Source organism: Triticum aestivum, chromosome 7A (genome assembly GCF_018294505.1).
Source record: "Triticum aestivum cultivar Chinese Spring chromosome 7A, IWGSC CS RefSeq v2.1, whole genome shotgun sequence".
Taxonomy (NCBI): Eukaryota; Viridiplantae; Streptophyta; class Magnoliopsida; order Poales; family Poaceae; genus Triticum; species Triticum aestivum.
In genome coordinates, this window is record NC_057812.1 from 656,582,850 (window position 1) to 656,721,821 (window position 138,972).

Sequence of the window (138,972 nt, forward strand, 5' to 3'; positions counted from 1 at the left end):
GTAGCCAAGTTGTAATGGATCAAGTTGTAATGGATCAGTGAAGTTATCTTCTGATGCAATGAGATTTAGTGAGTCTTGTTCCTCTTTTATTGCAATGTACTGTCTGGTTTGCTGCAACATTGTCATAATGTACAATCTACATAATCAGCATAACCATAGCAATACATAACCATACATAATAAGAAACTGATCCATACATAGCAATACATAACCATTGTTCACAATACATAGAGGAGTTCCACTTCAAATGCATAGTTCATCCTTTTCTCACAAAAGGATGAATAGCATAACTACTACATACATACACAGCCATAGTTCACCATTAGTACAAGCATACAGTACACAACATTAGTTCCTAGATGCTAGGTCATTACACAACCATCATTCCCAAAAGGTCAGCAATGCCACTAATCTCATTTCATCTTCTTCACTTCTCCAAGATGGCTTGAATCCCCCTGAACTTCTCCTTCAACTTTTCATTCTGAAACTCTAACTGCCACTTCTCTTCAATATGCTTTTTATTTCCCTTAAGCAGATCAGCAACCTGAAGCTTCAACTCTAGCTTCTCTTGGGTGAGCTTCTCCTGACACTTAGTTAGCTCTGCATTCTTCAGCTCCAAATTCATACTAGCTTCAGTAAGCACTTGCTTCTCTTACATTTTGTTCAACTTCAAGTTCTGAATGACTGTTGCTTGAGCTCTTGTCAGGTTGAGCAGCACCTCATACTTCTGAGTAAGTTGCTGGGTCTCTGCATCTTTCTTTGCCATCTCAGTTGCCATCTTTGCCTTCATATCATCAGTCAGTTCTTTTCTTACCTCTTGCTGATATGTAATGGCAGACCGCAGATGCCTGAAATCCACCACCTTATCTTCCTGGAAGTTCATCAGCTCATGCACATCTTGGACTAGCTTGTCATAGTTGGCCTCCAGCTTGTTCTTCTCTTCTGTCAGATGGTGGATAGTGAAAGAATTCTCAAGATTGTCATTCACCCTAGCACTTTTGGCATCTTCAACCATTGCCCATAGCTTCAACAATGCATTCTGCATTGTTGGGGGCCACTGGTGATCAACCCATTCAACAAAGCCACAATTGCTACCTTCCTGCAAAAACAATAACAACAACAAAACAGTTCATACAGCAAGTAATTACACAAAATCACTGCAGTTGCCAAAAAGAATGTATAAATTTAGCATCAGACCACTAAATTTAACAAGAGGAGCAACCACTTGAGTAGCTGACTGACTAGGTTCAGCCATTGTTCTAATGCAAAATATACTCATTCTTGACCTAAATAAGCTACTCTAACCACTATGAATCAAAATGTTGACACCAAGCAGAGTACTCCAGCAAACAGAGTTCAATATGGCACTGACCAAGTAAGAAAAAAATCAGTGTGCCTACAATCCTACAATACATACCGGCTGTGCACATGCTAAAAACCTCCTGCCTGTGTTTGTTCCTTCAAAGGCAACAAGCCTCTCAGATGCCATGCCGTGCTTCTCACATGGAGACATCACATCCAGCTCAAGCCCCTTGTAATCTGGATCTTCAATGGTGAAAGGAACCTGCAGAAGCTCGCACAAAGACAATGGCCAAATCAAAACCTAGCGAAATCAACCAAATCAAGAAATCCCAAATATGAAACCCTAACCCTAACCCTGTACTGACCTCGTTGAGACCGTCTGTGGAGGAAGAATGCATGTACGGGGGGCTAGAATGGTCGTCGCTGCTTTCGTCCTCCAAAACCATGGCGACGGCGGGGCGGTGCGGCGGCCGGCCGGCTGTCGGGACTCGGTCGGCGGCGATGGAGGAAACGAGCGAGGAGGAGGAGGGGGAGGGGAATGGTGCGGCCGGGCTGGAGCTGGTGCGACCGGGCCGGTTAGGACAGCAGCGCACCGGCTCGTCCTAGTCAGCACGCGGGCACGCGCCGATTGGCCAGCGTGGCACCTGACGGGTGGGCCCGACCTGTCGGATCGGGCGTCAATACAAATAAATACGCGTTTTAGTCCAATTTGCAAAAATTTGGACCAATGTTGGTACTGACACGCAAAAATTAGCAATCGTGGTACCAATCTGCATGTGATGCCTGAATTGTGGTACTTCTGTGCAATTAACTCGCCGACGCGCGACCATCCTCCATTGCAGGTGGCAGCATCGTCGATGTGCGGCCAGCGTTCGTCGCAGCACCGGCGACCTCCGCAGCGTCGCCGCCGCGGCAGCCCGCACCAACACCGCAGATCTCTGCCTCAAAGCAACACCGGCGGGGCATGGCGGCATCGACGGACGAGGGGACTGTTCCGCGGCATCGCCCGTGGCGTGGCAGCATCTTCTCGCAGCATTTGCTAGTACTGGCCACCGTGATCCTCGCGGCAACCATGGTGTCCCAGCACCAATGATGTGGCTTGCAGCGGTGTGCACGGACGACGAGGCTGGTATGCAGCATCGCCGCCAGCGTGGCAGCATCTGAAGCAACGGCGGCCTTGCAGCAGACGGTGGGATTGGAACCGACGGCGAGCTCTGAAGCATCGGTCACCTGTCAGCCTTGCAGCTTCAACTCAGCCTGAAGCATCGCCGGGGCCATGGTGATCTCGATCCACGAAGCATGGAGGAAAGAACGAAAAGCGAGGGAGGCGAAGGTCGCAGCACCCACATGGCCCAACTCCCTTGCAACGCATGCTCCACTTGCAGCCCAGCCCAGAAGATACTGAGACAGGACAGGCTTGGATGGGCTCAGGCCTGCCGTCCAAAATCCTCATCAGTGCAGCCTAGCCCAGAAAATACAGGCCCATCTGCTCAGCCCCTGTAAACAAACGCCGGTCTCGAGCGTGCGCTGCCTGCAACACACGCCTCACCCACCCCCACCCCAGCCGCACCGCAACCCTAGCCGCCGCCGGAGCAGGCCGCGACGCCGTCCACGGAGAGCACGCGCGAGGACGCCCACGAAGAGCAGCCGCGACGCCGTCGACGGAGCACGCAGCCAGGGTGCCACCGACGCCGCCGGAGCCAGCCGCTGGGAACCCACCGGCCGGCCGCGGGGCCCACCAGACGTCCGCGGAGCCCTGCGTCAGGGGCTCGGCCGCCCGGGGCGTGCAGAAGGCAGAGTAGGCCGGGAGCGCGCCGGCTCATCAGGTCCGATTCAGAGCCTATTTTTTCTCCTACCCAACGCTGCTCCTACCTACCATTGTTTTTTTTTTTGCAGAATTCCAGTAGCATACTTGGCCTTGCCCAGTTTAGTTCTAGTTACTTTGACAAAATGTCCAGATTTTGGTTCATAGATTGTCATTCAAAACAAAATCCAATAAATACTACTACATGCTTATAGTAGTAATCTGGGAATTATAAACTTATTTCGACAATATGATTAGGGGATAACAGGTATTTTGCTCAACTGATCCTAATTTTGGTTCAAAATTTGTTGGTTTAAAGAAATTCTAAAAAAACTGTGCATATGACCAGTAGCAATCTGGTAAAGTTTGAGCTTATTTGCACAACAGGGTTAGGAGAAAATTGCTTTTTTTCTTAAGGCATTTTCGTTCTGGATTCGCCGCTGATACCATTATATCTTGGTCTCCAGCGAGCTTCAGCTTGCACCGATCAACAATGGGAATGGAGTATGATGCTTCATCCACGACGGGGTCCATGTTCCTGCCTTTCCTTGCGATGTTCGGGGCCATCTACCTCCTCGGCTACTTTGTGGTCTTCCGGCGCTGGAGCCTGCAGCAGCGGCCGGACGCGTCCAGCTGCCTCACCTCGCTCTTCCACGGCACGCCGGCAACGCTGCTGGCGCTGCGCGCAGTGCGGTCCAGCTCGAGGGCTGGCGACCTCGCGGCGCCCAACATGCCTGCCGACGACCTCGCCCTCGACTTCAGCACGGCCTACTTCACTGTCGACCTCATCCACTACCTCGTCTTCCTGCCCCACGAGGTGCTCTTCGTGGCGCACCACCTCGCCACGCTCTACGTCTTCGCCACCTGCCGCGCCGCCGTGCGTTGCGGCGCCTACGGGTTGCTCGCCTTGGAGGTGCTCGCCGAGGTCACCAGCCTGGCGCAGAACCTGTGGACGCTGGCCGGCATGCGGCGCGCCGACTCGCTGCTGGCCGCCAGGGCGCACGCCGTGTTGTCGCTCCCGTTCTACCCGGCTTACACGGCCATGAGGGCGGTCCTCGGGCCGGTCTGGTTCGTGAGGATGGTGAAATTCTATGCCGCCGATGGTGGTGTGCCGACGTGGGCGTGGGCGTCGTGGAGCGTGGTGATTGGGTCCGCGATACTGGTGAGCGTGCTGTGGGTGGGCAACCTGTGGTTGGTCTACTTCAGACAAAGGATGGGGAACAACAAGAAGGAACAATGATGGGCTCCTTAATCTTAATTATTTTCTCATAGGGTGTTTGGTTTGCAAAAATGTTAAAAAAATGATGTAAGATTTTAAGATTTCACGTCATAATTCTCATGTGAAAACAAATAAGTTTGCCATGTTGTAGGAGATTTGCCATCCTCTAAAGCGAAAATTGTCATGTTGTAAAAGAAATGACAGAAATTTGCCAAGCTGCACAGAGTACTCTGGTGCGTTCGATCAGGATCTGACGGTCCCAAGAGCGTTCACTAGGATTGCTAAAAAAATGGATGTTTATGGTTATTGGTGTACTTGATTTGGGGATTTGTAACCTTAGTTTTAGTATGGTTTGATATAGCCGATCTCGAATAACGGGAGGTTTTTTTTTTTGAAATCTCGGATAACAGGAGTTAGATTTACATGCACTTGAGATGAGTGCCGATTGGGCGCGAGTGGGAGTGTTGGTCCTTGAGGGAAAAAAGTCCATTTTAAACCCTGAACTCGTAGAGGTTCGGCGAAATGGATCCTCAAGTCAAAATCCCAGTCGATTGCACCCTGAACTATTTAATCCCGGTCTAAATCAAACCTTCGGGTCATTTCCCAAACAGGGATTGTCCGCGTGGCAAAGGATGACCGGGATTAGTGGCATTTCGCAAAGGGCGCACACCTGCTTCCCGGTGAGACGGCCCGTTTTAGTTGTTTTTCTCGAAAAAAGAAAATCGCAAAGGGCGCAACACCTGCTGGCCCGGCCCGCTTTAGCATTTTTTCGTTTAAAAAAACAAGCGCATGGTACGGCTCGAACACGAGACCCATTGATAATGATCGATACAACTAACCACCAGGGACTAAAAATACGTTGTGTATTCTTGCTCCTTTTTTCTTCTTTATTTCCGTCTTTTTCTTAAATTCGTGATTCATTTTTGAAATCAACGAACTAAATGTTCAGTGTGTATTTTAAAAAAATATTGCTTAATATATAAAGTGCAATATGTATTAAAAAAACGTCATTGTATAGTTATGCAGTGATGTTTAGTGTGTATTTTCAAAAAATATCGCATAATATAAAATTATGCAGTAATATTAAAAACGTATTCATATAGTATTATACAATAATGTTAAGTTTTTATTTACAAAAAAATTGCATAATAAAAAATTCAGTGTAAACTAAAAATACGTCGACAGTAGTGAAAAGACATACACCGTTTATTACAAAACCTATATAAAATGGAAAATACAAAAATTTAAAACCCGAAGAATACCCAACATCTGAAGAAAGATAAAAGACCGAAAATAAAAACTCATACAAAAACGAAACAGTCAACGAAGGTCCGGACGTGTCTATAGTTTGTAGAGTATAATAGAGAGTAAGCCAGTAATTAGCTCGATCCCATTGATTTGCATAGTGGTTTGCGCGCACTCTGCGACTTTCGCCGGACCCAGGTTCGAATCCTGGCGGATGGTGTATTTTTCTTTTTGCGGCTAGAAAGATCGAAGGTGTCTAAAGTTACTTTATAGAAACAAGTACGCCTCTACGAGGAAGCAAATTAAAGAGTGGCGTAGTGGTCCGAGCGCGCGCGCCGTATTGTGGCGGCCCGGGTTCGATTCCCCGGCGTGGCGTCTTTTTTTCTGTAGGAAAATAGTGTCAGACTTTTTTTTTTGTGCAAACAAGGGCTTTTGCTTGATTACATATAAAGCAAGGGTTTTCTGTGTGAAAAGAACACAGACGAATCCCCCTGATTTAGACCGGGATTGAATAGTTCAGGGTGCAATCGACCGGGATTTCAACTTGGGGGTTTATTTCACCGAACCTCTACGAGTTCAGGGTTTAAAATGGACTTTTTCCTCCTTGAGGTTGGCCTGCCAAGCGTGATTTCATAATGGGTTTCCAACAATCCCCAAGTCAACGCATGGTGTAGCTAGAACGACAAAAATCGGCGAACACTCTGGTCGGGAGGTCCTTGGTGAAGATGTCAGCAAAGTGTGATGCCGTTGGTGTTTATATAAATTCAATGTATATTACAGAAAAATTAGTGTGCATTCAGAAAATGATTGTTACATATTAAAGAATTGTTCACCCTGTATTAGATTCGTATTTGTTGGCATTTTTTTTATAATTTGAAAACATTTATTTAAATTCATGAACACATTTTTAATCAAAACTCTTCTTTTTATTAATAATTAATGTGTAAAAAAGGCAGAAATAAAAACAAAACGTCAGTAGCCTACTACTAGAAACTAACAGGTAAAAAGATGACTATAAAACGCAAAAACAAACAAATCTGTGGTAGCGCTACTTTATTTTCACTGATACTCCCTCTGTAAACAAATATAAGAGTATTTAGATCACTATTTTAGTGATCTAAACGCTCTTATATTTCTTTACGGAGGGAGTACATCTGATCGCTAGCTTATCCTCAAAAGAAATTCTGATAGATAGCTTCGAATAATGACATAATTTTGAGAGCCTAGCTTTATCAAAATTCTGATCGCTAGCTTCGTCTATTTTTTTTTTAGCACTGATCGCTAGCTTTTCTTTCTTTTAGATACCAGTGGCTAGCTTTGTGGTAGCCGGTAGCCTAATAGCACATACGAGCGGTTGAACATATAGGCCAGCCCACCCAGGCGGACATGCGGACGAGCTGGTTTATTTGTTTTGGGCTTTAACAAATCAAAATCAAAAAACAATGAGGAAGTGAGGTGGCGCTACATAATAATTAGATGTGACATATTATCTCATATCTAGATGTGACATAGTCGGATCCTTTTTTTACATAACTATGTAACGTCTAAGTTTGATGTCATCAATTTGTTCCTTTCTTTGTTCTTTTTTCTTTTTAAGCTTTTTTTTGTGAGACTTTTTAAGCTTATTATCCAGGGGCTACTGCGAACGTGTTAGCTTACGTACGCTACACTAGCTTCGTTCCGTCGGTGTAGGCTAATCCTCCATTTGTTTTTTCTTTTTTTGGTTCCATGGCCCGTCCTTTTTCTTCCCAGGAATGTTGTTTCTCATATAAATCGTATATTCGTGCATAGTTTAGAGATACATGAAAACTTTACAATTTTATATGTTCAAGTAACATTTGGAAAAGTGTCCACATATTTTCGAAATGTTCACCGCGAATTTGAAAAGTTAACACAATGTAATTTAAAACAAATGTTGATAACATTTCCCCCAAAAGAGTTCGTGGCATTTGAAAACTGCTCACACGTTTCAAAAAGTGCATGTGAAACTTTTAAAATAATGTTATAAAGTGTGAAACAATTCCATGTAATTCATAATAAATATGTTTGTGAAATTTTAAAAAATACAATATAAATAAATGTTCGTTAGTATAAAAATGTTTCGTATCAATTCAAACAAATTTTCAACGTGTATTTAAAAAATGTTAAACACGTAATGGAATAAAATTTCAAAACATATATTAGAAAAAATGTTAATCGTGTATTGGAAAAAACTTCAACGTGTATTATTTTTTTCAGATATATAGAAAAAAATGTAAAACATGTACTCCGGATTTCAGAAAGAGTATTTCTGAAACATGTATTTAAAAAACTACTCCCTCCGTTCCAAATTTTTTTTGTCTTATATTAGTCTAGATACGGATGTATCTAATACTAAAACGTGACTTGATACATCCATATTTAAAAGAAATATCTAAGACAAGAATTTTGGGGCAGAGGGAGTATTATTTAAAAATGTTACTCATGTACTTAAAAAATGTTAAACATGTATAAAAGTGTTTAAAAAGAAATTTAAAACACAAACTTGAAACATTATGATTTTTAAAAGGTTCATAATTTTAAGAAAATGTTCATGCTTTAAAAAACTTAAGAAATCATGTTTTGTTAAATGGAGTTACAAATGTCCAATAACCATCCTCCCGCCTCTAATTACAGTCTCATTGCGGGAATGGAGTTGTGTCTTGAGGATGGACTTGTACCTGGGACAAAACAAATGGGCCGGTCTCAGTTGCGTATCAATGGTGGACTTGGAACTAGTACGAAAATGGATCGGGCTCTCAGTTGTGTATCAAGGGTGAAGTTGTAACTAGGACAAAATTGGTCCGACCCCCAACTGAGCATCGAGGGTGGACTTCCGACTGAGACAAAAAAAAAAGTGGGCCACAATTGCATTTTTGGGGTGTAGTTGGACTTGCAACTAGGGCAAAAATGGGTTGCCCCCCAGTTGCATGTAGAATGTGGACTTGCAACGGGATAATAAAAGGTAGGGGGAGGGGCAAATTGCATATTCGGGGTGAAGTTGCAACTGGAACAAAATTGATCGCGCCCAAAGTTGCATGTCAATGGTGGACTTGCAAATGAGAATAAAATAGGTTGGGCCTAGCTACGTATCGATGGCGTACTTGCAACTAGAACAAAAAGGTGGGGCCTCCAATTGCGTGACGAGGGTGAAGTTTCAACCACGGACAAAATGGGTCGCCTCCCTCCCAGTTGTGTATCGAAGGTGGAGTTACAACTGAGACAAAAAAAAGGGTCGCCCCGACCCACAATTGCGTGTCGAGGGTGGACCTGCAACTACGACAAAAATGGGTCGGGTCTAGTTGCGTCTCGAGGAGGTACTTGTAACTAGGGAAAAAAATGGGTCGGGCCCTCAATTGCGTATTGAGGGTGGAGTAGCAACTGGGGAAAAAGACCCCCCCCCTACCCCAGTTGCATGTCGAGGATTGCTTTGCCTGCATCCAGGACAAAATTTTATGGCCCCTGAGTTACATATAGAGGGCAGACTTGCAACGTCTGATACAAAAAGGGGTCACCCAACTATATCAGATGGTTCCTATGGGTTGCGATGTATCAGCAGGTCGCTTGCCATTGGAGCTCATGCCGTCATGCGGACAGTTGGAGTGGGTGGCGGGGACTGCTACGGGAATGGCATCTGCTCGCTCGGGGTCAGGCTATTAGGCAAAAGAAAGCGATAGCTCACCCAGCTTAGGCCCCACTCGTCATAAGCGTTCACGGCCATGGCCCACCTGCCATACGCGGCCCAAATATCCAAAGAATTGCAGCCCCACACGTCAGTAACTGAGTAGGTAACGGTCAACTTCTTTGACCTGACGGCAAGACTCCGATTGGGCTTATATGAGAATGGGGCGAGTGATGGATGGGTAAAGTGAGAAAAGTTAGATGCCATGAGGCAAATCGAGGACAATTAAGCAATCAGGGGCACAAAACAAAAATCCGATGAAATTATATCAGAAATTTAGGGTGCACTCTCTTTATCTTATTTTATTTATTATGAGTTGATTCTGACGTATCACGCTGACGCTTTCTCCGTCAAAACCTCCGTAACCTGTACGTACGTGGTACATATTGTATTCAGCACAAACTCTCACCGGTAACTTCAGGAATTTGCCAGCTCCATTCGTGTACGTGTCTTTGGAAACACCCTGAAGCCTCGTCCTCTGGTTTTGATTTTGAATTCGCGAACTGAAGCCAATCAGATGTGGATCTGTCCCGATCGACCCGAGTAGAGTCCTCCACGCACTTCCATCTGCATCGACAGAATATGCTTAATTACGCTGGTCTCACACGCCCAACACAAAGAATATGCCAAGTCAGGCCAGAGAGCGACGGCTCATCACCTCCGTCTCACCCAACCCAACCAGAATGACAAATTCACAACACCCTAACCCGTCCAAGCAAGCAACAGAATTCCTACACCCTTCGGTTCTGCTCTGTATCTGTAATTCTATATATCATCCTATCTTCGTCTCGGGCGAGCTTCAGCTGCACCGATCAACGATGGGAATGGAGTATGATGCTTCATCCACGACGGCGTCCTCCATGTTCCCGCCTTTCCTTGCCATCTTCGCGGCGGTCTACCTCCTCGGCTACTTCGTGGTCTTCCGGCGCTGGAGCCCGCAGCAGCGGCCGGACGCGTCCAGCTGCCTCACCTCGCTCCTCCACGGCACGCCGGCGACGCTGCTCGCGCTGCGCGCCGTGCTGTCTAGCCCGGGGGCCGGCGACCTCGCGGCGCCCAACGCGCCTTCCGACGACCTTGTCCTCGACTTCAGCACCGCCTACTTCGTCGTCGACCTCCTCCACTACCTCGTCTTCCTGCCCCACGAGGCCCTCTTCGTGGCGCACCACCTCGCCACGCTCTACGTCTTCGCCACCTGCCGCGCTGCCGTGCGTCGTGGCGCCTACGGGCTGCTCGCGCTGGAGGTGCTCGCCGAGGCCACCAGCGTCGCGCAGAACTTGTGGACGCTGGCCGGCATGCGACGCGCTGACTCCCCGCTGGCCGCCAGGGCGCACGCCGCGCTGTCGCTCCCGTTCTACGCGGCTTACACGGCCATGAGGGCGGTCCTCGGGCCGGTCTGGTTCGTGCGGATGGTGAGATTCTACGCCGCCGGAGCCGGCGACGGTGCTCTGCCGACGTGGGCGTGGGCGTCGTGGAGCGTGGTGATTGGGTCCGCGATACTGGTGAGCGTGCTGTGGGTGGGTAACCTGTGGTTCGCCTACTTCAGACAAAGAATGGGGAGCAGCAAGAAGGAACAATGATGGGCTCCTTAATTTAATGATTTTCTCATAGGGTGTTTGGTTTGCTGAAATGTTAAAAAATTGATGCAAGATTCTAAGATTTCACGTCATAATTCTCATGTGAAAACATATAAGTTTGCCATGTTCTTGTAGGAGATTTGCCATCCTCTAAAGCGAAAATTGTCATGTTGTAAAAGAAATGACAGAAATTTGCCAAGCTGCACAGAGTACTCCGGTCCTTGAGGTTGGCCTACCAAGCGTGATTTCATAATGGGTTTCCAACAGCCCCCACAGTCAACGCATGGTGCTCGCAAATGTTGTAGCTAGAACGACAAAAATCGGCGAACACACTGGTCGGGAGGTCCTCGGTGAAGATGTCAGCAACGTGTGATACCGTTGGACGTCGAGGACAGGGACTTCACCGAGGTAGGCGTGTGCAGGCATGAAGTGGAGGTTTATCCTGGCATGCTTGGTGAGCTAGTGTTGCACCGGATTGCTAGGCATTTGTATGGCGCTCATGTGGTCGCAATAGACGATGGTGGCGCGCGATGGCAGTTTCTTCGAGTTCATTGAGAGAAGGTGTTATGGTGCTTGCGGGCGAGGTATATCCTAGGCACGCACACAGTCTGCGCCTGCGTAGGCCATTAGACCGCCACAGGAGGTACTAGCGGAGGGGGCCTCCTCTATGACGCGCTTTGCGTCCAATAGGAGTCCAACGCACGGGGCATACCCTGATTGGGCTGGCCCATTAGTGCAGTAACAGCTTGCCTACTATAGCATTTTGTTTTTTCGGTATTTTCCGAAACACAAAAAAATATTATGAACATTTTTTTAGGAACTAGCATTTTTTAAAATGAGAATATTTTAAAATTATGAACATTTTTAAACACAGTTATTTTTAAAATGCAAACGATTTTTGAAAATTGTAAATACTTTTGGAAAGGAGAACATTTTTTGGAAGACATAAATTATTTTTGAATTTATGAGCATTTTTTAAGACAAAACAAGTATTGAAAATGCACAAAATTTAAAGAACTTGATGATACTCCGTATGTTCTTGCATGAATTGGTTGCAATAAATTTTTATGAGATTTGGTTGTATGGAACATGAATATTTAAGTTGATAACATTAGAATCAAAACCGGAAATACATAGGCTTCAATGAATATGATTATTGTATAGTTATGAGATATTTATTGAATATAAGTTTTTGAATAAAATAGAAAGCATTTTTAATACATGATTGCATGTTTTGTGGACCTTTTTTCATACACGGTTGCATGTTGAGCTGATCCTTTTCTTAAAGAAAGGCCAGGGCCTGACTTTATAAATAAAGCCATATGGCAAGATCCAGAGAGCAGGCAACAAACTACAAGTTCAACGCAAGTTCAAACCATTGCATATGTAGCAAAGTTACAGGCATCCAATATCCAAAGGCACGCATGCCAGCAACCCACACACATGAACTAAATTGAGACTAAAAGGAGACATAATTAGGACGCCTGGGAAGTTCGCTATCGGCTAAGGATATGAGAGGCAGTAGCTCGAACTTGAGGGATCAGGATGTCCGTCGCATCCTTGTCACCAAATTTAACCATCGGTTTCCACTGAGGTGGGCATTTTTCCATGCATGATTGATGGCATGCTTCCATGTTAAAATAAATAAGTTAGTAGGGGTCAACTATTTAGGTATGCAGAATGCGAATAATTTTAAAAATTATGAACAAATTTAAAACATTGAATTAAAAAAACAAACTTAATTTTAGTTTTCAAACATTGTGTGAAGATGAAAATAAACTTTGATTTTTTTGAACATTTTTGGAAATCACAGACTAATTTGGAAAATTATAAAAGACTTTTTGAAGCCATTTTTTTCAAAAATATTATCAATTTCTGAAAAAAAAACCTAGCAAGAGAGGAAAAGAAAAAAAGAACAAAAAGGGCAAAAACATGAAAAATGGAAAAAAAATGAAAACCGAAGAACTAGTAAAGGCTGGTCTTTAACCTTCTAGAGGTTTTCCAAAACTATTCAGGAACCTTCCTGAAGGTCCAAAAGCAGGATTTCTCGCACGTGTAGAAACCTTCAAGTTGGTCGGCCCATTTCCATGGCACTTTGCGTGCTTTGTGCGTTTCCGCAGCAATCTGCCACACAGAGCGTCAAACAGGGAATCTGCTGGGGGAGCTACACTTGAATACCTGGGCGGGTCGAATTGAATGGTAGTCCAACAATTATACTCTTAGGGCCCATTTTGCTCTCATATCCTACTGAATTTCTACTAAGTTGGGCGGGCCATATCATAGTTTTGCCTGACCGTGGCTTCGCCATTGATCAGAGCAGTGGTAGAACTGAAGCCAAAGGTGAGTAGTGCCACGAAGGTATCGAAGAACTCGTTTTGCCATCTAATAGTAGGTGTCCCTTGGATAATGCATGAACGAACAACATTGTTGGACAATATATGATGTATCAAGCCATGTTAGCGTGAGATACTAGGGGCTCCAGCTGAGCTCCCGTAGTGGGAGGGATCCCTGGAGGGAGAGCCGTCAGAGGCATAAATATTTAACTTTGGTGTTGGCAGAGGTGGAGATAGGTTTGCAGTTTAGCATGCCAACCCGGTTGAGTTTCTTAAGGGTGTGTTGTTCTTGCAAGAAGTGAAGGCCAACGATGTTGTGGTCGACGTTGATCCCTAAGAATAGAAGAGGTCTGATGCTAGTCAGGGAGAGCTCATGATGGAGAGAATGGGTGACCAACCGAAAGAGGATTTTTGGCAGTGGCACCAGACAATCTTTTGTGTTCAGTGTGCTGGCTGTTGGTCATTCTCCTCTGATGTGACATTCATCTTCTTGGTCGAAGGATGATCTGATTTCTTACTCTCCACCACAATGCCAAATGGGAGGGAGTGCAACCTTGCAGCAGAGTTCATTCAAAACTATTTTGTTTGACCAATACAGGTGGTATTGAGTATTTTTTTTCTCTCCAACTAGTACTATTAGAACAAATATTATGTGTTTGTGATCACACTGATCTGCGTGTCTCCATTCTTAATGGACGAGTTGGTGAATAGTCTCCACGGTTTATTTTCGTTGTTTTTTTCGTCTCTTCTTCCAGCACCCTCTCCCACCCTGGTCCATCGGTTTATTTTTCTCTCCACTCTTTATTATAACCAGAACTTTCCTAACGTATAACAAATCACGGATCTAACTTTCTTAAATTATGCAAATCAATTGATTCCTTTTATTGGTTCAATTTGTCTTAGGAAACAAATTACAGATTTTCAGAAAACAAATAATACATTTTAATTTAACTTTCCTAACTTATCTAAATCAATCAATTTCTCTTATTAGTGAAATTTATTTTAGGAAACAAATAACAGACATATCACAACTTTCCTCCCAATAAATAGTTTCTTAACATTTGCAAACTTTCCTAATCAACACGTCACAAACGGGTAGGTACTGACATCACGTTACCAAACAATAAAACCCCATTTGCATAGAAATCAATTCAAAAATCCTAACTTTCCTAAATTTTTACCTTTCCTTGATAACAATCAATATTTCTATGTTTTCCATCTATTGAAGGAAATCACCCCTCCATCGATATTAGCATTTTTTTGGAATGAGATCTCCGGGTTATGATTTAGTTGGTGAATAATCTCCACGGTTTATTTTCATTGGTTTTTTTCGTCTCTCCTCCCACCACCCCCTCCCACCCTGGTCCATCGGTTTATTTTTCTCTCCACTCATTATTACAACCAGAACTTTCCTAACGTATAACAAATTATGGATCTAACTTCCTTAAATTATGCAAATCAATTGATTCCTTTTATTGGTTCAATTTGTCTTAGGAAACAAATAACAAATTTTCAGGAAACAAATAATACATTTTAATCTAACTTTCCTAACTTATCTAAATCAATCGATTTCTCTTATTAGTAGTGAAATTTATTTTAGGAAACAAATAACAGACACGTCACAACTTTCCTTTCAATAAATAGTTTCTTAACATTTGCAAACTTTCCTAATCAGACACGTCACAAACGGGCAGGTACTGATATCACGTTACTAAACAATAAAACCCCATTTGCATGGAAATCAGTTCAAAAATCTTAACTTTCCTAAATTTTTACCTTTCCTTGATAACAACCAATATTTCCTATGTTTTCCACCTACTGAAGGAAATCACCCCTCCATCGATATTAGCATTTTTTTGGAATGAGATCTCCAGGTTATGATTTTTTTTGCGATTCTTTCCAATTGTGACCTCTCCTTCCACTCCAGCTCCTTCTCGCATAAACACCTCCACCACAGCCAGGTGACACCACCCGACCTTCTGCCTCTCCACACCTTCTCCGCCACCTCCTTCTCGTACTCCATTAACATTCCCTCCGCCACATTTGTCCACGGCGGTGTCGAGGAGATGGCGCAGCAGCGTACCAGTGGTAGAGCAGCGCATAGCAGCAGGAAGCAGCACGCAGCAGGCGAGGCGAGCGGCCGACAGTGGAGGGCAGAGATGCGGCCGGCGTGGCTGAGGGGGCGGCCGGCAGACAATGGCCACGACTAGAGGCGGCGCAAGGCAGGGGCGCGATAGCGGGGCGAGCGAAGGGATATGCGGCAGCAGACGGGGCGAGCACAGCCAGCGAGAGTGTGGCGCGCGACCAGGGTGTGTGTCGCGCGGGGCACAGTGGTGCGGTGGCGGCAGCGAGCGCGACGGTAGCGGCGGGCGCGACCGACACGGTGTAGCACGGGCGTGGGCATGGAGAGGGAGTGGCCCCGTGGGCGCGGAAGAAGAGCGGCAGGCTCAGGCATGGGCGTGCATAGGAGCGGGCATGTGCCACGGTGTCAATCCGAGGAGCTTGGTGGCTACCCCTGCAATGGCCATGGCGGACGGCGGTTCTCGGCCACAGCGAAATACCTAACAAGAGCAAACAAGAGGGGAAACAGGGGAAAGGCAAGAGGAGATCATGGCGGTGTCAATGGCGCCCTAGGGGAAGACATGGGAGCTCGGGGCGACGTGGATCGAACGGCAGTGTCGCGGTGGTCCAAGGTTGAGGAAGACGGCAGCGACGTCGATGCGGGGGTGCTGGACTTGATCTCGTTGGCGCAGACGAAGTAGCGAAGGCGTTCCGAGCTCCTCGACAAGCTCCTAGCCCGCAGGGAGGGCAGTGGCCATGTGGACGGGGTCGGTCATGGTGGTCGTGGCATCTGACTTCGTCCAGATCGACGGGATCGAGCGAGCGAGGAGGAGAAGTGGATTTGGGAGGGGGCGTCGAGGAGGAGTGAGGCCATGGGGGAAGGGAAGGCAGAGCGTCACCCTTATCCATTCCCCTTCGATGCCAGCGAGGTGGTCGGGCGGGAGCCCGACTCTATAGCGACGTGGCTCGGGGAACAGGAGAAGACGACCGCGCGAGGACTGGACCGCTGAGCCGGTTCGGTAGCAAGGCCCGAGGGGAGGGCGAATCCCCTTTTACATCATCCTTTTGGTTTTTCAATGTATTCTAATCTGTTTCTCCTTTTTAACACCGTTTTCTATGTATTCTTATCAACTAAATGATCTCTACTCCTAATGTCTCAGTTGATAGTCTCTGTGCCGGGTTTATTTTCGCCCCATCTCCTCTGGGTTTTTTCATCCTCCCTCCCACCTCCCAATTTCTTGTAGGCGCTTCTCAAGCTGGAGGACAACATATTAGTAAGACATTAGGGATCCTTATTGATGTTTTATCTCTCGTCTGCACTTATTTTGTTTGCTCCAATTCTATATATTCTCGCGAGTATATGAGGTGTAAGCATGTGCAATGTAGTTCGTTTTTCTACATATGGTGATTGATTTCTTATTTGGTAACCCAACTAACGGATGGTAATCAATCTTCAAATACCAAAACCAAACGTACAAGGCAACAATCAATTCACGTATCACAATCAGATTCTTCTTTAGTACCCAGCTTAACTCACGGATGGTAATCAATCTCCAAACAAAGGAAACAATCACCGTCGTTTACCTCTTGCCAATGTTACATAAAATTAACGTTGAGAATTTAGATGTATTGTTTGTCATGGAGCTGTGGCTGGCCGATTACATGAAATTAATTCCCTTAGTTGTGGTGGCAAATATAATACACATAATCCATATTGTTATGCACTAGCGCGTGTGCGTGTGAAATAGATGGATTATGGTCCCATACCCAATAAGATGGATATGTGTGTGTTAGAGAGAGAGAGAGGAGAGAGAGAGTGAGTGAGGAAGAGGGAGGGAGAGGGTGTGTGTGTGTGAGAATTTGATGGTAAAAAAGGTCGTCAATGTCACTTAATATGTATGAGAATATTAAATGTAATATTAACATAACTGATATTGAACTCTTAAAGTTAATGTGGCTCTGTTGCAACGCACGGACGTTCTTCTAGTAGTTGTAAAGGTTTTGTTGGACCAAATGGTCTTGTCCCCGACTGAACAAATTATATATGTTAGGCGGTTGTTTATAGCCTCTTGATTGAACTCAGGTGCTATCATGTTGGTTGTCTAGAATCGTTTATGGTCGTTGGTTTTAGAACATAGACGTCAGGGACGTCCGTCTTTAAATTAATAAAGCCCTCAACATAGGCAGCGTGCACAAACAAACAGACCAAACAAACGGAACCGAAGCTAGTCACCCATGTTCTAAGGCATGCCACAAAAGGCAACGACGGCGAAATAAAGTGCATTACATGGCATAACCAGCTAAACTAACCAGCGCGCAGGCTCGGGGGTAACCAAAACCAAAAGGACTGCCCATCCCTATGAGGCAGCAAACGGAGGTGACCCTATGAGGCAGCAAACGGAGGTGACGGGGCTCGAGACGCCGAGTAGATGGAGCAAAGACGTGCGATAGCTTGGCGATGAAGATCAGATTCCTGTTGCCTTCCCAGCGGTGCCCACTGCTGCAAGAATAAGATGCATTTGAAGATTACATCAGCGGGGTGAGAGGGAAACACTTCCTCAATAGTAAACTTGTTACGAATATGCCATAAGGCCCATAACATGGCCGAAGCACACGTCCGCATGATCCGGCGCAAAGGGCCCTGGATCGAAGATAGGTATGACACAAGCTCAGAGCGTGAGCATGGATCCCAATCCACCCCAGTGGCCTCACAGACCGCGCTCCAAGCAAAGCGTGCCAAAGGACACCGGAAGAACATGTGGTCAGCATCTTCCGTGTCATCACACAAAGCGCAAGGACCGGAAGCAGGGCCATTGCGCTTGGCTATATTGATAGAGGTAGGAAGGCGATCTTGGCATAGTTGCCATAGGAAGACCTTAATCTTAAGCGGGATTCATGCCTTCCAAAGCCCCGTGGCTGCCATAGGGGCATGGCCGCGACACAACTCTCTATGCAGGGACTTGACAGTGAACTTGCCAGAGCCTGAAAGTCTCCAAGAGACCACGTCTACGGAGCCCGACAGGCGCACATTCGCTATCAGAGCCCGCAGGCGCTCCCAATCTTCCAGCTCCGGCCCCAAAAGCTCCCTTCTGAAGTAGATAGGGGGCGGAGTGGCACTAAGAGGCGAAGCAACCAGTTGGTTGGGCTCAACCGCGATGGAATAAAGATGGGTAAACTCCGACCAAAGAGGATGCTGGCCTATCCAAACGTCGTGCCAAAAACGCGCGGAGCGGCCGTTATTAACAGTGAACCTCGCACCCCTGGCAAAGTCTGGTTTGAGGGATTGGATAGAGGTCCAGAAAGGGGACCCATGAGGTGTTGCCTCAAAGAAATTCCAATGCGGGAAATACTTGGCACGAAGGAGGTCAACCCAGAGGCCGGTCCCTCCCTGGGACAGCTTCCAGATCCACTTGCACATAAGCGCAATGTTCATCAGTTTAGAGTTGATGATCCCAAGGCCCCCGGTCTACAGACGGCTTGCCACTTAACCATGTGGTATTTCCGTTTAGGACCCGCTCCTTCCCAAAAGAAACGTGCCCGCGGGGTGTCCATTTTCGTGTGGACCCCATCAGCCATCAAGAACATACCCATGGCAAACATGGGTAGGGACGAGAGGCTGGAGTTAGTAAGGATTAATCTTGCCCCTGAAGACATAAATCGACCTCTCCACGGACAAACTCGGTCCGCCACCTTAGTGTTGAGAGGTTCCCAATCAGCAATTGAGCATTTCTTCCCTGCGATCGGGAGGCCGAGGTAGGTAAACGGAAACTTCCCAAGTTTGCAATTAAGCAAGTTGGCCACCCGCTCACTTTCGGCCGCATCCATCCCTATGGACACCACTTCACGTTTGTGGAAGTTATTTTTTAGTCCGGACATGAGTTCAAAACACAGTAGGATGGCCTTAACCGTTGCGATACTGTGTTCGTCCGGCTCAAAAAGGAGAAGAGTGTCATCCGCATACTGCACGTGTGACACACCTCCTGGGATCAGATTACCGACCACTCCCCTGATGTGGCCAGCAGATCGAGCTTTGTCTAGCATGGTGCCCAAGGCATCCGCCACAAAGTTGAAGAGCAACGGTGAGGCTGGGTCCCCTTGACGTAGCCCACGCTTGTTGCGGAAGAAGTTCCCTACTTCTCCATTCACCGCAATCACCGTTTGGCCTCCCGAGACCAATTGCATCATACGGTGAACCCAAACCGACTAAAATCCTCGATCCAAAAGGATTTGTCGGAGAAACTCCCAGTTCACTCAATCGTACGCCTTCTCAAAATCTAATTTCAAAAGAATTGCCAGTTGGTGAGTGCGTTTGAGCGAGTGAACGATCTCTTGGAGGGCCAACGGCCCCTCCAAAATGTTGCAACCACGAATAAAAGCCGATTGGTTCCTACTAATAATACGATGAGCTACCGGAGACAAGCGCGTAGAACAAGCCTTAGAACAAATTTTAAACGGGACATTGATAAGCGCAATAGGACGAAAAAGTCTAATGTTGTCTGCGCCCTGCACTTTGGGGATAAGAGAAAGAATCCCAAAGTTAAGGCGAGAGATATCTACCGAGCCACGCATGAACCCGTTACAAACTTCGAAAATAGGACCTTTGAGCACTTGCCAAAACCTTTTGAACATCGCCACCGGCCACCCATCCGGACCAGGGGCGGTGTCAGTTTTCATCCCAAGGACCGCCTGGTCAATCTCCTAGGAAAGGAAAGCGAGTCCCAATCCTTCATTCTCCTCGTCCGTGACCCACGGCGCGGGTTCCCAAACATCCGACCGTAGCCGAGCCCGGGACTCCTCCCTGGAGCCCATCAATTGGATGTAGAAGTCATAGATTTGACGAACGATGTCCCGTTGACGCAAAAGGAGCCCCTGCTCAGATTGCAGTCTCAGGATGGCGCATTTACGGCGCCGGCCGTTAGCATAGGCATGAAAATATTTTGTATTCGCGTCCCCCTTGAGCGTCCACTTGATTCCACCGCGCCTACGCCAGTACTCCTCCTCTGCTCGTAGGAGGGACTCAACTTGGGCTTATACAGCGTAGCGCTGAGCCCAGTCTTGCTCCGAGAAGACCTGTGAGTCCGCCGCAACATCCATTCGGGCGAGGTCCGCGATCAAATGCGCTCGGAGCAACTTATCCTCACAGCCCTGGTTGGCCCCCTAGCCTTTGAGAGCCGCACGTATCCCCGCTCCTGCGGCAATCCAGAAATCCATCGGCCCACGCGTGTGCCCGATCCGGGCAACACAAGTCTCCCACTTGGAGAGGAAGATTTGCTCAAATTCCGGGTGCTCAAACCACGCAATTTCAAAGAAAAATTGAGGGCTTCGTTTTAACCTCTCCTCCCCCGAGGAGAGGATTAAAGGGACGTGGTCCGACCCGATCCTCGTTTCAGCGTGTAGGGAGCACAAGGGAAATAGCATTTCCCACTCCGCGGATATAAAAACTCGGTCAAGCACTGACCGAACCGGCGTAAGCTGCTTGTTTGTCCAAGTGTACCGTGCGCCCACACGGGCCACTTCCCTAAGGGCCATTGATGCTATCGCGTTATTAAACATGGACACCCTTGTCCAGTTAATAATTCCGTTGTTCTTATCCGCTCCCGAACGGATTAAGTTGAAATCCCCACCGACTATCAGTGGCAAGTTACGCACACCCAAGGCCACGACCTTCTCCTGTAGTTTCCCCAAGAACTCATGCGAGTGCGAGTGGTCGGCCGGGCCATAAAACACAATGACCTCCCACTCGCGGAGGGTCGCGCGATGGCGAACATGTGCCGACACAAAGAAACGACCGGCATCCCACGCCACCACCTCGCAGCAAACATGGCTGATGCCAAGAAGCAGACCCCCTGAGTCGCCCACCGCAGGCACCCAGTGCCATGCAAAGCGTTCGAGCGGATCGATGGCTAGCAGGTCTCGGTGAGAGAATTCGTCCTTGATGGTTTCCTGCAAGCCAACTACGTCGATATCCTCAACGCGAATGAATTCTTTTAGCTGGGTCCGCCTCCCAACGTGGCCGAAGCCTCGGATGTTCTAGAAGATGAAACACATTTAAGTTATGCGATTGCGAAGGCGGGTACCGCGAGCGGTAACCGCTTTGGCCACTCACTGTGTCTTGACAGGACCACGGGCTGAGGGGGACAGTGCAGCCCCTGCTGCTGTGTCCACCCGATCGGGCCGCGCAACAGGCAACAGAGAAGCCCCTGCTTCTTCTGCTACTGGCGCAACGCGGGCCGCCGCTGCCTGGGCGAGCGTGGCCTGCGCGATTTCCTTAGAGAGGATGGGAGACAAGAGCTCTCGAGCCTCACCTCATCAGACAAATCAACCCCACTATCCGCTAAAATACCCCCTAGACACTCATCCGATTAATCATCAAAAATCGTAAAACGGGGTAGGGGGTTACCTTCGGTCTCCATGTTCTTCTGGGCCACCAAGAGTTGAGCGCGCTGAAGAGCAGGAAGGTTGCCCTTGGCGCCCTTCGAACGAGAACTTGCCCGCTCATGCGCCATCGGGGCCGCCACCACCGCCTTGGAGCGCTTGGCCGTGGAAATGGGCACCGCCTTGGTCACCTCCGCCCGAAGCACGTCGGAGGGAGGAGGGGGGGCCGCCGGCGAGGGCCCGCCAACCGGACCCCGCGGAGAGGCCAACGCCATCACCACTGGCCGGAGCGAGACAGGCGTGCCCGCACGGACCGAGGGTGGGCTCGCCGGCGCCACCGGGGGAGTCTTGCGGCCCGCCATCTACTTGTGAAGCCGCACCCCGCCGCTACCCAGGCCGCACGCAGACATGGGGGAACGCGACGCAAGAGCGCGCAGCCCGCCCACATCCGCAGCCACCAGGGAGACGAGCATGGAGCGGCCCTCCGAATCGCACGAAGCTGATATGCCCTTGTCGAGGTCGAGGCCGAGGGACATGTTGGAGCCATATTGATTGAAGCCCGTCTCGTTGCTGCCCACGACCACTTGACGCTCCTCCAGATCCTTCGCGGCCCCCGCAGCCGGGGCCACGGCCTCGGAAGCCTTGTCCTTGAGGCCCAGCTTGTCCCAAGTCGCGGTGTCGATGGAGTCATCACCCATGCTCGTGTCCTTGTCCTTGTCCTTGTCCATGTCATCCGGCCCCTTGTCCGTGCTTGCAGGGGGAGGGGGAGGGGGGCACCACCCTGCATGCCACCCGCCTCGGCCTCCAGCCGAATGGTGAAACCCTCGCTATTGAACCACACTTGGACGTACCCCTTGAGCTTGGCCGGGGAGCGACACGCAAAGCGCATCCGCACGGGACCCGGCCCCGCCAACGACGCCTTGTCCACCTCCATCGGGCGCCCAATCATCACGGTCCCTGCCATGAGTCGATCCATGCGACGGTGCTTGGGCGGCACACCCCAGAGCTTGACCCACACATCCAGCATGATTTCGGCCTTGGGCTCCTCCTGCGGCGCTTCCTTGATCTCCGCCATGATGTCGTTGAGGGAAAGGTAGAGTTTTCCGCTTCGCGTCGCCATTCGCAGCATGGCCTTGTTGGGGAAGACGACGGAGAACATGTCGTCCCCGACGGCCGTCACCTGCCAATCCCATTCCCCCTCGAAGAGGTGAGGGAGCTCCGCCTCCAAGATGGGAATGGACAGCTTGCCGGGCGCCGCTGAGATGAACGCCGCGTCCGCCACAACCGGGGCACGGACCTCCTCGCCCTCCGTCTCCACGTAGGGAAGGCAGAAGAAGCTCTCGCCCGGGATGGCGTTGCCCATGATCTGCAGCGACAAAGGTCGCCCGCGTGTGGGGCAGTGCGCCGACGCGTGCCCCTCCTCGTGGCAGACGACGCACATGGGCTTGAAGTGGCACATGTTCTGGTAGTGGCCCACCCGACCACATTTGAAGCACTTTGGCCCGTCGGACTCCTCCACTGGGATCGGGGCATCGGCCGAACCCTTCGACGCCGACGGCCCAGCCGCCAGCGGCGACAGCGCCGAGCCGACCCCCTTCTGCTTCTGTTTCTTGGCGAGTGGATCCCCAGCCCTCTCACCGCTCGGAGGAAGGAGGGATTCCTTCCTCTTGAGCTCTTTCTTCTGCTCTAGGCCACGTCGCCGATATTCCTCCTTCTTCTTCTTTTTGCGCTCGCGCTCCTCCATCTTCTTCCTCTCTTGCTCCGTGAGCCACCAGGGAGGCGGCGGCCCCCAGCCCGCCTCCTCCGACGGAGGTGCCGGCACCTTGGAGAGCGCCTTTGCCCTCAGATCTTTCTCACGCCGACGCTCGGCCACCGGGATCGGAGGTGACATGGGTGGCTTCTCCACGCGGCGGGATCCCATCCGCACCGTGGTTGCAAACGAGCAGGTGAGTGGGGGGGGGAGGGACGGAGCGGAGCAGACGACGAGCGAGATGCCCGAATCGCCGCACCTGCGAGTGGGATGCGGGAAACCCTAGCGACAAATCTAGGGCACCCTTTGGCAGCCACATCCACCTATTAATAGGCGGAAGCGGCCGCGCAGCCACCATCGCATTGGGCCCGGGCCTAAACTCTTGCGGGCGTAAGGCCACCGGGCCAGGCTGTCTAGGCCCAAGCACTGAGGAGCACCCCTACGCCCCCACTGGCGAAAACACGGACGGGTCGGCCAATGGGCCCCCCAACCCACGCACTGGCAGGCTGGGCTAGTCCAATAGGCCCAGCAAGGGAGCCGGCCCGGGCGACGACGGCGCCGAAACCCTAGCCAGGGTCCGCGTCTCCCTGGCAGGAGCAGCCCCGTCGCCGACGCCGACCCCTGTCGACGCCGGCGAGCTCACCGAGCCCGAAGGCGGTGCAGCCAACACCAAATCAAGGCGCCCCTCCTCCGGCAGGACACGCTAATGGCCCTCAGGGCCCGCATCCACACCCCTCGGCGGTCGCCAGATCCGCGGCGCTAGGCGGCGCCCGCCATGCCCACTAGGGGCGAACGCGCGCCGGCGACCGGCCATGAGAGAGCCCCCCAGCTCCTCCGCACGGGCGACAAAGTCACCCACCGAGCACGCCGTCGGCGGCCTCAGCGCAACACCATCACTCACCTGACTATGTACATGAACGGACTCCTCCTCTTCGTCGTCGGAGTCGCCACCCCCGAGCGCCCAGAACCTGCTTCCAGAGGGGAACGGGCCAGGGGGGCCGCCCGCCGGGCGAGACGCACCACCGAGCGCGCCCCACCGCAGGACGCACCACCGTCCATCCCTCCGCCGCCGCCACGGGGTTCCCCCCGCCGTCGCCCGCGGAATCGCCCCCTGGTCGCCAGGTCGCACGGGAACCGTTGGGTCCATACTTTTCTTTTCCTCGTCGTTGGTTTAATGCCGAGTACTTCTTAACTAGGGTTTAAAAATGATGTTCCAAAATGGATAGTATTCTTTAATGAAAATCAGAGGGGGAGGCCTCTCTATCATTCAAAGAATAAGGAGGTTGGTTTGAACCTAGTTGCAGTGTATCTGCTTTCTTGGGTCCTCTACATAAAATGCAAGGACTTGTTTGTATTATTTGTTTCAGGTAGGGTTTTTGTGACTGATACTCTGAACCACTGGTTTGACTATCAATGAAGCATCTGAGACTTTCGAGCCCCTACTTGTGTTACAAAAATGTGAAAGGTCATTCACCTACTTTTGTTTCCCTTAGAATAAAACTTGACTACTTTTGTTTCGTCAATTTTGGTATAATTTGTCTCATCCCCTAAATGATGTCAAGTTGTCTTAGTTAGGAGTTTATTGGAGTAATAAGAACCAAATTTTGAGCACAGAAAGTAGTAGAACACATGACATTTCTTACAAGCTAAAAATACAAAATCCAATGTGGTTCTATAAAGAACAATGACATGTTACAATGTGATGGTGCCAGTAACACGTGTCCCCACTCGTTGTCATACACTACAGTAAAAAGACACATAAACCCAGCGTGTCGACGTGTCGATGAGGGCTGACCACGGAAACACTCCAAAACATTCATCATGGAGGTTGAAGCCGAAGATGATAATTCAAGTATCTAAACGACAACATTGAAGCAAATAATATAAGGACAAACTCGATTTGTACATTAAGATAAATAAAAAGGTAAACACGTAGCATATAGTCCATGTTCAGCATACCCTAAGGTTAGGAAGGTTGAGTTCTAATAACTTTATAGGGAGAAAAGTCATCGATGGAGAGTACCAGTGACATAACCACCTTTTGCGGCCATTGGACTGAGAGTCAGTGATCTAATCAACATTTACGGTGTAGTATCTACAATTCCCTCGTGCTTGAGGTTACTTGATCCCAATCCTTGAATGGGAGTTTGAGTGGGGAAAATATCTGGTGCTCCGGGAGCACCTAAGCTCAGGTGCTGCCGCGGGAGCTCGGCCGTTGGATTTTCATCCCGCCGACATTGTAGGTGCTTTGGAAAAAATGCAAAAAAAGAGAGATAAACATCCAGGAGTTCCTTAATTAGGTGTAGGTCCAAGGGCTCCTTTAATGTTCGCTGGATCAAGATCTAACGGCCAAGCTTGCACAGGAGCATCCGAGCTTAACTTAGGTTCTCCCGGAGCACAAGATATTCACCCGAATAAAGTTGGTGGCTCATCCGCGAGCACGTTCGCTTGTTACAGTTGCCGTCTCGATATTTGCCACATTATTTCATCACCATCCACGCGTACAGATGGTTGTAAAGTAGCGATAAAAAAGCAGGAGTGAAAGGTAAATGCGGGATAAAAAGGTTACTTACGGGACCATGCATGTCAACATACGGACATGACGTACAAGACGGGAGCGCTAGCCGACATGCAAATGCAATACAAATGTACTAGCAGCGAATGAAATCCCACCCTCGATCAGGATTCACGAGAAAGCGCCCGGCCGGCTGGAATATCCCACCGGCCATGCCCTACGTGGCTCCACAACACGCGCGCATCACCGTCGCCCGATCGGAAAGAGTACTACTATTCCTACCTCCAGTGCCATGTCGATCTTTTGTGCGTAGCTCACATGGCATCTGTTCATGTCGCCGTTGATGCAACAACGCAAAAGCTTAGCCTTTCGCTCTCGATCCTACACAAGAAACCACCTTGAGCTTATCTTCTCCGACCCTTCGTTGTCTACTAGTCCCTCCGTTCACAAATATAAGATGTTTTGAATATCTTAATATGGGCTATATATGTACTAAAATAAATGAACGTCACATAAAATGTGTTTATACACATCCGATTTAGAAAAAGTTTAGCAGGACATCTTGTATTTGTGAACGGGAGTGGGGCGTTTTGGTGACCGGGCTAGATGAAGCCCAGAATTTTTGAAAAAAAAATTCAAAGTTCAAAATTTTTAATTTCAGAAAGAAAATCTAAAAATATATATTCAAGTGTAAAAGGATGAAATGTATATGTGTGTAAAAAATCAGGATGAAATACCATGACATGCGACATGTAAAAACCAAATTCACAGACTTTGAGAATAAATAATATCATATGTTGAAAGGTCCTACATTTTTTAACAACCTCATTTCAATGTATCTCATCCAGAAAATTTACACATCGTGTATATTATGCCTCCATTTATATCTGTATTTTTTCAATTGTTTTTTAAAACCTAAAAATATGAAATTTAAAAATTGCAAATGGAGGCCACCCCGAAGCTCGGCCTCCAAAAGCAATTTTCGTGTGAACGGAGGGTAGCTAGCTACCCACCACGGTCGTGTAGTCTATAAATACACGGCCAACTAGAGGCCAATACTACACTACTCCGATCCTTCTCTCCTAGCTAGCTGCCATACCACAGCACGTAGTACGTTCTAGCCTCTTCTCCAACTAATAGGTGCTATGGAAAAAACGAATGTCAGGTTGCCCCAGCTGGCTAAGATAGCCGCGCTCCTCCTCCTCTTCATCCTCGTACCCATGGTGCCTCCTTCTCTGAGGGCCCCTTATCTCTACCTCCTCTTCAACGCCCTCGTCGTCGCCCTTGGCGTCGAGGCCGGTTTCCTCTCCGTCTCAACCGGGACCAAGCTAACAGGCCAGCCTCCTGCCGCTGCCGCTGCTGCTGTAATTCCCAACCACCATCACCACCTTGTCACTTCACAGCCGCCGATCATGGCGGCACCCTTGCCAGGACGACTTAGGGAGGTAAATCTGCTTGCAGATCGCGGTGCTATCAATGAGGTGCTGAGCGTGGCGAAGAAACTGAAGGAGGAGATCAAGAAAGTCCCGTCCAGGGCGAGCATCTTCTTCATCGGGAGCGCGGACCCCCACGACGCCGGCGAGATCGTCGATGCGACGTCGACGCTCCAAGACAATCAGGCGGGGGAAGGGCGGAAAAGGTGCAAGGTAGACGCCTCCTCCCATGATCTCATGAGCAAGCAGGAACTTTACGCGAAGGCCGACGCGTTCATCGGCAACTTCTACAAGCAGCTCAAGATGCAGAGGGAGGAGTCGTGGAACAAGCTGCAGGACCTGTGCAGCTACCACCACCACCACAACTACAAGGCCAAGGCCTTCTAGAGATTCTCGATCTATACGTACGTATCTAGAGTCTAGATGCATGGTAGCATCTATATATATGTGCATGCATGCATGTGCAGATACGCTGTTTGTGTGTTGGTACGTAGGGTAACTTTGCTGAGCAGTGGAAGGAGCCGAGAGGAACCAACAGATATTATGTTGTTTGGTTCTCACATTCTTAATTACCTTCATCGACCCATTGATTTGTTTTGGGTTAGAAGATCATAGGAGTCCTTTCCCCTGAAGTATATATATGGACAGTCGTATACACATGTTCTTAACTATATGGCTCGTCTATTTGTAAGTCACCTGAATTTTCTATTTGGTATAAGTCATTTTTCTTTTCCCTCCGTGCTACTACTTTTTTCTCTATCTACACATGCAAGCTTGCATGACGCTTTTCTCTATCTAACCATGTATGGAAAAATGTTTTCTATAAATTACTCTACTTATATTCAATAAATATTTTTGCAACTATACATGATCAAATATAGTAAGTCATATGTACTTTAAATTTGGTTCTTACGTTATCAACCCAAATTTTTATTAATCAATTATCGCAGCAACAAGCATGGTATCCTCTAGTTAACTTTAACATTCAAGAATGTAGAGATGGGTAGAAATAAACCACATACAACTTGCAATATAATCTATAAAATTACGATGTGACTCGCTTAAGGTAGAATAAATCAAGGGCATTGATATTACCTTAAAAAGGAAATGAAGAAAAAAAATCAAATCGAATGATGATAAAAACTTACACACATATTGCCTAGAAGTTCACTCTTCCACAATCTGCAAGGATGATTTTATGACATTGTAACTTCTAGACAATATTGTGATTTAGTAGTAAACTTCTATACAATGACTAGCCAACGAATCTATGATTATATGATTAAAATTAATGAACTTTTTCAAATGTTGTGAACCTTGTTTAAGTTATTTTTTTATTCATGTTTTCTTTCAAAGTCAGTTGGTCAACTAACCAGTGTCTTCCTTTTTTTCCGCAAAAAAGTATGTTCCGATCGAGGCTCATGTTCTCGTTCGTTTCTTCTAGTTTTTCCCCCTTTTTTCCTTTTCCTTTTTTGCTTTTGCTTTTTTCTTTCTTTTCCTGTTTCTTCACTGGTTTTCTTTAGTTTTTTGTTTCTTTTTTTGTTGGTTTTCTTTGTTTCTTACATAGTTTTCACTCGTTTTTCCTTTGTTTTTCTTGTTTCTTCCTGGTTCCCACTTTTTTTCCTTTTCTTTTCTTTGTGTCTTAATGTTTTAGTTTTTCTTTGTTCTTTCTTGAATTTCACAACCATTCCTTTTATTGGTTTCTTTGTTTTTTCCTTTTTATTTTCTTTCCATTTCCATTGTACCTTTTTGATTTTCTTTGTTTCTCTTTTGGAAAAGGCTATCACTCAACCGACGGATATAGCACGACGTTCGCCGCCTCTCTTGATAGACACGTGGCCTACTGGACCACACACATCTCTCTCCCTAGTCTTATCTCTTACCCAATCTCTCTTCTATACGCAAGTGCCTCAGCGGCAATCAATGTCGTCCACCTTGTCAAAGAGGAGGATGGCGGTGAGGCGACCTGGTCAGGGGTTCAGGGCTCGCCGGCGGCAACGCGATGGCGGGGGCGGGCAGCGCCGCTCCTCCCTCACCACAATCCAGCAGGCTTACGGTGAACGAAGGTGGCGTTTGTTAAGGGATGGCAATGGGTAGGGTATGGGCGGGTACAACCTCCTTCTGCCCAAACCCATACCCACAGGAACTTTCTATACCCACCCACTTTAATACCCATGGGCATAAATTGATACCCACGCCCATACCCATCAGGTATCCTGTACCCAATGGGTATCCGTTGGATAACATATATAGCATTTAAATTTGAAAAAAATAGAGAAATGAGTCTAAAATTCAAGTGATATGGCCATATGGCCGAGCATTATAGCACCAACATAGCCTCTTCTAATGGGTGGGTTCTTGGAGGTATCAAGGGAGTATGGGCAGCGATTGGTGGAAGCCCGGCCTAGTGGGAATGAGCAGTTGGAACTAGGGTCACTGGATCGATAGTTCAGAGGAGTCCGATGGCGATGAGTCAAGATTTCATCATTTCAAGAAGTCAAATAGGACGTCAGAGGAGTGTTGAGAAGGTGATTGTGGGCCTATGACCTATGGCCGGTTTAGGGAATACAAGATTTAGGGTTGGGCCATATCAGTTAGATACTTACCCCACATGTCATAGGAATAATTCTGATTTATTAAATTTTTGGATATCCATTGGGTTACCCATGGGTGCAAGTTAATACCCATGCCCTACCCATAGATTTTGTAGGTATGGATACCCATTACCCGTGGGTACAAAATCTTTTAAAGTCATGCCCATGCCCATTGTTTTCGGGTAGGGTACGTGCGGATACCCATACCCATGGGCAAAACCGCCATCCCTAGTTTTGTTTTGCAACATCCAGTTTGTCGCAGAAACATCAGTGATGTTGCAAAACTTTCTTCCGTAACACCATATAGAGGTGAAGACCAAGAAAAAAAATCTGCAATCACCTCGGTTGCAAAAAGTTTCTACAACAATACCATTGTTGCAAAAAAAGTGAAGACATGATTTTTTTTCTGCAACACAACCTATGTTGCAAAACATATATTCCCGCAACACAACCTATGCTGCATAAAACTCCACAACACAATCTCGGTTACAACTGTTTCCATGACAAGATCATTGTTGCAAAGAAGAGAGAGACGTTCAGCTGATTGATTTTGTCATATCCGATGGCTCGCGAGACGGTGGATTTTTTAAAAAGATCCGTCGTATGACGCGTAGAAGCCCCCATCTCTTTTTGGTTTCCATTGTTTTTTTCTTTCCCTTTTCGTATAAAACATGAATATATATTTTATACGCAGTTAACATTTTTTCCAAATACATGAAACATTTTTAGTTTACACGTTGAACATTCTTTTGAAATACATGATTAACATGTTTTTAAACATATATGTTTTTTATGTCTACGATTTTTATTACATAGTATACATTTTTTTATACAACAGGGACATTTTTTATACAAACATTTAACATTTTTCTATCAGGACGACAACAACGACGTTTTCCTAAGACCCAGCGCTCCCTCCTCCTCCCGGGTCGCACGCGCGTGCGGCTCCGGAGGCGCCCCTAACCCTAGGAAACCAGAGGCACCTGATCTCCCTTCCCCGGCCGCTGCCGGCGCCGGCGCCGGCGCCGGCGGTGGCGGCCACGCTTGGCCGTCGAAGACGGTGGGCGAGGGCGGCGCTCCCTGACGAGCCCCTTCGCACGGAGGCGGGTCGTCCCTGGGGATGCGATGGTGGTGGATGGTCGGCGGTGCGAGGATGCGGCGGGCTTCTCCGGTAGGCGGAGTGGCTCTTGGAGGAGCGGCGGAGTCGATGGGGAGGCAGCAAGGGCGGTGGAGCTGGGTGGCACGTCGGCGCTGCCTGGAGGCGATAGCGATGGATCTCGGCTTCGGAGGCGGCGGCGTTGTGGAAGCTCTGTCAGGAAGGAGCTCCTGACGAGCAGCGGGCGTTCGGCCTCCTCCGCATCGGGGCTGGTGTGGTGTCCGCCAGGTGGTGTTGGCGCTGGAGCGGTGATTGGAGAGGAGGGTCAGATCTGGATCTTTCCGGATTTGATCTGGGCCGAAGGGGATGGGGTCATTGCGTGGATGTCCCCTGGAGCGGGTGGCGACCACGGTGATGACCCTGATCCATGGCCGAGGTGTCGGGAGGCTGCTGGCTGAGGTTGGTGGTGGATGTTGGGGCCGCATTCCTCTCTGCTTGCCCCAAACCTTGGAGGTGGGGCGATGTGCGGCGTTACGGATGAAAATCTTGTCCGATTTTGCTGGGCCGGCGGCGATGGCACCCGTGGGTGTCTTACCCCTCCTTGGAGGCGTCGTCGAGGTGCGTCGAGATCCCCTCGCTCGCTTGGTGTTGGTAGTTGTCTCCGGGTGAAAGCCTTGATTCGGTGCAGGATCGGCACGATGGCGGCGTCCTCGACGTCGTCCCTCTGGTGGGAGCATTGTGTCTGGAGACACGGGTTGGAGGTTCTTCGTTGCGCTCCTCCGGCGCTCGCCACTGTTCATGATCGATCATCCGCGACGCAATGTACGGTCGTCGCTAGTGATTCCAAGACGATACCTTTCTCGAGTCTGATCGGTCCCGCCATTCTCCTGCCATCTCCTTTAGGCATTAAGGGTGGATGGTGCATCGGCAAGGGATGCTCGGTGGGAGTTGCAGTTCTTCGGAGGTGGCTGGCATCAACTGAGACGCGGCGAGGTTTTTCTGTTTTGGGCAAGTTCCTTTGCGTTGTAGTGGTGTTGTCGTAGGTGGCTGTCTTTGGACTAGCCGGATGTGGAGTTCATGCTACACTTGTTGTTCGCAGCGAGTTGTAGTCATCTTGTATTTGTATTTCTCTCTTCTTCTATAAAGCTATGGTACGCAATTTGCGTACTCTCGAAAAAAACATTTTTCTATCACATGATTAAATTTTGAAAAACATATTTTTTGGCTACTTTATTATACACATTGTACACTTTTATACATCATTAACAGCTTTTTATACACATGTGTAACATTTTTAAATACATGATTAACATTCTCTTAAATGCATTTTTATGTCTATTTTTTTGTATATGCCAGGAACATTTTTCTTATATAAATGTATCATTTTCTAAATAAATGTTTAATATTATATATATATTTTCTTACATACTGTACATTGTTTTATACATCATAACAATTTTTCTACACCTTTAACATTTTTAAAATGCATGATTAAAATTTGTAAATACAGAATGTAAGTTTATTTTTATTAATATATATTTAAATTATTTCGATATATAAGTAAAAGTAAAAAAGTAAAAAATAAAAGAAAAAATGTGAAAAAGGGAAGAAGAAGAAGAAAAAGCTATGGATGCCTGTGGCCACTGCTGGCCGATCAATTATGGGCTGCTCCTTGTGGCTTACTAACCTCTTAGAATCGGGTTTGTGGGCTGAACCCCGCAGTTGGACCATCTAGCTGACCGCGGTAGAAAGCCTTGGGGCCCAGTTGTAGGTGGTGACGAGACCGCGCTGGAGGATTGGAGCTCAAGCTGCCGCCGCCGGAGGTAGGGCAGCTCGCTCCTGGAAAGCAGAGGAGAAGCGAGGGGTGGAGAGGCGCCAGCTGGAGTGAACCTGACGAGAGCTCTTGGTGGAGCGGCGGAGCGGCGGGCACTGAGGAGCGGGCGGCGGCGGCCTGGAGGAGTGGAGTAACTTCGCCCACGACTCTGGTAAAAACAAAATTCGCCCCTCAAATCCCAGTTTTGCTGATTAATCAAGATGAGAGTGAATATTTGTGTAAGTAAATAGTTCGCCCCGGTTAATCTTGGAATCTTGCCTCTCAACAGACAAAATTTGAACACTCCCTAAAAATCCAAATTTTGATCACAACTCAGGTTTCCAAAGCAAGACAGAACAAGAAATTTTGTTACAACTCCGCCATTGTAATACAATTTGAAGTCCGATACTTCTGCAATATATATGCATAGGTTGAAATATTATTGCAGTGTATCTTCGTTGCTCAGGTTAGGTCTTTTCATTCATCACCATCACCGTATGGAGGCGACTGCAATCTACGATTCTCGGCTTGGGACCTGGGTTATGGTGTCCGATGGAGAAACTCCGACAAGTGCGGTCTTGGATGGGCTCCTGTCACATGCGTCTATGTTGTTCCGAGGGGTGGAGAGCGCTCTCTGTGTTGGAGCAGCCTTCGGTTTGTGCTGGGCAGCTTGGAGGTACTACGAGCGCAACTCGTGCCTGCGCAGCTACGGCCGTGACATGACGAGTGTTTTGACAAAAAACTATCATTTTAGAGGTTTGCGTCCCACAGAACTACCACTTTAAAAAAAATGATCGAAAACTATCAAAATTTTCTAATTTTGTGACTAAAAACTACCATTTTTAGATAATGACTAGTTTAGACTATTTAAGCGTGTTTATGACAGGCAGGGCCCATCTGTCAGCGCTAACATGGCGTCAAAGTCAACTTCACAGGAGAGCGGACGCCGCTCGCCTTGCCTATCCCCGAGATCTGGGGCGTCAATGGAGTTTTGCCAGCGTTCCACCCGGCTACGACCACCGGACCGCATTAGGGCCCTCCCCGACGACCTGCTCCTCATCCTTGCCCGCTTCCGCTGCGCCCGGGCCGCCGCGGGCACCGGCCTCTTCTGGCGTCGGTGGTGCGCCCTCACGGCCCGCCCACGTCAACTCGCTGCCCCGCGCCGCCGCGCGGCTCAAGACGGAGGAGCTCGTCTTCGACCTCCGCTCCGATCTGGTCGACGGCTCCCTCGTAGTCGACCTGCCCTGCCTGCGTCGTGCCACCTCCTCTTCATCCTCCGCGTGCCCGACGGCGCAGAATTCGGGCAGCAGCAGTCTCGCCCAGCAGCAAGGGCTCGCCGCGATGGTGGCCTCCCTTCGAGCTGGAGGCTCCGGCCTCCCTCTCGCCTCCTGCGATGACCGCCGGGGAGCCGGGATGCACAAAAGCTGTTTGTGAAAATGGCAAGGAAAGATAAAGAGAGGAGGAAGAAGAATGACGTGTGGGTCCCAACTGTAATAATGGTCAACTGAACAGTCAACATGTTTAAATCGTCTAAACTGGTCATTATCTGAAAGTGGTAGTTTTTAGTCACAAAATTAAAAAAATTTGGTAGTTTTCGGTCACTTTTTTTTAAGTGGTAGTTATGTGGGACGCGAACCCCTAAAATGATAGTTTTTTGTCAAACACTCTGACATGACCGGCAGCAAGCAGGCAGCCAGCCCGGTGGTCGGCCGGGACAGCGAGATAGACCGTGTTGTCTCCATCCTCTGCCGCAAGACCAAGAACTGTGCCGCGCTGGTCGGTGCTGCAGGAGTTGGCAAGACGGCCATCGCCGAGGGCCTTGCACAGCGCATCGCTGCCGGGAAGGTCCCTGCGGCACTCGCCGGGGCACGCGTCGTGGAGGTTGATCTCACGGCGATGGTTTCTGGGACTGTGTTCCGTGGCATGTTCGAGGAAGGCATAAAAAGCGTGATAAAATAGGCGGAGGACTCAGGTGGCAAGATAGTTCTCTTCATCGACGAGATGCGCCGGTGATGGGATGGGGGGATGCCAGGACGCTGCCAATATGCTCAAGCCAGCGTTGGCCCGTGGTCGTATCCGTTGTGTGGGTGCGACGACTTTTGATGATTACCGTAAGTACATTGAGAAGGATGCCGCACTCGAGCGGCGGTTCCAGAAGGTGCACGTTGAGGAGCCTAGCGCGCAGGCCACCATTGCCATGCTGCGGGCGCTAAAGCAGCAGTATGAACAGCACCACGGCTTAGAAATCCAAGATGCCGCTCTTGTTGCTGCCGTGCAGCTCGCTGGCCGTTACATCACGGGTGAGGAATTAATTTTCGACGCGTTTGGTTCGTGCCATTTTTGCTGTCTCCCGAATACAGTGGATCACGATTACATTACCAGCGTTTGTTTCGGCAGCGTCGGTTTCAGCTCCCGTGTAATTGTAAACCGTCCTTCACAAAATCGAAAACACCCGATACAGCCTGGTATGGAATAACGACGCTCGTCCTGATCGTTTTCTTCCGCGTGAGGACCAAGAAGCAGCGACTTGCAGTACCATCGCCGTATCAATTCACCGCCGCTAAGCGTCGCGGATCTCCAGTCACCTCCGCCGCTGAGCGCCGCCGATCTCCAGTCGCCTCCACCGCCAAGCGCCGGCGATCTCCAGTTGCCTCTGCCGTGGGCGCCGCTGATCTCCATTCGCCGCCGCGGTCGTCGTGGGTACCGCCGCCGATCTCGCTTCACCGACGTCATGGGCAGCGCCGCTGATGTCGCTTCGCTGCCGTGAGCAGCGGCGTTGTTCTGAACGGCTGGCGATCTCATTTTCCGTCAAGGGCCATCCCAGCCATCGTCCGTCGTCCGGTCCTCCGGCATAGTCTACAAGGCTGGCGACGGTACTCCACGGTCTTCCTATTCCTTTACGTGAACCAAACACATCATGTAATCACGTAGCCCCAATCTATTACAGTGTATTCTCATTACAACAGTGAATACATTACCTGAGCTTCAACCAAACGCGTCGTTTATTCCTTTTGTTTCCAGAGGTGATTAGTAGATGCATGAACTCATCTAGTTTATTATAGGAAATCTAATGAAACATGAAGGGAAGAAAGAGGGTTATATATGATCTTTAATTGGTTATCGTCAGATGTTCATTCTTGTTAAGGTCCACTAGCTCACATGCTAAACCATGTTGCAACCTGTACATTCAGTTTTGTTTGGCTTAACTAATGTATAAATCATGTATACGGTATTGAACAAATTCATGATAGTGTCAGATGCATCAATTAATGGAGCAGGTGCTATCTTTCTGCCGACTTGCTCCCATGATTGGCAAGAATGTATATATGTTGGAGTTAATTGATGTCTACTGTAGGTCGTCCATTTCCTGATAAGGCAATTGACCTCATTGATGAGGCTGGTGCCACAGCAGCCAAAACAATGATGCCAGTTGGTGATCAAGAAGAGAATGTGATCACTCTGCAGAGTAGCTCTAAAAATGCAGTGAAGGAGGCAATTGTTTGCCCTAATCATGTCGCACAAGTAGGCATTCTCTTCCTAATGACAGTTTTGTAATGTTTTGATCGACGAGATATGCTTGTTATGCAGATTTTAACATTGTTATTTGAAGGTTGTGAGCCAATGGACTGGAATTCCTGTCACTGCGCTTGACCAAGAGGAGAAGGACAGACTAATCCACCTAGCGAGCAGACTGCGGGAGCGAGTTGTTGGCCAGGATGAAGCTGTAAATCTGGTTGCACAAGCAGTGTTACGTTCCAGAGCCGGCTTTGATCAGCCTGGCCAACCCATAGGCTCTTTTCTCTTCTTAGGCTCGACTGGTGTTGGAAAGACAGAGCTTGCAAAAGCTCTTGCTGTGCAGTTATTTGACAGCGAGAAGATGTTAGTTCGCTTTGACATGTCTGAATATGTTGACAGGGGATCCGTGCTGCGTCTCATCGGAGCACCTCCAAGGTTTAATTTGTATATCTTTTTGAACATGCATTACTTTCTCATATCATACTTTAATTTCACTGATCGTAATTGCTTTATTTGTTCCTTCTTAAAGCTATAAAGGCCATGAAGACGGTGGACAATTGACGGAGAAAATCAGGAGACATCCATACAGTGTTATCCTTTTTGATGAGGTGGAGAAGGCAGATCCATCGGTGTTGAACCTTTTTATTCAACTTCTGGATGATGGTGTGTTGATAGATGGGAAAGGCCGGACCGTAAATTTCAAGAACACCATCATCATTATGACTTCAAATCTAGGAGCGGAGCACCTAACAGCAGGAATGGCTGGAAAAATCACAATGGAAGCTGCACGGGACCTTGTGATGCAACAGGTTTGTGTATACAAGAGACTGCTGTTGTGAAGTCACCAGTAGAAACATGCTTAATGCCATGTACATTTGTTCTTGCAGGTTCAGAAACACTTCAAACCCGAGCTTCGCAACAGAATGAGTGAGATTGTGATATTTGAGCCGCTGTCGCACGACAATCTTAAGGAGATTGTGAAAATCCAGATGAAGAGCATTGTCGCCAGCATAGCTAGCAGGGGCATCTCTCTATGTGCGAGTGATGCCGCGCTGGACGTGGTTTTGTCAGAATCTTACAACCCAGTAAGCACAGCTTCCTTTCAAACCTGAGGCAATATTAGTCTCATGTTTAAGGTAACAACGTTTATATTTTGGTAACCATCCATGCTTAATTTGTCCCGCACCCGCGGATGTATGGCGCAAGGTCTGTAAAGAGGTGGTTGCTGAAGAATGTGATGACTGATCTCTCCGAGATGCTGGTCAGCGGACGAATCTGTGAAGGCTCCTCGGTCTCCATTGACGCTGCCAATGACAAGGGTCTTAAGTTTGAAGTAGTGACGTAGGTGTCAGATCCGTGACGCAACAATCCAACTCCCCGGTGACTGCGAGACTGTGTAGCTTTCTTTGGCATGACAACTAGGGATTTCTGAAATTTATTTGTGTTTTGGCGGATGAGTTTCTCGTTCATCAGTGGCGTGTATATATACTATGCACGTGATGATTCAACAGGTGGCCCTCGTAGTTTATAGCAGTAACTAGTTTTAAATGCTAATTTTCTATATCTAAATAGCTAGCCCCCACTAACCTATTTCTCTCAACATGCAAGCATGACACCTTATCAAGCAACATGCATTAGAAAAGACCCACGTCAACATTCAATGAGTCATAGGAAAAGATTAACTTCAACATGCAAACATGCATGATATATTTAGTAAATATTTTGCAAAAATACAATAATCTAACACAAATAACAATGTGTATTTTTAGTTTTAGCTCACATATTATTTCTCCGAATATTCTTATTTCCATAAAATTATTAATATCTTAGAAATGTATTGCAAAATATTCTCGCAACAACGTGCGGGGCATCGTCTAGTGCTAAAGAATTTATCAGGCTGCACCACAGTACAAACTTCTAGTGTAGACTTGCAAATGGAGATGATAAAACAACCTTCTATTGTAGACACATTGTCACTACACCCAATCCAAGTATAGAACATTGAATCTCGTGTTATCATCTTAACTCAGTATATTCTCTCAAAGCTAAGAAAAGGAAATTAGGATTAGCCCAAGTAGGTTGCGCACTTGGGCTACGATAACGCAGCACGAGAACATCCCGATTCACCAGTACTTATATACGAAGGTTCGCACAAGATGGCTTCATGGATGGTCCTTCTACCTTCCCATAATTTACTCCAACCACCCTATATCTAATCTTCACACTCTTTTTTTGCTCTATCTAATGCTACTTCTTCTACTCACATACATACACATATCTGTTATAATAACGTTGAGGTCTGAATCTCCTTCCTCTTCTCCTTCTCATTAGTAGGAAAAAAAATCTGTGAACCTAGTACGTCCAATACTCACTAGTTTGTTGACCTTTCGGCATGGGAGGTATTAGGATGCAGAAGGTGATGCTGTGGCTTCTCTTGAGACCCGACATGAGTGGTGCTCCCTTTCCTACTACAGCCTAGTAGGACTCATGTATGCCCAGCTTCACATTAGAGCTAAGACACGTGGGACACTTCAAAACCTATCGTCTCCGCCCTGGAAAATGTCTATGGGTCATGTCTGATGAACTAGACAATCGTGGAGTGTTTCGTGTGTGCGTAAGATTCTAATTTTATTCTCGATCTCTGAACCTCCATGTGAAGCTAATTAAGAGAGTGATCTGGGAGATAGGGACTAACTAGATTACTCTCTTTAGTTTCAAATTAACTTTCAACATTCTCAAAGAAACTTCGTATGATTTCGATTCACAGAGCACAGAGTTTGTCCGACAGAGATCATATGGGTCCAATATATAGCTCTATATCCCTACTAACTTCAAGAAATACAACATGGTTTGGGACTTCATAGGAAAAATATCATTTTGTCAAATGCATGTGTTTCCTTACTGTAGGATCCGGAAAACCAAATTCCGGTGTTACATTTTGTCAAGTTATTGCGTTTCTAGAAGCTCCATGGACGGTACTGGAACACACACAAGGGCGTAGATTTCCACCTGTTCTTCAAGTTCCATAAACTAAAGTGGTTGCTGTTCCGTAAGATATGTTTCCTGTAAGAAGTACTCACTCTGTCCGAAAAAGTTTGTCCCTCAAATGGATGTATCTAGCACTAATTGGGAATTAGTGCTAGATACATCCATTTGAGGGACAAGCTTGGGACAAGTTTTTTTTTCCGGACAGAGGGAGTAGTTCCTATCGTGATTTAGATGCGCTTGTTCATGTTCACTTCTACCATTATCAACACAATAATAATGGTTATCAGAAATTCAAGATCAAACCTCACGACCAGAGACGGAGTATTTTGTGAAAGAGCTGATTCAATATATTTTACAAACCCGTGCACCTTACAATCAGACAAAGTTCAGTGATAAAAAACTCCATGCACCTTATGATCGGACAACGTTCAGTGATCCTATCCCGCAAAAAAATAAAATAAAATTTCAGTGATCCTTACATAATTCGGTAGGTAATTCGTGGACTGTTAGTATGTCCATCGTTTTACTGAACTCCACCTGTCTCTTGATTTTTTAACAAAAGGCAAGTGTATCTTCAGTGAATATGCAAGAGTTTATGTACACGCAAATGGAAAAGGAAGTTCTATATATGGGCGTGCCATTGCAACACTTAGCCTTGTTCTTGGTAAAAACAAAACAGTTGGGCCCTTGGCTGTCTCGATGATACGCATCCATATTCTGCTCACATCATCACATCTTTATTCCACTTCTATATATGCTCCTCTTAATGTACAATATACTACTTTTTTTTTCTTTTTTGCTTTTACTCCTTTCACGTTCCATGTTCCATGTTTCAACTGCCTCTTCTTTATTCGCACACCTTCTTATTGGCTCCGTTTATTTATGCCACTCGCATATCCTAGTTGCATGTGTAGCTTGATCGGCATCCTAGTATGATTAGGTTTGATAGTTGATACGCACTGAGCACCTTTCCCCTCAATGATTCAGTGGCCGCGGTGACAATTTGAAAAGAAAAATGTTCTCTCTCTCTCTCTCTCTCTCTCTCTCTCTCTATGGGTACTTTGTTTACTCCATCTATTCTAGTACTGATCTTTCTCTTCTTCCATTATTACCGAAAGTACATAGCTACTTCAAAACGACCTCATATAACTTTGCAAGATAAATGCCACCAAATAGGCACATCATTGAGGTTTAACTGCCTCTGCCTCCTATTCCAATCACAAACAAACATCACGCGTTCACCCACACGGACATGGTTTTCTTCAGTTACATGGTTTTATCCAATCGTAGGAAAATAGCATGCATGCATACAAAGAAAAATGATTGTTGTGCACATTGAAAAACAAGATGTTCCTGAAGATTAGTCACGACATTTCCCCAATGGGTTGTTATCTTAGCATGGGAGGTATTGGGATAAAATGTGAAAGTTTTCTGGTTGCATTTAGTAAGAGTAGTTGGTGTCCGTAACAAACAAGCGAGGAAATTTTGCGAGAGAGGTACTGCACAAGGTACTCGACAATCTTGAGGAACTTTCCCCAGGAAGTGGGAACTTGAAGTACAAAGTCGTCATCATTTCTTGAGTCTCACATTTTGATTTACTCAAGGCATCTATTTAAATTTTGTTATTGTAAGAGACTTATTCACTTACTAGTTACCAACCAGTTATGCCTTTCTATCTAACGTGATGAAGCTATAAGTTGCATTCGCGGTGGTTAAATTTTAGTAGCTACATGGTCATTGGTGTCATCACTTGACACTATGCATATGTAGGCAGTTTTACCGATGTTAATTTTAGTAACTACAATCAATCAAGATATTTTCCCTGGGTGTTTATGTTTATTTCAAAAGATAAAATGTATTAACCATTGTCCATACTTCTGTATGTGAGCCCATGCATACATGTGCACATAACCCATAAGTGGCTGAATGGAAAGTTGTGCATTGAGATCAAACTTATTGTTTAGTAGCCCTTATTTGACGAACTATGGGCGAGCAAAAGAAAGTACGATAAGGGGGTATAAATTATATTTCATTTCAGCGCCAGAGAAATGTTTATCACATTTTTCTTCTACTGTCATATCTCAACATTAATTAACATTGTTACAGAGAGGCCTTACTTCGCCTCGTCAACTCTAGTTTGTCAGACTTTTTACATCTTGGCCTCCGATGGGAGCACAAGACATATGGGCTAACACTTTCCTCTTCTGGTATAGGTTTGGGCAAGATGGTCATCAAAAGGCTTTTAGAAACCACAAGTCAACCAAACATGGCTTTGTTTTGTATGGTTCCCTATTGAAATCTTGGATGCAATAATGTGTCATGAAATTTGTGGCACATTGGACATCATTCTCTTGGCCTAACACTTGTCCTAGCTACTAGTTTGGATATCAGGGATAGCAGAGGCATGTGATGCGGGTGGGGGTGATTAGGATATATGATGTTTCCTTATCATGTTTACTATGGCAAAAACTTGTTTGGTCATTGCAGTTCAAGTTGAAATTAAGGATGTCTTTTGTTACTCCAAGGATAGGGCCCGGAAAGGACATTAGATCCTTTGTTTTGATTATTTTGGGTTACATTGTTGTAAAATCTGATTCATGGCATGCGTGGCATGTTTTTTTTCATGAACGTCTGACAAGCTAGCTGTCCCTGACAGTTTCTCTTGCATTTTCCCATAAAAAGTACACATTATTACAGGTTGTATCTTTACCTTTCAGGTGTGCACCTACCTGCCACAGACCCATATCAATTGCATATGAGCACATTGGGTTATATCCATTTGTTTATCAATAGTACACATTTTTGTTTTAAAGACCATTTTACCGTTTGTTGGTAATACACATAAGTAAGAACCCCACGATTTAAGGCCTACCTTCTTTTTGAGTACTCAATTGTGTTCTAATAAAACAAAAGGATATGCTACTCAGCTTGTATCCCAAATGGATATGAAATAATCATACAGTCGTCGTAAAATTTGGGTTAGTTCTGTAAAATGTCTGAAGCAGGTGAAAATCTCCAAAGTGCAGATTTGTGAAGTGAGCTCCAACCTTTAATCATGGACAAATGCCTTTGGAAGATTTGCCAATTTAGTTGTTATGAGTCTCGATGGGGACAAAACTGCATTGTGCAAAATACTTCCCAGACAGAGAACCCTTTTTCTCTTTGCCACGGAATAGCCCTTAATTTTGGAAACCTCTTCTTAATTTAGATCTGAGACAAATACTATACTATGTCAAGTTCATTGTGGGCTAAGGGATCTAGTGAGCTCGCCCCATTATGCTTCTTGATTTTTTTTGATTAAATCTATTTACAATAGCCTACAATCTAGAACCTGCTCCAGCAAGTTTTAGGGCCACGTGGGCTTAAACGGCCCCTTTCCCCTCCCCCCTCCCTCGAGCGACGGGGAGAACCCTACCCGTCGGTCATGCTGCCCGCCTCCCCCCCCCCCCCCCGCGCCGACGCCACAAGGGCGGCCGCCGCCGCCGGCGACGACAGGGATCTTTTTCCACCTCGCCTGCTCGGGACTGATGCGGGTCTATGCCGTCTGGTTGGGTTGTCAAGGTGCACGGGCTTTGGTGGCGCGACGGCGGGCCTCGGTGACGACGTCGTGAGGCAAGCTGGTGGCATGGTGGCGGAGTGCGTCTGGCCAGAAGGCAGCGGCGACTGGTTGTCCCAAATCTGGCACCTGCCAGGACGGATGGCACGCACTACTGGAATCGCCCTATACGCCGAGTGTCACGGACACTCGGCAAAGGCCCAAAAACCGCCGGCAACGCCTTTGCCGTGTGTCACTTTCAGCAAAAGCCACCCGGCGTACACCTCTTCGGCAAACAGGAATTTGCCAAGAGCCATAACATGGGCACTTGGCAAAGCCTTTGCCGAGAGCTAAACAGCCCGTCTCGGCAAAATAAAGCAGCTAACGGATAAGTCCGTTAGCTCCAGACATGTGGGACCACGTAAACTTTGCCGAGAGCCACTCTCTGCAAAGGGAACCATTAGGAGGCTGACACGTGTCGCCTCCTGACATGTGGAACCACGACAACAGGCCAAGGGCCAACTTTGCCGAGATCCACTCTCAGCAAAGGGAACCAGTAGGAGGATCTCCTGACATGTGGGACCACGAGAGCAGACGGCTTGGGCTGCGGTCGGCCGCCTCTGCAGTAGTTGGTGGAGATGGCGGCGCGGTGGAGGTTGCATTCATCTGCTGGCTACCGGGTTGTTTGGCCTCGTTCTGGTTTGGTCGAGCGGGCTCCGCGACTCTCTGCGAGTGCGTGAACGGGGACGGATGGTGCTATGGCGGCCCGCGGTGGGTTATGGTGGGGGCTAGCGTAGGCGTGGAGGCGTGGACGTGATCATAGTTGGTGGCTGCTGTTCCCGGGTGGCTCCCGTTTGTATATGGAGTTGCTAGATCGGATGGTGCAGTGGCTGCCGCTGCTCTCCTGAGGTGCTGCTAGCAGATGGCCGGCGGCACGGGCCTGGATGTAGGGGTGTGTGGTTCCCTACATGCCCAGTCCGAGCTTTCTCCATTCCTGTGGCCTGGTGCTTGTTCGTTGGGCGGCTTTCGTGGCGATGTTGCCCGCCTATGGCTCCCTCTGGGCGACTGCATGGTCAGTCTTGGCGGGTTGGCAGGGAGGTGGTTCCTTCTGGGCCTGGTGATGGCGTTTGCGTGTTGTGGCACCAGGGAGTGGTCCAGAGGGATGCTGGGGTGGGGGCCTTAGGTGGCGGGCTACTCGGTGGCTCTTCGGAGGGTCATCGGGTAGCGATGGTGGATGCATCTCTCGGTCGTGCAGACGGAGAGTGGTGCGGCGTTGGGAGGCTCTGGCGTCTTCTACGTCGCAACGGAGATGCCCAGTTCTAGTTATAGAGTTCTTGGTTACACCGCGGCGTCCGTCTTAGCTCCTGTTTGGCTGGTGGCAACAACTGGGTGAAAGCTCCGCCCTTCGGTGCCGATGACGACGGTGCCCGTGGGTGCCGCTATCCTCTTGAGGACGTCGTCGCAGGTTTGCTTTCCCAGTCAGTGCTCCGGGTGAAAACCTTGGTGCATGTCATCGGATGCGGTGATGATGACGTGTTGCAATGTTTTTCCTCCTTAGGTCCTGTAATTTTGTTCGGCGACATAGTCATGTCTTGACCGATGTATGTTGGCTGTTTCTTTCTAAGTTCTGCTTTCTTTGAGGGCTTGCTCATCATTGATTTATCATATGGCCGTGTACTTTTGGTTTGTGCTTTATACGTAAGAAAACGGGGCAAAATTCTGTTTCGAGAGTTTAAGGCCACGTGGAAGGCACATATTCCTCTTAAAATCTAGATTTTTTCAGAACAACATCAAGACCGGGGGTAATCCTTCTTTTTTTTAAAAAAAATTCCGCCATTGTTCGCTATAGCGGTTGTATCATCTAGGAGAAGTGGCTGCGAATGCTTTCTCCCCCGATCCAAATCTGCTTGCTTGGGACAAAAAAAAATGCTCATAGCTCCACAGTTACCTCACTCCTCTCTTTGCCCATTCTAGACGCATCCGTTGGGTTGCATTTTCTGCTATAGCTTGGTTCTTATGGAACACCGGAAATACCCCATGATGGAAGCACCCGACACTTTCCCAGGTGCTCCCATCTTGGGGTAATCCCGGTGCTCCAAATTCAATAAAAACAAATGTTAATGTTCACAAGGAGTTTGACTACAACCCTAAAAGTTCAAACGTACATTGAGAAAAATATATATGAAATCTAGCATGAATAGTGTTAAAAAAAAGACACAAGCAACATTGACACTATTCACATCTGGATTTCACTTTTTTGTTTCTCATTGTGCATTTCGAGTTTGGAGCTGAAATTTTTAGGGGTTGTAGTCACATTCCTTGTGAACATCTACAATTTTCAGATTTTTTTGAAATATTTGTGATTTATTTTAATTTGGACACCAGGAGTACCCAAGGATGGGAGCATCGATACTTTCTCGGGAGCACCTGATACTTTTTCGGTCCTTATGGACTACCCGCGACAAATTTACTATCGAGCTTATTTTCTCCGGTAAGCCATATGACTGCTATTTCAAACCGATTTTCATCTTACGACAATGGTGGCCGCTTGCTAAGGTGGTCGATGGTGACATGGAATTTATTATCTCCAAGATACGCACCACAGCCCGCTCCTTGTATTCATCGCCGGACTAATGTGAATGTTATGTGTTATGTTTATGGCTTGCTTCATCATGTTTGGCTTTACTCATAAAGTCAGGGGTTCGCCTTTTCTATATTAAAACAACTCCAGCATTTCCCCATGCAGGTGCCACCTTTGTTGATGTAGTTAGTTGGATCGGTTGCTTTATTAGAGTGCAAGCGTGAAGTTCCATAATATATATTATCTTTTATTACAGTAATCACCTCTGGCTATCTTATGTACTTAAAAGATTACTCCTCATGATTAATTGATTATAGCCTTCAACTGCCACATCTCTGGTTATTACACACTCACTTATCATACCTTTTTATGTCCTCCCTCTCTCGCTCCAAGTCACATATACATTTTAATTTTCAAGAAGTGTTGGTCGTGCATATGGACCTTTTATAAGCTAAAAGATGCGAGCGTTAAACCTAGCTGATATCTAGTCTTGGTGCTCCTGCTCATCTTCCTTTCCTTCCCATCATATGCAAATGATATATGTGCACCAGATATGGTCTAACCAAGGCAATTGATCGATATACTACATTTTAGAAGGGGAGGTATCAGGATATGCATAGGTGTGAATGGGCATCTTCCCGCAAAAAACATGTTAACTGGCAAGAATTTGTGGCAACCACCAACCTGACACTCAGATGCAACTCGTACGACCTTGGATGCATAGCAACTCCTAAAAAAAAGGCAACTCTCTGTGCCTTCATAGGTCATAGGCCTCCATCGCGCAATGGGTTGGGCTTGGGGATACGATGCAGCCATGCTTGCTTGTCTGGGAATGTGTTCTTGAGTTCTCTAGCTTCCCTTGCCCGCCTGGTCTCAGTGCGGGTCAGTTCCTACCCGTGGAATACGAAACTCTAATGTTTGTTGTTTGAAACCAAAAAGTAGAGCACTGGCCGCGTGAACATAAAGGTTACACATGCATCTGTTGTATTCTATATGTGTGATTCATTGACATGTTGTTTCATTCTAGGAGTAGTATAGATTCTTCATTTGAGCAGACCATGCATGTCGAGGCACCGTAAAAGAACCATAGTCATTGTTCACAATCATGATGGAATAACCACATTGGTACGGCTCATTACAACAAATACAGCCCACACATATCAATAACCGGATTTAACAATTTATGAATACCCTAAAAGAACAATGAATCCCCTAAAAAACCAATTTATGAATCCAAAGACTCACACGGACACGCCTCAACAAACACAAAGTATTCCTCGCCTAGTGTAAACAATAGCATGCAATCGCCTTTGGCGCTCCAAGCAAGGGCCAACCCATAAGCCTATTTTTCTAGTTTTACTAATGTTTTTTAATGATTTTTTTCATTTCCAGTTTTTTCTGATTATTTATTTATTTATTATTTTCCAGTTTTCAGTTCATTTTACTTTTCCGTCTGTTTTCCCTTTTCGGTTTCAATTTTTTACCTTCTGTAACTTCTTTTTGTTAAAATCACATATTGTTTTTAATAATACACAATTTTAAAAAGGCAGTGGTGAAATTTTTATGCATGATGAAATACATAATATTTTTTTATTACGTGATGACCATTTCTTATATACGATGAAAGTGTTAGAGTTAACCTTGTTCTAAAGCATGCATCATGTTTACTTGGTTGCATTAGTTCGTTCATGCATGTAGTTGAGTTTCCTATACGCGAGCTGCGGTAATGTGTGCACCGAGAGATGCGATCCTGTGTACAAATGCAAGCTGAGTGTGTTTAGTTTGGCTAAGATGTGGACCCAGTAATCAACTAGGAAGAGGATGGTGCCCGCCGAATAGTGTGGCCTTGCCAAGTCGTTGTTACTCATAGCCTTAGCTACTGACTAGTGGAGAGCAACTAGTGGATAGGGCTAATTTTAACATGGTCCCTCTTACCTCCTCTTTTCACATGATAGGTAAGAAGGTAAGAGTTAATCAGGCCACTTCTTAATGAAATCAACGGCTTAGATCTGTTCTATACTTTTACCTCTCATGTGAAATGAGGAGGTAAGCGGGACCATGTTAAAACTGCTCAGTGGATAAGCAGTAGCAGTACGTGTGTATGCATCTCTATTAATAAGACTTGTAACCGGTTGCATCAAGTGAGAGAAGAAATACAAGAAAAGGCAAATGTGTGCATGCCAAGGCTCTTTGTGTGTATTCTTCAAACTCCAGCTCGCGCGAGCGTGTGTGACCTGGGCAGATCCAACAGAAAGTTTTTTCTATAATACTCACTTTTGTTCTTCTTCGGCTACAATTTACACTTCTCACGTCTACACACCTTCAATTTCAATTGCTCTGTCCTTAGACTTTAGACACCACATATATCGATTAGTAATTGGTTCTCTTCTCCCTTCAAGTCACATACACGTTTGAAAGGGTGTATATATAGCTAGCTAAGATGCTCCTTTTGCGGTTACCAGACACAAGAGAAGTATATCTAGCTAACATAAAAGTCCTAGTGTTGCTACCTCTTCCTGGTCTTCTTCCTACCATTAGCAACTGATATGTGAATCTAGATTTATATTTTGTGACGGCGATCAAAAGGCTTTTAGAAGCCACAAGTCAACCAAACATGGCTTTGTTTTGTATGGTTCCCTATTGAAATCTTGGATGCAATAATGTGACATGAAGTTTGTGGCACATTGGACATCATTCTCTTGACCTAACACTTTTCCTAGCTACTAGTTTGGATATCAGGGATAGCAGAGGCATGTGATGCAGGTGGGGGTGATTAGGATATATGATGTTTTCTTGTCATGTTTACTATGACAAAAGCTTGTTTGGTCATTGCAGTTCAAGTTGAAATTAAAGATATCTTTTGTTACTCCAAGGATAGGGACTGAAAGTACATTAGATCCTTTGTTTCGTTGGTTTTGATTATTTTGGGTTTCATTGTTGTAAAATCCGATTCATGGCATGTGTGGCATGATTTTTGTCCATGAGCGTCTCACAAGCTGGCTGTTCCTGATAGTTTCTCTTGTATTTTCCCATAAAAAGTACAAATCTTTTTAGGTTGTATCTTTACCTTGCAGGTGTGCACCTACCTGCCATAGACCCAGATCAATCACATATGAGCACATTGGGTTATATCCATTTGTTTATCAACACTACACATTTTTGTTTTAAAGACCTTTTACTGTTCGTTGGTAATACACATAAGTGTGAACCCCACGATTGAAGGCCTACCGTCTATTTGAGTACTCAATTGTGTTCTAATAAAATAAAAGGATATGCTTCTCAGCTTGTAACCCAAATGGATACGAAATAATCATAGTCGTCATAAAATTTGGGTTAGTTCTAAAATGTCTGAAGCAGGTGAAATTCTCCAAAGTGCAGACTTGTGAAGTGAGAAACTCAAACCTTTAATCATGGACAAATGCCTTCTGACAAAATGGTGGTGGAAGATTTGCCAATTTAGTTGTTATGAGTCTCGAATCTTGATGGACGCAAAACTGCATTGTGCAAAATACTTCCCGGACAGAGAACCCCTTTTTTCTTTGTTGCGGAATAGCCCTTAATTTTGGAAATCTCTTCTTAATTTAGATCTGAGGCAAATTCTATACTATGTCAAGTTCATTATGGTATCTGGTTCCTCAACTAGGTTTTGGCTAGACTGCTAGACCGGAGATGGTCCGCTTAAGGATTGCTTTCTAATACTTTTCTCATATTGTGGCAATCATGATATACGCATCTACGAGCTTCATGCTAGAAACTAGGACTTTGGCTTTCGACGTTCAATGTAGTGAGATGAACCAGTGGGAACCTATTATTACCCGGTTGCTTCCCCCTCGTGCGCTAAGGATCTAGTGAGTTCAACCCATTATGCTTCCCGAAAAATTTGGGTTAAATCTATTTACAATAGCTTGCAATCTAGAACCTGCTCCGGTAAGTTTAGGGTCACATGGGCTTAGACGGGCCCTTTCCCCTCCTCTCTCACTCGCCCCCGCGAGCGACGGGGAGAACCCTAGCCGCCGGTCATGCCGCCTGCCTCTCCTTCCCTCCCCCACCATCGTTGTCGCCGCAAGGGGTGCCGGGGCAATGTCCGGCCGTTGTCGGCAACGACAGGGATCTTTTTCCACCTCGCCTGCTCGGGACTGATGTGGGTCCGTGCCGTTTGGCTGGGTCGTCACGGTGCGCGTGCTATGGCGGTGCGATGGTGGGGCTTCGTGACGAGATCGCGAGGCAAGCTGGTGTCATGGTGGGCCACGTGGTGGCGGAGTGTGTCTGGCCAGGAGGCAACGATGGCTTGTTATGCCAAATCTGGTGCCTGCCGGGACGGGAGGCACGGGCTATGGCAGGCGACTTGGTCTATGGCCGGCCTCCTCCGCAGTAGTTGTTGTAGATAGCGGCGTGGTGGAGGTTTCATTCATCTGCTGGCGACTGGGCTGTTTGGCCTCGTTCTGGTTTGGTCGAGCGGGCTCCGCGACTCTCCGCAAGCACATGGACGAGGATGGATGGTGCTATGGCGGCCCGTAGTGGGTTACGGTGGGGGCTAGCACAGGCGTGGAGGCATGGATGTGGCTGTGGTTGGTGCTTCCAAGGCTGCCCGACGACTGGAGCTACCGTTCCCGGGTGGCTCCCATTTGGATCTGAGACTGGATTTTCTACTCTCGGGTACACCTACACCCGCATGAACAGTACACTTGAAAAAAAACAAAATAAAATTGAAAAAATCTGAAATTTTGGGACATCAAACTAGATCAAAAGTTTTCGCTTCTTGCAAAATTTCGTGACCAAATAACATTCGAGGAGCCCTCAACAAAAATAACAAATCTGTGTTCAAAGTTTTATTCACTTTTCAGGAGTGATTTTTTTTTTTGCTGAGGGCTCCTCAAATGTTATTTGGTCACGAAATTTTGCAGAAAGCTAAAACTTTTGATCTAGTTTGATGCCAAAAAAGAATCGGATTTTTTTTACTTTGTTTCATTTTTTTTCAAATGTACTGTTCATGCGGGTGCACCTACACCGGGAGCTGCCACACCTTTCTCTTTGGATCTAGAGTTGCTAGATCGGATGGTGCACTGGCTTCCGCTGCTCCCCGGAGGTGCTGCTAGCAGATGGTCGGCGCTGCGGGCCTGGATGCGGGGGTGTGTGGTTCCCTGCCCAATCCGAGCTGACTCCATTCCTGCAGCCTGGTGCTGGGTCACAGGGAAGCTTTGGCAGCGATGTTGCCCGGCTATGGCCCCCCTCCAGGCGGTTGCGTGGTGAGTCTTGGCAGGTTGGTAGGGAGGTGGTTGCTTCTCGGCCTAGTGATGGCGTTTGCGTGTTGTGGCGCTAGGGAATGGCTCGGAGAGGGATGTTGGGGCGGCGGCCTTAGGTGGCGGGCTACTCGGTGGGATCTCCGACGGGTCGCTGGGTAGCGGTGTTGGTTGCATCTCTCGGTCATGCAGACAGAGAGGGGTGCGGCGTTGGGAGGCTCTGGCGTCTTCTACATCGCAGTGGAGATTCCCAGTTCTAGTTCTAGAGTTCTTGGCTACACCGCAGCGTCCGGCTCAGCTCCTCCTTGGCTGGTGGTTACAACTTGGTGAAAGCTCTGCCCTTCGGCGCCGATGACGACGGCGCCCGTTGGTGCCGCTATCCTCTTGAGGACGCTGTCACAGGTTTGCTCCCCCAGTCAGTGCTCCTGGTGAAAACCTTGGTCTGTTTCATCGGACGCAGTGATGGCAACACGTTGCACTAGTTTCCCTCTTGAGGGCATTGCCGAGGGATTCTGGGAGTTGCTGGTCATCGCCGTGTAGTCCTTAGGTCCTGTATTTTTGTTCGGCGACATAGTCATGTCTTGACCGATGTATGTTGTCTGTTTCTTTCTAAGTTCTGCTATTTTTGAGGGCTTCCTCATCATTGATGTATCGTTCGGCCGTGTATTTGTGGTTTGTGCTTTATATATAAGAAAACAGGGCAAAATTCTGTTTCGAGAGTTTAAGGCCACGTCGATGGCACATGTTCCACTTAAAATCAAGATTTTTATAGAACAAAATCAAGATTTTTGTGTGGCAAGCGACCAAGGATGCTTGCTAGCTGTTCACTGGTCAATCTTCTATATCTAAATAGCTAGCCCTCACTAACATATTTCTTTCAACATGCAAGCATGAAATCTCATCAAGCAACATGCATTGGAAAAGGCCCACCTGAACATTCAATGAGTAATAGGAAAAGGTTCGGGCAAAATATTCCCGCAACAACGTGCGGGCCATCATCAAGTTTATAAAACGACACGGACCGGCTAATGCAGCATGCACTATTTGTGGAGAGGTTTAGAATGTGAAGCATATTTCATTCAATTGCATTTTGCCTGAGTTCGTGTCGATCTTTGTTCGTTCATCGCTCAATGTCAGCTTGGCTCAAATATTAAAATCACCGGTGAAACTAGCGCTATTGCAGCTGGAGAGCCTCCCCGTGGCGCAATGCCTATTTTCCCGCAATCTGCTGTTATGGCCACGATCACTGGTCGGGACAACACTAATATAACACTAATATAATGGCTTAGCAATCACTGCAAATTTCACTGGAATGACTGAGATTTAATTTCCGCGGGCCGAAACTGAGGCCCACACAAATCTCAACCCAAATTTCCTCTAATTTTGTCTGAGATTTGTTTGGGCCTCTGTTGCGGCCACTGCTCTCCTGCCGATCCGATCCGCAGCACGCCACTGCCCCCTCTGCTCGTTAACCCACACTCATCCTCGATGGCAGGTGGTAGATTATCGCCAACAGGTACTAGTAAGTTCATCTCTGTCCGTTTGCAGATTCAGAAGCTCTGGTACTCGGTATGTTTGCTTTCATTGAACGACCCTCTAGTGTGTTTGCTGATTCAGCATGAAATTTCTAATTCCCGCTAAATGCCTTGGCGCCCGCCATTGTCTGCTATAGCGGCCGTATCGTCTAGGAGAAGCGGCCGCAAAATGCTTTCTCCCGCGATACAAAACTTTTCTTTGGACCCAAAGAAAATGCTCCTAGCTCCAAGATTATCTCACTCTTCTCTCTGCCCATTCTAGACGCATCTGTTGGGTTGCATTTGCTGCTATAGCTTGGTCCTTATGGACTAGTTACCAGCAACAAATTTACCAATGAGCTTATTTTACGGCTAAGCCATATGACTGCTATTTTAAACCGATTTTCATCTTACAGCAATGGTGGCTGCTTGCTAAGGGGCTTGACGCTGACAACATGGAATTTATGATCTCCAATATACACACCACAGCCTGCTCTTTGTATCCAGCACCGGACTAGTGACTCTTACTCAGCCTTGCTTCGGCATGGTTTACTGATAAAGTTGGGCGATCGCCTTTTCTATATAAAATAACACCAATGTTTTCCCCTCAAGGTGCCCCTTTTGTTGATGCAGGCAGTTGGCCCGGTTGCTTTATTAGAGCAGCTTCACTCCTCTCTCTGCCCATTCTAGACGCATCTGTTGGGTTAATTAGGATGAGCTGGTTATTTAGCCCAATTAAAGAATGACAAGTCAGCTGATCCGTAAAATTCCGTTGTTTTACTCCACGTGTCTAACATTTTTCTTATTAGAGTACAGGCGTGGAATTCAATCAAATTTATTATCTTTTATTAGAGTATACTCACCTTTCGGTTATCTTATATTATCTAGCAGTACTCAACAATTTACTCCTCATGACTATACCCTTGAACTGCCACATCTCTAGTTTTTACACATTCACTTATCAGACACGTGTATGTCCTCCCTCTCTGGCTCCAAGTCATATATACATTTGAATTTTCAATGGAAGTGTTGGTCATGCATATGAACCTTTTATAAGATAAAAGATGCAAGAGTTAAACCTAGCTGTTATCTAGTCTTGGTGCTCCTGTTCATCTTCCTTTCCTTCCCATCATAAGCTAATGATATATGTGCACATATATCATATATGCACAACCCGCAAAAAAATGATGTGCACAAGATATAGTCTAACCAAGGCAATTGATCCATATACTACATTTTGGAAGGGGAGGTATCAGGATATGGATAGGTGCTGCTGGCCAATTTCCTGCAACAAACATGTTGGCTGACAAGCATTTGTCGCAACCACCAACTTGATACTATGAGGCGACTGGTACGACCTTGAATGCGTAGCAACTCTTCGTACCTTCATAGCTCATAGGCCTCCATCACGCAATGGGTTGGGGATACGGTGCACCCGCTCTCGCTGGTCCTGGAGAGTGTTGTCAAGTTCTCTGGCTTACCTTGTCTGCCTGCTCTCAGCGTGGGTCCGTTCCTTTTTGCAGAAGACGGAACTCTAATGTTTGTTGTTTTTGACCAAAAAGTAAAGTGGTGGCCGTGCGAGCATAAAGGTTACACATGCATATGTGTGATTCATTGACATGGTCTTTCATTCTGGGAGTAGTATAGATCTTCATTTGAGCTGGCCATGCATGTTGATGTGAGAGGCACCGTAAAAGAACCGTAGGCGTTGTTTACAGTCGTGATGTGTTTGTTCACGATGGAACTACTACGTTGATACGAGTCATCACAATAAATACAGTCCACACATATCAAAAACTGGATTTAACAATTTATGAATCCAAAGACTCATGCCCACACGCCTCAACAGACACAAAGACTATTCATAGCCTAGTGTAAACAATAGCCACCAATCGTGTCTCGCTCTCCCAGCACGCTCCACGGCCATTTTTTTTTGAAATGGAGGTGGACCTCCGGCATCTGCATTTGGACGATGCATGCAACCACTTTATTAATTATTCACACAAAACATTATAAAGTCATACAACAGTAAGACTGAAGCCACCGACTAGGTAACAAAAGTGTCGCTACTCCTATCCAACTGATGAAGGGATGCTGATAGTCTGGGCCTAGTACCAAACACACCTCGCAGCCAAGTCTAACATCTAAGACCTGAGGTCCCATCCAGGACGCCTGCCGGGTATGGGTCACCTACCAGTCCGGCGCACTCCTCAACCAGGACGCCTGCCGGGTCTGAGTCCGCCGTAGCCACCTGCCACCAATCCATCTTCAGAGCTGTACTGATGCATCTACCTTACCCGGTCTAGCTGCCGTCGACGCCACCACGACGCCAGACCGCGTCACCCTCCTACGCGGGTCCATCTCCGCGCATCTGACGTAGAGTCACCACAGCGCCATGCCGTCGAGACCCGCCGCCATCAATGAGTGAGATGCCGCACCGCTCCACCAAAGAATCCGTCCTCTGGTCCTGCATCCAGCCGCTGCTCAAAAAACGATGCCCCCATGAGGAAAAATGACGCCCCAAAAGCACCGCCATCGTCCGATCCGGAAACTCCGGATCAAGGTTTTCACCCAGAGCAGCGCAAGCAAGTCGACAGAAGCTGCAAAGGCGATGTCTTCAACAAGATAACGATGCGAAAACGCCGCCATCGCCCACCATGACCCGAGTCATAGCACGGTTTTCACCGGCAGCCCCATCTCCCCACTGTACGCCGGGACTGGATGCGAGAATCCACAACCATCTAGCCGACCACCTCCGGCGAAGAAGATGGCCACCACCTCCACGCCAAGGGCCGGAGCCCCCGACGTTCTCGTGTCGTGTGCCTAGTCCAGAGGCTGCTTGCCGCGCCGGAACAAAGGATGCGCACGACGGCTCGAGGAACCACCATCCAGATCCGAATGGGATCCAGATCGGACACCCTAGCCGCCGACTGGATCTCTTTGTCACCGGCACCAGCACGACAGCCCCGATCGCCACCGGCCTGCGCCATCGCCCTTAGATCGCCCGGAGTGGGTCGCCGCCACCCAGATCCGATCGCCGGCCGAGGAAGATTGCCGCCGCCGCCGCCGCCGCTGCGCCCCGCAGGCTTAGCCTGCGATGCCCTCGGCAGCAGCGGCGGGAGGAGAGGGAGGCCCGACGGGGAGGAGAGGGAGGCCCGGGAGGGAGGCCCCGGTGCGGCGCGGTGCCACCGCACGGGGGGAGGAGGTCCAAACAGAACTATTACACAGGAGTTAGCGTGGCGCAAGGCAAGTCGAGGAAGGAAGACGGCTCCACGGCCAATAAGACTGTTTTCTTTTCTTGTTTTTCTATGTTTTTTATGGTTTTCTCTTTTTTCCTTTCTAATTTTGTTTCTGATTAATTTTTCCAGTTTTCCAGTTCCTTATTCTTTTCCGGTTGTTTTCCTTTCTTCTTTCCTGTTTTCATATTATTTTAACCTTTCTCTACTTCTTTTTCTTAAAATCACTTAATTATTTTTAAAATACACAATTAAAAAAGGCAGTGGTGAAATTTTAAAACAAGATTATTTTTAAAAAACATGTGATGGCCATTTTTTATACATGATGAAAGTTTTCTTTATAATACTCACTTTTGCTCTTCTTCGGCTGTCTCATCAACTCTGCCATTTACTCTTCTCACGTCTACACACCTTCAGCTGCTCTGTCCTTAGACTTTACACACCCATATATCGATTAGTAATTGGTTCTCTTCTCCCTTCAAGTCACATGGACGTTTGAAAGGATGTATATAGCCGGAAATTGCTTTTGGTGACCGAGCTCACTGGAGGCCTCCAGATTCAAAATTCAAATTTCATCGAAATTCATATTTTTACATTTCAAAAAATTCTGAAAACAATTACAGATGTATATGAAGGTAAAACACACATGTGTGTAAATTTTCAGGGCAAAAAACGTTGAAATGAGCGGTGTGCAAAAAAGACAAATCTGAGGTTGTTTAACACATGATACTATTCATCCTCCCAGGCCATGAATTTGTCTTTTTTGTACAGCGTGCATTTCAACGTATTTCATCATGAAATTTTGCACACATGTGGGTTACATCCTTACATACTCGCATATTTTTTTGGAATTTTTTGAAACATAAAAGTTTGAATTTGAAATTTTCAAAAATAAAGGCCTCCCTGGAGCTCGACCTCCAGAACGCCATTCTCGTATATAGCTAGCTAACATGCTCCTTTCGCGACTACGAGACGCACACGAGAAGTATATCTAGCTAACGTAAAAAGTCCTAGTGTTGCTACCTCTTTCTGGTCTCCTTCTCACCATCAGCAACTGGTATGTGCATCTAGATGTATAGTTGGTGACTGACGCAACCCATGTATCGCACTTGTGGAGGTGAGGTATGAGGATATACATTCTTCACGCAATAGATGTAGTGGTACTAGTCCGAAATAATTTTGTGACAACCAGCACCCTGATTGTTTCAAGAGGTAGGTACGAACTTGGATACACACTTTCAGAGGAAGCAACTCTATATATGTGGTCTTCCTGGCACACCTGCTTGAAGAACCATCCAGCCTTGCTCACGGGTTCGGGATGCTCGCTAACTTGTCTGCATTGCGGATACCTTCCGCCAAAGACCATGGCGGTAGGTTATAATAGGCTACCGCCAAAATCCCCTGTGGTAGGGTATTTTCTACATCAAACGTCCGTGACGGCGCAGTTAAATCCTACTGTCAAGGCTTGTGGCGGTGGGCAGTTATATCCTACCGTCAGATACTACGGTGATAGCAAAAAGGGTTAGACCCCGAATTTTTTTGCGGTCGGGGTCAGATCCGGCTAAACTTTCGCAAAAAGGTCAAAAACATGAAATTTGGCCGCATAGTGACAATGAGCCCATTTTTTGACGATCAGCGAAACTGAGGCTGGCAGACTAGTACTAGTGGGAAAATGGCCTAGCGCTCAATTAAGACATGACCTAGGGTGCATTCATAATATCCATTCCAGCAGGATCTGATCAGTCGGAGCATCGTATCACCTAAGAAGCGGTATCACCATTCATGTTGCCTCCACTCTCATCCTATCCCCTGTAGATCTGGGGTAGTTGTTGCTTCAGTGGAGTCTCTAGCAACTCCGAGTTGTAGCCAGCGAGCTCTTCCGATCCAGCGATGCGGCAAGGGAGTATTTATAACACTTCTTAACTGTGGCAGCGAAGCTTGCCTGGGAGGTGAATCAATCCTGGCGCCATCGTTGCATAGAGTCCTTCGATATGACGATATCCGTAGAATCATGAATGCGTGAGCGACGGAGCGCACGTTACAAAAAGTCTATCGTGAAAGCACCACTTGCAGTTATGTTCAAGCGAAAATCGTGTAGACCTTGTGTCAATTGGACCGCGGCTAACCGTCCCAACAAGGCATGCCAAAAATTCTGACGTCTGCTATGGCAGTACATACGATGACTTTGAGCGCCCTGTCCAAATTGTCATTTCTTTTTACAACCACGGACTGCGCATTGAAAGCTTAAATTTATTGATGTCTGCTATAGCCGAACCAACCAAATCACAAATCAGTAGTAGATGTAGTATCAGCTCATCAAAAATAAATAAAAGGTCGACGTAGTATGCGTTCCCTCTTTCTCCGCATGCGTTCGGTTTGACAGACGAATGCACGAACAGTAGAATCGATATAAGTATGTGTCGCTCGCGATCGAGGTAATTCTTCTTTCTATCCGTCTCACCTGCCTGCAAATTCTTTCTGCGTCCCCATCATGTCGTTGATCATTGCCACTTTTGCAGCCCTTGCTTTGTGCTTCGCCCCTGCTCCGGGTGCAGCGGCGACAGTCTCGGCGCGGCGTCCGCTGCGGGGCAGCGACACGCTGGTCTCAGCGCAGGGCAAGTTCGAGCTCGGCCTGTTCAGCCCGGCTGGCAGCTCCGACGGCCGGTTCTACCTCGGGGTCTGGTACAAGAACATCCCCGGCCAGACTGTCGTCTGGGTTGGCAACCGCGCGAGTCCATTGTCCGGTGTCGCCTCCGCCCAGCTCCGGGTCTCTGCCAACGACGGCAACCTCGAGCTCGTCGGTCCCACCGCTGCCTCCGCCTCGCTGGTCGTCGTTTGGTCATCGAACCTGTCGTCGTCGTCACTGGGCTCGAACAACACGGCGGAGATTCGCGACAACGGCAACCTGGTCCTCCTGGACGGCAGCAACTCCTCCAACTTGCTGTGGCAGAGCTTCAACCACCCGACAGACACGCACATGCCAGGGGCATGGCTGGGCGAGAACAAGCTTACCGGCGAATACCAAACACTGACATCATGGCGGAATGCCCAAGACCCCGCGCCGGGGATGTTCACCGACACGTTGGATCCCAACGGCACCAGCGAGTTCTTCTCGATGTGGAACCAGTCCCGTACATATTGGCGGACCGGCGTCTGGACGGGACGCTTCTTCGCGAGGTACCCTGAGGGGACGAGAAATCCCCTCCTCAACCAGACGTATGTCGACACGCCGGTGTACCGGGGCGTCACCTACGTGCTATACGACAACGAGTCCATCGCACGCATGGTGCTTGATCTCACCGGGCAGGCGAAGCGGTACGTCTGGGTGCCCGCGAGGCAGACCTGGCAATTATTCTGGGTCGGGCCCACCATGCAGTGTGACGTGTACGCTCTCTGTGACGCGTTCGGCGTATGCAACCAGAGGAGCGAGCTGCCGTGCCGGTGCCCGTCCGGGTTCATTCTGGCGTCGGAGGCGGAGTGGACGCTCAGCAACTGGAGCGGTGGTTGTCGCCGGAGTTCGCCGCTCACATGCTCACGTAGCGGATTGACGACGGACGGGTTCTTAGCACTGCAGGACGTGAAGCTCCCCGACGACTCGCTCGTCGTGGGCGCTGCCCAAAGCAAAGCGGAGTGTGAATCCGCTTGCCAAAATAACCGCTCTTGCCAGGCCTACGCATTCTCCGCCGGGGGTTGCACCGTCTGGCACAGAGAGCTCAAGAACCTCGCGGACTCTGACATCTCAGGGTCAGAACTGTATCTACGGCTTTCAAAAAGAGGATTGCAAGATCTCCAAAGCGTAGACAGGAAGAAAGGTGGGAGAAAGTTATGGCTTGTCCTTGGCATCACATTGGCCGGTGTTGCAGCACTGGCCACGTCGGTCATACTATCCTGGAGAATTGTTTCTGCCCGGACGAGGAGACTGGTCAGCATTGCAAACGTGAATGGATCCTCCTTGGCCGTGTATAGCTACAACGACATCCGTGCCGCCACAAAGAACTTTTCAGAGCGGCTGGGCGGCGGTGGCTTTGGCTCAGTGTACCGCGACGTCCTGAAGCAGCAAATGGGAGACAACACGTCCCAAGTTCAGGTGGCAGTCAAGAAGCTGGAAAACCTTTGCCAGGGAGACAAACAATTTCGGATGGAGGTGAGCACACTGGGCTGCATCGAGCACGTTAACCTCGTCAGGCTCCTCGGGTTTTGCTCGTCGGGCAACAAAAAGATGCTCGTCTATGAGTACATGGCCAGAGGCTCCCTCGATGGCTATCTTTTCTGTGTAGGTGCATGCCTGAGCTGGTGAGAAACGTACAACACCATGGTCGGCGTGGCGAGAGGGCTGACCTACCTGCACGACGGCTGCCACGAGTGTATCATACACTGTGACATCAAGCCGGGGAACATCCTACTGGACGAGGACCTGTCCCCAAGGATCGCCGACTTTGGGATGGCGAAGCTGGTGGGAAGGGACTTCAGCTGCGCGCTGACGACGATGAGGGGCACCGTTGGGTACCTGGCGCCGGAGTGGATCTCGGGGCACCCGCCAGCAGCAAGACCGACGTGTATAGCTTTGGAATGGTGCTATTCGAGCTCATCTCGGGACGACGGAATTCCGAGGGGTACAGCGAGGTGGAGGCTGCAGGGAGTGAGAGTAGTGAGTCGTGGACCTTCTTCCCTGTGTGGGCCGCGGAGAAGGTCTTGAAAGGGGACGTAAGTGCCGTGGCAGACCCGCGGCTGAGTGGCGAGGTGGTGCTGGAGGAGCTGAGGCGGGCGTGCACGGTGGCGTGCTGGTGCACCCAGGACCAGGAGGGGCAGCGCCGGACCATGGCGCAGGTCGTGCAGGCGCTGGAGGGCACCATCCACGTCCAGGCACCGCCGGTGCCGCGAGTGTTGCAACAGCTCGTTACATGAGCTCATTAGTGCGAATCAATATTAGAACAATTGTACAAGCGTACACATCTGGCGTTCCAATCATCGTATGTACTACTGTCACAGCACGGGTGGCAGATCCTAAAGTGTTACTCTAATCCGCGAACAACTGCACCCGTATGAACTGTGAATTCTAGAGAAATAGTGAAAAAATCCAAAAAAAAATATGCTGCTGGTTGCTCCATTAGGATGACGGCGGTTCTGTAGCTTTGTGGTTACTTAAAAGAAACAGTCAAGTGCATGGACGAGGATCCACGTAAAAGGCCTACGATGAAGTATATAGTTCATAAACACAACAAGCTAGAACTTGAGGAAAACAAATCATTCTCGCCAATAGAACAGGTACAAACATTTTTTCCTAGATGTGCAATAATTATTCTTGAAGATTCTCTCTAGAACCGTGCAATAGTTGTTGGTAAAAACACACAGAGAAGTGTTCATATATCTGAAAACATTCACATACGTTACTTTCTTGGTATAGTATGTACCTCAAGTTTTTGTTCCTGAGGCATGACGATTTCTTTTCTAAAAGGAAAAAAGAATACACACAGTGAACAAGCACAGATCACAAATGATCATATTTCTGTAAATCAAATTACTTAGGGGAATCTACACGAATATTTTAAGGATTTTTAAAACATCTATGTATGGTCCTACTGATTCCATTTATTTATTTCCCTGCTGCTCTAGTCTTTAAATGTCAAAATGATAGAATAGTTACTATTTGCTCTGTTCCAAAATATTTGAAGTTCTAGGTTTGTCCTAAGTCAAACTTCCTTAGGTTTGACCTAGGTTATAGAAAAAAATACTAATATCCACAAAACTAAATATAAAATTACATATAGTCCGAAAATATACATTATGATGAATCTAATGAAACTAATTTGGTGTTCTGGATGTTGGTATATTTTTATGTAGACTTGGTCAAACCTAAGGAAGTTTAACTTAGGACTGAACTGTAACTTCTAAGAGCAGAGGGAGTACTTATTACTACCTGGCAAGGTGATAATAGAAATTGATACAAACACGGTGGCTCCATCGACATTCTCATCCATTTCTGTAACTTCATCAAGCAACTAAACTGCTACAACCTCAAAGCTGCAAACTTGCAAAAAACACATGTTCTTTCAATGCCCATTTACATTAGATGAAGCCTTAGGAGGCTGAAAGAACACAAAAATGGCACCGAAAGCATATGATTTTGTCTTCAGTTTAAACGCAAATCTTATTTAGTAAAAATAATATTTTCACCACTTGTTTGGTTAAAACTTAGTATTACAGAAAACAACATTGGAGAGATTATGTTCCGCATCCATGCATAATAATTACATAATTTCCTGTAGATTCAAGGCGGTCGCCCCAAGAGGGACATCTCAAAGGGGCCATCTCCAGGTTAGCACTACTCTAAATGATGCCTTACTGCCAGTGCTTGCCCTGCAGCTTATTTATACTTCCATGCTATTTTTTTCCCTTTTCTGCTATACATAAACGAAATAGAAGTTCCTTCTCCTCATACTTCAGTTTTTACATTCATGTAAATTATGATGTTTGCATCAAAATGATCCCAAGTATACGAAACACAAGGGATGTGTCACCTTTGTTTGGACTTATGGATATATATGTCAATACCAACTATGTTTGTTTGTACATATTTCTTACTCTTTCATCATGTTACGGAACCCACACTATTAAATTTCACAGTAATAATGTACAAATACCAAAATAACATTATAAAATAACTCTGGCAAAAGATATAAGACTTGGCGAAGGTGACTGCAATTATGATCTTATACCCATTACTATGCGCATCAGCCTGTGAAACAGGACAAGAGCATTCACAGTATCAAAACCAAAATACATGAACCCTACAGGGAGTACAGAATAATTACAACAAACAATCACAAATAAGCACCGATTGAAGAGAAGGTTAACCAACATCATCCGATATGACTTGGGCATATACAATGCAAGCCTCCAGCAGCGTCACTGCATAGCGGGCGGTTTAAATGTGCTGATAATGTCAAAAGAGGTCGTGGTAGACCAAACCTGACATGGGTGTCCATAAAGAGAAATCTGAAGGACTGTAATATGACCAAAGAACTAGCCATGGACAATGGTGCGTGGAAGTTAGCTATCAACATGCAAGAACCATGATTTGATTTCGAACTCATATGGGTTTCAACTCTAGTATACCCCACCTTGTTTGGGACTGAAAGGTGGACAACGCTACGTGTCCGCTGGTGGATTAATTGGAAACATCCACCGCCTCATGCCCGTTGGATTGGGCAACAAATAGGAAGGAGGTGCATCACAAATTGCAACAATGTAAATGTTGCAGAGGCACAGCTCGCCCGCAACAGTTGCTTTGTTGCAAAACCACCGAGGCGTTATTTTTGCCTGATTTATTTATTTATTTTTGTCTTCAATATTTTTTTGCAACAAAGGTGTTGTTGCAGTTTTTTTCCGTCTTCATCTTTTTTGCAAAATAGATGATGTTGTGGGAGGACTTTTGCAACATGAATAATGTTGCAGAATTTATTTTTTCATTGAAAAGATGATGTCGTCTGGATTGTGAGCCCAGAAATTTCTATGATAGAGATGATGTTGCGGGAGGAATTTTGCAACAAAGCCCTTATTGTGGAAAGAATAAAAAACATCGTTGGCCGGAGCGACAACGGAGGGCGGGAGGGGAGGCCGGAGCGGCGCAGCTGGGCCAACGGGTGGCCAGAGTGGAGCTCAGGCGTGCGCGCTCTAGCTGCGGCCATGTTTGCGAGCGGGCATAGGGAGGTGGGGAGAGGAGGAGTTGGAGAGGAAAAAGAGGAGAGAGAAAGGGCGGCCAGCGGCGTCCTCCGATGATCACTGGCGGCGGCCTCGAGAGAGCGGCTTGCAGCGGTGCGCAGGATGGCTGGCTTGCTGCGGCACTTGTGGCCGTGACGGTCCTAGTCCCTTGGAGCATCGACTACAAGCGAGAGGGTGTGAGCGAAATTGAGAGAGGAAGAGATGAAGCGACGATCTGAATGGAGAAAATAATGAATGGATGAGAAGCATGAAGAGTAGATAAGGATAAGGACATATATTGCTCGGTTCGTTTCACACAGGACACATGTTGAACGTAGGAGGCGGCGGTCGCAATAATGCATGTAATCCACCGGGTGACGGAATCTTTTCCCTACATCCTGCCTCAGTGCCAAAATTCTTGTCTTAGATTTGACTAGATACGGATATATCTAGTCATGTTTTAGTGTTATATATAGATACATCTGTATCTCGACAAATCTAAAATAAATTTTTTGAGACCGAGGGGTTCAAGTGCAAGGAACATGAAATAGGATCCTACTTCTTTTTTGTGCAACACGTCTTAAGGCGGATTCCTCTAGTAAAACGGTAAAAGAGGTGTCTTTTTTGCGGGTGTGGTACCTCATATTTCCTTGTGAAAACAAGGCTTTGATAGGTAGGGTCTCCAAGATGCCTACCTCGTTGTTGCTCGTAAAACAAGTCTTCGATAGGTAGGGTCTCAAAGACGCCTACCTCATCGTTGCTCGTAAAACAAGTCTCTCCTTCGGTTTTGCTTTTGATATTATATATTATCATTACCATAATACATAGATCCACAATGTAGGACAAAGTGCATGTTGGAAGTAAACCCAACGTCCGGCCCGATTACACGTGTGTATACGTGTCCAACTAGTGCATCAATTAGTTACATCCTAGTCCTAGGATTAGTATTCTATATATACTGATCCGATCAGCCGTGTAACTACGCAGCCTAGCTGATGTTTATGCCCATGTATATCCCTTGAAAACAACCAGAACGAACCGTGAGAAGCAATAATGCATTACCGGGCTCGAGACTGGCATGTACCAAAAACACAAGTTAACCCGTGCGTCTTTGTTAGTGTAACTTATTCGATCAAAGAACAGATCGATCAGCTAGTTATATGCGTGGAGCACGTAATTATTTTTGCTAGCTTCGATCGATCAGGAATCCAGAGCTTTGTTCATCATCGTTTGTCGTTGCTTGTTGCCGTCGCCGAAAAGTACTTGCTGTCAGGACTGGGCCAACAGTGTAAAACTGCAAACCATGAGAGAACGATATTTCCATTTGTAAGAGCTGCACAAGAGAAAAAAAAATCAGATTCTAACAACGACCATGACCGTAAGTGTGGACAATTTGTTTCTACTCTACAACCATAAAAGGATGTTTGGATGGAAAATCGTAGGTTCACACTTTATAACTTGCTACTAGAAAAAAAAATATGTTTCGTGGAAACCTTTTAAAAGCTTATAGGTGCACAAACTCATCTTTTTGTGTGCTCCCAGCCCAGGCTCACAAATAAGGTATAATCAAGAGGGAATACCTGGGTGGAAAAATGGTAATGTCACTTCGTCATTCTAGTCGTGTTTGCGTAGGTGCACCCACTGCACTAGTAGAAAACGGGGCTATTGTCCTGGTTCGTAAGAGCCTTTTGTCCCGGTTCCTGAACCGGGACTAAAGGGTCGTTACTAATACCCTGTCCCTTTAGTCCCGGTTCAGTCCAGAACCGGGACAGATGGGCCTCAACGTGGCCTGTGCGTGGAGCCCAGGCAGGAGGGCTTTTGGTCCCGGTTGGTGGCACCAACCGGGACCAAGAGGCGTCCACGCGTCAGCATTTCTGTGCCTGGGGTTTTTGTTTTTTTTTGAAACCGGGGGGGGGGGGGTTGGGGGGTTTGGGGGGTTAATTTAGGTGTTTCATATATTGTGTTAGCTAGCTACAATTAATAGAAAGAAGTGTCCTCTCTTATGTTTGTGCTTGGTCGACGCTACGTACTATACATACGTATAGAGAGGACTAGACACGCTAGCTAGCTAGCTAGTAAGCAAACGAAGGAAACAGAAGATTGTCATGAACATATATGCATACAGAGAGAAGTGATATCGACCACCTCTCCTTCTCCGAGAGATTGATCGAACAACAAGTTCTCGTATATCTATCCGACACTACCGGCTACATATATACAATAATTATCTCTTACAAATATAATCTCCTAACATACGGACGCATGGTCCACATAGTATTCTCCGTCTTCAGCGATCACGTGGTCAAGAAAGAATGCCGCCAATTCCTCTTGAATTGCTCGCATGCGAGCTGGTGCTAGGAGTTCATCCCGCTTCCGAAACATCTAATTTGAAGAAGGGGGTCAATACATATATATATGAATGAATGAAACTCAACACAAATGATGGTAATAAAATAAAATTGTGAATATTGTTATTTACGCACTTCATATTGTTCGTCAGAGTAGCCCCGCTCACAGGTCGTGTGGCGGATGGACTCGCAAACGTAGTATCCACAGAAATCATTCCCTTGTTCCTTGCCACAACCACTTTACAAGAAATAGAGGTCAATCAAACTGATAAGCAAGAATGCCAAATGGTATTGATGAAACTAGCGCTTGAATCACTAGGAGATGCGCGGAACATGCTACTATAGTACTTACTTTCGGGTGTCTAAATTCCAGCTTCTTCGGCAGTCCCGGAGCTTTTTTGGTGAATTTTCTCCAAACCCTGCCAGACAAAGAAAACAATTACTTGATATCAGAAATGAACAAAGTTGCTGATATGGTGGATAATGATCGATTTAACTTACTTCTCGAGCATTTGAGTCATGTCCGCATACTCCTGGGGATCTTTTCGTTTAGAGTCCAAGACAGTTACTACTCCCTGCTCAAGCTTAATCTCTAGGAGAATATAGTGGAACCTGCGCACGCATGCATAACTCATCAATTACATTACTATAACCTTGACTAATATATAAGGGAAACCGAATATGCACAAGACAGTAACACTCACTTGAAGTTGTAAGGAAAGAGTATTATATCTTTGTTTTCATTTATTACCAACGATCGTAGCAAGTTGGCCTCGGTATCTGCGGCATGAAATTTAACCTCAGTTGCATCTATGAGATTTGTGTTAATGAACCCAATATCACCGACTTGTCTTTTCTTCAATTCGACGATCTTCAATCTGCATAATATAGTGAGGATAATTATAAATACATGCAATGAAAGAGCTGAGCTATATAGAGAGACTTAATGACAGAAGTAGTACTACTTACAGACAGTAGCAGGTGACCGTTGCTTTATCGAGGGCCAATTGATTGAAAAACTGAAAGAACTCCTCAAATGGAACAGGCAACAGTTCAATTCCAACGAGGTCATGCTCCTTTTTAACTCTCACATACAAAGTATTCCTCCCCCCAGACTCTCTGCAGATTTTCATGTACCAATCATGCAATCTTCGCATCATCGTTGATAGAGATCTTTCATCTTTGACGAGAGGCTTCCCGTACTCGTATCTTTGTATCTGCACCTCCAAGAAATCATAATGTACATCGTCGGGCAGGTAATCTCCAAGATTGCTATAACCGGGCACCATCCTCGGATCATTAGCGACGATGTCGCTAGGCACCTTGAGCGGGGGGCACGATTGCTTCGCTTGTTCACCGAGCTGGGCAATTTGTTTCCCAGCTCGTCGTTCTTTCATCCTTTGATCACTGACAGTACTTCCCGACCGCTCCGCTTCGGCAAATGCCTTTCCAATAATGCGCTCATAGTTGTCTTTCAGCGGAGACTTGGGTGGTTTTGTCAGGGCAGCCAGAGTGCGCTTCGCTTTCACCGGATCTACCTTCTCCTCCGGAGGTGGATGTTTCTTTGCTTTCACCCCTTCAAAGAAGTTCCTCACTTCTTCTCGCACGATCTCGGCGTTCTCCTCCGGGGTCCTCTCGTATGGTAACTTCTCTGGAGTCTTCAAAGAAGGACCGAATCTGTATGTACTCTCGCCTCTGGCTGTACTGCTAGACGCCGGCAGAGCAGACGGAGCGGTGTCTTCTTTACTTGCTTACGAGACAGAGGAGAAGGACTACGACGCGCCGAGAGCCGGAGCGGCGGCGGGTCTCTTCCGCCCTTGCTGACGAGGCGGAGAAGGAGGAGGCTGGCTGCTCGGGCGCGCCGGCGCAGGCGGAGAAGGAGGCGGAGTGCCGCCACGCGCCGGAGAAGGAGCCGGCCGAGTGCCCTGATCGTCACTCGCCGGAGGAGGAGGCGGTGGAGGAGGCGGAGTGCCCTGACTCGCCGGAGGAGGAGGAGGAGGCGGAGGCGTCCAGTTCGGAAGGTTGATGAGCTCCTTCCGCCATAGGCATGGAGTCTTCAGAGCAGAACCCAGCCGAGTCTCCCCTTCACCGGTAGGGTGGTCAAGCTGGAGGTCCTCAAATCCCTCCGTTATTTCATCCACCATCACCCTAGCATATCCTTCTGGAATCGGCCGGCAGTGAAAAGTTGCGCCGGGTTCAGTAGGAAAAACAGAGCCAACAGCCGCCTTGACCTTCATATTAATCCATTGCGTCATAAGGTGGCAATTTTGAGACTCCGTGATAGCATCCACGGGATAGCTGGCAGGAGCCGTCAAGACATGCTCCGGCTGAAGCAGCTCGGTGGAAGCCACGCTGCTTCTCCGCTGAGATGGCGGGGTAGCTTCGGGGGAAGCTTTGGCAGTTCGTTTGCTACGATTTGCTTCTCGTTCCTTTATCGCTTGTACCCTAGCGTGCAGCGCCTGCAGTTGGGTCTGCTCCACTTTCTTCCTCCTCTCGTGGCATTTGTAACCGCCTGTGTTCGAAAACCCAGCCTTCCACGGAATGGAGCCTGGCATGCCTCGTGTCCGTCCAAGGTGCTCAGGATTCCCGAGGGCCATTGTGAGCTCGTCGTTCTCTCTGTCTGGAATGAACGTCCCTTGCTGCGCTGCTTCGATATAGTGCTTAAGCCTCTTGACTGGTATTTCCATTCGCTTGTCCGTCCAAATGCACTTCCCTGATACAGGGTCCAAGTTTCCGCCAGCCCCGAAGAACCAAGTCCGGCAACGGTCTGGCCAGTTCATTGTCTCTGGTTCGATCCCTTTATCAACCAGATCATTCTCAGCCTTGGCCCACTTAGGCCGGGCTACGAGGTAGCCACCTGACCCCGTGCGATGGTGATGCTTCTTCTTCGCAGCATTTTGCTTGTTTGTCGCCGACATCTTCTTACTCTTTTCCGATGTCTTGTGGGCCACAAATGCGGGCCAGTGATCTCTGATCTTCTCATATCTGCCCTTGAATTCTGGTGTCTCTTTTTTATCGACAAACTTATTCAGCTCTTTCTTCCACCTCCTGAATAGGTCTGCCATCCTCTTAAGAGCAAAAGACTTGATTAATTGCTCTTTAACTGGCTTCTCCGGATCATCCTCCGGCGGTAGGGTGAAATTTGACTTCAGCTTAGACCAAAGATCATTTTTCTGCATATCATTGACATAAGACACCTCAGGGTCTTCTGTAGCCGGCTTTAACCATTGCTGGATGCTGATCGGGATCTTGTCCCTAACCAGAACCCCGCACTGAGCAACAAATGCGTTCTTTGTCCGGATGGGTTCAATCGGTTGGCCGTCGGGCGCGATTGCTATGATCTCAAACCTTTCATCCGAGCTCAACTTTTTCTTCGGGCCTCGTCTCTTTACCGAAGTTGTGCTCGATCCGGAGGGCTAGAAAAAAGAACAAAGACTTAATTAATATGTGTACATACCAAAACAATGAATGCATCAATTAGCTAGTCAGCACAGGCTTAACTAATATATATACCTGGCCAGACTCGGTTCGGTCACCGGAGCCGTCATCACGGTCTCCTTCTTGCACCGGCATTGGGTCACCGGAGCCGTCCTCACGGTCTCCTTCTTGCACCGGCATTGGGTCACCGGAGCCATCATAATCATAGCCAGCTGCTTCCAGACCATCGGTGTCGTTGAGAAACAACGAGCAGACGGCATCACTTCCTCGTGCGATTATGTCCCCCAACAACTCTTCTTGTACTTCGTCTCGGGCGGTGTCCATAGTTTCTACAAATATTTACAACATGACAATTATTATTCAAACATGACAGATGGATATATTAGTGGCAAACATAGAACTAATATTAATTAGTGGCCTCGACGCTACTTCTCTAGGGTTTGGGGTGGCCTCGACAATGCTTCAAGGGTTTGGGGTATATCGACAATGACGACATACGTACATGGGAAAATAATATTATCGGGGAGGGGGTATATCGACCCCCCCACGTGTTGAAGTTATCAGGAGGGGGTATATCGACCCCCCTCGTGTTGAAGTTATCGGGAGGGGGTGTATATCGACCCCTCCCCCAGGTGTTGAAGTTATTGGGAGGGGGTATATCGACCTCCCCTCGTGTTGAAGTTATCGGGAGGGGGTATATCGACCCCCCCCCCCCACGTGTTGAAGTTATCAGGAGTTTATATCGACACGACATACATACATGGGAAAATAATATTATCGGGGAGGGGGTATATCGACCCCCCCCCATGTTGAAGTTATCGGGAGGGGTATATATCAACGACGACAGACCCGATAAAACATAAGAAAACAAAGAAGAAATAAAAAGAGGAGAAGAAGAAAGGAATAGCTAGAGGAGAAGATCAAAGAAAAAAAGAGGAGAAGAAGAAAGGAATAGAGAAGAAGAAGAAAAAATAGAATAGATTCCACTTTCTCGTCTTCCTCTCCACTCTTCTTCTCCTTTCTTCCTCTTCTTATTTCCTTTTTCCTCTCATTCTTATTCTTCTTCTTCCTTCTTAAAAATACATGAAGTAGTATTGCTTGTTTTTTTAAATAATGTTCAAATAGAAATTTTAGAAAAAAAAGTAAAGGTTTTTCCTAATTCATTGTTCATATGAATATACAAACATTTGCATATTTACAATAATCAATATCACCAAAAAAATCTATGAACAGAAAAAAATACTGTTTTTTCTAAAAATCTATCTTTTGCATACATACATTAACATATATATATATATATATATATATATATATATATATATATATATATATATATATACAGAGAACATATATACATACATATATACATTTTTACAAAAATTCAAAAAACAAAAAATCTAAAAAAGGGACATATAAACAGATATACACACATACATATACTCATACATATACATATAATCAGAAAAAAACATATATATATATATTTGCAAAAACAAGGGGAAGAGGGGGGCGGTGCCGACCCTGACCAAAGCGAGGCAGAGGCGACGGCGGCGCGGGGCAGCTGGGGCGCGGCGAGGCAGAGGCGGGGCGGCGACGACGTCGGGGCACGACGCGGGGCGGCGACGGCGTCGGGGCGGCGCGGGGTGGCGACGGCGTCTGGGCGGCGTGGGACGGCGTCGGAGGCAGGGCGACGACGGCGACGAGAGGGCGCAGAGGGGCATCCTGGCGGCGTCGTAGGGGCGGGATCGAAGAACTGAACAAAAAAATCACAAGTGCTGTATATATAGACTGGGCATTGGTCCCGGTTCGTGGCACAAACCGGGACCAATGCTCCCTTTAGTCCCGGTTGGTGCCACCAACCGGGACCAAAGGCCTCTTTTCAGCAGCCCAAAGGGCGGGAAGCGGCGGCCTTTGGTCCCGGTTGGTGGCACCAACCGGGACCAATGGCCTTGCGTTGGCGCGGTGGTGGGAGTTTAGTCCCACCTTGCTAGTTGAGAGCGGCCAACACCTGTTTATAAGCTCCGCAGTCTCTTCCCTCTCGAACTTGTCTGAACTGCAGGCCTATGGGCCTAATCTGACACCTCTCTGCTTGTGGGCCTATTGAGCCTTCTGCGGGCCTGAATCATGGCCCAGGTTGGGTTTCTATTCGTATTCAGGCCGTGGTAGCCCAATAGGTGGCAGTTTTTTTCTTTGTTGCTTTATTTATTTTATTTTGTTTCTACTTACAACAAAATACTTATTGTTGCTATTTTTTCCAGTTTTTGTTTTGTTTTCTGCATTATTTATTTTCTTTTGTTTTTTGTTTTATTTTTTAATTCTTTTTTCTTTTAGTTTTAGAAAAATTATAAACTTTCTCTTAGTGCCATTAGTTTTCAAATTTGAAAACACTTTTTTAGTTTTTTTATTTTCTTTGTTGCTTTATTTATTTTATTTTGTTTCTACTTACAACAAAATATTTATTGTTTCTACTTTTGTTTTTTCCAGTTTTTTTGTTTTGTTTTCTGCCTTATTTATTTTCTTTTGTATTTTGCTTTATTTTTTAATTCTTTTTTCTTTTAGGTCTGCAAAATTATAAACTTTCTGTTAGTGCCATTAGTTTTAGAAAAATTATAAACTTTCTGTTAGTGCCATTAGTTTTCAAATTTGAATAGTTAATATTTGAATTCTTTGAAATTTGTGTGAATCACAAGTTTATGATTAACTTTACTAAAAAATGAACATAGATGCACCTATAGAGAAAATTTGACCTAAATTCATAATCAATTTCTATGAATTTCAGAGAAATTCATTATGAATTTAGGTCAAATTCCCTGTATAGGGGCATCTATTTTCACTTTGAGAGGAGCTCAACAAGGTAGAGAGAGACGGGCTTATAAACCGGTGTGAGCGCCCTTCGGTTGGCGAGGTGGGACTAAACTCTGGACGCAATGAGGACCAACCCTTTAGTCCCGGTTTGTGGCACAAACCGGGACTAATGGTCATGGGCCAGGGGCGAGCCCTATTTTTTTCCAATTTTTTTGTTTTGTTTTCTGCATTTTTTTTGCTTTATTTTTTAATTCTTTTTGCTTTTGGTTTTAGAAAAATTATAAAATTTCTGTTAGTGCCGTTAGTTTTCAAATTTGAAAACACTTTTTTTGTTTTTTTGTTTTCTTTGTTGCTTTATTTATTTTATTTTGTTTCTACTTAAAACAAAATGCTTATTGTTGCTATTTTTAATTTTTTTTCCTGTTTTTTTGTTTTGTTTTCTGTATTATTTATTTTCTTTTGTTTTTTGCTTTATTTTTTAATTCTTTTTGCTTTTAGGTCAGCAAAATTATAATTCTGTTAGTGCCATTAGTTTTAGAAAAATTATAAACTTTTTGTTAGTGCCATTAGTTTTCAAACTTGAATAGTTAAAATTTGAATTCTTTGGAATTTGTGTGAATCATAAGTTTGTGATTAACTTACTAAAAAAATAAACATAGATGCACCTATAGAGAAAATTCGACCTAAATTCATAGTTTTCAAATGAAATCTGAAAAAGTTGGCATAGCATGTGCATGTACAAAACAGACAATGGTATCATACTCGTCTGTTACAAAGTTGGCATGGTATCATCATAATAGTTCCGGGAGAAAGTCTTCACTTTTTCTTTGCTTGTGTCATTTGCTTATTGCGCCGTAACCATGGATAATCTTCATCGTTTATCAGGATGTTTGGGTCAGCCTTGACTTTGAAGGGGGGAATTTCATGAAACTTTTCATAATCTTCAGACATGTCTGTCTTGCCCTCCACTCCCAGGATGTCCTTTTTTCCTAAAAGAACTATGTGGCGCTTTGGCTCATCGTATGATGTATTCGCTTCCTTATCTTTTCTTTTTCTCGGTCTGGTAGACATGTCCTTCACATAGATAACCTGTGCCACATCATTGGCTAGGACGAACGGTTCGTCAGTGTACCCAAGATTTTTCAGATCCACTGTTGTCATTCCGTACTGTGGGTCTACCTGTACCCCCCCTCCTGACAGATTGACCCATTTGCACTTAAACAAAGGGACCTTAAAATCATGTCCGTAGTCAAGTTCCCATATGTCCACTATGTAACCATAATATGTGTCCTTTCCCCTCTCGGTTGTTGCATCAAAGTGGACACCGCTGTTTTGGTTGGTGCTCTTTTGATCTTGGTCAATCGTGTAAAATGTATTCCCATTTATCTCGTATCCTTTGTAAATCAATACAGTCAAAGATGGTCCCCTGGACAACAAGTACAACTCATCACAAACAATGTTGTCAACTCTGAGACGTGCTTCCAACCAACTGCTGGAAGTCCTAATGTGTTCACATGTAATCCAGTCGTCGCACTGCTCCGGGTGTTTGGAGCGCAGACTGTTCTTGTGTTCATCGACATACGGGGTCACCAAGGTAGAGTTCTGTAGAACTGTGTAGTGTGCTTGAGACCAAGAATATCCGTCCCTGCATATTATTGAGTCACTTCCAAGAGTGCCTTTTCCAGTCAGTCTCCCTCATACCGCGATTTAGGGAGACCTATCTTCTTAAGGCCAGGAATGAAGTCAACACAAAACCCGATGACATCCTCTGTTTGATGGCCCATGGAGATGCTTCCTTCTGGCCTAGCGCGGTTACGGACATATTTCTTTAGGACTCCCATGAACCTCTCAAAGGGGAACATATTGTGTAGAAATACGGGCCCCAGAATGACAATCTCGTCGACTAGATGAACTAGGACGTGCGTCATGATATTGAAGAAGGATGGTGGGAACACCAGCTCGAAACTGACAAGACATTGCGCCACATCACTCCTTAGCCTTGGTACGATTTCTGGATCGATCACCTTCTGAGAGATTGCATTGAGGAATGCACATAGCTTCACAATGGCTAATCGGACGTTTTCCGGTAGAAGCCCCCTCAATGCAACCAGAAGCAGTTGCGTCATAATCACGTGGCAGTCATGAGACTTTAGGTTCTGGAACTTTTTCTCTGGCATATTTATTATTCCCTTTATATTCGACGAGAAGCCAGTCGGGACCTTCATACTGAGCAGGCATTCAAAGAAGATTTCTTTCTCTTCTTTCGTAAGAGCGTAGCTGGCAGGACCTTCATACTGCTTCGGAGGCATGCCGTCTTTTTCGTGCAAACGTTGCAGGTCCTCCCGTGCCTCAGGTGTATCTTTTGTCTTTCCATACACGCCCAAGAAGCCTAGCAGGTTCACGCAAAGGTTCTTCGTCACGTGCATCACGTCGATTGAAGAGCGGACCTCTAGGTCTTTCCAGTAGGGTAGGTCCCAAAATATAGATTTCTTCTTCCACATGGGTGCGTGTCCCTCAGCGTCATTCGGAACAGCTAGTGCGCCGGGACCCTTTCCAAAGATTACGTGTAAATCATTGACCATAGCAAGTACGTGATCACCGGTACGCATGGCAGGCTTCTTCCGGTGATCTGCCTCGCCTTTGAAATGCTTGCCTTTCTTTCGACATTGATGGTTGGTCGGAAGAAATCGACGATGGCCCAGGTACACATTCTTCCTGCATTTGTCCAGGTATATACTTTCAGTGTCATCTAAACAGTGCGTGCATGCGTGGTATCCTTTGTTTGTCTGTCCTGAAAGGTTACTGAGAGCGGGCCAATCGTTGATGGTCACGAACAGCAACGCCTTTAGGTTAAATTCCTCCTGTCTGTGCTCATCCCACGTACGTACACCGTTTCCATTCCACAGCTGTAAAAGTTCTTCAACTAATGGCCTTAGGTACACATCAATGTCGTTGCCGGGTTGCTTAGGGCCTTGGATGAGAACTGGCATCATAATGAACTTCCGCTTCATGCACATCCAAGGAGGAAGGTTATACATACATAGAGTCACGGGCCAGGTGCTGTGATTGCTGCTCTGCTCCCCGAAAGGATTAATGCCATCCGCGCTTAAAGCAAACCATACGTTCCTTGGGTCCTTTGCAAACTCATCCCAGTACTTTCTCTCGATTTTTCTCCACTGCGACCCGTCAGCGGGTGCTCTCAACTCCCCGTTTTTCTTACGGTCCTCACTGTGCCATCGCATCAACTTGGCATGCTCTCCATTTCTGAACAGACGTTTCAACCGTGGTATTATAGGAGCATACCACATCACCTTCGCAGGAACCCTCTTCCTGGGGGGGCTCGCCATCAACATCACCAGGGTCATCTCGTCTGATCTTATACCGCAATGCACCGCATACCGGGCATGCGTTCAGATCCTTGTATGCACCACGGTAGAGGATGCAGTCATTAGGGCATGCATGTATCTTCTCCACCTCCAATCCTAGAGGGCATACGACCTTCTTTGTTGCGTATGTACTGTCGGGCAATTCGTTATCCTTTGGAAGCTTCTTCTTCAATATTTTCAGTAGCTTCTCAAATCCTTTGTCAGGCACAGCATTCTCTGCCTTCCACTGCAGCAATTCCAGTATGGTACCGAGCTTTGTGTTGCCATCTTCGCAATTGGGGTACAACCCTTTTTTGTGATCCTCTAACATGCGATCGAACTTCAGCTTCTCCTTTTGACTTTCGCATTGCGTCCTTGCATCGACAATGACCCGGCGGAGATCATCATCATCGGGCACATCGTCTGGTTCCTCTTGATCTTCAGCAGCTTCACCCGTTGCAGCATCATTGGGCACATCGTCTGGTTCCTCTTGATCTTCACCAGCTCCCCCCGTTGCAGCATCACCGTATTCAGGGGGCACATAGTTGTCATCGTACTCTTCTTCTTCGCCGTCTTCCATCATAACCCCTATTTCTCCGTGCCTCGTCCAAACATTATAGTGTGGCATGAAACCCTTGTAAAGCAGGTGGGAGTGAAGGATTTTCCGGTTAGAGTAAGACATCGTATTCCCACATTCAGTGCATGGACAACACATAAAACCATTCTGCTTGTTTGCCTCAGCCGCATCGAGAAACTCATGCACGCCCTTAATGTACTCGGAGGTGTGTCTGTCACCGTACATCCATTGCCGGTTCATCTGCGTGCATTATATATAATTAAGTGTCCAAATTAATAGAAGTTCATCATCACATTAAAACCAAAGTACATACATAGTTCTCATCTAACAACATATAGCTCTCCAGAGCATCTAATTAATTAAACCATACATTGAAACTATGTAAAACATTTCAATGCGAAAACAAATGCGATCATAATCGCAACCAAGGTAACAATTGATCCAACGGCATAATGATACCAAGCCTCGGTATGAATGGCATATTTTCTAATCTTTCTCATCTTCAAGCGCATTGCATCCATCTTGATCTTGTGATCATCGACGACATCCGCAACATGCAACTCCAATATCATCTTCTCCTCCTCAATTTTTTTTATTTTTTCCTTCAAGAAATTGTTTTCTTCTTCAACTAAATTTAACCTCTCGACAATAGGGTCGGTTGGAATTTCCGGTTCACATACATCCTAGATAAATAAAATCTATGTCACGTTGGTCGGCATAATTTTCATAAACAATAAATGAACCAATAGTTATAAAGATAATATATATACCACATCCGAATCATAGACAGGACGAGGGCCGACGGGGGCGGATACCAAAACCATCACACTATATAAGATGAAATAATAAAAGTAAGAAAATAATACAAGTATCTATGTAAACATACAAGAATATTTTTTCCTTTCAGAAAGAAGATAAGAACAAGAGGCTCACCACGGTGGTGCCGGCGATGAGCTCGGCGCGGGTGATCGACGGCGGTGAAGACGGGGACGGGGCGTGACGGACCACTAAACCTAAACAAATATTGAGGAAAATGGAGTTTGGAGGTCGAGCTTGGAGAGGAGAAAGCTTAAGTAGTGTGGCTCGGGCATTCCATCGAACACCTTGTGTGCATAGGAGGTGAGCTAGAGCACCACCAAGCCCTCTCCCCCTCCGCCAGAAAAAACAGAGTAGTGTGCTCTGCTCTTACGCGAGGGGGCATATATAGGCACCTCATTGGTCCCGGTTGGTGGCATGAACTGGGACTAAAGGGGAGCCTTTGGTCCCGGTTCAAGCCAGCAACCGGGACCAATGGTGGTGGGCCAGGAGCGAGGCCCATTGGTCCCGATTCGTCCCACCAACCGGGACCAAAAGGTCCAGGACCAATGGCCCACATGGCCCGGCCGGCCCCCTGGGATCACGAACCGGATCCAATGCCCCCATTGGTCCCGGTTCTGGACTGAACCGGGACTAATGGACTGACCCGGCCTGGACCTTTGCCCCCTTTTCTACTAGTGCTGGTGTTCCTGAGTGGTGGTGGTAGTGCTATCTGCAATTCTGCATGTCTTCCTTGTAACCGTGCAAATAAGTATATTTTGGATGTGATGGAGGACGAGGTGGTATATGTAGGACTCACGCAATTCATGCCTCGTAGAGCCTAATTTTCTCAACGAAGCTATGTGCATCAGAAATAAAAACACTCATATCTCTCGAAAATGAAAAATGAGAAAGATGACCCTGACATTCATATCTGTTTCAATCATCAGAAATAGGCACTGAGGTCCAAGGCAGGACATTGACCTTTCTGAGTACACTACCGAAGGCTCCCGCAGAAAAAAGAGAGAGTACACTACCGAAGGACCTACCACTTGACTTTTTGAAGAACATTACAAAAAACTTCTCCGATGAACGACTGATTGGTCAAAGTGCATTTGGAAATCTTTATAAGGTACATATGATTGAGCATTACCTCTTTTTTGTCTTTTCAAAAGTTGATAAAAAGAACAGTTATGCTGATGTATGTAACTATACTTAAACAGGGTATTATGCCAGATGGTAGGATGATTGTTGTTAAGAAACTTGTAGAAGATCCTCCAGTGCCGCTTGCTGAAGCATTTTCTAATGAAGTTCAAAATATCATGGCTCTCCAACACAAAAATATTGTAAAGTTAGTCGGTTTTTGTCATGAAGGTCAAAAGAAAGTAGTGCAGAAAGACGGAAGGTATATTTTTGCAGAGGTTTTTGAATCTTTACTCTGCTACGAATACTTACCTATGGGAAGTCTTCACAATAATCTTTTTGGTACGCAATCCACTATCTGGCATATTTATGTTCTACTTTAGTTTCTTGTAGTATTATACTCTATCTAGATCTTTTGTTGGTTTTATGTTTCTTTAAATTTTGTACTCATATAAAGAAAATGGCAAAAGGAGGTGATAATATTGCATATTGTCAACTGAACAAGTCTTGTTGTACTTTACCGAAAGTTTGTCATTCGCCAATGTTTTTCGTGTTGTTAATACGTTAAGAGATAAATATTGTTGGAGGTCATAATCTTAGGGTACTTGCATAATTTTTTGTATAACTTCTGTAGAATCCAATGGCATGGACTGGAACACACGGTTCAAAATAATGAAGGGAATCTGCCAAGGCTTACTTTTTCTACATAAAACTCTTATTATCCATATAGATCTGAAGCCTCAAAACATACTTTTGGGTGATGATATGGAACCAAAAATTGCGGGGTTTGGTACCTCGAGACCTTTCTATGAAGATACAACATGGTTAAATACCCACGATGTCGCGGGGACCTAGTAAGCCAGCCATAAACTTGTAAAATATTTTCGGTCCTTTGTCGTAATGTTAATTACATTTTCTCCTCTCCAGTAATGCTTATTGAACTCTTAATGCTGATTATATTCAGTGGATACATGGCTCCAGAATATCTACACAAAGGAGAATTCTCCGCCCAATCAGACATATATGCTTTAGGTGTACTAATCTTGGAGACCACTACAGGAAAGAAGAATGGCAAGAAAGACCCATCTGGAAGAGAATACATATATGAAGTAAGAGTAAATATTACTTTACTTTACACAGATCAAAATTTAGAAACTTCCGTTAAGTTTTAGCTTCTATTTTATCTCCAAGGATATCACATTCATGTTCTGTACGTGTATATAGGTGCAACTTAATTGGATGATTGATTATATAGCGTCCAAGCACTGTACGCTTGATGTAGATTCCTTGTGGCAGATAAGAGCATGCATTCTTATTGGACTAAAATGTGTGCATGCTGATAGGAAGATGAGACCTTCCATACAAGGCATTGTTGACATGCTTGATGGACGGGCATGCTCCAGCAAGCCTCTGATCGTGCCAGAACTTTTGGCATGGTCCAGTAGGCGTCTGATCATGCCAGAACCTTTGGCATGGTCCAGTAGGCGTCTGATCGTGCCAGAACCTTTGGCATGGTCCAGTAGGCGTCTGATCATGCAACCTCCAGAGCTCCGCTTCTCTTTTGAGCCAAAAAGGTTGATCTCCTGCTCGTTTTCTCTAACGAACACAACAGATGGTCATATCGCCTTCATGCTTGTAACGGAAAATCCGAGGATATACCTTACAAAGCTACCACTTTGCGGTGTTGTGCCGCCAAATCACATCTACACCATAAATGTGACCATGCGCGAGCATAAGGAATCAAGAAATGGCGAGTTTCTGACCCTCCGGAGCGGTACGGCGCGTGAGGAGCAACTCACGAATGCCCACCCAGATTCCTTAGCCGGTGATGAGGTGAAAGAGGTGAAGCTGTGTGTTGTTTGTGACCCACAAGAGGGTACAACCTCAAATCAGGCACGTCTCCTTTTGGTTTTGTGCTTTAGATTGGGTGAAAAGACATGTCATATATGTTCACTGATGATGTGTAAATTGTCATTCTTAAAATTCCTTATCCAATTTTCCTCTGTTTGTTTTGTGTGACAGTCGATCCAATCAGCAGCAGAGGTATGTTTTTTGTTCTTCGTTCTGATTTGTGCTTTTGTTTGGGAGTTTCTAGTAGCTTAATTAGCATGTAGAGGTATTTCTGTAACTTTGTTGTTCGGTGCTCTCTTGGATCATCAGGTCATAGCCAGTCAGAACTATCGGCTGGTGCTGTCCGTAGACGTGCACCCAAATAAACCATGGTGAGTACTTCACTTAATTCGTGTGGGCGTCGACATATCCTCTATATGCACGTTAAAACTTTTCGGGTTGTGCAATATAGGATCTTGACGAGCAATCGGAGGGGTTGTGTTTGCATTTGGAACTACCAGACCAAGGTATTGGTTTGCTGGGCTGCTGTGTACTCTGTGCTAAAGTAGTGTGCCATATCGTGTTGCGCCATAAAACCTTTTTTTGGAACTGATCAAATAATCTCTTTTGCCATGCAGACAGAGGAAAATTCCTTTGAAGTCAGCGCAGAGGAACCAGGCATGCCTTCTTATCGGCTTCCCTATTCACCTTCCTTTCACCATGAACTTGAACATGAAGGCATGACCCACTGCGCTGATTCTTAACCTTTCCAACTGCAATATATTCGGCAACGTTCATTGAATGAGAGGAATGGCTCGTGGCTGGTGGTGGAGATGGGTACATCTACGTGTACAGCTATGACACAATGGAAGAAATCAAGAGCTTCGAAGCTCATGATGGTCGTCAGGTCTTTGGCTGCAAATCCAACACATACGTTTTTGCTGTCGGCATCAGATGACCAAATGATAAAGATCTGGGACTGGAAGAATGGCTGGAAGTGCATGCGGACGTTTCTAGGGCACAGTAAATGTGTCACACAAGTAATGTTTGATCCAAATGACAGCACCAGATTTGCCAGTGCTTCTTTGGATCACACGGTCAAGGTTTTCTTTTTCTCTTCTTATTTCAACTACCAAGTAACTAAATGGTTCTTACATCAGAGCTACTTACGTTTGCAGTGCCTAATTTTTGAGATTTACAGATGTGGGACATTTACTCTCCAACGTGCAATGCCACGTTAGACGGACAACCTGATGGTGTGCTTTGCCTCCATTACTTCACATATATGAATCAGCAGCTTTTACTTTCTGGATCTTCGGATGGCGCTGCAAAGGTATTACACATTCTTCAAATTAGACTAATGCACTCTGTTTCTATCTGCATGCTAAGTTGTTCTCTTGTTTTCTTGTCCGATAAGATCTGGGATCTGGAGAAAGAATGTTGTTTTAGTACGCTGGGAGGGAATGCAAAGAGTGTTAATGCTCTTTGTTGGCACCCCGAACTTCATGTAGTAATTACAGGTTCACTTGATGGGACAGTCCAAATCTGGAAGTCCACTAAACCTGGATACAGGTACTGCTTTCTACTTGTGCATATAGTTTCATCTGTTCCTGTCGTCTTGTCCTGAATCCTGATAGGAACTTCTGTGACGCCTAGAATAATTTTGGTACACCATGTGCATATGTTTGTTTTAAGGAAGATTAAACCTCCCAGCCTCTGCAACATGCATATGCATCCTTATAATGTCGTGTCAACTCATGTAAATAGTACCAAACCATATAATGCATATGAGCAAAAAATATAAAAGAATAATTGAAGGTGTCTTGTGTGCAATTGCATGGAACAAGTTAGCCAAACAAAACAAAAAGGATAACGTGCTTCACACTGTGAGATAGTAAGACCGCAAGTTCATGCTGAGGATATGGGATGAATACTTGCTGACTCATACTTGTCTAGTTGGTATATATGTACTGTCCTGTCTAGTTATTCTCTTGCGATCAGTGTTGACGATTTTCATACAGTTAACTATGAGTTTTGTAATCTTACAGGCTTGAGAATGTAATTGGTTTCAACCTCGGTGCAGTTAACGCTATTGGATACATACAGGGATTAACAAGGTAATGAGGAGTGCCATAATGTTACTTCAGTTTCTTCGACGCCCTAAACAAATTTCTTTAAGCGTGAATGTTGAACCACATTAACTCGGGGGGGGGGGGGGGGGGGGGGTGATTTTTTTTCTTTTGTATTTGTTTTTGGAAAATCTTACTTTTATTTGATGAGAACACCCCATTCATGCAGGATTGTAGTTGGATGTGAACAAGGAATAACAATAATGGAAATAAATTTCCCGCAAAAGGAAGGCGTCGTGCACCAGGAGAGAAACAACAAAAAATGATCTGGAGAGTGTGTACGACAGTACGTGGCTCCGTGAATGTGACCTCACCTCAGAACGTCGTTCTAACAAGCTTCGGTTATTTAAAAAATAGTTGCATAATCCATAATGTTTATATTTAGGACATCGCTAACTGGTGATTGCTATGGTATATTTTTAGGGATAGATACAAACGCTTCTTCGTCATCCTCTTTTCCCCGCATGCACATGCATGCATGCATTAGGATAAAAGTTGATGTCATTCTAGATTCTTTCACATCTAAAAAATTTAAAATATTTTGTAGCTCAAACCATCGGTGAGTCAAAGTCTTTTCAACATTAAATTCATGACGAGACCTTCGAAACTACTCCTTCCGTCTCATAATATAAGAGCGTTTTTGACATTGCAGTAGTGTAAAAAACGCTCTTATATTATGGGACAGGGGGAGTAGATTCTATGCTGGTATGTTTCCATCACTTCTTTTTCGGGTCAAAAGTTATCAGGCTATGCTAGTTATCATGCATGTCATACATAAGTTACCATGTTTACACAGAAGTTACTAGCAGCTACCAGTTATTAGGCTACGCTAGTTACCATGCATGTCAATATGTCATACATAAGGGCATCTACAATGGAGAGGCTGTTGGGCCAACACAGAGGCGCCTATTCAAGCGCTAACAAACTGATTTTTTTCTCGTAAAGAATATCCACAGCTCCCCTTAAATAGGCTCATACAGGCTCATACGAACAGAAAAGAAGAAGGCATCCGGTGACTAAACTGGCATTGATGCTAACCAAATTCCCAAGGTAGACTGGGATAAGACCAAAACTGCCAGGAATAGAACCCCGGCGTCGGGCCTAAGTGCCCCCATTGTAGATGCCCTAAGTTTTTTTTATGGAACTAATGTGTCATACATAAGTTACCATGTTATTTACACATATGATGGTATGGTTTGTCCATGAAGATACTAGTTAAACACATATGGCACGAATAAATTAAGCAGGTACCAAGAGTGTTTCATCAACGAAACAATATAATACATGTTGGAACACGCGGTACGCAACGCTAGCGCCAAATAAAATTTGCTACCGCGCACCCAAGATCATGTTGCTGGAAATAGATTACGAGCTTGGGTTTACCACTAGAGGCGCAGTCATCGCAGCGGAAGTAGAGTTGGTGATGCGTGTAGCCGATCTCCCGGGCAGTCTCCCTCCTCGCGTCACCAGTCTCCCGCGAACAGCGAAGACCCGTGAAAGGTGATCTCCCGCGAACTGCACCTCACGGTTCCCTCGAACGGTTCGTCCAAGCACCGCAGATGCGATGCTGCTACCTCTTGAGCATTGCATTGGATTTCCCCGAAGAGGAGAGGATGATGCAACAAAGTAGCGTAAGTATTTCCCTCAGTTTTTGAGAACCAAGGTACCAATCCAGTAGGAGGCTACGCGCGAGTCCCTCGTACCTGCACAAAAACAATAGCTCAACGCAACCAACGTGCTTAGAGGTTGTCAATCCCTTCACGGTCACTTACGAAAGTGAGATCTGATAGAGATGATAAATGATATTTTTGGTATAGAGATGCAAAGTAAAACGTAAAAACAAAGCAATAATAAAGTAATGGAAATTGATATGATGAGACAGAGACCCGGGGGCCATAGGTTTCACTAGTGACTTCTCTCAAGAGCATAAGTATTTTACGGTGGGTGAACAAATTACTGTTGAGCAATTGACATAATTGAGCATAGTTATGAGAATATCTAGGCATGATCATGTATATAGGCATCACGTCCGAGACAAGTAGACCGACTCCTCCCTGCATCTACTACTATTACTCCACTCATCGACCGCTATCCAGCATGCATCTAGAGTATTAAGTTAAAAACAGAGTAACGCCTTAAGCAAGATGACATGATGTAGAGGGATAGTTTCATGCAATATGATAAAAAAACATCTTGTTATCCTTGATGGCAATGATACAATACGTGCCTTGCTGCCCCTTCTGTCACTAGGAAAGGACACCGCAAGATCGAACCCAAAGCTAAGCACTTCTCCCATGGCAAGAAAAACCAATCTAGTAGGCCAAACCAAACTGATAATTTGAAGAGACTTACAAAGATAACCAGTCATACATAAAAGAATTCAGAGAAGATTCAAATATTATTCATAGATAGACTTGATCATAAACCCACAATTCATCGGTCTCAACAAACACACCGCAAAAAGAAGATTACATCGAATAGATCTCCACGATAGAGGGGGAGAATATTGTATTGAGATCCAAAAAGAGAGAAGAAGCCATCTAGCTACTAACTATGAACCCGTAAGTCTAAAGTAAACTACTCACACTTCATCGGAGGGGCTTGGATGATGATGTAGAAGCCCTCCGTGATCGATGCCCCCTCCGGCGGAGCTCCGGAACAGGCCCCAAGATGGGATCTCGTGGATACAGAAAGTTGCGGCAGTGGAATTAGGTTTTTGGCTCCGTCCCCGATCGTTTGGGGGTACGTGGATATATATGGGAGGAAGAAGTACGTCGGTGGAGTTTCGAGGGGCCCACGAGGCAGGGGCGCGCCCTCCACCCTCGTGGCCGCCTCGTGGCTTTCTTGACGGAGGGTCCAAGTCTCCTGGGTCTTATCTGATGAGAAAATCATGTTCCCGAAGGTTTCATTCCGTTTGGACTCCGTTTGATATTCTGTTTTTCCGAAACACTGAAATAGGCAAAAAACAGCAATTCTGGGCTGGGCCTTCGGTTAATAGGTTAGTCCCAAAAATAATATAAAAGTGGAAAATAAAGCCCAATATAGTCCAAAATAGTAGATAATATAGCATGGAGCAATCAAAAATTATAGATACGTTGGAGACGTATCAAGCATCCCCAAGCTTAATTCTTGCTCGTCCTCGAGTAGGTAAATGATAAAAACAGAATTTTTGATGTGGAGTGCTACTTGGCATAATTTCAATGTGATTCTTCTTAATTGTGGTATGAATATTCAGATCCGAAAGATTCAAGACAAAAGTTCATATTAACATAAAAATGATAATACTTCAAGTATACTAACTAAGCAATTATGTCTTCTCAAAATAACATGGCCAAAGAAAGTTCATCCCTACAAAATCATATAGTTTAGTCATGTTTCATTTTCGTCACACAAGAATGCTATCATCATGCACAACCCCGATGACAAGCCAAGCAATTGTTTCATACTTTAGTAATCTCAAACCTATAAACTTTCACATAATATATGAGCGCGAACCATGGACATAGCACTATAGGTGGAATAGAATATAATGAGGGGGGTTATATGGAGAAGACAAGAAAGGAGAAAGTCTCATCAACGAGGCTAATCAATGGGCTATGGAGATGCCCATCGATGGATGTTAATGCAAGGAGTAGGGATTGCCATGCAACGGATGCACTAGAGCTATAAATGTATGAAAGCTCAACAAAAGAAACTAGTGGGTGTGCATCCAACTTGCTTGCTCACGAAGACCTAGGGCACTTGAGGAGGCCCATTGTTGGAATATACAAGCCAAGTTCTATAATGAAAAATTCCCACTAGTATATGAAAGTGATAACATGAGAGACTCTCTACTATGAAGATCATGGTGCTACTTTGAAGCACAAGTGTGGTAAAAGGATAGTAACATTGTCCCTTCTCTCCTTTTCTCTCATTTTTTGGGCCTTTTCTTTTTTTATGGCCTTTCTCTTTTTTATATATTCCTCACTTGGGACAATACTCTAATAATGATGATCATCACACTTCTATTTATTTACAACTCGATACTAGAACAAAGATGACTCTATATGAATGCCTCCGGCGGTGTACCGGGATATGCAATGAACCAAGAGTGACATGTATGAAAGAATTATGAACGGTGGCTTTGCCACAAATACTATGTCAACTACATGATCATGCTACGCAATATGACAATGATGAATGTGTCATGATGAACGGAATGATGGAAAGTTGCATGGAAATATATCTCGGAATGGCTATGGAAATGCCATAATAGGTAGGTATGGTGGCTGTTTTGAGGAAGATATAAAGAGGTTTATGTGTGAAAGAGCGTATCATATCACGGGGTTTGGATGCACCGGCGAAGTTTGCACCAACTCTCAATGTGAGAAAGGGCAATGCACGGTACCGAAGAGGCTAGCAAGGATGGAAGGGTGAGAGTGCGTATAATCCATGGACTCAACATTAGTCATAAAGAAGTCACATACTTATTGCAAAAATCTACAAGTCATCAAAAACCTCGGCACTACGCGCATGCTCCTAGGGGGATAGATTGGTAGGAAAAGACCATCGCTCGTCCCCGACTGCCACTCATAAGGAAGACAATCAAATAACACCTCATGTTTCAAATTTGTTGCATAACGTTTACCATATGTGCATGCTACGGGACTTGCAAACCTGAACACAAGTATTTCTCAATTTCACAACTACTCAACTAGCATGACTTTGATATTATTACCTCCATATCTCAAAACAATCATCAAGCATCAAACTTTTCTTAGTATTCAACACACTCATAAGAAAGTTTTATTATTAATCTTGCATACCAAGCATATTAAGATTTTAAGCAAATTACCATGCTAATAAGACTCTCAAAATAATCTAAGTGAAGCATGAGAGATAAATAGTTTCTATAAAACAAATCCACCACCGTGCTCTAAAAGATATAAGTGAAGCACTAGAGCAAAAACTATAAAGCTCAAAAGATATAAGTGAAGCACATAGAGTATTCTATCAAATTCCAAATTATGTATGGCTCTCTCAAAAGGTGTGTACAGCAAGGATGATTGTGGTAGACTAAAAAGCAAAGAATCAAATCATAAAAGACGCTCCAAGCAAAATACATATCATGTGGTGAATAAAAATATAGCTCCAAGTAAAGTTACTGATAGAAGTAGACGAAAGAGGGGATGCCTTTCGGGGCATCCCCAAGCTTTGGCTTTTAGTTGTCCTTAGATTATCTTGGGGGTTCCATGGGCATCCCCAAGCTTAGTCTCTTGCCACTCCTTGTTCCATAATCCATCAAATCTTTACCCAAAACTTGAAAACTTCACAGCACAAAACTTAAAGTAGAAAACTCGTGAGCTCCGTTAGCGAAAGAAAACAAAAGACCACTTCAAGGTAATGTAATGAACTCATTATTTATTTATTTGGTGTTAAACCTACTGTATTCCAACTTCTCTATGGATTATAAACTATTTTACTAGCCATAGATTCATCAAAATAAGCAAACAACAAACGAAAAACAGAATCTGTAAAAACAGAACAGTCTGTAGTAATCTGTAGCTAGAGCAAGATCTGGAACCCCAAAAATTCTAAACTAAATTTATGAATGTGAGTAATTTATCTATTAATCATCTGCAAAAATAATTAACTAAATATCACTCTCCAAATAAAAATGACAGCAGTTCTCGTGAGCGCTAAAGTTTCTGTTTTTTACAGCAAGTTCAACAAGACTTTCACCAAGTCTTCCCAACGGTTCTACTTGGCACAAACACTAACTAAACACAAAAAAACACAACCAAAACAGATGCTAAATAATTTATTTATTACTAAACAGGATAAAAAATCAAGGAATAAAAATAAAATTGTGTTGCCTCCCAACAAGCGCTATCGTTTAACGCCCCTAGCTAGGCACAACAAGCAAGAATAGATCTAGGTATTGCCATCTTTGGTAGGCAATCCATAAGTGGCTCTCATGATAGATTCATATGGTAATTTTATTTTCTTTCTAGGGAAGTGTTCCATGCCCTTTTTTAATGGAAATTGAAATCTAATATTCCCTTCCTTCATATCAATAATTGCGCCAATCGTTCTAAGGAAAGGTCTACCGAGAATAATAGGGCAAGAAGGATTGCAATCCATATCAAGAAAGATAAAATCTACGGGCACATAATTCCTATTTGCAACAATAAGAACATCATTAATTCTTCCCGTAGGTTTCTTAATAGTGGAATCCGCAAGATGCAAGTTTAGAGAGCAATCATCAAAATCACGGAAGTCTAGCAAATCACACAAAGTTTTGAGAATAGTAGAGACACTAGCACCCAAATCACACAAAGCATAAAACTCATAATATTTAATTTTAATTTTAATAGTAGGTTCCCACTCATCATAAAGTTTTCTAGGGATAGAAACTTTCAACTAAAGTTTTTCTTCATAAGATTGCATCAAGGCATCAACGATATGTTCGGTAAAGGCTTTATTTTGACTATAAGCATGAGGAGATTTTAGCAAGGATTGCAACAAGGAAATACAATCAATCAAAGCAATTTTCATGATTAAATTCCTTGAAATCCAATATAGTTGGTTCAGCATCATCTTGGGTTTTATTTCTTTTAATCCCACTCTTATCAATTTCATCATCAAGATCTAAATACTCCAAATTTTTAGAACACCTTCTAGGTAAAGGTGGATCATATTCAGTCCCATCATTATCAAGATTAATATTGCAAAACAAAGATTTAATAGGGGACACATCAATAACTTTTAGATCTTCATCTTTATTTTCATAGGAATTGGAAGAACACGCTTTAATAAAGGCATCTTTCATAGCACGCATCCTAGCGGTTCTTTCTTTGCACTCATCAATGGAAATTCTCATGGCTTTGAGAGACTCATTGATATCATGCTTAGGTGGAATAGATCTAAGTTTCAAAGAATCAACATCAAGAGCAATTTTATCAACGTTCCTAGCCAAATCATCAATCTTAAGCAATTCCTCTTCAATCATAGCATTAAAATTCTTTTGCGAAGAAATAAATTCTTTAATATTAGATTCAAAATCACAGGGCATCTTATTATAATTTCCATAAGAATTGTTGTAGGAATTACCATAATTATTAGAGGGATTACTAGGATAAGGCCTAGGACTGAAATTTCCTCTATACGCGTTGTTACCAAAATTGTTCCTACCAACAAAATTCACATCCTTAGATTCATCATTATTCTCAATCAAAGTAGACAAAGGCATATCATTAGGATCAGATGAAACACTCTTAGTAGCAAATAATTTCATAAGTTCATCCATCTTTCCACTCAAAACATTATTCTTCTATCGCATGCACTTTTTTATTAGTGGATCTTTCAGTGTGCCATTGAGAATAATTAACCATAATATTATCTAGGAGTTTAGTAGCACCTGCTAAAGTGATTTCCATAAAAGTGCCTCCCGCGGCCGAATCTAAAAGATTTCTAGAAGCAAAATTCAACCGGCATAAAAATTTTGTATAATCATCCACAAATTCAAACCATGAGTAGGGCAATTACGTATCATTAATTTCATTCTCTCCCAAGCTTGTGCAACATGTTCATGATCAAGTTGCTTAATATTCATAATATCGTTTCTAAGAGAGATGATCTTAGCGGGAGGAAAATACTTAGAGATAAAAGCATCTTTGCACTTGTTCCATGAATCAATACTATTTTTAGGCAAAGACGAAAACCAAGCTTTAGCACGATCTCTAAGCAAAAAAGGAAATAGCTTCCATTTAACAATATCATTATCGACATCTTTCTTCTTTTGCATGTCACACAAATCAACGAAGCTATTAAGATGGGTAGCGGCATCTTCACTAGGAAGGCCGGAAAATGGATCTTTCATGACAAGATTCAGCAAAGCATCATTTATTTCGCAAGATTCAGCATCGGTAAGAGGAGCAATCAGAGTGTTAAGGAAATCATTATTGTTGGTATTGGTGAAGTCACACAATTTAGTATTATCTTGAGCCATCGCGACAAACAAGCAATCCAACACACAAGCAAACAAAAAGCAAACGGGCAAAAGAGGCAAATAGAGAGAGGGAGGATAGAGAGAGAGGGCAATAAAACGGCAAGGGTGAAGTGGGGGAGAGGAAAACGAGAGGAAAATGGCAAATAATGTAATGCGGGAGATAGAGATTGTGATGGGTACTTGGTATGTTGACTTTTGCGCAGACTCCCCGGCAACGGCGCCAGAAATTCTTCTTGCTACCTCTTGAGCACTGCGTTGGATTTCCCCGAAGAGGATAGGATGATGCAGCAAAGTAGCGTAAGTATTTTCTTCAGTTTTTGAGAACCAGGGTATCAATCCAGTAGGAGGCTACGCGTGAGTCCCTCATACCTACACAAAAACAATAGCTCAACGCAACCAACGCGCTTAGGGGTTGTCAACCCCTTCACGGTCACTTACGAAACTAAGATCTGATAGAGATGATAAATAATATTTTGGGTATTTTTGGTATAGAGATGTGATACGTCTCCAACGTATCTATAATTTTTGATTGCTCCATGCTATATTATCTACTGTTTTGGGCAATATTGGGCTTTACTATCCACTTTTATATTACTTTTGGGACTAACCTATTAACCGAAGGCCCAGCCCAGATTTGTTGTTGTATGCCTATTTAGTGTTTCGAAGAAAAGGAATATCAAACGGAGTCGTAACGGAACGAAATCAACTAGAGAAGTTATTATTGGAAGGAAACCTACCGGATAGGCTTGGACCCTACGTCAGAAGATGAAGGAGGTGCTCACGAGAGCAGGGGCGCGCCCACCCCTCTGGGGCGCGCCCCCTGCCTCGTGGCCCCCCCTTCGGTCCACCGACGTACTCCTTTCACCCATATATACCTACGTATTGTAAAACTTCCAGAAGAGCAGAATAGATCGGGAGTTCCGCCGCCAGAAGCCTCCGTAGCCACCAAAAACCAATCTAGACCCGTTCCGGCACCCTGTCGGAGGGGGGAATCCTTCTCCGGTGGCCATCTTCATCATCTCGGTGCTCTCCACGACGAGGAGGGAGTAGTTCTCCCTCGGGGCTGAGGGTATGTACCGGTAGCTATGTGTTTGATCTCTCTCTCTCTCTCATGTTCTTGAGGTGATACGATCTTGATGTATCGCGAGCTTTGCTATTATAGTTGGATCTTATGTTTTCTCCCCCTCTACTCTCTTGTAATGAATTGAGTTTCCTGATACGTCCATTTTATATCATGCTTTTATATCGATATTTATTGCATTATGGACTACTATTTCACTTTATGTCACAATACTTATGGCTATTCTCTCTTATTTTACAAGGTTTACATAAGGAGGGAGAATGCCGGCAGCTGGAATTCTGGGCTGAAAAAGGAGCAAATATTAGAGACCTATTCTGCGCAACTCCAAAAGTCATGAAACTCCATGGAACATCTTAAAATAAATAAAGAAAAATCCTCGCCAAAGATGAAGGCCAGGGGGCCCACACCCTGCTCACGAAGGTGGGGGTGCCCCCCCCCCTAGGGCGCGCCCCCTACCTCGTGGCCCCCCTGGTGGCTCTCCGACATCCATCTTCTCCTATATGAAGTCTTTCGATGAGAAAAAAAGAAGAGGGAACTTTTTGGGACGAGACTCCGCCGCCACGAGGCGGAACCTTGGCGGAACCAATCTAGAGCTTTGGCAGAGCTGTTCTGCCGGGGATACTTCCCTGACGAAGGGGAAATCATCACCATCGTCATCACCAACGCTCCTCTCATCGAGAGAGGGCAATCTCCATCAACATCTTCACCAGCACCATCTCATCTCCAAACCCTAGTTCATCTCTTGTATCCAACTCTTGTCTCAAATTCCGGGATTGGTGCTAGTAGGTTGCTAGTAGTGTTGATTACTCCTTGTAGTTGATGCTAGTTGGTTTATTTGGTGGAAGATCATATGTTCAGATCCTATATGCATATTATTACCCCTCTGATTATGAACATGAATATGCTTTGTGAGTAATTACGTTTGTTCCTGAGGACAAGGGAGAAGTCTTGCTATGAGTAGTCATGTGAATTTGGTATTCGTTTGATATTTTGATAAGATGTATGTTGTCTAGCCTCTAGTGGTGTTATGTGAACGTCGACTACATAACACTTCACCATTATTTGGGCCTAGAGGAAGGCATTGGGAAGTAATAAGTAGATGATGGGTTGCTAGAGTGACAGAAGCTTAAACCCTAGTTTATGCGTTGCTTCATAAGGGGCTGATTTGGATCCATATGTTTCATGCTATGGTTAGGTTTACCTTAATACTTTTGTTGTAGTTGCAGATGCTTGCAATAGAGGTTAATCGTAAGTGGGATGCTTGTTCAAGTAAGAACAGCACCGAAGCACCGGTCCACCCACATATCAAATTATCAAAGTATCGAACGCGAATCATATGAACGTGATGAAAACTAGCTTGACTATATTCCCATGTGTCATCGGGAGTGCTTTTCCTATTATAAGAGTTTGTTCTGGCTTGTCCTTTGCTACAAAAGGATTGGGCCATCTTGCTGCACTTTATTTACTTTTGTTACTTTTTGCTCATTACGATTTATCATATCACAAAACTATATGTTACCACTTATTTCAGTACTTGCAGAGAATACCTTGCTGAAAACCGCTTATCATTTCCTTCTGGTCCTCGTTGGGTTCGACACTCTTACTTATCGAAAGGACTACGATAGATCCCCTATACTTGTGGGTTATCAAGACTCTTTTCTGGCGCCGTTGCCGGGGAGTGTAGCGCCTTTGGTAGGTGGAATTTGGTAAGGAAAAATTTATATAGTGTGCTGAAATTTACTGTCACTTGTTACTATGGAAAGTAATTCTCTGAGGGGCTTATTCGGGGTATCTTCACCCCATCCAGTAGAGCAAAGAGTTGCTCCTCAACCTACTGAACCTATTGAAAATGAAATTCATTTTGAATTTCCTTCGGGTATGATGGAAAAACTGCTAGCTAACCCTTTTACAGGAGATGGAACAAAGCATCCTGATGAGCACTTAATATATGTGGATGAAGTTTGTGGATTATTTAAGCTTGCAGGTATACCCGATGATGTTGCTAAGAAGAAGGTCTTCCCTTTATCTTTGAAGGGAGACGCATTGATATGGTATAGGCTATGTGATGATATGAGATCATGGGACTATAAAAGATTGAAGTTGGAATTTCATCAGAAGTATTACCCTATGCATCTTGTTCATCGTGATCGCAATTATATATATAATTTCTGGCCTCGCGAAGGAGAAAGCATCACTCAATCTTGGGGGAGGCTTAAATCAATTTTATATTCATGCCCCAATCATGAGCTCTTAAGAGAAATAATTATGCAAAGTTTTTATGCTCGGCTTTCTCATGATAATCAAACCATGCTCGATACTTCTTGTGCTGGCTCTTTTATGATGAAGACTATTGAATTCAGATGGAATTTATTGGAAAAATTAAACGCAACTCTGAAGATTGGGACCTCGACGAAGGTAAGGAGTCAGGTATGACACCTAAGTTTGATTGTGTTAAATCTTTTATGGACATCTATATTTTCCATAAGTTTAGCACTAAATATGGACTTGACTCTGAGATAGTAGCTTCTTTCTGTGAATCTTTTGCTACTTATGTTGATCTCCCTAAGGAGAAGTAGTTTAAATATCATCCTCCCATAGAAGTAAAAGTAGCTGCACCTATTAAAGTTGAAGAAAAGACTGTCACTTATAATGATCCCATTGTTCCTACTTCTTATGTTGAGAAACCACCTTTCCCTGTTAGAATAAAGGATCATGCTAAAGCTTCAACTATTGTTCATAAAAGAAATATTAGAACTTATATACCTCCTGAGCAAGTTAAAGTAGAACCTAATATTGATATTGTTGAAGATCTCTTTGATATGTCCATTTTGTATCATGCTTTTATATCAATATTTATCGTATTATGGACTGTTATTTCACTTTATGTCACAATACTTATGGCTATTCTCTCTTATTTTACAAGGTTTACATAAGGAGGGAGAATGCCGGTAGCTGGAATTCTAGGATGGAAAAGGAGCAAATATTAGAGACCTATTCTGCGCAACTCCAAAAGTCCTGAAACTTCACGGAACATCTTAAAATAAATAAAGAAAAATCCTCGCCAAAGATGAAGGCCAGGGGGGCCACACCCTTCTCACAAGGGTGGGGGGCGCCCCCCCTAGGGCGCGCCCCCTACCTCGTGGGCCCCCTGGTGGCTCTCCGACGTCCATCTTCTCCTATATGAGGTCTTTCGATGAGAAAAAAATAGGAAGGAACTTTTCGGGACGAGACTCCGCCGCCACGAGGCGGAACCTTGGCGGATCCAATCTAGAGCTCCGGCGGAGCTGTTCTGCCGGGGATACTTCCCCCCGGGAGGGGGAAATCATCACCAACGCTCCTCTCATCGGGAGAGGGCAATCTCCATCAACATCTTCACCAGCACCATCTCATCTCCAAACCCTAGTTCATCTCTTGTATCCAATTCTTGTCTCAAAGTCCAGGATTGGTGCTAGTAGGTTGCTAGTAGTGTTGATTACTCCTTGTAGTTGATGCTAGTTGGTTTATTTGGTGGAAGATCATATGTTCAGATCCTATATGCATATTATTACCCCTCTGATTATGAACATGAATATGCTTTGTGAGTAATTACGTTCGTTCCTGAGGACAAGGGAGAAGTCTTGCTATGAGTAGTCATGTGAATTTGGTATTCGTTTGATATTTTGATAAGATGTATGTTGTCTAGCCTCTAGTGGTGTTATGTGAATGTCGACTACATAACACTTCACCATTATTTGGGCCTAGAGGAAGGCATTGGGAAGTAATAAGTAGATGATGGGTTGCTAGAGTGACAGAAGCTTAAACCCTAGTTTATGCGTTGCTTCGTAAGGGGCTGATTTGGATCCATATGTTTCATGCTATGGTTAGGTTTACCTTAATACTTTTGTTGTAGTTGCGGATGCTTGAAATAGAGGTTAATCATAAGTGGGATGCTTGTTGAAGTAAGAACAACACCCAAGCAGCGGTCCACCCACATATCAAATTATCAAAGTATTGAACGCGAATCATATGAACGTGATGAAAACTAGCTTGACGATATTCCCATGTGTCCTCGGGAGCGCTTTTCCTATTATAAGAGTTTGTTTCGGCTTGTCCTTTGCTACAAAAGGATTGGGCCACCTTGCTGCACTTTATTTACTTTTGTTACTTGTTGCTCGTTACAATCTATCTTATCACAAAACTATCTGTTACCACTTATTTCAGTACTTGCAGAGAATACCTTGCTGAAAACCGCTTATCATTTCCTTCTGCTCCTCGTTGGGTTCGACACTCTTACTTATTGAAAGGACTACGATAGATCCCCTATACTTGTGGGTCATCACTCTTGTCTGATAATATTGATGGACATGTTATTCAGTTCGAAGGTGAAACTGCTAGAATTGCTAAACCTTGTGATAAAGATAAACATAGACCTATGGTAGGCGTGCCTGTTATTTCTGTTAAAATAGGAGATCATTGTTATCATGGCTTATGTGATATGGGTGCTAGTGCTAGTGTAATACCTATTGACTTATACGAAGAAATTAAGAATGAAATTGCACCTGCTGAGTTAGAAGGTATTGATGTCACAATTAAACTTGCCAATAGAGATACTATTTCACCAATTGGAATTGTTAGAGATGTTGAAGTCTTGTGTGGGAAAACTAAATATCCTGCTGATTTTCTTGTTCTTGGTTCCCCACAAGATAGCTTTTGTCCCATTATATTTGGTAGGCCCTTCTTAAATATTGTCAATGCTACCATAGACTGCACAAAGAATGTTGTTACTATTGGCTTGGATGATATGGTTCATGAGTTTAATTTCTCTAAATTTAGTAAACAACATCGTGAGGAAGAATTACCTAGTAAGGATGAAATTATTGGTCTTGCTTCTATTGCCGTACCTCCTAGTGATCCTTTAGAACACTATTTGCTAGACCATGAAAATGATATGTTCATGAATGAAAGAAGGGAAATAGATGAAGTATTCTTTAAACAGGAACCTATTCTGCAACATAATTTTCCTGTTGAAATTTTAGGGGATCCTCCTCCACCCAAGGGTGATCCCGTGTTTGAGCTTAAACCGTTGCCTGATAATCTTAAATATGCTTATCTTGATGAAAAGAAGATATATCCTGTTATTATTAGTGCTAACCTTTTAGAGCATGAAGAAGAAAGATTATTGAAAACTCTGAAGAAGCACTGTGCTGCTATTGGATATACTCTTGATGATCTTAAGGGCATTAGTCCCACTCTATGTCAACATAAAATAAATTTGGAAGCAGATGCCAAACCAGTTCGTGATCCTCAACGACGTCTGAATCCTAAAATGAAAGAAGTGGTAAGAAAAGAAATACTCAAGCTTCTGGAGGCAGGTATAATCTATCCCATTGCTGATAGTGAGTGGGTAAGTCCTGTCCATTGTGTCCCTAAGAAGGGAGGTATTACTGTTGTTCCTAATGATAAAGATGAATTGATTCCACAAAGAATTATCACAGGTTATAGGATGGTAATTGATTTCCACAAATTAAATAAAGCTACTAAGAAAGATCATTACCCCTTACCTTTTATTGATCAAATGCTAGAAAGATTATGCAAACATACACATTAGTGCTTTCTAGATGGTTATTCTGGTTTCTCTCAAATACCTGTGTCGGCTAGAGATCCATCAAATACTACTTTTACATGCCCTTTTGGTACTTTTGCTTATAGACGTATGCCTTTTGGTTTATGTAATGTACCTGCTACCTTTCAAAGATGCATGATGGCTATATTCTCTGACTTTTGTGAAAAGATTTGTGAGGTTTTCATGGACGATTTTTCCGTCTATGGTTCCTCTTTTGATGATTGCTTGAGCAATCTTGATCGAGTTTTGCAGAGATGTGAAGAAACTAATCTTGTCTTGAATTGGGAAAAGTGCCACTTTATGGTTAATGAAGGTATTGTCTTGGGGCATAAAGTTTCTGAAAGAGGCATTGAAGTTGATAAAGCCAAGGTTGATGCTATTGAAAAGATGCCATGTCCCAAGGACATCAAAGGTATAAGAAGTTCCCTTGGTCATGCCGGATTTTACAGGAGGTTCATTAAGGACTTCTCAAAAATTTCCCAGCCTCTGACTAATTTATTGCAAAAAGATATACCATTTGTCTTTGATGATGATTGTGTAGAAGCATTTGAAACACTTAACAAAGCATTAGTCTCTGCACCTGTTGTTCAGCCACCTGATTGGAATTTACCCTTTGAAATTATGTGTGATGCTAGTGATTATGATGTAGGTGCTGTTCTAGGGCAAAGAGTTGATAAGAAATTAAATGTTATTCATTATGCTAGTAAGACTCTAGACAATGCTCAAAGAAATTATGCTACTACTGAAAAAGAGCTTTTAGCAGTTGTATTTGCTTGTGATAAGTTTAGATCTTATATTGTTGATTCTAAAGTAACTATTCAAACTGATCATGCTGCTACTAAACATCTTATGGAAAAGAAAGATGCTAAACCTAGACTTATTAGATGGATTCTCTTGCTACAAGAATTTAATTTGCATATTGTTGATAGAAAGGGAGCTGAGAACCCCGTTGCAGACAACTTGTCTAGGTTAGAAAATATTCTTGATGACCCACTACCTATTAATGATAGCTTTCCTGATGAACAATTAAATGTTATAAGTACTTCTCATAGTACTCCATGGTATGCTGATTATGCTAATTATATTGTTGCTAAGTTTATACCACCTAGCTTCACATACCAGCAAAAGAAAAAAAATTCTATGATTTAAGACATTACTTTTGGGATGACCCACATCTTTATAAGGAAGGAGTAGATGGTGTTATTAGATGTTGTGTACCTGAGCATGAACAGGAACAGATCCTACGCAAGTGTCATTACGAGGCTTATGGAGGACACCACGCTGGAGATAGAACTGCACATAAGGTATTGCAATCTGGTTTTTATTGGCCTACTCTCTTCAAGGATGCCCGTAAGTTTGTCTTGTCTTGTGATGAATGTCAAAGAATTGGTAATATTAGTAGACGTTAAGAAATGCCTATGAATTATTCCCTTGTTATTGAACCGTTTGATGTTTGGGGCTTTGATTATATGGGACCTTTTCCTGCCTCTAATGGATATACACATATTTTAGTTGATGTTGATTACGTTACTAAGTGGGTAGAAGCTATTCCAACTAGTAGTGCTGATCATAACACTTCTATTAAAATGCTTAAAGAAGTTATTTTCCCGAGGTTTGGAGTCCCTAGATATTTAATGACTGATGGTGGTTCACACTTTATTCATGGTGCTTTCCGTAAAATGCTTGCTAAATATGATGTTAATCATAGAATTGCATCTCCTTATCACCCACAGTCTAGTGGTCAAGTAGAGTTGAGCAATGGAGAGCTCAAATTAATTTTGCAAAAGACTGTTAATAGGTCTAGAAAGAATTGGTCCAAGAAACTTGATGATGCATTATGGGCTTATAGAACTGCATACAAAAATCCTATGGGTATGTCTCCATATAAAATGGTTTATGGAAAAGCATGTCACTTACCTCTCGAACTAGAACATAAGGCATATTGGGCTATTAAAGAGCTTAACTATGATTTTAAACTTGCCGGTGAGAAGAGGTTATTTGATATTAGCTCACTTGATGAATGGAGAACCCAAGCTTATGAAAATGCCAAGTTGTTTAAAGAAAAAGTTAAAAGATGGCATGACAAAAGGATACAAAAGCGTGAGTTTAATGTAGGTGATTATGTATTGCTATACAACTCTCATTTAAGATTTTTTGCAGGAAAACTTCTCTCTAAATGGGAAGGCCCCTATGTTATCGAAGAGGTCTATCGTTCCGGTGCCATAAAAATCAACAACTTCGAGGGCACAAATCCGAAGGTGGTAAACGGTCAAAGAATTAAACATTATATCTCAGGTAATCCCATAAATGTTGAAACCATATTATTGAAACTGTAACCCTGGAGGAATACGTAAGGGACACTTTTCGGAACGTTTCAGACTCTGAAAAGGAATAGGTATGTGGTACGGTAAGTAAACCGACTCCAAAACAATTTTTAAGGCAATATTTCTCCGTTTTGGAATATTTAGAAAAATAGAAAAATAAGTAGCAGTCCGGGAAGGACACGAGGGCCCCACGAGGGTGGTGGGCGCGCCCCCCCTACCTTGTGAGCACCTCGTGTGCCTTCCGGACTCCGTTTTCTTGCACGTTACGTTTTTTGGTCGGTAAAAATTCATTATATAACCTCCCGAAGGTTTTGACTCCTGTATCATGCAAACCTCCTCTGTTTTTGTTTTCGAGTTTTTGCCGCTGCAGATTAGAGCAAGATGTCTTCTCAAGAGTCAATCGGGAAGAGCCGGGTATCTAATCCGGCACCGGAACCAAGGGCAAACAGCGACGCTGACCACTTTGGGCCAGCAATGGAGGAAGAGATGGAGGCTGACTTGATGAGAGTAGATGCCATGGAGGATCAAGAAGTCACCTCTCGCCTCCGAGATGGGTTCACGATGGGGGAACTACAGAGCTCAGCTGTTCCAAACTCGGTTATCCCTTCTAATGTTAGATTTCTTTCTTATGAAAATATGAAGAGGAGTGTCACTTGTTCTCCCGCAGCTATGCAACACCCTTGGGTGCAAGGAGCTTTAGCTTTCACAGGAAAGCTTCGTAAGGAAATAATGGACCTCAAACAGCAAGTCAATAAGCTCGAGGAGGAGAACCGCATCCTGAGGGGAATCATCGCCAAGAATATTACACCGACAACAAAGAAGGAGATATAATCACATGGGTATGGGCACTCCCCTTGGCAACTGCCAAGCTTGGGGGAGGTGCCCCGATATCGTATCACAATCACAACTCCTATCTTTACCGTTTTTCTTAGTTCGATCCTATTAGTAGTATCTTGATCTAGTAGAATAAAGTTTATGGCATGATCTAGTTTTGAGTTTGCTTTATGATCTCTCTTTGTAATCGAGTCTGTGAGCTATATATAATAAAGATTAGTGTTGAGTCAAGGGCTTGATTATTTTGCCATGATCTTGGGTGAATAAAAAAGAGAAAAAGAATAAAAGAAACAAAAAGTTCATATTGATCTTATTGAGAGTAATGACTTCACATAGAAAGAGTATGATGATTAAAAGTTGTTGGGAGTTGGCAGACATAGCTTTGGTCATTGTTGCAATTAATAGGAAGTAATAAGGAAAGAGAGGTTTTCACATATAGATATATTATCATTGACATCTTTTATGATTGGGCGCACTCATTAAAATATGACATGCTAAAGGGTTGATATTGGACAAGGAAGACAGCGTAATGAGTTATGTCTTTCTTATATATGAGATAAAGTATGTTGTCATGGATCCTCTAACTTGTTGAGCTTGCCTTTCCCCCTCATGCTAGCCAAATTCTCAGCACCAAGTAGAAATACTACTTGTGCTTCCAAATACCCTAAACCAATTTTGCCATGAGAGTCCAGCATATCTACCTATGGATTGAGTAAGATCCTTCAAGTAAGTTGTCATCGGTGCAAAGCAATAAAAATTGCTCTAAATATGTATGATTGATTGGTGTGGGAGAAATAAGCTTTATACGATCTTGTGATGTGGAAGTAATAAAAGCGACGGACTGCATAATAAAGGTTCATATCACAAGGGGCAATATAAAGTGACGTTCTTTCGCATTGAGATTTTATGCATCCAACCATAAAAGCGCATGGCAACCTCTGCTTCCCTCTGCGAAGGGCCTATCTTTTATTATTATCTTCTACCTTATGCAAGGGTCATGGTGATCGTCGCCTTTTCTTTTTCATTTTATCCTTTGGCAAGCTCAGCATGTTGGAAAGAACGTGATATATATATATATATATAATTGGATGTAGGGGAGTATGAACCATTATTGTTGACATTACCCTTGAGGTAAAAGGTTGTGGGGCAAAACTATAAGCCCCTATCTTTCTCTGTGTCCGATTAAAACTCCGTAACCACAAGTATTGCATGAGTGTTAGCAATTATGGAGGACTAAATGATAGTTGAGTATGTGGACCTGCTTTTCAGCTCTAACATAGACTCTTTCCGATGTTATGATAAATTGCAATTGCTTCAATGACTGAGATTATAGTTTGTCGGAGCCCAATAAGGTTTATGATTTATACTTTTGCATTGTGAATAGATCATCACTTGAACATAAGTAATCATATGACAAAATCTATATATGTTGCTGTTATGAGAATAATCATGATGCCTTCATGTCCGTATTTTATTTTTATCGACGCCTCTACCTCTAAACATGAGGACATATTTATTGTTATCGGCTTTTCGCTTGAGGACAAGCGAGGTCTAAGCTTAGGGGACTTGATATGTCCATTTTGCATCATGCTTTTATATCGATATTTATTGCATTATGGACTGTTATTTCACTTTATGTCACAATACTTATGGCTATTCTCTCTTATTTTACAAGGTTTGCATAAGGAGGGAGAATGCCGGCAGCTAGAATTCTGGGCTGGAAAAGGAGCAAATATTAGAGACCTATTCTGCGCAACTCCAAAAGTCCTGAAACTCCACGGAACATCTTAAAATAAATAAAGAAAAATCCTTGCCAAAGATGAAGGCCAGGGGGCCCACACCCTGCTCACGAGGGTGGGGGGCGCCCCCCCCCCCTAGGGCACGCCCCCTACCTCGTGGGCCCCTGGTGGCTCTCCAACGTCCATCTTCTCCTATATGAAGTCTTTCGATGAGAAAAAAAGAAGAGGGAACTTTTCGGGACAAGACTCTGCCGCCACAAGGTGGAACCTTGGCGGAACCAATCTAGAGCTCCGGCAGAGCTGTTCTGCCGGGGATACTTCCCTCCCGGAGGGGGAAATTGAAGGAAATATGCCCTAGAGGCAATAATAAAGTTATTATTTATTTCCTTATAATCATGATAAATGTTTATTATTCATGCTAGAATTGTATTAATCGGAAACATAATACATGTGTGAATACATAGACAAATAAAGTGTCACTAGTGTGCCTCTACTAGACTAGCTCGTTAATCAAAGATGGTTATGTTTCCTAACCATGAACAGTGAGTTGTTATTTGATTAACGAGGTCACATCATTAGTTGAATGATCTGATTAACATGACCCATTCCATTAGCTTAGCACCCGATCGATTTAGTATGTTGCTATTGCTTTTCTTCATGACTTATACATGTTCCTATGACTATGAGATTATGTAACTCCCGTTTGCCGGAGGAACACTTTGGGTGCTACCAAACGTCACAACGTAACTGGGTGATTATAAAGGAGCATTACAGGTGTCTCCAAAGGTACATGTTGGGTTGGCGTATTTCGAGACTAGGATTTGTCACTCTGATTGTCGGAGAGGTGTCTCTGGGGCCCTCTCGGTAATACACATCACATAAGCCTTGCAAGCATTGTAACTAAGATGTTAGTTGTGAGATGATGTATTATGGAACGAGTAAAGAGACTTGCCGGTAACGAGATTGAACTAGGTATTGGATACCGACGATCGAATCTCGGGTAAGTAACATACCGATGACAAAGGGAACAACGTATGTTGTTATGCGGTCTGACCGATAAAGATCTTCGTAGAATATGTAGGAGCCAATATGGTCATCCAGGTCCCGCTATTGGTTATTGACCGGAGACATGTCTCGGTCATGTCTACATTGTTCTCGAACCCGTAGGGTCCGCACGCTTAAGGTTACGATGACAGTTATATTATGAGTTTATGCATTTTGATGTACCGAAGTTAGTTCGGAGTCCCGGATGTGATCACGGACATGGCGAGGAGTCTCGAAATGGTCGAGACATAAAGATTGATATATTGGAAGCCTATGTTTGGATATCGGAAGTGTTCCGGGTGAAAACGGGATTTTACCGGAGTACCGGGAGGTTACCGGAACCCCCCGGGAACCATATGGGCCTTATTGGGCTTTAGTGGAAAGGAGAAAGGGGCAGCCCAAGGTGGGCTGCGCGCCTCCCCCCTCCCCTAGTCCTATTAGGACTAGGAGAAGTGGCCGGCCCCCTCTCTCTCTTCCCCCCCCCTCGAGGAATCCTATTCCAACTAGGATTGGGGGGGAATCCTACTCCCGGAGGGAGTAGGACTCTCCTGGCGCGCCCCTTGTGGCCGGCCAGCCTCCCCCCTTTGGTCCTTTATATACTGAGGTAGAGGCACCCTAGAACACACAAGTTGATCCACGTGATCTATTCCTTAGCCGTGTGCAGTGCCCCCAGCCACCATAGGCCTCGATAATACTGTAGCAGAGTTTAGGCGAAGCCCTGCTGCTGTAGTACATCAAGATCGTCACCACGCCGTCGTGCTGACGGAACTCTTCCCCGACACTTTGCTGGATCGGAGTCCGGGGATCGTCATCGAGCTGAACGTGTGCTCGAACTCGGAGGTGTCGTAGTTTCGGTGCTTGATCGGTTGGATCGTGAAGACGTACGACTACTTCCTCTATGTTGCGCCAATGCTTCCGCAGTCGGTCTGCGTGGGTACGTAGACAACACTCTCCCCTCTCGTTGCTATGCATCACATGATCTTGCGTGTGCGTAGGAAATTTTTTGAAATTACTACGAAACCCAACAGTGGTATCAGAGCCTAGGTTATTTATGTTGATGTTATATGCACGAGTAGAACACAAGTGAGTTGTGGGCGATATAAGTCATACTGCCTACCAGCATGTCATACTTTGGTTCGGCGGTATTGTTGGACGAGACGACCCGGACCAACATTACGCATACGCTTACGCGAGACCGGTTCCCCCGACGTGCTTTGCACATAGGTGGCTTGCGGGCGACTGTCTCTCCAACTTTAGCTGAACCGAGTGTGGCTACGCCCGGTCCTTGCGAAGGTTAAAATGGAGTCTATTTGACAAACTATCGTTGTGGTTTTGATGCGTAGGTGAGATTGGTTCTTACTTAAGCCCGTAGCAGCCACGTAAAACTTGCAACAACAAAGTAGAGGACGTCTAACTTGTTTTTGCAGGGCATGTTGTGATGTGATATGGTCAAGACATGATGCTGAATTTTATTGTATGAGATGATCATGTTTTGTAACCGAGTTATCGACAACTGGCAGGAGCCATATGGTTGTCGCTTTATTGTATGCAATGAAATCGCGATGTAATGCTTTACTTTATTACTAAGCGGTAGTGATAGTCGTGGAAGCATAAGATTGGCGAGACGACAACGATGCTGCGATGGAGATCAAGGTGTCGCGCCGGTGATGATGGTGATCATGACGGTGCTTCGAAGATGGAGATCACAAGCACAAGATGATGATGGCCATATCATATCACTTATATTGATTGCATGTGATGTTTATCCTTTTATGCATCTTATCTTGCTTTGATTGATGGTAGCATTATAAGATGATCTCTCACTAAATTATCAAGAAGTGTTCTCCCTGAGTATGCACCGTTGCCAAAGTTCGTCGTGCCCAGACACCACGTGATGATCGGGTGTAATAAGCTCTACGTCCATCTACAACGGGTGCAAGCCAGTTTTGCACACGCAGAATACTCAGGTTAAACTTGACGAGCCTAGCATATGCAGATATGGCCTCGGAACACGGAGACCGAAAGGTCGAACGTGAATCATATAGTAGATATGATCAACATAACGATGTTCACCATTGAAAACTACTCCATCTCACGTGATGATCGATTATGGTTTAGTTGATTTGGATCACGTGATCACTTAGAGGATTAGAGGGATGTCTATCTAAGTGGGAGTTCTTAAGTAATTTGATTAATTGAACTTAAACTTATCATGAACTTAGTACCTGATAGTATCTTGCTTGTTTATGTTGATTGTAGATAGATGGCTCGTGTTGTTGTTCCGTTGAATTTTAATGCGTTCCTTGAGAAAGCAAAGTTGAAAGATGATGGTAGCAATTATATGGACTGGGTCCATAACTTGAGGATTATCCTCATTGCTGCTCAGAAGAATTACGTCCTGGAAGCACCGCTGGGTGCCAGGCCTGCTGCTGGAGCAACACCAGATGTTATGAACGTCTGGCAGAGCAAAGCTGATGACTACTTGATAGTTCAGTGTGCCATGCTTTACGGCTTAGAATCGGGACTTCAACGACGTTTTGAACGTCATGGAGCATATGAGATGTTCCAGGAGTTGAAGTTAATATTTCAAGCAAATGCCCGGATTGAGAGATATGAAGTCTCCAATAAGTTCTATAGCTGCAAGATGGAGGAGAACAGTTCTGTCAGTGAGCATATACTCAAATGTCTGGGTATAATAATCACTTGATTCAGATGGGAGTTAATCTTCCAGATGATTGCGTCATTGACAGAATTCTCCAATCACTGCCACCAAGCTACAAGAGCTTCGTGATGAACTATAATATGCAAGGGATGAACAAGACTATTCCCGAGCTCTTCGCGATGCTGAAAGCTGCGGAGGTAGAAATCAAGAAGGAGCATCAAGTGTTGATGGTTAACAAGACCACTAGTTTCAAGAAAAAGGGCAAAGGGAAGAAGAAGGGGAACTTCAAGAAGAACGGCAAGCAAGTTGCTGCTCAGGAGAAGAAACCCAAGTCTGGACCTAAGCCTGAAACTGAGTGCTTCTACTGCAAGCAGACTGGTCACTGGAAGCGGAACTGCCCCAAGTATTTGGCGGATAAGAAGGATGGCAAGGTGAACAAAGGTATATGTGATATACATGTTATTGATGTGTACCTTACTAGAGCTCGCAGTAGCACCTGGGTATTTGATACTGGTTCTGTTGCTAATATTTGCAACTCGAAACAGGGACTACGGAATAAGCGGACACTAGCAAAGGACGAGGTGACGATGCGCGTGGGAAAAGGTTCCAAAGTCAATGTGATCGCGGTCGGCACGCTACCTCTACATCTACCTTCGGGATTAATAGTAGACCTAAATAATTGTTATTTGGTGCCAGCGTTGAGCATGAACATTATATCTGGATCTTGTTTGATGCGAGACGGTTATTCATTTAAATCAGAGAATAATGGTTGTTCTATTTATATGAGTAATATCTTTTATGGTCATGCACCTTTGATGAGTGGTCTATTTTTGATGAATCTCGACAGTAGTGATACACATATTCATAATGTTGAAGCCAAAAGATGCAGAGTTGATAATGAAAGTGCAACTTATTTGTGGCACTGTCGTTTAGGTCATATCGGTGTAAAGCGCATGAACAAACTCCATACTGATTGACTTTTGGAACCACTTGATTATGAATCACTTGGTACTTGCGAACCGTGCCTCATGGGCAAGATGACCAAAACACCATTCTTCGGTACTATGGAGAGAGCAACAAATTTGTTGGAAATCATACATACCGATGTATGTGGTCCGATGAATATTGAGGCTCGTGGGGGATATCGTTATTTTCTCACCTTCACAGATGACTTAAGCAGATATGGATATATCTACTTAATGAAACATAAGTCTGAAACATTTGAAAAGTTCAAAGAATTTCAGAGTGAAGTGGAAAATCATCGTAACAAGAAAATAAAGTTTCTACAATTTGATCGTGGAGGAGAATATTTGAGTTACGAGTTTGGTGTACACTTGAAAAATTGTGGAATAGTTTCGCAACTCACGCCACCCAGAACACCACAGCGTAATGGTGTGTCCGAACGTTGTAATCGTACTTTACTAGATATGGTGCGATCTATGATGTCTCTTACTAATTTACCGCTATCGTTTTGGGGTTATGCTTTAGAGACGGACGCATTCACGTTAAATAGGGCACCATCAAAATCCGTTGAGATGACGCCTTATGAACTATGGTTTGGCAAGAAACCAAAGTTGTCGTTTCTTAAAGTTTGGGGCTGCGATGCTTATGTGAAAAAGCTTCAACCTGATAAGCTCGAACCCAAATCGGAGAAATGTGTCTTCATAGGATACCCAAAGGAGAATGTTGGGTACACCTTCTATCACAGATCCGAAGGCAAGACATTCGTTGCTAAGAATGGATCCTTTCTAGAGAAGGAGTTTCTCTCGAAAGAAGTGAGTGCGAGGAAAGTAGAACTTGACGAGGTAACTATACCTGCTCCCTTATTGGAAAATAGTACATCACAGAAAACTGTTTCTACGACATCTATACCAATTAGTGAGGAAGCTAATGATGTTGATCATGAAACTTCAGGTCAAGATACTACTGAACCTCGTAGATCAAGCAGAGCGAGATCCGCACCAGAGTGGTACGGTAATCCTGTTCTAGAAGTCATGCTACTAGATCATGATGAACCTATGAACTATGAAGAAGCGATGGTGAGCCCAGATTCCGCAAAGTGGCTTGAAGCCATGAAATCTGAGATGGGATCCATGTATGAGAACAAAGTATGGACTTTGGTTGACTTGCCCGATGATCGGCAAGCAATTGAGAATAAATGGATCTTCAAGAAGAAGACTGACGCTGATGGTAATGTTACTGTCTACAAAGCTCGACTTGTCGCAAAAGGTTTTCGACAAGTTCAAGGGGTTGACTATGATGAGACCTTCTCACCCGTAGCGATGCTTAAGTCTGTCCGAATCATGTTAGCAATAGCCGCATTTTATGATTATGAAATTTGGCAGATGGATGTCAAAACTGCATTCCTGAATGGATTTCTAGAAGAAAAGAGTTGTATATGATGCAACCGGAAGGTTTTGTCGATCCAAAGGGAAGCTAACAAAGTGTGCAAACTCCAGCGATCCATTTATGGACTGGTGCAAGCCTCTCGGAGTTGGAATAAACACTTTGATAGTGTGATCAAAGCATTTGGTTTTATACAGACTTTCGGAGAAGCCTGTATTTACAAGAAAGTGAGTGGGAGCTCTGTAGCATTTCTGATATTATATGTGGATGACATATTACTGATTGGAAATGATATAGAATTTCTGGATAGCATAAAGGGATACTTGAATAAGAGTTTTTCAATGAAAGACCTCGGTGAAGCTGCTTACATATTAGGCATAAAAATCTATAGAGATAGATCAAGACGCTTAATTGGACTTTCACAAAGCACATACCTTGACAAGATTTTGAAGAAGTTCAAAATGGATCAAGCAAAGAAATGGTTCTTGCCTGTGTTACAAGGTGTGAAGTTGAGTCAGACTCAATGCCCGACCACTGCAGAAGATAGAGAGAAAATGAAAGATGTTCCCTATGCTTCAGCCATAGGCTCTATCATGTATGCAACGTTGTGTACCAGACCTGATGTGTGCCTTGCTATAAGTTTAGCAGGGAGGTACCAAAGTAATCCAGGAGTGGATCACTGGACAGCGGTCAAGAACATCCTGAAATACCTGAAAAGGACTAAGGATATGTTTCTCGTATATGGAGGTGATAAAGAGCTCAACGTAAAAGGTTACGTTGATGCAAGCTTTGACACTGATCCGGACGATTCTAAATCACAGACCGGATACGTGTTTACATTAAACGGTGGAGCTGTCAGTTGGTGCAGTTCTAAACAAAGCGTCGTAGCAGGATCTACATGTGAAGCGGAGTACATAGCTGCTTCGGAAGCAGCGAATGAAGGAGTCTGGATGAAGGAGTTCATAACCGATCTAGGTGTCATACCTAGTGCATCAGGTCCAATGAAAATCTTTTGTGACAATACTGGTGCAATTGCCTTGGCAAATATATCCAGATTTCACAAGAGAACCAAGCACATCAAGAGACGCTTCAATTCCATCCGGGATCTAGTCCAGGTGGGAGACATAGAGATTTGCAAGATACATACGGATCTGAATGTTGCAGACCCATTGACTAAGCCTCTTCCACGAGCAAAACATGATCAGCACCAAGGCTCCATGGGTGTTAGAATCATTACAGTGTAATCTAGATTATTGACTCTAGTGCAAGTGGGAGACTGAAGGAAATATGCCCTAGAGGCAATAATAAAGTTATTATTTATTTCCTTATAATCATGATAAATGTTTATTATTCATGCTAGAATTGTATTAATCGGAAACATAATACATGTGTGAATACATAGACAAACAAAGTGTCACTAGTATGCCTCTACTTGACTAGCTCGTTAATCAAAGATGGTTATGTTTCCTAACCATGAACAATGAGTTGTTATTTGATTAACGAGGTCACATCATTAGTTGAATGATCTGATTGACATGACCCATTCCATTAGCTTAGCACCCGATCGTTTAGTATGTTGCTATTGCTTTTCTTCATGACTTATACATGTTCCTATGACTATGAGATTATGTAACTCCCGTTTGCCGGAGGAACACTTTGGGTGCTACCAAACGTCACAACGTAACTGGGTGATTATAAAGGAGCATTACAGGTGTCTCCAAAGGTACATGTTGGGTTGGCGTATTTCGAGACTAGGATTTGTCACTCCGATTGTCGGAGAGGTATCTCTGGGGCCCTCTCGGTAATACACATCACATAAGCCTTGCAAGCATTGTAACTAAGATGTTAGTTGTGAGATGATGTATTATGGAATGAGTAAAGAGACTTGCCGGTAACGAGATTGAACTAGGTATTGGATACCGACGATCGAATCTCGGGCAAGTAACATACCGATGACAAAGGGAACAACGTATGTTGTTATGCGGTCTGACCGATAAAGATCTTCGTAGAATATGTAGGAGCCAATATGGGCATCCAGGTCCCGCTATTGGTTATTGACCGGAGACATGTCTCGGTCATGTCTACATTGTTCTCGAACCCATAGGGTCCGCACGCTTAACGTTACGATGACAGTTTCATTATGAGTTTATATATTTTGATGTACCGAAGTTAGTTCGGAGTCCCGGATGTGATCACGGACATGACGAGGAGTCTCGAAATGGTCGAGACATAAAGATTGATATATTGGAAGCCTATGTTTGGATATCGGAAGTGTTCCGGGTGAAATCGGGATTTTACCGGAGTACCGGGAGGTTACCGGAACCCCCCGGGAACCATATGGGCCTTAGTGGGCTTTAGTGGAAAGGAGAAAGGGGCAGCCCAAGGTGGGCTGCGCGCCTCCCCCCTCCCCTAGTCCTATTAGGACTAGGAGAAGTGGTCGGCCCCCTCTCTCTCTTCCCCCCCCCCCCCGAGGAATCCTATTCCAACTAGGATTGGGGGAGGGGGAATCCTACTCCTGGAGGGAGTAGGACTCTCTTGGCGCGCCCCTTGTGGCCGGACAGCCTCCCCCCCCCTTTGGTCCTTTATATACTGAGGTAGAGGCACCCTAGAACACACAAGTTGATCCACGTGATCTATTCCTTAGCCATGTGCGGTGCCCCCAGCCACCATAGTCCTCGATAATACTGTAGCGGAGTTTAGGCGAAACCCTGCTGCTGTAGTACATCAAGATCGTCACCACGCCGTCGTGCTGACAGAACTCTTCCCCGACACTTTGCTGGATCGGAGTCCGGGGATCTTCATCGAGCTGAACGTGTGCTCGAACTCGGAGGTGCCGTAGTTTCGGTGCTTGATCGGTTGGATCGTGAAGACGTACGACTACTTCCTCTATGTTGCGTCAACGCTTCCGCAGTCGGTCTGCGTGGGTACATAGACAACACTCTCCCCTCTCGTTGCTATGCATCACATGATCTTGCGTGTGCGTAGGAATTTTTTTGAAATTACTACGAAACCCAACAGAAATCATCACCATCGTCATCACCAACGCTCCTCTCATCGGGAGAGGGCAATCTCCATCAACATCTTCACCAGCACCATCTCATCTCCAAACCCTAGTTCATCTCTTGTATTCAATTCTTGTCTCAAAGTCCGAGATTGGTGCTAGTAGGTTGCTAGTAGTGTTGATTAATCCTTGTAGTTGATGCTAGTTGGTTTATTTGGTGGAAGATCATATGTTCAGATCCTATATGCATATTATTACCACTCTGATTATGAACATGAATATGCTTTGTGAGTAATTACGTTTGTTCCTGAGGACAAGGGAGAAGTCTTGCTATGAGTAGTCATGTGAATTTGGTATTCTTTTGATATTTTGATAAGATGTATATTGTCTAGCCTCTAGTGGTGTTATGTGAACGTCGACTACATAACACTTCACCATTATTTGGGCCTAGAGGAAGGCATTGGGAAGTAATAAGTAGATGATGGGTTGCTAGAGTGACAGAAGCTTAAACCCTAGTTTATGTGTTGCTTCGTAAGGGGCTGATTTGGATCCATATGTTTCATGCTATGGTTAGGTTTACCTTAATACTTTTGTTGTAGTTGCGGATGCTTGCAATAGAGGTTAATCATAAGTGGGATGCTTGTTCAAGTAAGAACAGCACCCAAGCACCGGTCCACCCACATATCAAATTATCAAAGTATCGAACGCGAATCATATGAACGTGATGAAAACTAGCTTGACGATATTCCCATGTATCCTCGGGAGCACTTTTCCTATTATAAGAGTTTGTTCCGGCTTGTCCTTCGCTACAAAAGGATTGGGCCATCTTGCTGCACTTTATTTACTTTTGTTACTTGTTGCTCGTTACAATTTATCATAACACAAAACTATCTGTTACCACTTATTTCAGTACTTGCAGAGAATACCTTGCTGAAAACCGCTTATCATTTCCTTTTGCTCCTCGTTGGGTTCAACACTCTTGCTTATCGAAACGACTACGATAGATCCTCTATACTTGTGGGTCATCATTTCCCCTTTGAAGTTATCTTATTGGATTGAGTCTTTAAAGATTTGAGAACACTTGATGTATGTCTTACCGTGCATATCTGTGGTGACAATGGGATATCACGTGATTCACTTGATGTATGTTTTGGTGATCAACTTGCGGGTTCCGCCCATGAACCTATGCATAGGGGTTGGCACACGTTTTCGTCGTGATTCTCCGGTAGAAACTTTGGGGCACTCTTTGAGGTTCTATGTGTTGGTTGAACAGATGAATCTGAGATTGTGTGATGCATATCGTATAATCATACCCACGGATACTTGAGGTGACATTGGAGTATCTAGGTGACATTAGGGTTTTGGTTGATTTGTATCTTAAGGTGTTATTCTAGTACGAACTCTAGGGTTGTTTGTGACACTTATAGGAATAGCCCAACGGATTGATTGGAAAGAATAACTTTGAGGTGGTTTCGTACCCTACCATAATCTCTTCGTTCGTTCTCCACTTTTAGCGACTTTGGAGTGACTCTTTGTTGCATGTTGAGGGATAGTTTTATGATCCAATTATGTTAGTATTGTTGAGGGAACTTACACTAGCGAAAGTATGAACCCTAGGCCTTATTTCCACACATTGCATCTCACTTTTATCATTCGTTACCTTGCTGTTTTTATTATTTCAGATTACAAATACCTTTATCTACTATCCATATACCACTTTTTTCACCATCTCTTCGCCGAACTAGTGCACCTATACAATTTACCATTGTATTGGGTGTGTTGGGGACACAAGAGACTCTTTGTTATTTGGTTGCAGGGTTGCTTGAGAGAGACCATCTTCATCCTATGCCTCCTACGGATTGATAAACCTTAGGTCATCCACTTGAGGGAAATTTTCTACTGTCCTACAAACCTCTGCACTTGGAGGCCCAACAACGTCTACAAGAAGAAGGTTGTGTAGTAGACATCAAGATGCAAAGTAAAAAGTAAAAGCAAAGCAATAATAAGTAATGGAAATTGATATGATGAGAAAGAGACCCGGGGGCCATAAGTTTCACTAGTGGCTTCTCTCAAGAGCATAAGTATTCTATGGTGGGTGAACAAATTACTATTGAGCAATTGACAGAATTGAGCATAGTTATGAGAATATCTAGGTATGAGCATGTATATAGGCATCACGTCCGAGACAAGTAGACCGACTCCTGCCTGCATCTACTACTATTACTCCACTCATCGACCCCTATCCAGCATGCATCTAGAGTATTAAGTTAAAAACAGAGTAACGCCTTAAGCAAGATGACATGATGTAGAGGGATAGTTTCATGCAATATGATAAAAACCCCATCTTGTTATCCTCGATGGCAACGATACAATACGTACCTTGCTGGCCCTTCTGTCATTGGGAAAGGACACCGCAATATCGAACCCAAAGCTAAGCACTTCTCCCATGGCAAGAAAAACCAATCTAGTAGGCCAAAACAAACTGATAATTCGAAGAGACTTGCAAAGATAACCAATCATACATAAAAGAATTCAGAGAAGATTCAAATATTATTCATAGATAGACTTGATCATAAACCCACAATTCATCGATCTCAACAAACACACCGCAAAAAGAAGATTACATCGAATAGATCTCCACGAGAGAGGGGGAGAACATTGTATTGAGATCCAAAAAGAGAGAAGAAGCCATCTAGCTACTAACTATGGACCCGTAGGTCTGAAGTAAACTACTCACACTTCATTGGAGGGGCTTGGATGATGATGTAGAAGCCCTCCGTGATCGATGCCCCCTCCGGCGGAGCTCCGGAACAGGCCCCAAGATGGGATCTCATGGATACAGAAAGTTGCGGCGGTGGAATTAGGTTTTTGGCTCCGTCCCCGATTGTTTGGGGGTACGTGGATATATATGGGAGGAAGAAGTACGTCGGTGGAGCTTCGAGGGGCCCACGAGGCAGGGGGCGCGCCCTCCATCCTTGTGGCTTTCTTGACGAAGGGTCCAAGTCTCCTGGGTCTTATCTGATGAGAAAATCATGTTCCCGAAGGTTTCATTCCATTTGGACTCCGTTTGATATCATGTTTTTCCGAAACACTGAAATAGGCAAAAAAAACAACAATTCTGGGCTGGGCCTCCGGTTAATAGGTTAGTCCCAAAAATAATATAAAAGTGGAAAATAAATCCCAATATAGTCCAAAACAGTAGATAATATAGCATGGAGCAATCAAAAATTATAGATACGTTGGAGACGTAGCAGATTCCTCCAAGGTATCCACACGTGCAGGGAGCAGCGTCGAGCGGTGGACTGCTAGGTCCGGTTGCGCGGCATGGGCGTGGGGAGTGGCGGTGGCTAACCAGGGTTAGAAAAGAACAACCCTAAGTGGTGCGCCGACTCCCCTTTATATAGACCTCTGAGGTGGGCTCAACACTTGAGCCCACTAGGAGTCCACATCCATTTTCCACTTGGATCGAATCTGAATGAGTTGCAGCCCTTAAGTGTGCGACCCTATAGGTTCACGTATGCATGGACACGACCAAGTCGATAGTTGGTAGCGGCTCCTAGCAGAACATGCCAACTCCCATGTGTGCGTAAAGTCGTTTGATGGACCTCGACAATGTGTCATATGCAACATTCCTTTTGCCTCATGATATTTGTTGTCGAGCTCAAGGCGAGTACTTGTCACCCTTGTGATAGCTCGACCTCTCTTCTCGAAACCGTAATACAGATTCCCGAATTGGGTTAACACTTAACCCAAGACGCATGGTCATGCTTTCTAAATCTGATCACTCGAGAGGGCCTAGAGAATATATCTCCAAATAGGAGGGGAAAATCCCATCTTCGTCAACCATGTCTCGCGGCATGTCTCGCGACTCACCCGAAAGCTACCTTTATAACTACTCAGTTACGGAGGAACATTTGATAGACCCTAAGTGAGTCGATCCTCATCCCGAGAACATGTGAGGACCTTAGGTCTAGGACATGGCATAGACATTGTACTTGAGACTAACAGATGACTATATCTTGCTGCGTGTCAAAGTGGGTATGTCCGACTCGGTGATCTCCATCCCCGATTCCATACTATCGGTTTAGCATCTCCATGCACATGACTTGTGTAACATAGTCATCAACCGAGTCGTATACTAGTCAAGGATATGTGTCCGCATAACCTTATCAACTAGGGACCATTAGAACAATCATCATACAATACATAGTTCCACAAACAAGTCACATACTTATTGATACACATCATTGACGATGTTCAAGGACAATACAAAGGACTCATTGAAGGAAATATGCCCTAGAGGAAATAATAAAGTTGTTATTTATATTTTCTTATGTCATGATAAATGTTTATTATTCATGCTAGAATTGTATTAACCGGAAACTTAGTACATGTGTGAATACATAGACAAACAGAGTGTCACTAGTATGCCTCTACTTGACTAGCTCGTTGAATCAATGATGGTTATGTTTCCTAACCATAGACATGAGTTGTCACTTGATTAACGGGATCACATCATTAGAGAATGATGTGATTGACTTGACCCATCTGTTAGCTTAGCACGATGATCGTTTAGTTTGTTGTTATTGCTTTCTCTATAACTTATACATGTTCCTATGACTATGAGATCATGCAACTCCCGAATACCGGAGGAACACTTAGTGTGCTATCAAACGTCACAACGTAACTGGGTGACTATAAATATGCTCTACAGGTGTCTCTGATGGTGTTTGTTGAGTTGGTATAGATCGAGATTAGGATTTGTCACTCCGAGTATCGGAGAGGTATCTCTGGGCCCTCTCAGTAATGCACATCACTATAAGCCTTGCAAGCAATGTGACTAATGAGTTAGTTGCGGGATGATACATTACAGAACGAGTAAAGAGACTTGTCGATAACGATATTGAACTAGGTATTGAGATACCGACGATCGAATCTTGGGCAAGTAACATACCGATGACAAAGGAAACAACGTATATTGTTATGCGGTTTGACCGATAAAGATCTTCGTAGAATATGTGGGGGCCAATATGAAACTTCAGGTTCCGCTATTGGTTATTGACCGGAGACATGTCTCGGTCATGTCTACATAGTTCTCGAACCCGTAGGGTCCGCACGCTTAACGTTCGGTGACGATCGGTATTATGAGTTTGTGTGTTTTGATGTACCGAAGGTAGTTCGGAGTCCCGGATATGATCACGGACATGACGAGGAGTTTTGAAATGGTCGAGACATAAAGATTGATATATTGGATGGCTATATTCGGACACTGGAAGTGCTCCGGGTGATTTCGGAGAAAAACCAGAATGCTGGAGGGTTACCGAACCCTCCCCCCCCCCCCCCCCCCCCCGTGGAAAGTTGGGCCTTCATGGGCCATAGGGAAGAGAGGAGGCAGCCCACAAGGGGCAGCCGTGCCCCCTCCCTATAGGGAGTCCGAATTGGACTAGGGAGCCCCCCCCCCCTTTCCTTCTCCTCTTCCTCTCCCTTCCTTCCTTCCCCTTCTCCTCCTAGTAGGACTAGGAAAGGAGGAATCCTACTCCTACTAGGAGGAGGATTCCTCCTCCCTTGGCACGCCACTAGGGCCGGCCGGCCTCCCCCTTGCTCCTTTATATACGGGGGCAGGGGGCACCCTAGGACACACAAGTTGATTGTTTCCAGCCGTGTGTCCACCTCGGTCATATCGCAGCGGCGCTTAGGTGAAGCCCTGTTCCGGTAGCATCATCATCACCGTCACCACGCCGTCATGCTGACTAATCTCTCCCTCGACACTCTGGTGGATCGTGAGTTCGTGGGACGTCACCGAGCCGAACGTGTGCAGATCGCGGAGGTGCCGTACTTTCGGTACTAAGATCGGTCGATCGTGAAGACGTACGAGTACATCAACCGCGTTGTCATAACGCGTCCGCTTACGGTCTACGAGGGTACGTAGACAACACTCTCCCCTCTCGTTGCTATGCATCACCATGATCTTGCGTGTGCGTAGGAATTTTTTTGAAATTACTGTGTTCCCCAACACTCATGAATACATATGGAAATATCATCATCACATGATTGCCTCTAGGGAATATCTCCAATAATACACATGCCGTGGGAACAACATCATGCGCCATAAATCCTTATAGTATGACAAAAATACAAAGAGTGCAGTGAAAATGAAATGATAAATTATGATCCATTTACAACATGAGGCTCCATATCAAACAAAAATAAATTGACACACATGCATAACTATCAAATGAGGCCATGCTGAATTGAGTCACTCCTAGGTCCCGGCATAGTGCACCCACTTCAGTTGCAGATCAATTGCAAGACACGTGGTACTAATATTAAGCATACAAAAATATATTTTATAGTGCAATTTGCTATAGCGTAGAGCTTCCAACATGTTCTTATCTACTAAAACACGTAGAGATAAAAAAATAGTAAAAGGTGGCGCTTATATGGGCTAGGCCAAGGTAGTTTTGGGGGAAGGAGGAGATCGGACATCGAACGGTACTAGCGATGGTGGGGTCTAGGTGCAAGGGAACAAAGGTTGTCTTATGGAAGTTAATGGTAACCCCAGTGGCGAGGGTGAAGTTTCATCTACGATCTTTTTAAGAATATGGGCGGCCTCAGAGAAAGTGATGAGAGTGTTTTCCGCATATTGCAGCACGGATGGCGGACAATCTTGAAAGAGAGGATGGTGAAAGCAGTGGACATTGTGAGCCTGCAAGATTTGTCGTTGCAGCAAGTCTGCCACAATGACGAAGAGGTAAGGGGAGAGAGGGTCCCCTGTCGAAGGAAGTTTTTGCAGTTGATCCAGTGCCCAGGGACACCATTGAGTGGAACTGTCATTTTTTGGAAGGGAGAAGCGTTTAAATCCTAGAGCAGTTGTGGGAGAACCTCCAATGGTGCAAGATAGTTAGAAGGGAGTCCCAAGAGATGGAGTGAAACGCTTTTCATAAGTCAAATTTTATGATCATCGTGGAGATTGCCCAGAGGTGGCAACAACTAATGAGGTCAGCTACATAGATGAAACTATTGGCGATGCTTCTCCCATTGATGAACCCAGTCTAGTCACCATAGACAAGTAGGGAGACGAGAGGCTTAAGACGGTTAGAGAGGAGTTTTGCAATTGCTTTAGTGGGACAGTTTTGCAAAGAAATGGGCCTGAAAGGGTCGGCAGTTCTAGCATTACGTAGTGCATGTTTTTGCCCTGAAACATGATACATTTTTTGCCTAATAAGGAAAACACACAAAAACATGGTAAAATAATATTCTGAGCACGTAAAAACAGGGGGATTGTAGGACTTGGCGGATCATGAGACCGATGTAAAATAAGATGACCTCGGAGCAACAAAAACAAAAGTCTAAAGGACATAATTTTTTTAAATGCTGGAACTAACGGACATAATTGAATACTTTGAGTAATAATAGCAAACAGTTTCCTAGAACAAATAGAACAAAGGATACCTGGTAAGTTACCGGGCTGAGCCGTAGACAGCATCGAGGTTTCATGAGAAGAACAAAGAGTAAATTAAACTCATGAACACGAGTGTGAAGTAGCATAACACGGCAGCCGAGCTTTTGATTAGCAGGGCACGGGAACTACATGTAGGAGATTTCTTATAGAAATGCGGTAGCTAACTTCAGAGTTAAAAGTAGTAATCTATCTAAGCACACATTTTGTTTTGAAGTTTAAGAGTTGCAATTTACCGGCTTTTATGGTGTCGAAATATTGCATGCAATTGTACGTCTGTTTGGCCTCGCGCGGAAATTGCACTGGCGTAAGTGAACGCTTGCTTAATCTCGTAACACTTCCAAATCAATGTGTTTTGTCTTTTTTGCGCAAAATTAACACTGTGGGCCGGCGCGTTCAATGCGCTGCTTGGTCGAATCCCCCGGAGTGTGGGATGGCTAGTTGTTGTACGCACGTGCGCGGCCGGGGCCTGGGTGCTGCACCACTGGTGGAGCTTAGTGTAGTTGGGGACCTATGCCCCCCCCCCTAGTGGGACGTTTTGCAACGAAATGGGACTGAAAGGGTCAGTAGTTCTAGCATTACGTAGTGCATGTTTTTGCCCTGCAACATGGTGCATTTTTGCCTAATAAGGAAAATACACAAAACATGGTAAAATAATTGCATAGACAAGATATATATTTTGAGCACGTAAAAACAGGAGGATTGTAGGACTTGGCGGACCATGACACCGATGTAAAATAAGATGACCTCAAAGCAACAAAAACAAAAGTCTAAAGGACATATTTAAAAAAATGCTGGAACTAACAGACAGAATTGAATACTCTGGGTAATAAAAGCAAACAATTTCCTAGAACAAATAGAACAAAGGATACCGGGTAAGTTACCAGGCTGGGCCGTAGACAGCATCGAGGTTTCATGAAAAGAATGAAGAGTAAATTAAACTCGTGAACACAAGTGTGAAGTAGCATTATACGGCAGCCCAGGTTTTGACGGCCAACATAAGTGCTAATTAGCAGGGCGCGGGAACTATACATAGGAGATTTCTTATAGAAATGCGGTAGCTAGCTTCAGAATTAAAAGTAGTAATCTATCTAAGGACACATTTTGTTTTGAAGTTTAAGAGTTGCAATTTACCGGCTTTTATGGTGTCGAAATATTGCATGCAATTGTACGTATGTTTGTTTGTTGATTGGCCTCGCGCGGAAATTGCACTGGCGTAAGTGAACGTATGCTTAATCTTGTAACGCTTCCAAATCAATGTGTTTTGCCTTTTTTATGCAAAATTAATACTGTGGGCCGGCGCCTTCAATGCGCTGCTTGATCGAATCCCCCGGAGTGTGGGCTGGCTAGCTGTTGTACGTACGGGCGTGGCCCGGGCCTGGGTGTTGCACCACTGGTGGAGCTTAGTGTAGTTGGGGGCCTATGCCCCCCCCCCCCCCCCCCCAGCCTTGGACAATTCTTTGTAGGAAATAATAAGTAGAGGGCTTAGCTCCCTAAAAAAGTAGAGGGCTTAGCTGGAAGGAAATTTAGTATTTTGCCCCCATAAACAAATGTTCACATTTGTCTTCTGTTCCCCAGGAATTATTGTGTAGGTCCGCCACTTCAACTCATCATAGAAGGCCTCTCGAACCACCTCGCCTCTGGCAGCTCCTTCTGACAGGGGACTTGGATGCAAAGATTTTGGGTGGTGTTGGCATGCATGCATATTGGGGCGGAGCCGAGGCTTGGAAAGAGAAGAACTTCCGGCGGTGTGCATGTGAGATGGAAGATAGCGACCAGCTGGTCAGATAGTAACTCGACGCAGCTTGTTTGTTTGTCACTTTGATGTAATTCGGCACCATCAATATTGATGGAGAGAGACAAGGAAGATAGGTAGATTTAGCATGACATGTATATGGGGCCATCAATTTTGAATATTTGGGGCCAGATCTATACCACTGTATGCAAAGTAAAGATGAATAAGGGGGCCTGCATTGGTTTCCCTAATCTGATCGACAAGGATCAAAGGGGGATTGCTCTTTGAGGCCTTGCAGATCGGTTGATCTTCTGCTATCTACCATGCATGCATGGCCACTTAATTCACATCTCATCTTCCATTGCTTTTCAGTGCTGGCGGTTAAGACCTGTGGGTGGTTGGCATTTGCTTTCGTGGTCCTGTTTTGTTGTATATGCATGATGCTACATATAAAATGTGTTCTTGTTTTGTGGACCTCCACTGGAGTAGAACATGCATGCATGCTTTTTGGCTGTGATATATATGCCTCTCCTCTCTATAGTACTTATCGTGCATGCATCATTGCATCCACGAAAAAGATCGACGTGGCTCCTATGAAAGTACCCACGACCGGGATCGTCTACCCTAATTAAACCAACAAGATGAGTTGGTGTACTCACGAGGATGAGCTATAGATGGAGACTTAAGCATTAATCATTTTGCCATCTATGCTAGTCATTCCAGGTTTTGCCATTTTGCATCTATGGTAGCTATTTCGTGTAAGGCTACAAGCTCCGTCGTCTATCCCAACCCACGGTCTTTGTCAAATGCTTTGTAAAAATTAATCAAAGCGCCGACACACTGCTAGCTACACTGCTGAGCGTCTTCTACCCTAAACTTAATGCTATGATTCTTACTCATGCCGTACACTTGTCTCCACCTCTAAAACGCTTTGTTTGGTGCAAATGTAAATGTAATGGGTTTACACCGTTAATGTAAGCGATATCGGCCAAAACCCATTCTTGTTTGGTTAACTGTTGTAACGCTAATGGATACCGGCAAGAAAATAGGAGCCCAACGTAAAAAAAAAGGAACCCCACGTCTAGGCAGCTAGCACTGGCGGGGATTGGGGATCTAAGCTGGAAGAGTTCGCCCGAGTTGGCTCGCTCTGGCTGTAACATAAATTGTTTACGGTGTGAAGGGGGCGGAATCAAGTTAAAACTGCGATGGGATCTTTTTACAGGCAAGCGAAGCAAACACGATTAACGGTATGGGTTTATGATGCAATCAAATACCGAGTGTAAAACTGCGAACCAAACACGTCCTTAGTGTAGTTGGGAGGGGGCCAGTGCCCACCCCCACCCCCCCCCCCACCCCCCGCGCGCCTTGGAAAAGAATTATGTGAAGGAAATAACAAGTAGAGGGCTTAGCTAGAGAATTCGAGCATCTCTCAGATATGTTTCGATATTTTCTTATTATAGGACATCTGCAAGGACCAAGCCGATTCATGTCGGATGAACTCAACGTGTTGAAGAAATGAGTAGTACTTACGTGCATGATGATCATCAGTTAGGGCTAGGCCTTCGATCGGGTAGAAGAGCGTAATCGATCGACTTGTGATGAGCATCGGTCGAATGAGCTTCAATGTTTGTTTTGTCAGTGTCGGGCTGACGGTGGAATGGGCATGTGCTTGCAATCGATGGATCGATGCAGGTGGGAGTGATGTGCTAGCTGGGGGAGGATAGAGGCAGGGGAAAAAGGAGGGGAGGGGAGTCCGTCTAGCGCTAGAGTTAGAAATCAACTAGGTTAGTTTGTGTTGGCTAGTTACTACTACTAGATGATACCCCGCACGTTGTTGCGGGAATATTTTGCAACATATTTCAATGTGATTCGTTGTATGAATAATGAATAACTGAAGTAATAATATAAAAAGCTAAAACTGAAAGTACATATAATTTATTATGTTTGATTACTATATAATTGTATTTTTTATTAAATCTAAATAACATAATAGAATGGAAATTCTTTTGGATGTTTGCATGTTGAGATGAGTATTTTTTTTCATGCATATTTAATGATGAAGTGACATGCTTGCATGTTGGAAGACATACGATAATGGAGGTGAGCCTTTTCTTATGCATGCTATGGGATGATGTGGCATGCTTGCATGTTAAGAGAAATAGTTAGTGGGGGCTAGCTATTTAGATATAGAAGATATATAAGTAGCTACACCCCCGTGTAAACAACATGGTGAGTTGAATCAATAAAACAAACAAGGCTCCATACGAGCCTTTGGTAATCCAGAGTCTCCCATGCGTGCGTGAGTACTACTAATTGATCGATTGAATCATTCAACATGCCAGTTTTGCTAGCTAGGCTAGCTATGTTATTGGAGGATATCTTTACGGTGTGGTGTATCTCAACGTAAAGAAACTTCATTGAGATAGTGACAGTGTTGCTTCATTGTCGTTGTTTATCGTAGCCAGGAGTACTCGACGTTGAGACTGGGCCAACAACGCACGCGATGGATCATGAATGCACTCAGCTGACACTCATTAGAACAAGTTTAACTAGTTGTGTAGTGAAAAACAACATCGTCCGTGGGCTCCAGTCCCTAAGATGCACGATGCTACAGGACGACACGCGCACGCGATAAGTAGGCAGGGGCCGGGAGAAATGAGAGTAGTAGGCAGGTGGACGATCGGTGCAGCAGTGGCCGGAGAGGAGAGGAGAGCTAGCTTAGCTGTGGCCTTCCTCCCTTTCATCAAGTAGCCAAAGCATGCCTGCTGAAAATGGAAACCTTCTACTTGCAGGAGAAGGACGTTGGACGGACACAGCATGCACGGCCTCATGCACGCATGTCCTATGCGTCCTTCTGTTTTTTTCTCCTTTTTTTTCTTTTTTAAAATTCGCGAATTGTTTTTAAATTGTGAAGCTTTTCTTAAACCCATGAACTTTTAAAATCTGTGAATACTTTGTTAAATATGCAAAGTTTATTTTCAAATCCGTGAACTTTTTTTCCAAATCCACAACCTCTTCTCAACTTTTACAAACTTTTTACAAAGCCCACATATTTTTTTGCAAATTCCAAGGCCTGGTAGTTTTTTTTTATTCTATTTCTTTTCTTTTCTTTTTTCGTTAACTCATTTTTCTTCTTTCTGAACTTTATTATTTGTTTCCAAACCTGTTTTAGAATGTCAATCGAAGGACTCAACACTCCACCACGTGCTCCCGTAGGCTGTAGATTAATTAGATTTTCCGATATGTTCCTCATAACGGATAGTTTAATTTGTTACGTAGCTTTTCTTCCTTTTTTCTCCACTAAATCCCGAGTCAATCTGCTTCTGCACAACACTTTGCAACCTTCCTGTACTGCACCAACAGCCCCGTGCACTTGGACTGTCCCATGGCCTCTGCCAGCGGAGCCACCACGCGCAACTGGCTGGCGACAGCACTTTTTCCAACATTGCCTAACCCTTGCTGCAGAGTGGCAGCATTTCCCATTTGGCGCTGAAGGCGCCGGTTAAAGACTATTTCGCCAACCAAAGCTCACACCCCGCGCGTTGGGCCAGCCTATTTGTTTTTCTCTTTTTACCTTTGCTGTTAAAAACTAAAAAAAATGGCGCCGTGCTGGTTTATGTAAAAAAGAACCACTCCGTTAGTGGTGGACAGTAGTATCCAACTTGGAAATCGCACGAGTTGTGCTACTTTTCTTCTTTTTATGTTTTTCTCTTTCCCTTAGTGCTGGAAGTCCCAGTTTTGGTTTTTTTCACCACGGTTTCTGGGCTGGGTTCCGGTGGGTTCTTTCTACCCAGTTTTTTTTTCCTGTTTTTCGTTTCTTCTTCTTTTTTCTGTTTGCATGTTCTTTTTGTTTTCTTTTTTCCGGTTTCTCTATTACTTTTTTTATTTTTCGCATTCAACGAACTTTTTAACAAATCAATGAAACTTTTTTGCAATTCGGTGAACTTTTCAAAAATTCAGCGAAATTTTTTCAAGAACAATGATTTTTTTCCAAATTCGATAAAAAATCCAAAATTTATGCACTTTTAAAAAAACTTTGGTGAACATTTTTTCTAAAATCCATGTACTTTTCCCAAACTGATGACTATTTTTTCATAATCTATGAACTTTTTCAAAAAATTGATGAATTTCCAAAATTGATCACCTTTACTTCAAATTAGATGAAAATTTTAAAATTCTATGAACTTATGTTCAAATCGATGAACTTTGCTCAGAAACGATAATTTGTTTTCAAATTTGATTTCCTTTTTAAAAACTCGATGAACTTTTTTTAACTAGGATGAAAAATTCATATTTTATGAACTTTTTCAAATTCTGTGAACATTCTTGAATTCACGAATGTTTTCCTTTTTCACAAATTTTTCTGTTAATTTTTTTCCTGTTTTTCCTTGAAAATATCAATGTTCAAATGATGAACCGTTGACCAGCCAACCATAAAACGAGTGAGGGAGGAAGGGTGCGGGCGAGACGAACAGCTTGTTTAATTGGGCGGGCCCAAGCGAAGCTGCTGCATGCTCTAGTTTCTCAATCCCGCACCTGAAGCGTTGTATCTGCCCAAGGCCTTTACAATGTCTTGGGACACGCTAGCCCTGTTGGGCTTCGGTCCTGCACGCGTGGCTGCCTGCCAGGTGCTCTCCCGGCAATTCCTATTTGCGGCGCAAGCGGCAAATCGTCGAGGAAACACCTGAAATCATTAGTTGAGGAGTATTCATTGCAAAGATCACTTCAACTTTTCAGGTTGTGACAAGGGGCACACATACAGCGCGCCACTTGTCGCAACTTGTAAATTTTCCCTTTTTTCGTAGATTCGTTTATTCAAAACGTTTTATCTCTCAAATTGTGCGTCCAAATCTCAAACCGCTTTCACCATTGGATTTCTCGCGTCGAGATCTTCAAAACTGCATCCCATCTTGATAGGTTTTGACAAAAAAATTCATTAAAAAACCGGCCAAAAAAACCAGACAAAAAAACTAAACCGGGAGCATGGGTTTTTTCCCTTTCCGAAAGAGGCACGTCCGTGCCTCTCATGAAATCACAAACATGCCTCTCACGGAAGGGGAAAAAAAGAAGAAGAGAAAACGTGTTTTTTCATTTCCGAGGAGGCACGCTCGTGACTCTTGCGAAAGCACCCCCGTGCCTCTCAGGGAAGCAAAATTATGCCTCTCAGGGAAAACCGAATAAAAAACACGTTTTCTTTTTTTTCCTTTCGCAAGAGTAACGGTTTTGCTTCCGCGAGAGACATGGTTTTGTTTTCGCGAGAGTCACGGCCGTGCCTCTCGGTAACGGAAAAAAATGCGTTTTTTATTTTTTTTCCTTTCGCGAGAGTCACGGATTTGCTTCCACGAGAGGCACGGTTGTGCTTTCCCAAGAGTCACGGCTCTCGGAAATGGAAAAAAATGTGCTTTCTATTTTTTTCCTTTCGTGAGAGTCACAGTTTTGCTTCCGCAAAAGGCACGGTTGTGCTTTCGCGAGAGTCACGGCCGTGCCTCTTGGAAACGGGAAAAAACACGTTTTCTATTTATTTATTTTTTCGCGAGAGTCACGGTTTTGCTTCCACGAGAGACACGGGTGTGTTTTCGCGAGAGTCACAGCCGTGCCTCCTCGGAAACGAAAAAATGTGTTTTCTCTTTTTTTTCCTTCTGCGAGAGTCGCGGTTTTACTTCTGCGAGAGGTCCGGTTGTGATTTTGTGAGAGGCACGAGCGTGCCTTTTTCGAAAAGGAAAAAACTCGTGCTCCTGAATCGCTTTTTTCGGCAGTTTTTTATGAAAAAAAGCTCGTCAAAATCTATTAACATGGGGATCTAGTTTTGAAGATCTCGACGCGAGTAATCCAACAGTGAAAGCGGTTTAAGATTTGGACGCACGGTTTGAGAGATAAAACGTTTTAAATAAACGAATCTACAAAAAAAAGAAAAAATTCAGAGGTTACGACAAGTGATGCGTTACATGTGCGCCACTTGTCGCAACCTGAAAAGTTGGAGTGATCTTTACAACAAATACTTCTCAACTAGTGATTTCGGGCAAATAGGAGCTCTCTGCTATCCCGGCGCCCCTATGTCTCGCTTTAAGCGAGACAGGGGATGCGCTCGCCTCGGGAGCCACAACCTGTTTTTTTTGTCTTTTTTCTGTTTTCTGTTCTCATTTGTTTTTATTTTTGTACTTTTTTATACTTAAAAATAACATATATGTTACAAAAAGCACTCTTCAAAAATTATTGAAAAAGGATTAAAAATATCAAACAAGTGTTCAAAAATGTTGAATAAGTATTAAAAATGTTGGACAGGAATTAAAAAATGTTGAATAGGTATTTAAAATGTTGAACGAATATATGAAAAATAATTTTTTAAATATTGAAAAAGAATTTAATAAATGTTGAAGAGGTATTAAAAAAGTTAGACAAGTATTTGAAAATGTTAGGTATGAAAAAATGTTGAACGAGTATATGAAAAATGTTGAACAAGTATTTCAAACTTTGAATAACTATTAAAATGTTGAACAAGTATTTGAAAAATATTGAAATAGCGTTCGGAAAATTTTGAACGTGTATACAAAAAGTTTTGATCACTTGTTACAAAAAATATTTTTTACATGTACGAAAAAAGAAAAGAAAACCAAAAAAGCATTGAAAACCGAAGAAACAAACGAAAAAATGAGAAAAAATGAAGAAAAAAGCGAAAAATCAAATAACACAAAAAATATGAAGAAATAAAAGGAAAAAATGGGGGGAGGGGGGTAGAAAAAACAAACTGCCTGCTGAAATAACCGGCAAAAACAGAAAAACCCGATGACGCCAGTAAAGAAATAAAAAACAGGGAAAAGAATGAACCAGTATGAAGAACGGCTTTTGCTTACTTCAAGTAAGTCGCGTCCTACATATTGGGAAAGGACTCAATGCTATTGCAGTGTGGCTATCAGCATTGCCTCCAACAAGGAGATCCAAGTTCGATTCGTCGTGCGCACAGAATTGTTTTTGTTTTTCCTGAAAATAAGCGCAGGTGGGCCGGCCTAATACTGTAGTGCCTCGAGCGAGAGGGTCGTCCGGCTCACTGAAAGCGAGAAATATCTCTCACGGCTCTAATTGGGCCTTCTGGCGCCAGGGAAGCTCTCTGGCGCCCATGCACCGACCCTGGTTGCTGCCCATCTAGAGCGCGCTCGATCGCATTTGTGAAACGCAACAAAACATCATAGAAAAGAAAAAAAATCATGAATAAAAAAGGTTAACGGATTTTGTGGAAAAATCATCATTTCGAAATAATTTTACCCAATTTGAATAAAAGTTCATAGAATTTGAAAAAAAGTTCATCTAAAATGAAAAAAATCATGGATTTTTTTTAAGTTCATCGAATTTCAAAAAAAGTTCATCTATTTTTTTAAAGAATCATCTATTTGAGAAAAAAGTTCACATATTTGCAAAACTATGGTATTTGAGGAAAATATGATTCACGTTTTTTTGTATAAAGAAAAACGGTTTGCAAAACTGCTCTTAAACCGTGTTCATTTTGTAAAAAACTTTAACGTAGGTTGTGGTCCACATGTCAATAGTTTTCCAACGGTATATCTCAAGCCTCATTTGGACAATGTTTGCGGAAGTTCAACCTCTTCCTAGGACAAGTTCAACTACTACTGCTGCGACAGGACGACTAGTTATCAGAATATTATTCTCATCCTGTGATCAGAATATATGTATAACTTATTTATCTCAACATGTAAGCATGCCACATCACCATACAATTATGAATAGGATAAGTTCCGCCACCACATGCAAACATGCATGGAAAAAATTCAATATGTTATTCTACTAATATTCAATAAAATTTACCATACATAATCAAATTTACCATACGTGTTATTAATCTAAGTATTAATATTACACACAATCAAATCTCATTGGAATATATGACAAGCGACTCCTATGGCAACACGTGGGGTATCATCTTGTATTAGAAGAAACGGTTGGCAGCATGCCAATTTTTTAAAGAGAAACCTCACATCAGCCAATTGATAAATTAGGACCCTCCTAATCCCACATGGGGATGTAAATGGTTTGGCCCATTTTTGTTCTCATTAAGTCTTTTCTGGGAGCAAGTCTATGTCTCGCCTTTAGCGAGATGGAAGCTGAGTTTGTTTACAGGGAGCTGATAGTTGGCCGGCCTAGTAGTCACGTGATTTCATCAAGCTAACGTCATATGCATGTTGTTTCCTTTATTATGAAAAAAAATCATTGCACATTTGAAATACTATTCAAATAAAATGTATTTGGCTAAAGCAGGGGGGGGGGGGGGGGGATCGGCCCCCCTAAACTCAAATAAGCTCTACTAATGTTACTACCCACTATAAAAGAAGTAACATAGCCTAGTAATAGATGCATGTTATTAGTCAGTATTACTTCCCACTATGACCACCTTAAGATCAATTGCAAAACAAGGACAACAATTATTTTACTTTTCCATGATGAAATGCAAATCAAGACCGATTGCAAAAAGAAGTTGAAAAGTTTACGAAGGCAGACAAGATTGTCAACGTAAATTCTCAACTAGCTTAGTAGTAAGCAGTTTTGTCATATTTTAATATAACATTTTTAATTAATAGATGAACACAAGAAAATGCTAGTGGGACAATGGAAGTGAAAATGTTCATACATGCCACACGAGTTAGTCATGTATGCTTCAAAACATGTTCATGTGAATTGGTTTTTCCCCCTAAACTATTTCTTTCGGTCATAAATAGTGCATCTATATATAATACTAATAAACATGTTGACACAGCTCCAATGAGTGTTCAACTATTCATGATTTTTTTTTCCTGTTTAAGATGAGACATTCATCTAGCTCGTCAGCAAGAAATGAGTTCTTTTGGTTTGTGAATACTATATATCTAAGAGAATGATCTTCGCTAACTTATTTATCTCAACATGTAAGCATGTCACATCACCATGCAATTATGAGTGGGATAAGTTCCACCACCACATGCAACCATGTATGGGAAATGGCCAACCACCACATGCATGGAAAAATATTTTTCAATCTATTGTTCTACTTATATTCAATAAACTTTTACCAGCATACATAATCAAATATTGTAAGTTGTATGCATTTTTAATTTTGGTTCATGTGTTATTAATCTAAATATTAATATTCCATGCAATCAAATCTCATTGGAATATATTATAACCGACTCCCGCAGCAACACGTGGGATATCATCTTGTTTTAGAAGAAACGGGTGGCAGCTTGCCAAATTTTTTGAGGGAAGCCTCACGACAGCCAATTGATAAATCATGGCCCTCCCAATCACACGTGGGCGTGCAAATGGTTTGGCACATTTTTGGTCTCATTAAGTATTTTTTTCGGAGCAAGTCTATGTCTCGCATTTAGTGAGACGGAAACTGAGCTTGCTTACAGGGAGCCAATAGTTGGCTGGCCTAGTAGCCATGTGATTTCAGCAAGCTGACATCACATGCATGTGGTTTCCCTTTTTTATTTTGTTCATAGTTTGAAAAGTACTAAATACATATATTATGAAAAAAAAATAAGTGTTCATCGCACATTTAAAAAACATTAATGCATTGTAAAAAGTTCTCAAATTTTAGAAAGTATTTGTACTATTCAAATAAAATGTATGTGGCAAACTGAGCTTAGCGCATATGGTTAGGTTCTTTGTGGTGAAACCAGCCCACCAGGGTTCCAGTCCTAGACTTAACATTGGTGATCGCACTTTCTCGGATTTATTTCAGGCTTTCTGGCGATGTTCGTTTAGTGAGAGGGGACGCTACCATCGGCTACAAGGCGCCTATGGTGACTTCGTCAATCTCAAGATGTCCTGGCAGTTCAGTTTCTCGAAGGTGCTCAAAAAAGGTAGGGTGTGTGTGCGTTCGTTCTTAGGGTGATTGTATATGTGTGTGTGGGCGTCATTGATTGTAATGTGTTAAAAAAGCATGTGACATATCAAAAATGTCCACGGGTTTCAAAAAATGTGTGTGGCATTTTAAAAAATGTTTGTGTAACTTAAAAAGGATCTGTACAATTAAAAAATAGATTATATTTCAAAAATTCTCATGGATTTAAAAAAAAAATTTAGAGATTTTAAAAATCTTTATCAATGTAAAGAATGTTGCAATGTTTTAGAAAATGATTCTTATCATTCAAAAAATGCTTTAACATCTATTTAAAAAATATTTAACATGCATTCAAGAAAATTTTCAAACGCATATTTGAAAAATAATGTTAATTTTTATTTTGAAAATGCTAAATATGTATAAAAATGTTTCTATGTATATGAAAAATGTACATTGTGTATGAAAAAATTAGACATCTGTTAAAGAAAATGACCTGGTGAAAAATGAAAAGGAGAAGAACCAGAGAAAACCAAAAAAAAACGAAGCTGAAGAAAAATGAAAAGGAGAAGAACCAGAGAAAACCAAAAAAACAATGAAAAACCGTGAAAAAATATAAAACACACACGCAAAAAAAAACTTTTGCGCAGCTACATTAGTGGGCCGGCCCAGTGGCTCCGCAATGTATGCGAGCGAGACCTAACTAGCGCGCGAGAAATAGTATTTGCGCCTTTTGATATGCTTTTCAGTTTGTTCTGTCTGTTCTCTCGTGTGGTTTTGTGCCAACCGTTTTTTTATTTTACCATACAATTTTTAACTGATTTTGTCAGGTTTTTTGTGTTTTATTTTATTTTCCAGATTTAAGTTTTTCAGGAAAATGTGCATTTTTTAATAGTGTATGAAAATCATGCGTGAACGCTTTGCTACAAATGTTTTTGTCTAATACATGTACATGTTATTAAAAATATTTATTACAAAATTTGGTTAGTATTTTGTGACATGTAAATATTATTTATAAACATGATTAAACTTATTTTCAATTATGTGAACATATTTTCAAACTATAACAATTGAACCCCATCCCTCCACATTACAAAACAACCTAGCCCAAGTGCACCACAAATACGTAGTGCATCTTTTGAAACATGAACAATTTTTAAAATTTGTATTTTTTTGTTTGTCCTGTATTCGTTCAGTTTTTTATTTTTTATCTTTCTTTTTCTATTTTCATTTTCTTTTCTCTTTACGAATTATTTTAAATTGTGAAACATTTCTTAAATCTGTGAACTTCTAAAATTTGTGAACTTTCCAAATTCACACCCTCTTTCAACTTTTACCAACTTTTTACAAAGCCTGCGTATTTTTTTTCAAATTCCAAGGCTTGAGCGTATTTTTTCTATTCTATTTTTTGCTTTCCTTTTTTTGTTAACTCATTTTCCTTCTTTTCGAACTTTATTAGTCATTTTAAAACCTGTTTTAGAATATCAATGGAAATACTCAACACTCCACCACGTGCTCCCGTAGGCTGTAGATCAATTTGATTTTCCTATCTCTTCCTTGTAACGGATAGCTTCAGTTTGTTACTTAGCTTTTCTCCAATAAATCCCAAGTCGATCTTCTTCTTTACAACGCTTTGCAACCTCCTGTACTGCACCAATAGCCTCGTGCAGTTAGACTGTTCCGCCTGGACATCATTCCCATGGCCTCTGCCAGCGGAGCTGGCCGGCGACAACACTTTTTCCATAGAGCGTCAGCATTTAGCCTTGCCTAACCCTTGCTGCAGCCAGGGGCGGACGCATGTTGTGGCGAGTGGGGGCCCAGGACCCCACTCGATTCATCGTCCTCTTCGTACTACGTCCCGATGCTAGCGAGCAGGCCCCCAGTCGGGCTATAGCAGGTGCCCCCACTCCCTTCCAGTTCGGCCTTTCTGTAAAGCCCAATACAAAAAGCTAGTCAAGGAAAAAATTCAAGGTAGAAGGCGTGCGGGTACCCTGCTGCCGCCTGCCGCTTCACTCTAGGAGCTCACAATTAATAGCGAGAAAAACAAAGAGGCAAGCCCTCGGCTGCCGCTTGGTTGGACCATTGGTGGATCGCGGCTTGGCGGGTGCCAGTCCTGTGCCATCCGGTCGCCGGCCACCGGCCGCCCGCCGCCAGCAGCAGCGGCGCCACCGTCGACGGGTGTACAGCAGCAACGGATGAACGGAACATCCTCAGCAACTCATCTCTGATCAGGTCTGTACCATCTCCTCATCTCCTTATCCCAAACTACTAAACTCCCCTTAGTTCTTTATTTTGCTTGCTATTGCCTGACTACACTCTGGTCCTTATTCTTCAGTTGATTCCATGGTTTATCTCATATCAAATCAAATGAAAACTTGCAGTTCGTACTAGTACAGTAGTACTACTCTATGTCTCTATCAGACATGTAGCCATGTACAGTTGGTTCTACCAAAAAATTATAGGATTAGTGTGACACACTACTTGTACTTGGAAAATTTCTATGGAATTCAATCTGGCATGCCATTCTACTACTAGTATTTTTGCTGGCCTGCTAGTCTGCTCCACTAGAATGTTTTGTATCTGAACTTTTACAATTTGTTCTTCCATTATTTGATAGGGAAGAGAAGGGAAGATAATGGAGAAGTATTTGATAAAGAAATCAGCAAATGCCAACACCACCACCCAGCCCCAGGGGGCTATCACCAGCAACAATTCAAGTGGCAGTAGTAATGCATCAAGACCTGCAGCAAAACATAATTCTGCTGTGCCTGAACTAGTTGATTTGAATAAGCTCCCTCGCGATCCAGCTAAAAGGAAGCGAATGGCAGATTATCACCCCAACCAATGTGATGAGATAAGAAGGAAGTATTTGATTTGGGGACCTAATCAGCCCCGCAAGTTGGAATTTCCATACAGGGAGATTGGGAAGAAGAAAAAGAAGAGGAGATTCAATCCGGATTGGTATGATGATTATACTTATTGGCTAGAGTACAGTGAGAAGGAGCACAAAGCCTATTGCTTACGCTGCTATTTGTTTAGGGACAACATTAAAGACAGCCACCATGGGCATGATGCATTTATAGTAGAAGGTTTCAACTGTTGGAACAAGACAGAGAGATTTGTAACTCACGTCGGTGATCGTAACAGCTTTCACAACAGAGCACTCAAGGATTGTGAGGATCTATTAAAGCAAGATCAATCAATCCCTGCAGCCTGGAATAGACAAAGCCAAACTGAAAAGAATGAGCATCTCGTCAGGTTAAATGCCGCAATTGATGTTTGTCGATACTTGTTGCATCAGGGACAACCTTTCCGTGGCCATGATGAATCTAAAGATTCTGAAAATAAAGGAAATTACCTTGAGTTGATGGACTACACTATTAAGCAAAATGATGTTGTTGCTAAGTCATTCAAGAATGCTTCAAATAATAATCAAATGTTGTCTCCCAAAATTCAGAGAGATATTACCGAGTGCTTTGCAAAAGAAGTACTAGGGCATGTGATGAAAGAAATTGGTAATGGTGTGTTCAGCTTATTAGTTGATGAGTGTAGGGATGTTTCCGACAAAGAACAAATGGCGGTTGTTCTCCGATATCTTGATAAGTGTGGAGTGGTCCAAGAGAAGTTTGTTGGTGTTGTTCATGTGGAGGAGACAACAGCTTCTTATCTCAAGTCTTGCATAGATTTATTATTTTCACAACTTGGGCTGAATCTTGAACAAGTTAGAGGCCAAGATTACGATGGAGCAAGTAATATGTCTGGTGAGTTTAATGGTTTGCAAGCTAAAATTATGAATGAGAACAAATCAGCATATTATGTACATTGTTTTGCTCATAAACTCAACTTGGTTGTTGTGGCTATTGCAAAGAAGATATTCGAGGTCGGATATTTCTTTGATATGGTTTCAGTTTTGCTGAATGTCGTGGGCGCGTCTTGCAAGAGAAAAGACCAACTTCGTGAGCATCACCAAGAAGAAGTGAGAAAAGCAATAGGATGTGGAGAGATTGCTACGGGGACTGGACTGAATCAAGAATTATCTCTTCAAAGACCAGGTGACACTCGATGGAACTCCCAATATAAAACACTGTTGGGTTTGTCCAAGATGTTCTCATCTGTGGTCAAAGTACTAGAATATGTCGAGAAAGATGGCACAGATACCGGAAAGAGGCGGCAAGCTAGAGGTCTTCTAAAATATTTCCAGACCTTTGATTCTGCATTTTTCTTACACATGATGATGATGATATTAGCTTTAACAAATGGGCTGTCAAAAACCTTACAGAGAAAGAATAAAGACATTGTAAATGCTATTTCAGATGTGGAATCAACAAAACGAGAGTTAGAAAAACTCAGAACCAATGAGGGGTGGGATTCCCTTATGAAGAAGGTATGTTGTTTTTGTGAGAAGCATGACATTCCAGTGCTTGACATGGAAGATGCCTATGTTAACCCAAAGAAGCCACGACAAAAGACTGGCATTAGCAATGAACATTATTATCGTGTTGACTCTTTCTTTGCTGTGCTCGATCTGTTAGGAGAAGAGTTTAATGACAGATTTAATGAGGTAAATTCTGAGTTGCTTCTATGCATGTCTGCTTTGAGCCCAAGTGATTTATTTTGTCATTTTGACAAGGAGAAGTTACTGAAATTAGCAAAGTTTTATCCTGATGACTTCAATCACAAAGATATGGTGACTCTTGAGCATGAACTTGGACTCTATATAGATAATATACTCCATGATACAAGGTTTTCTAGCTTGGACAGAATAAGTGACTTGGCTAAACTGATGGTGGATAGTAGGAAGAATCTCTCATATCCTTTGGTATATCGGCTTTTGAAGCTAGCTCTAACTCTGCCTGTTGCCACTGCCACTGTCGAGAGATGTTTTTCAGCGATGAAGATTGTGAAGAATGCTTTGCGTAACAAAATTGGTGATGATTATTTGAGCCATAGCCTAATTTGCTTCGTGGAGAAGGAGCTGCTGGACACAATTACCAATGAAGTGATTGTTGATTGTTTCCATAAGATGAAAGATTGTCGTGGGAGAAATGAAACGTAATGGTCTAATACCTTCCACCCTTTTTATATTTACCATCTCCATAGTATTCAAATGCATTGTCCTAATCTGTGTTTTCTCTTCACAGGTAATGCCATTTGTCTTGGAGACAAATATTACCTTTTGCCACCTATGAAATCATTGGGATATAAAGCCTTCTTGTAAGATTTCTTCAGTTTAGTGCCAAACCTATCATGTTACTACTAGATGATGTATCACTTGTTGGCATTTATGTCAGACAAATATTATCTTTTGCTACATATAAAAACTGGGATATAAAGTGTAAGGTTTGTTTATTTTAATGGTAAATTTGTGATGTTATTAGTGGATGAAGTATCTTCTGTTTTGAACGTGGATGAAGTATCTTATTGTTATAGGAAAAATGCTAGATTTTTTTATGCATGAAAAGTGCTATACGTTTATACGATTGTGTAAACATGTTCATGAGTTTTACATAGACGAGCGCCTCCGGTCAGTTTTTATCCTAGGTCCGCCCCTGGCTGCAGCGTGGCAGCATTTCCTATTTGGCACTGAAGACGTCGGTTAAAGACTATTTCGCCAACCGAAGCTCACACCCCGCGCGTTGGGCCAGCTTATTTGTTTTTTTCTTTTTACCTTTGCTGTTAAAAACTTAAAAAAAATGGCGCGGCGCTGGTTTATGTAAAAAAGAACCACTCCGTTAGTGATGGACAGTAGTATCCAACTTGGAAATCGCATGAGTTGTGCTACTTTTCTTCTTTTTACGTTTTTCTCTTTCCCTTAGTGCTGGAAGTCTCAGTTTTCTTTTTCACCACGGTTTCTGGGCTGGGTTCCGGTGGGTTCTTTCTACCCAGTTTCTTTCCCTGTTTTTCGTTTCTTCTTCTTTTTTCTATTTGCATTTTCTTTTTGTTTTCTTTTTTACGGTTTCCCTATTACTTTTTTAATTTTTAACATTCAAAGAACTTTTAAAAATTCAGAGAAATTTTTATTCAACAACGATGATTTTTTTTCAAATTTGATGAAATTTTTCCAAAATTTATGCAATTTTTAAAAACTTTGGTGATATTTTTCTAAAATCCATGAACTGTTTTTCATATTCTTTGCACTTTTTAAAAAAATTGATGAATTTCCAAAATTGATCATCTTTGCTTCAAATTAGATGAAAAATTTAAAATTCTATGAACTTATGTTCAAATTGATGAAATTTTTCCAGAAACGATAATTTGTTTTCAAATTTGATTTACTTTTTTAAAAACTTGATGAACCTTTTTTAATTTGGATGAAAAATTCAAATTTTTTGAACTTTTTCCAAATTCTGTGAAGATTCTTGAATTCAGGAATCTCTTCCTCTTTTACATTTTTTTCTGTTAATTTTTTTGTGTTTTTCCTTGAAAATATCAATGTTCAAATGATGAGATGATTACATTTCGGGCCATTATTACTAGTTCAGGAACAACTCACATGCGCCAAACATAGGTTGATTGGACTATCCTAATGATGAGCAAATGATCTTAATGATAAGCGGTCAGTGAGATGATGTTGCTCTTGCATCCTATGATGATTGGTGATATAGGCGTATTAGGGTTTATAGGTCATGAAACATCTATATATCAGAGGAAAACAATGCGATTGAGCCTAATCAGAGCACTAATCAAACGGCATGACTGGACGTTGTCTGTACTAGCATCCAGACCTGGACGCAGTTAGCAATAGAGTCCAACCTGGACGTTGTTATTCCTGGCGTCCTTCCTATTTTTACAATTTTCACCGTTCTGTTATCAGTTTCAGAATTACAGAATTATCATTTACTACTAATAAAAAAATCGGATAAAACGAGCGAGGAGGAAGGTGCGGGCGAGACGGACATCTTGTTTAATTGGGCGGGCCCAAGCGAAGCTGCTGCGTGCTCCAGTTTCTCAATCCCGCACCTGAAGCGCTGTATCAGCCCTAGGCCTTTACAATGTCTTGGGCCACGCTAGCCCTGTTGGGCTTCTGTCCTGCACGCGTGGCTGCACCAGTGCCTCTGCCAAGTGCTATCCCGGCAATTCCTATTTGCCGCCCGCGAGCAGCAAACCGAGAGCTCCTTTTTTTTTTTGAGAAAACAAATCGAGAGCTCCTATGTGCCGCTCGATGCGGCGAATTGTCGAGCGGACGCACAGGCGCGTCTCCAGCTGGGCCGGCCCATTATTGCAACGCAGTGAAAAAAATCCGAAAAAACTCCGCTAGAGAGAGAGATCGAACCACGGACCTCCATCTTTCCACACACGAACCTAGCCAACGCGACAGACTAGATTTCTAGGTTTGCCTGGGCGCACGAAGCTAAAGGTAATGTAGATCCAAACATTTTCTCAAATTCCTAACGCAAAAATTATTTTGAAAAAGTATTTTTTTAAAAGAGAACACTTTCCAAATTTTAGAAGAAAAACTAAAAAGCTTGAACAAACTTTTGATAAATTGAACACTTTTTAAAATCCTGAACGTTTTTTTAATTTAGGGAACATAATTTTGAAATCGAGAACAAACTTTGAACATGAACATTTTTAAAGCACGAACATTTTTTTAATCGTGAGAACAAATTTTGAAACGGAGAACAAATGGTGAAGCGCAAACAATTTCTTAAAGCACGAACATTTTTTGAATATTGAGAACAAATTTTGAAACGGAGAACAAATTTGAAAAATTCCGAACAAATTTGGAAGTGCGAACATTTTCTGAAAACGTGAATAAAAAAATTGAAGTCTGGTACATTATATTAATTTCGAAAGTTTGAAATTTTTTGTGTAACGAGAACAATTTTTTAATTTTGAGAATATTTTGAAAAAAAAGAGAAAAGGAAAAGAAAATGAAATAAGAAACCAAAGAAAGAAAACAAGCAGAAAAAACGAAAAAAGAAGAAAAGAAAAAAGAAACAGAAAGAAATTTGAAAATCTAAAGAACAAAAAGGAAATAGAAAGAGAAGAAAAAGGAATTTTAAAATGAAATAAAGAAACAGAAAAACAAAGAAAGAAAAAAAGAAACAGGAAAAGAAAAAAAATAGTGAAAAACCGGTTCAAGAACCATCTGGAAGGTTCCCAAAACCGGTCAGGAAACCTTCCAGAAACGACCCAAAACCGGATACTGTAGCGCCTGTACTATTTCGTAGTTGGGTCGGCCCATCTTGATCGCTAGGTCGCTCGCCTCTGAGCGTCCGTTAGGATATTCCCAGCAAATCGTCGAGGAAACGCCCGCAGCGCCCGCGGGTGAGCAGGCCCAGTTGGCGTGGTGCGCGTTGCTGCTTCAGTTTTTTCTTCGCTTTTTTTTCTTTTCGGTTTTCCTTTCTGGTTCTTTTTCTCTTTTCTCTTTTCGTTTTTCTTTTTATTTTCTGTTTCTATTTCTTTTTTATATTATATTTCCGTTTTTATGATTTCTTTTCTCTTTTTACTGTTTCTTTTTCCCTATATTACAAAGTTCGTTGCGTGTTACCACAATGTTGATTGTATATTTAGGAAATGTTCATGGTATATTACGAAAAGTTCATCATGCATTATAAAATATTCATCGTATATTTAGAGATGGCTCTAGGAATGAAGGAATATAAAGTATTCCCTATGTTTTAAAAAATTTGTTCAGTATTATATTACACAAATGTGCAATGTGTATTTGAAAATTGTTCAACGTATATTACAAATGTTCAATGCATTTCCGAAAATTGTTCAACACATATATTTATATTTTTTTCCAAAATGGTCATCATATATTAAAAAATGTTCATTGTGTATAACTTAAATTATTCATTTTATATTAAGAAAATGTTCAACGGATATTTACAAAACGTTCAATGTGTACTATTTGACTTTTTTCAAAGGAAGTTTGGTACTAAAAGTTCCGCGCCGTGAATCAATCAGTTGAGCTTACTAGTTCTCTTGGCTAGTTCCACAAGATAACGAGAAGGAGGTCGCTAGATCTAGTACCGGTCGCGTAGCACTTTCTCTGAACTTTTTGCCCGCCTGAAGTTCCACAGCTCCAAATGGACCGGCCCATTCGTGGCTGGCTTCATCGAAGTCTAAACAATTTGACGCGCACGGGTGGAAAATAAGAGCTCTCTGCTATCCCGGCGCCTATACGTCTAAGCGAGACAGGGGATGCGCTCGCGTCGGCGTGAGCCCTAGATGGGCCAGCCTACCCGCGAGCTAGCCACAACTTGTTTTTTTTCTGTTTTCTGTTCCCATTTATTTTTATTTTTGTACTTTTCTTTATACTTGAAAATATTATATCTATTACAAAAAACACTCTTCAAAAAATATTGAAAAAGTATTAAAAATATCAAACAAGTGTTTAAAAATGTTGAATAAGTGTTAAAAATATTTAACATGAATTAAAAAAATGTTGAATAATTATTTGAAAATGTTGAACGAATATACGAAAAATGTTTAATTTTTTTAATAGTATTGTACATGAATTTAAAAAATGTTGCAGAAGTATTAAAAAAGTTGAACAAGTATTTGAAAATGTTGAAGAAGTATTGAAAAAGTTAAACAAGTATTTGAAAATGTTGAATAGGTATTAAAAAATGTTGAGTGATTATATGAAAAATGTTGAACAAGTATTTAAAACTGCTGAATAACTATTAAAATGTTAAACAAATATTTGAAAAATGTTTAAATAGCATTCAGAAAATGATGAGCGTGTATACAAAAAGTTTTGATCGCTTGTTACAAAAAATATTTTTGACATGTACGAAAAAAGAAAAGAAAACCAAA

At 44.0% G+C, this 138,972-nt stretch overlaps 5 protein-coding genes and 2 pseudogenes across 5 annotated transcripts; all 7 read left to right on the forward strand.

Annotated features, from left to right (window-relative positions):
• The first annotated feature begins 3,605 nt into the window (after positions 1-3,605).
• LOC123150315 (TLC domain-containing protein At5g14285-like) lies at positions 3,606-4,346 on the forward strand. The gene has a single exon (XM_044570171.1). It carries the CDS (start codon positions 3,606-3,608, stop codon positions 4,344-4,346), a length of 741 nt encoding a protein of 246 aa, XP_044426106.1.
• A 5,536-nt stretch (positions 4,347-9,882) lies between these two features.
• On the forward strand, positions 9,883-11,043 carry LOC123154356 (TLC domain-containing protein At5g14285). The gene has a single exon (XM_044573111.1). It carries the CDS (start codon positions 9,894-9,896, stop codon positions 10,845-10,847), a length of 954 nt encoding a protein of 317 aa, XP_044429046.1. The 5' UTR covers positions 9,883-9,893; the 3' UTR covers positions 10,848-11,043.
• Positions 11,044-26,952: 15,909 nt separating this feature from the next.
• On the forward strand, positions 26,953-28,048 carry LOC123154357 (uncharacterized). Its single transcript, XM_044573112.1, has one exon. It carries the CDS (start codon positions 27,024-27,026, stop codon positions 27,696-27,698), a length of 675 nt encoding a protein of 224 aa, XP_044429047.1. The 5' UTR covers positions 26,953-27,023; the 3' UTR covers positions 27,699-28,048.
• Positions 28,049-34,831: 6,783 nt separating this feature from the next.
• On the forward strand, positions 34,832-37,840 carry LOC123154358 (chaperone protein ClpB). The gene is made up of 6 exons (XM_044573113.1): positions 34,832-35,114; positions 36,170-36,336; positions 36,425-36,765; positions 36,860-37,139; positions 37,218-37,415; positions 37,537-37,840. The coding sequence occupies exons 1-6, from the start codon at positions 34,832-34,834 to the stop codon at positions 37,573-37,575; spliced, it is 1,308 nt and encodes a 435-aa protein (XP_044429048.1). The 3' UTR covers positions 37,576-37,840.
• Positions 37,841-57,915: 20,075 nt separating this feature from the next.
• LOC123147400 (G-type lectin S-receptor-like serine/threonine-protein kinase At2g19130) lies at positions 57,916-60,329 on the forward strand (annotated as a pseudogene).
• Positions 60,330-60,617: 288 nt separating this feature from the next.
• Positions 60,618-120,869, forward strand: LOC123153666 (uncharacterized; annotated as a pseudogene).
• A 10,956-nt stretch (positions 120,870-131,825) lies between these two features.
• Positions 131,826-134,466, forward strand: LOC123154362 (zinc finger MYM-type protein 1-like). The gene is made up of 2 exons (XM_044573117.1): positions 131,826-132,391; positions 132,500-134,466. Exons 1-2 carry the CDS (start codon positions 131,837-131,839, stop codon positions 134,255-134,257), a joined length of 2,313 nt encoding a protein of 770 aa, XP_044429052.1. The 5' UTR covers positions 131,826-131,836; the 3' UTR covers positions 134,258-134,466.
• The last annotated feature ends 4,506 nt before the right edge of the window (positions 134,467-138,972 follow it).

Coding starts and splice junctions, on each gene's coding strand:
- LOC123150315 (XM_044570171.1), top strand. CDS start 3,606: ATGGAGTATGATGCTTCATCCACGACGGGGTCCATGTTCCTGCCTTTC.
- LOC123154356 (XM_044573111.1), top strand. CDS start 9,894: ATGCCAAGTCAGGCCAGAGAGCGACGGCTCATCACCTCCGTCTCACCC.
- LOC123154357 (XM_044573112.1), top strand. CDS start 27,024: ATGGAAAAAACGAATGTCAGGTTGCCCCAGCTGGCTAAGATAGCCGCG.
- LOC123154358 (XM_044573113.1), top strand. CDS start 34,832: ATGGGGGGATGCCAGGACGCTGCCAATATGCTCAAGCCAGCGTTGGCC. Junction 36,766..36,859: donor CTCATCGGAGCACCTCCAAG/GTTTAATTTGTA, acceptor TCCTTCTTAAAG/CTATAAAGGCCATGAAGACG. Junction 37,140..37,217: donor GGGACCTTGTGATGCAACAG/GTTTGTGTATAC, acceptor TTGTTCTTGCAG/GTTCAGAAACACTTCAAACC.
- LOC123154362 (XM_044573117.1), top strand. CDS start 131,837: ATGGAGAAGTATTTGATAAAGAAATCAGCAAATGCCAACACCACCACC. Junction 132,392..132,499: donor ATTGTGAGGATCTATTAAAG/CAAGATCAATCA, acceptor TACTTGTTGCAT/CAGGGACAACCTTTCCGTGG.